General features: G+C 43.6%; 3 protein-coding genes and 1 long non-coding RNA gene across 9 annotated transcripts; 2 read left to right on the top strand and 2 right to left on the bottom strand.

Annotated features, from left to right (window-relative positions):
* Positions 1-436: 436 nt before the first annotated feature.
* Positions 437-61645, bottom strand: LOC106592870 (uncharacterized). The gene is made up of 10 exons (XM_082963310.1): positions 61241-61645; positions 52996-53244; positions 49157-50167; positions 40051-40296; positions 23844-24605; positions 20926-20980; positions 15520-15629; positions 13831-14079; positions 8518-8766; positions 437-3089 (listed from the first exon to the last, which is right to left on the bottom strand). The coding sequence occupies exons 1-10, from the start codon at positions 61335-61337 to the stop codon at positions 1507-1509; spliced, it is 4611 nt and encodes a 1536-aa protein (XP_082819436.1). The 5' UTR covers positions 61338-61645; the 3' UTR covers positions 437-1506.
* Positions 44693-46929, top strand: LOC145861471 (uncharacterized). The gene is made up of 2 exons (XR_014381286.1): positions 44693-45529; positions 46406-46929. It is a non-coding gene; the product is annotated as an uncharacterized LOC145861471 (long non-coding RNA).
* A 4862-nt stretch (positions 61646-66507) lies between the features above and the next one.
* On the bottom strand, positions 66508-78316 carry lims1 (LIM and senescent cell antigen-like domains 1). 5 transcript variants are annotated; one of them, XR_006759919.2, is made up of 11 exons: positions 78069-78316; positions 76693-76852; positions 76384-76450; positions 75749-75869; positions 74894-75043; positions 74298-74448; positions 73892-73984; positions 70104-70152; positions 69948-70023; positions 69431-69633; positions 66508-67649 (listed from the first exon to the last, which is right to left on the bottom strand). XR_006759919.2 is itself a non-coding variant. In XM_045698455.2 (10 exons), exons 1-10 carry the CDS (start codon positions 78095-78097, stop codon positions 67535-67537), a joined length of 1011 nt encoding a protein of 336 aa, XP_045554411.1. In that variant the 5' UTR covers positions 78098-78316; the 3' UTR covers positions 66508-67534. The 5 variants fall into 5 exon arrangements, 2 of the variants coding, with proteins under 2 accessions (XP_045554411.1, NP_001133299.1); XR_006759918.2 differs by lacking the exon at positions 73892-73984 and adding an exon at positions 70487-70579; XR_006759920.2 differs by lacking the exon at positions 73892-73984 and adding an exon at positions 70487-70579 and having other exon boundaries at positions 78058-78286.
* A 12669-nt stretch (positions 78317-90985) lies between these two features.
* LOC106574798 (growth arrest-specific protein 6) lies at positions 90986-117565 on the top strand. 2 transcript variants are annotated; one of them, XM_045699587.2, is made up of 15 exons: positions 90986-91527; positions 91787-91947; positions 95860-95884; positions 96313-96375; positions 106036-106158; positions 107340-107459; positions 107545-107667; positions 110974-111092; positions 113096-113214; positions 113406-113595; positions 113889-114053; positions 114149-114317; positions 114434-114573; positions 114732-114939; positions 115881-117565. In XM_045699587.2, exons 1-15 carry the CDS (start codon positions 91458-91460, stop codon positions 116030-116032), a joined length of 1947 nt encoding a protein of 648 aa, XP_045555543.1. In that variant the 5' UTR covers positions 90986-91457; the 3' UTR covers positions 116033-117565. The 2 variants fall into 2 exon arrangements, with proteins under 2 accessions (XP_045555543.1, XP_045555541.1); XM_045699585.2 differs by having other exon boundaries at positions 114431-114573.
* Positions 117566-121896: the final 4331 nt, after the last annotated feature.

Genomic DNA, 121896 nt, shown 5'->3' with positions numbered 1-121896 from the left:
GGAAAGGTTGTGGTAGATGTGGGCCATCACAGGTGAGTTCACAGCTCTTCCACTCTGAACAATGGGGCATGGAAAGGTTAACACAAGCTCCTCTCTGATTCCATTCGCCAATAGTAAGTGGGTCATACTTGAATTGTGGTAGTAATATTGTCCCTGGACGTTGGCACCGTAGAAAACACATTACAATTATACATTGACAAAATAAATGTTATTTTATTTAACTTTTATTTAAATATGAAAACATGTCCTTTATACTGCAAAACTATTTGTAAGTATTGTAGAACATACTGGGGGCTAGCTAATTGGCATGTAGAGGTGTAGTGACATGTATTGAGTAGATAGATACATAGACATTTATATTAGTTTGAATAACATCAAGTAAACAAAAAACAATGCATTGTCTATATAAATAACCCAAAGTTTGACCAGCACAAACTCAAGTAGAATATGTATTTTTAATTCGCACATCAATTAAGTTCAAAGCAGACATCCAAATACATTCATAAATGACGAAAATAATAAATCTATTTAAGACAATTTAATAAACATGTTTATCGTTTCAAAGTATGTATATCACCAAACAAAAGTTGCTTAGTAGTAAAAAACAAAAAAACAACCAAACTAAATGGTGAAAACTGATCATCACACCATCTCTATCTGATACATGTTGTCTACTAACTAACTCATTCCCACAGAGAACTGATCATCACACCATCTCTATCTGATACATGTTGTCTACTAACTAACTCATTCCCACAGAAAACTGATCATCACACCATCTCTATCTGATACATGTTGTGTCTACCAGCTCATTCCCACAGAAAACTGATCATCACACCATCTCTATCTGATACATGTTGTGTCTACCAGCTCATTCCCACAGAAAACGGATCATCACACCATCTCTATCTGATACATGTTGTGTCTACTAACTCATTCCCACAGAGAACTGATCATCACACCATCTCTATCTGATACATGTTGTGTCTACTAACTCATTCCCACAGAGTAGCACACAGTCAAGTCAGACTACATTGTTTCAACGCAAGAAGCCTCGTAGGATATTCAACCCTAAGGGCAAATCCAAGGTACTCTCAATATCTTTAGAGTAAAAGCTAACAAAACACAACAAAAAACTGTCAAGATGCTCACTGATCAGTAAATTAACGAGAAGCTAACATTCTATAACACGCTCTTTCCTCTGCACAGTTCTCTTACAGTGAGAAACAATAGGATCCCAATAGTGTGCTACGCTTTCTTAAATGTTATCAAATTCACTGTTACAACTTCCTTTATGAGATGAGAAGGAAGTGATGGAGACTTTAATCTTAGCTTGTTTGAGAGAACTGATGAGGCTTCTCTCCTGTATGTATACATTGGTGTGTTGTTAAGCTGCTCTGATCAGAAAAACTATTTCCACAATCAGAGCAGGAGAAAGGCTTCTCTCCTGCATGTATACGCTGGTGACATTTTAAGGTATCCAATCGGGTGAAACTATTTCCACAATCAGAGCAGAAGTGAGACTTTGTCAATATGTATTCGCTGGTGACATTTTAACTTTTCCAATTGGGAGAAACTCTTTCCATAGTCAGAGCAGAAGTAAGGCTTCTCTCCTGTGTGTGTTCTCTGATGAACTGTTAGCTCAGTTGATGTTTTGAAGCACTTACCGCAGTCAGAGCAGGAGAATGGCTTCTCTCTGTGTATTAGTTGGTGACTTTTTAACTTATCCAATCGGGAGAAACTCTTCCCACAGTCAGAGCAGGAGTAAGGCTTCTCTCCAGTGTGCACTCTCTGATGAATTGTCAGAGCTTGTGATGTTGTGAATCTCTTCCCACAGTCAGAGCAGAAGTAAGGTTTCACTCCTGTGTGTGTTCTCTGATGAACTTTTACCTCAGTTGATGTTTTGAAGCATTTACCACAGTCAGAGCAGGAGAATGGCTTCTCTCTGTGTATTAGTTGGTGACTTTTTAACTTATCCAATCGGGAGAAACTCTTCCCACAGTCAGAGCAGGAGTAAGGCTTCTCTCCAGTGTGCGCTCTCTGATGAATTGTCAGACATTGTGATGTTGTGAATCTCTTCCCACAGTCAGAGCAGAAGTAAGGCTTCACTCCTGTGTGTGTTCTCTGATGAACTTTTAACTCAGTTGATGTTTTGAAGCATTTACCACAGTCAGAGCAGAAGTAAGGCTTCTCTCCTGTGTGTGTTCTCTGATGAACTGTTACATCAGATGTTGTGGTGAAGCATTTTCCGCAGTTTGAGCAAGAGTATGGCTTCTCTCCTGTATGTACACGTTCATGTACTTTTAAGGTATCCAATCGGGAGAAACTCTTTCCACAGGCATAGCAGAAGTAAGGCTTCTCTCCTGTGTGTGTTCTCTGATGAACTTTTACCTCAGTTGATGTTTTGAAGCATTTACCACAGTCAGAGCAGAAGTAAGGCTTCTCTCCTGTGTGTGTTCTCTGATGAACTGTTAGATCAGATGTTGTGGTGAAGCATTTTCCGCAGACAGAGCAAGAGTATGGCTTCTCTCCTGTATGTACACGTTCATGTACTTTTAAGGTATCCAATCGGGAGAAACTCTTTCCACAGGCAGAGCAGAAGTAAGGCTTCTCTCCTGTGTGTGTTCTCTGATGAACTTTTACCTCGGTTGATGTTTTGAAGCATTTACCACAGTCAGAGCAGGAGAATGGCTTATCTCTGTGTATTAGTTGGTGACTTTTTAACTTATCCAATCGGGAGAAACTCTTCCCACAGTCAGAGCAGGAGTAAGGCTTCTCTCCAGTGTGCGCTCTCTGATGAATTGTCAGAGCTTGTGATGTTGTGAATCTCTTCCCACAGTCAGAGCAGAAGTAAGGCTTCACTCCTGTGTGCACTCTCTGATGAACTGTCAAAGCCCTTGATGTTGTGAAGCTCTTCCCACAGTCAGTGCAGGAATACGGATTCTCTCCTTTGTGTATTTTTAGGTGTATTTTTAGCTTTGATAGAAATGGGAAAATCTCCTCACAATGTGGGAGGTGGTGAGAACTCTTAGCTCTGTGATCTTCCTGCTGTTGCTCTCTGGATGTAGAGAATGTCTCAACATGGTCTCCTGTGTGAACAACATCAGAAGAACCAGTCAGTGAGATATACATATGACTTCATATAAAGTGCATTTAGAAAGTATTCACACCCCTTGATTTTTTCTACATTTTGTTGTGTTTCAGCCTGAATTTAAAATGGGTTGAGTCATTAAATTGAGTCATTGGCCTACATACAATATCACACACATACAAGGGCATGGATTAGAGGTTGACCGATTAATCGGAATGGCCAATTAATTAGGGCCGATTTCAAGTTTTCATAACAATCGGACATCGGTATTTTTGGACACCGATTTGGCTAATTATTCTTATTATTTTTTTACACCTTTATTTAACTAGGCAAGTCAGTTAAGAACACATTCTTATTTTCAATGACGGCCTAGGAACGGTGGGTTAACTGCCTTGTTCAGGGGCAGAACGACAGATTTTTACCTTGTCAGCTCGGGGATTTAATCTTGCAACCTTACGGTTAACTAGTCCAACGCTCTAAACACCTGCCTTACATTGCACTCCACGAGGAGCCTGCCTGTTACGCGAATGCAGTAAGAAGCCAAGGTAAGTTGCTAGCTAGCATTAAACTTACCTTATAAAAAACAATCAATCAATCAATCATAATCACTAGTTAACTACACATGGTTGACGATATTACTAGTTTATCTAGCGTGTCCTGCGTTGCATATAATCGATGCGGTGCACAATTGTGAAAAAGGACTGTCGTTACTCCAACGTGTACCTAACCATAAACATCAATGCATTTCTTAAAATCAATACACAAGTATATATTTTTAAACCTGCATATTTAGTTAATATTGCCTGCTAACATGAATTTCTTCTAACTAGGAAAATTGTGTCACTTCTCTTGCAACAGAGTCAGGGTATATGCAGCAGTTTGGGCCGACCTGGCTCGTTGCAAACTGTGAAGACTATTTCTTTCTAACAAAGACAGCCAACTTCGCCAAACGGGGGATGATTTAACAAAAGCTCATTTGCGAAAAAAGCACAATCGTTGCACGACTGTACCTAACCATAAACATCAATGCCTTTCTTAAAATCAATACACAGAAGTATATATTTTTAAACCTGCATATTTAGCTAAAAGAAATCCAGGTTAGCAGGCAATATTAACCAGGGGAAATTGTGTCACTTCTCTTGCGTTCATTGCATGCAGAGTCAGGGGATATGCAACAGTTTGGGCCGCCTGGCTCGTTGCGAACTAATTTGCCAGAATTTTACATAATTATGACATAACATTGAAGCTTGTGCAATGTAACAGGAATATTTAGACTTATGGATGCCACCCGTTAGATAAAATATGGAACGGTTCTGTATTTCACTGAAAGAATAAACGTTTTGTTTTCGAGATGATAGTTTCCGGATTCGACCATATTAATGACCTAAGGCTCGTATTTCTGTGTGTTATTATGTTATAATTAAGTCTATGATTTGATAGAGCAGTCTGACTGAGCGGTGGTAGGCACCAGCAGGCTCGTAAGCATTCATTCAAACAGCACTTTCGTGCGTTTTGCCAGCAGCTTTTCGCAATGCTTGAAGCATTGCGCTGTTTATGACTTCAAGCCTATCAACTCCCGAGATTAGGCTGGTGTAACCGATGTGAAATGGCTAACTAGTTAGCGGGGTGCGTGCTAATAGCGTTTCAAATGTCACTCGCTCTGAGACTTGGAGTAGTTGTTCCCCTTGCTCTGCATGGGTAACACTGCTTCGAGGGTGGCTGTTGTCGATGTGTTCCTGGTTTGAGCCCAGGTAGGAGCAAGGAGAGGGACGGAAGCTATACAGTTACACTGGCAATACTAAAGTGCCTACAAGAACATCCAATAGTCAAAGGTATATGAAATACAAATCGTATAGAGAGAAATAGTCCTATAATTCCTATAATAACTACAACCTAAAACTTCTTACCTGGGAATATTGAAGACTCATGTTAAAAGGAACCACCAGCTTTCATATGTTCTCATGTTCTGAGCAAGGAACTTAAATATTAGCTTTTTTACATGGCACATATTGTACTTTTACTTTCTTCTCCAACACTTTGTTTTTGCATTATTTAAACCAAATTGAACATGTTTCATTATTTATTTGAGGCTAAATTGATTTTATTGATGTATTATATTAAGTTAAAATAAGTGTTCATTCAGTATTGTTGTAATTGTCATTATTACAAATACATTATTTTGATTTATTATTATTATAAAATAATCGGTATCGGCGTTGAAAAATCATAATCGGTCGATGTTACGGATACAGGTAGTGTGTATCCTGTATTTGTATTTCTTTTCTCTCCTTCTCCTCCTCACAGGTGACAATCATCTCTCCCCAATCAGTCATCAATCAGTCCCCAAACAGAAGTCACCTGCTCCTCTTCCCTCACCCAATCACAGTCCCTTTCCCTTGGTTTAAAACCCCAGTCAAGTGCAATATCTCGCTAGCTCATTCTCACTCTGAGATCAATCTTTGTGTTCATTCTCTCAATTGCTCTTGTGTCCAATCTCTATCGCCGTGTGTGTCTCTCTCTCTCTGTATTGATCTCTTTTGTTTTTGCAACTACATGTCACATTTGTCCGGTAATCCTGTGAGTATTGTTTTGTTGTTTGGTTGTTTGTTTGGTGGGAAAAGGGGGTACCAAGACAAGTCGCCCATGGGCATACATTACCCGTAGGAATACTGTGTCTAAGTACCCTAGTTAGAACTGGGCGGACCACCCTCTGTATTTTTGGTTAGTTAGCTAGCTGTTGTGGAAATAGGCTAGTCTAGGTTAGGGGTGTTTTGGATTATTGTTTCTTTGCTTGGGTCCAGCTCAGCCCCTTTTCTCACACCCCTTTACCGTGTGTTTAAAATAAACCTTTTGAGTTTGACGGTAGATTTCAGTTGTCTGTGGTTTTTGGTTCTCACTGTTACATGTCACGATTATAATTTGCATGATTTATGTTACGGGTCTCGTATCCATCCCCCCTAGACTGCTGGGCCAAAGGGATTCGTAACAGTCGACCTCTACCCATAACGCTAGTGGAGCATCCCATAACGCCAGCGGAGCAGCCCATAACGCCAGCGGAGTAGTCCATAACGCCAGCGGAGTAGCCCATAACGCCAGCGGAGTAGCCCATAACGCCAGCGGAGTAGCCCATAACGCCAGCGGAGTAGCCCATAACGCCAGCGGAGTAGCCCATAACGCCAGCGGAGTAGCCCATAACGCCAGCGGAGCAGCCCATAACGCCAGCGGAGCAGCCCATAACGCCAGCGGAGCAGCCCATAACGCCAGCGGAGCAGCCCATAACGCCAGCGGAGCAGCCCATAACGCCAGCGGAGCAGCCCATAACGCCAGCGGAGCAGCCCATAACGCCAGCGGAGCAGCCCATAACGCCAGCGGAGCACCCCATAACGCCAGCGGAGCACCCCATAACGCCAGCGGAGCACCCCATAACGCCAGCGGAGTACCCCATAACGCCAGCGGAGTACCCCATAACGCCAGCGGAGTACCCCATAACGCCAGCGGAGTACCCCATAACGCCAGCGGAGTACCCCATAACGCCAGCGGAGTACCCCATAACGCCAGCGGAGTACCCCATAACGCCAGCGGAGTACCCCATAACGCCAGCGGAGTACCCCATAACGCCAGCGGAGTACCCCATAACGCCAGCGGAGTACCCCATAACGCCAGCGGAGTACCACATAATGTAAAATAAATAAATAAAACATGGTGAAGATAGTAATTACACTTTGGATGGTGTATCAATACACCCAGTCACTACAAAGATACAGGCGTCCTTCCTAACTCAGTTGCCGGAGAGGAGGGAAACTGCTCAGGGATTTCACCATGAGGCCAATGGTGACTTTAAAACAGTTAGACCGAGGATGGATCAACAACATTGTAGTTACTCCACAATACTAACATCAATAACAGAGTGAAAAGAAGGAAAACTGTACAGAATAAAAAATATTCCAAAACATGCATCCTGTTTGCATTAAGGCACTAAAGTAAAACTGCAAAAAATGTGGCAAAAATAATTAATTTAAAATCCTGAATACAAAGCATTATGATTGGGGCCAATCCAACACAACTATACATGGAGGTGGCTGCATCCTGTTATGGGTATGCTTGTCATCGGCAAGGACTTGGAAGTTTTTTGTTTCTTGATAAAAAGAAACGGAATAGAACTAAGCACCGGCAAAATCCTAGAGGAAAACCTGGTTCAGTCTGCTTTCCAACAAATACTGGTATACAAATTCACCTTTCAGAAGGACAATAACCTAAAACACAAGGCCAAATATACACTGGAGTTGCTTACCAAGACATTTAATGTTCCAGAGTGGCCTAGTTACAGTTTTGACTTAAATCATCTTGAAAATCTATGGCAAGACTTGAAAATGTCTGTCTTGCAATGATCAACTTGATAGAGCTTGAAGACTTTTTTCCCAGAATAAATGTGCAAATATTGTACAATCCAGGTGTGCAAAGCTCTGAGAGATTTACCCAGAAAAATTCACAGCTGTAATCACTGCCAAAGGTGCTTCTTCAAAGTATTTACTCAGGGGTGTGAATACTGTGGTGGTTAATTTCTTTACTATCAAATGAGGAGTACAAAACTTATCACACAAGTCAGAGTTACACTTAAACTAAATCTTTAAATCACTTATTAATAAGGGAGCAGGTTAATACAACACACACATAAAAAGTGAATGGATTGAGTGCTCTACGATAATGATGGCTGGTCATGGCTGGTTGACAAATTCACACTCAGATGATTCATTGAGAGCCCCGAGACAAAAAAACATGTTTTGCCTGTCATTATGGGGTATTGTGTGTAGATGGCTCAAAAATCTATTTTTAATTTAGGCTGTAACAAAATGTGGAATAAGTCAAGGGGTATGAATACTTTCTGAAGGCTCTATACTGTACAATACAAAAGGGGAATACAACTATTCTAAAAGTGGACAACAGCTGATTGCAAAAAAGAGTGAAAATTCAGACCCATATAATCCTCCACTCACTATCACAAGGGTTAGTAACTACACAGACTCACTTCATATCATCCTCCACTCACTATCACAAGGGTTAGTAACTACACAGACCCATTTCATAGAACTTTAAAACACTGGCAGTTTGTCTACTTCACTTCTTTAGTCTACTCTCTGAGCACTCCAGATAGCCCAGTGAATAAAACAAATGCTGGCAATACTGGTGTCAAACCATTCAAGTCTCAGTAGCATGAAATAACATCTACCTTCTCATGAAACAGTTCTACTGCAACTTTTCATACACAGTGGAAAGTTGGAATGAATAACACAAGTTTTGTGCAGTCTGGTGTTCTTCAGGGATGTGATGTCAGAATGACAGAATTCACAATAGCAACAGACTGGGTCATAACTTATGGAGGTCTAACTTATGAAGGGAACTTATAGTTAGATAGAACCTGCTCTTACCATGATTAACAGATTTCCCAATCTTTTCCTCCTCTTCTTCATCTTTAATGTTGACATTCAGCTCCAGTGTTTGACTGCAGTCTTCCAGCTTCACTGATGCCATCTCTGGGTCCTGCAGTGCAAACTGGACTCCACTGTCACAATCAGGACCCAGTGACTTTAGGTTTGGACTCAGTGTGGAAGGAGAGAGGGAGGCTGGGTTTGTCCTCACTGTTGATGTTACTGGCCTCAGACTTGACCTGAGTCGGCCTGAAGTAATAAAGAGAAACGTACAAAAGTTGTCTTTTAGTTCTGGCATATTAATTTGAGATGTTATAAAGCAGTTATGAATGTAACGTTCTGCGGTCGGAAAGGAATCCTTCAGTAGCGTTTGGACACCACGTACATTACCACTCATCAGTGCTGACCAATCGTAGGTTTGTGCAACCAGCTTCTCCTTTACATTCAGTGGAGCTAGGACTTGTTTGATGGTGTTGGAGAGGCCAACACCAGTTTTGTCCTCCTCTACAAACACCTCTCACACACACTGTTGTCTGGTGTTGGAATCAGCTAAACTTTGAACATTGAGATATTAAATAAATGATAGAGACAAAGCCTTGAATAGAAAGAGTTTGTAAAAAGCCAGAAGGCTTTGGAATGTGTTTGATGGAGGAGAGGAGAGCGTTGTGTTGATATAGGGAAGACAGATGGATATCTGCGGGTCAGGAGGTGAGGGTTCAGGTCAGTTCCCCTTAAGGGAGTAATCAGGGTTGCTATCTGGTTACCTTCTTTCCTGTGGAGCCATAAACTGTAAGGAAGAGGAGTGTCTTAATTAGGATGTATATAAACTATGATGTCTGAAATGTTTTGCGGTCTGATTTCAGCTGCACAGAACCTTTGGGAAAATTAAACTTGGTTAAAGCTTCTCTAGTGTCCGTGAGTTATGTACTCTGAAAAATAAGAACCTAACAGTTGGCGTTGTCAACAGGAGAATTGAACCCTGTGGCACCCCCCACAGAGACTGCCAGAGGTCCGGACAACAGGCCCTCCGATTTGACATACTGAACTCTATCGGAGAAGTAGTTGGTGAACCAAGCGAGGCAATCATTTGAGAAACCAAGGCTGTTGAGTCTACCAATAAGAATGTTGTGATTGACAGAGTCGAAAGCCTTAGCCAGGTCGATGAATACGGCTGCACAGTAATGTCTCTTATCGATGCCGGTTATGATATCGTTTAGGACCTTGAGCGTGCCTGAGGTGCACCCATGAGCAGCTCTGAAACCAGATTGCATAGCGGAGAAGGTACGGTGAGATTAGAAATGGTCGGTAATCTGTTTGTTAACTTGGCTTTCAAAGACTTTAGAAAGGCAGGGTAGAATAGATATAGGTCTGTAGCAGTTTGGGTCAAGAGTGTCTCCCCCTTTGAAGACGGGGATGACCGCGGCAGCATTCCAATCTATGGGAATCTCAGACGATATGAAAGAGAGGTTGAACAGGCTAGTAATAGGGGTTGCAACAATTTCGGCAGATAATTTTAGAAAGAGAGGGTCCAGATTGTCTAGCCCGGCTGATTTGTATGGGTCCAGATTTTGCAGCTCTTTCAGAACATCAGCTATCTGGATTTGGGTGGGGGAGGTTTGGGCGAGTTGCAGTGGGGAGCGCAGGGCTGTTGACCAGGGTAGGGGTAGCCAGGTGGAAAGCATGGCTAGCTGTCGAAAAAATGCTTATTGAAATTCTCAATTATTGTGGATTTATCGGTAGTGACAGTGTTTCCTAGCCTCAGTACAGTGGGCAGCTGGGAGGAGGCGTTCTTATTCTCCATGGACTTTACAGTGTCCCAGAACTTTTTTGAGTTTGTAATACAGGATGCAAATTTCTGTTTGAAAAAGCTTGCCTTAGCTTTCCTAACTGCCTGTGTATATTGGTTCCTAACTTCCCTGAAAAGTTGCATATCACCGGTGCTATTCGATGCTAATGCAGAACGCCACAGGATGTTTTTGTGCTGGTCAAGGGCAGACAGGTCTGGAGTGAACCAAGGGCTATATCTATTCCTGGTTCTACATTTTTTTGAATGGAGCATGCTTATTTAAGATGGTGAGGAAGGCACTTTTAAAGAATAACCAGGCATCCTCTACTGACGGAATGAGGTCAATGTCCTTCCAGGATACCCGGGCCAGGTCGATTAGAAAGGCCTGCTCGCTGAAGTGTTTTAGGGAGCGTTTGACAGTGATGAGGGGTGGTCGTTTGACTGCAGACCCATTACGGATGCAGGCAATGAGGCAGTGATCGCTGAGATCTTGGTTGAAAACAGCAGAGGTGTATTTGGAGGGCGAGTAAGTTAGGATGATATCTATGAAGGTGCCCGTGTTTACGGATTTGGGGTTGTACCTGGTAGGTTCATTGGTAGTTTATGTGAGATTGAGGGCATCAAGCTTAGATTGTAGGATGGCCGGTATGTTAAGCATGTCCCAGTTTAGGTCACCTAGCAGCACGAGCTCAGAAGATAGATGGGGGGGCAATCAATTCACATATGGTGTCCAGGGCACAGCTGGGGGCAGAGGGTGGTCTATAGCACGCGGCAACAGTGAGAGACTTGTTTCTGGAAAGGTACATTTTTAGAAGTAGAAGCTCGAATTGATTTGGTACAGACCTGGATAGTAAGACAGAACTCTGCAGGCTATCTCTGCAGTAGATTGCAACACCGCCCCCTTTGGCAGTTCTATCTTGGCGGAAAATATTATAGTTAGGGATGGAAATTTCAGGGTTTTTGGTGGTTTTCCTAAGCCAGGATTCAGACACGGCTAAGACATCCGGGTTGGCAGAATGTGCTAAAGCAGTGAATAAAGCAAACTTAGGGAGTAGGCTTCTAATGTTAACATGCATGCAAGGCTTTTACGGTTACAGAAGTCAACAAATGAAAGCACCTGGGAGTAGGAGTGGAGCTAGGCACTGCAGGTCCTGGATGAACCTCTACATCACCAGAGGAACAGAGGAGAAGTAGGATAAGGGTACGGCTAAAGGCTATAAGAACTGGCCGTCTAGCACGTTCGGAACAGAGTCAAGGGAGCAGGTTTCTGGGCACGATAGCATAGATTCAAGGCATAATGTACAGACAAAGGCATGGTAGGAAGAGAGTACATTGGAGGTAAACCTAGTCATTGAGTAATGATGAGAGAGATATAGTCTCTACAGATGTTTAAACCAGGTGATGTCATCGCATAAGTGGGAGGTGGAACAACATGGTTGGTTAAGGTATATTGAGCAGGGCTAGAGGCTCTACAGTGAAATAAGACAGTAATCACTTAGCAGGACAGTAATGGACAAAGCATATTAATATTAGGGAGAGGCATGCGTTGCCAAGTGATCGTATGGGTCCAGTGAGTGGTTGGCTGGCTGGGGACACGGCGATTCAGACAGTTAGCAGGCTGAGGCTAGCAAGCTAGCATAAAGGCCTTAGAGGGACATCGCGATGGGGGAAAGTCTGTTTTTGCCTCCCCGTGTGGTGACGTCGATAGACCAGTCGTGGAATTAGTAGTGTTCCAAGTAGCAGAGGGGTCCAAGTCCAATTGGCAAAATGGGTATAGTGGTCCAAGAAATTGGCCGATGGATCAGCTAACAGTCCAATACACTCTAGATAGCTAGCAGGCCACGGTTAGCAGAATGGGCCTTCAGGGGACGTCGTGCCTGAGGGGCCTGTTGGGATCCTCGGGCAGATTATGCCGGTATTCCAGTCGTGAAGGATCGGCGGGGTTCCGTGCCCCATACCGGCAGTAGAAGGGGTCCGGATATTGTAGCCGAGGAGTGGGCTTCAGGAGTAGCCCAGGAGCCTTAGCCGGGAGATGGGTCTAGCATGGGCTAGCTCCAGGCTAGTTGGTGCTAGCTCCGGGACGGAAACGTTAGCCAGGAGTAGACAACCCGGGTTGCAGTTAGCTAGCTGCGATGATCCAGATGAAAAGGTTCAGAGTTTGCGGTAGGAATCCGGGGATATGGAGAGAAAAATAGGTCTGGTATGCTTCTGGTTTGAAACGTGTTGTACGAACTGGCGAGAGCTTTGCGAGCTAAAGGTTAGCTGATGACCTCTAGCAGTGGTTAGCTGACTGATAACTGGTAGCTAGTTAGCTAGCTTCAGTTGAGGTATTCCAGTTCGGAGGTAAAAAGAAATACTTTAGAAAAAAAACGGATCCACACCAAATTGGGTGAGGCGGGTTGCAGGAGAGTATTTTGAAGTTGAGGTTTAGGAAAAATATTAAATAGAATGCGAAGAAAAATATATAAAAAGATATATACATGGGACGAGAGAAAAACGTCTGACTACTACGCCATCTTGGATACAGTTAATGGGTTAATGCATCATATGATAGAGGATAGAGTCACTTGTCACGTTCATATGCATGGCACAGTGGAGATGCATGTTGCACAGGTCAGATAGGCTAGTAGCATGGGGAAATATTGTCTAGAGACGCTTTTTTCCAGGGCAGATTAGGTTTATAAATTGACTGGCCGGGCAGTGGGACAGCGGATGTGATAAATCTAATGGAACTGTTAACAGCCATAATGCGTGGATTGTGGTGATAACTCCTTGCTATCAACCAATCAGCACCCAGGATCCAAACAACTCGTTTAATAATCTGACAAAGAGATTGGTAAATGATAAAACACCCCGTTATAACATCTGGTATAAAGACACTTATGTAGCATGTAATAGGATAGGACATAAGTTGTCATGTAGACTGTGTAATAGCAGTTGTTATTAACAGTAGACATTAGCGCATGACAACAGGATAAACAGTCATCTATAAACACCCATTATAAACTACTTTCATAAGATTTTATGCCGTTACTCATTACTGTTGTTATATAGGGGTTATAAAAGGCTTTATAAATACATGACTAAGGACACCTACAGTAAAGTGTTACCCCAACTTCTCCTGATCGAAAAGCATTGTAGAGAATTGAAATTTGAATGAGTGTATTTCCTGAATTGACTGGAATTCAAATGGAATTGACAGCAACCCTGGCAACTACACGGAGTCATTTCATAGAACTTCAGAACACTGGCAGTTTGTCTACTTCACATCTTCAGTCTACACTCTGATAATTCCAGATAGCCCAGTGAATAAAACACATGTTGACAATACTGGTGTCAAACCATGCAGATCTCATTAGCATGAAATAACATCTACCTTCTCATTGAAACACTTCTATAGCAACTTTCAACGCACAGTATGAAGTTGAAACGAACAAGTCTGGAGATCTTCAGGGATGTGTGAGTCAGATAAATTTAACCTAGCAATAGACTAGGTCATAACTTATGAAGGTAGAACCTGCTCTTACCATGAGAAAGAGATTTCCCAATCTTCTCCTCCTCTTCTTCATCTTTAATGTTGACATTCAGCTCCAGTGTTTGACTGCAGTCTTCCAGCTTCACTGATGCCATCTCTGGATCCTGCAGTGCAAACTGGGCTCCACTGTCACAATCAGGACCCAGTGACTGAAGGTTTGGACTCAGTGTGGAAGGAGAGAGGCAGGCTGGGTTTGTCCTCACTGTTGATGTTACCGGCCTCACACTTAATCTGAGTCGGCCTGAAGTAATAAAGCGATACGGACACAAAAGTTATTTTCTTGACAGTTCTGGCACTTTCTTTATTCTCTAAAAATAAATTACATTTGTTCAATTATCTCATTTCAATAGATCAGGTAGTTAAGCATTGACAACTCAACATTCATTCCCATTAGACACAAAGTGCACACTTTAAATTACACAACGTAAGTGCACTTAACCTATAGTAGATTTCCTACATTTACATAAATTACAAAAAAAAAAACATTTCGTACAAGGTTGCAGTTTGTTTTGATTTTATTGGGATATATTTTACTTCTCATTTGGACTAATCTTCCAAGAGTCCTTAAAACATTAAAAACACAATTTATAATGCGATCACATTTTCACATATCACTGTTACAAAGAGACATAATACACTGACATATTGACCAGATAAATACTCTTAACAGTCTGAAAAGTTGGATTGATTCTACCGAATTTATATATTGAAAGGTTTCTGGTTCGCTCAGACAATCATTCCATTTCGTTATTGCTCTGAATCTAAATGTTATTTTGCCTATTTCTCATTTCTTTCTGGATAACACAGATTGTGGACAATCTATTCCTGGTATTGACTGAATGTCTGTCTCTAACCAACTGAATACTGTTGTGAATGGAGTTTGTCCGTTTTAAATGGTGTGCATTGTGAAATAAGCATGTTTTTTTCAGTTATCTTGTTGATTGATGACCAACCAAGAGCATGGTGCATGCCTACAACAGAAGAACCATATATCCACCATAAAACAATCCTTGCTTCTTTGTTCTGTTCAATCTGCAGCCTCCTAACTTGACTTGCTGATGCACGTGCCCAGACCACAGAACACTAGTTCACCTGACTCCCAATTAATGCTTGGGTTGTTTGCTTAATAATCTAACCTGGTAGATATTTAACTATCCTTCTGATCATGCATGCAATTTAGGCAGCACTATGTACTATGCTCCTGAATAACCATGTCTTCACTGTATTAGTTCACCTCACAAAAATCTATTGTATTTCCCATTTGTCACAACATAGTAACAATCATAGATAAAGATGGAAACACCTGAATGTCTGAATATTGTTACACAAGTAAATATAAAATAATAATAAGTGAACGCGCGCTGCCTGCACTGAATGCAGTTGACGTAGACAGAAGGGGAGCCGCCATTTTACCATCCCGTGAATTTTACACAAAACCATTAACGAACTCAAATCACAAATAAATTGATTTTTTAAATTAAATTAACTTTACTAAATGATGTTCATTCACTCGGCCAAACCCAAAGTCTCTAACTATGTGGCATAAATAGTTATAGTTATGTGACACAAAAATTACACGTAAAACTTTTACCAAACGTGATAATAACTAAAAGGATGTGTTACCCAGCACGTTATGACATGTTCTTTCGATATTACAAAGTTTAAACGTGCTATTACATACCTGTATTAATACATGTGAAACTGACAAAATATATCGTCTTTACCACACAGTTCACTCGCCTTCCCGGAACTTCCTGTTCCACCACTGCAACAGAAGCAGTGTTGCCAACTCTTCAGTAAGGAACGTAGCTATTGGCTGTCTTTTAAAAACATTTTAAATCAATACAGGAAGTACATGAGGGAACACAAGTATATATGAATAATATACAATGGATAATTGGGCTAGGGGGTACAATTTCACATTACACAAGGACCTTAAGGGACATACATACAGTTCAATTTATTTTTTTAAGTTAAGAAAATGTGTTTTTTTTGTTTGTAAATTTTCATTTGTGAATATGACATTTGGCCAAAAGAATAATGAAATTAATTACATAAATATGTTTCAGCTTATTTCTATCATAGGTAAAGACTCCAAGCAGTACATCTCTCCACAATAGTGTAAGATCTTCATAAATGTGTTCAATTATAAATCTACTGAGGTCTTGCCACAATTTTCTTACATGAATACAATGCCAAAAAAGATGCAACACTGTCTCTGGGTGGTCACTAAAAAAGGAGCAATTTGAGTTGATTTTTTCCTTAAACTCCTTCATATAGTGGTTGGAAGGATAATATTTATGAATAATTTTAAAGGAAACTTCCTTAATTTTGTTAACAAGTAGGTATGTGTGTGGCAACATCCTAACTTTTTTCCAACAGATATTATCAATAAATCCATTCCAATAAGGCATGACATATCGCTCTGTTGTTGAATGGACCTAAAGAGAAACAAATCTTTCCTACTGATGAGTCAACAGGGTCAACAGAAGGTAGGCTCTGAGGGTCAGGTCTTGACACGTTCCTGAATAATAAAGCAACACCTGAGGGAATGGCATCTAAAACAATTGCAAAATCTTTAGGTGTTACAGGGACCTTGTAAAGTGATAAGAATTCCTTATAACTGAGTAAAAGACCTTCTGCATTTACCAGTTGGCTCACCAATAGGATATAATTTACCAATTGGCGCACCAATAGGATATCATTTACCAGTTGGCTCACCAATAGGATAACATTTACCAGTTGGCTCACCAATAGGATATAATTTACCAGTTGGCTCACCAATAGGATATCATTTACCAGTTGGCTCACCAATAGGATAACATTTACCAGTTGGCTCACCAATAGGATATTATTTACCAGTTGGCTCACCAATAGGATATTATTTACCAGTTGGCTCACCAATAGGATATTATTTACCAGTTGGCTCACCAATAGGATATTATTTACCAGTTGGCTCACCAATAGGATATTATTTACCAGTTGGCTCACCAATAGGATATTAATTTACCAGTTGGCTCACCAATAGGATATTATTTACCAGTTGGCTCACCAATAGGATATTATTTCGGGAACCAATATTCTAAAAACAAAGAAGTATTTTTATACAATGTATCCCGATTATTCCATATATATTATCTGTGTGGAGAAAAATAGTGCTTATAAATTAAGGACCATGACAAGAAAACCTGCCGATGAAAAGCAGACTGTTTCACTGGAACTCTGTCAATATTATAATTGCAAACCAACATTAAAGTAGAGAAGACATGATGAGGAATAAAATTCCACATAGAACTGGGTCTTCTTAGGAACTGTTTTATCCAATTGATCTTAAAAGTATTATTTAAGGTAGTAAGGTCCAGAAAATTCAGCCCACCATTCTCATAAGTGTTCATTACAACAGTTTTCCTAATGTAATGGGTATGGTTTCTCCACAGAAAGTTGAAAAGCATCTGGTCTATCTCCTTGCTTATTTTACTGTCAAGATATAAAGCTGGAGCGCCATATGTTAGTCTAGAGATATTTCAGCCTTGGTTATTAGGACTCTTCCTTTCAAAGATAAGTCCCTCTGTAGCCATTGATTTAGCATCTTCTGGGGTTTTTTAATAAGAGGGTTAAAATTTAGTAAGCCTCTAGACTTCTGATCCTTTTAATGGTTATGCCTAAATATGTAAGTTCTTATTTTACTGGAATACCATAATATGAAGGTGTCACACAATCTTTGACTGCCATGAGTTCACATTTATTAATGTTAAGATATAGATCAGACGTGTTGGAAAAGGATTGTATCACATTGATCGATATGGGAATTTGGTTAGCATCTTTTAGAAAAAGTGGCTATTGGCTGTCTTAAAAGTCGCTAGAGGTCACTAAATGACGTCATCGCCTAATTTGCATAATTGTGATGGACGCTGGAGAGAGGAATAACGTAGTGGGAGAGACAAAAAGTGAGTAAAAAAACACCCTAAATATGTTTAGAACTACAAATGAACTTTCTTCTGTCGATTCTTGTTTGTTTTTTATGACACAATTCCAACCCTCCTCCTTTATCCGGGGTTGGGACCGGCAAAAGTGACCCAAAAGCGACACTCTGGCGGAGTTAATTAGTTTTTTTATTTATTTATTTTTTATATATTTTTTGTTTTTTTGCAACCCTGGCGTTGCAAACACCATGCTCTACCAACTGAGCCACAGGGAAGGCTCCCACAGGTAGTCTCTAGCCGACACTGTCAGCTACCGTTCACCACCGCGATCAGCGAGGCCTCCTGGGTTCAATCCATGGCTTTCGACTCAATCACCACATCCTCATCGGCAGACTCAATAGCCTTGGTTTCTCAAACGATTGCCTCGCCTGGTTCACCAACTACTTCTCTGATAGAGTTCAATGTGTCAAATCGGATGGCCTGTTGTCCGGACCTCTGGTAGTCTCTATGGGGGTGCCACAGGGTTCAATTCTTGGGCCAACTCTTTTCTCTGTATACATCAATGATGCTTGCTGGTGAGTCTCTGATCCACCTCTACGCAGACGACACCATTCTGTATACTTCTGGCCCTTCTTTGGACACTTAACAACCCTCCAGACGAGCTTCAATGCCATACAACTCTCCATCCGTTGCCTCCAACTGCTCTTAAATACAAGTAAAACTAAATGCATGCTCTGCACCTGCCCGCCCGTCCAGCATCACTACTCTGGACGGTTCTGACTTAGAATATGTGGACAATTTCAAATACCTAGGTGTCTGGTTAGACTGTAAGCTCTCCTTCCAGACTCACATCAAACATCTTCAATCAAAAGTTAAATCTAGAATTTTCTTCCTATTTCGCAACAAAGCATCCTTCACTCATGCTGCCAAACATACCCTCGTAAAACTGACCATCCTACCGATCCTCGACTTCGGCGATGTCATTTACAAAATAGCCTCCAATACCCTACTCAATAAACTGGATGCAGTCTATCACAGTGCCATCCGTTTTATCACCAAAGCCCCATATACTACCCACCACTGCGACCTGTACACTCTCATTGGCTGGCCCTCGCTTCATACTCGTTGCCAAACCCACTGGCTCCAGGTCATATACAAGACCCTGCTAGGTAAAGTCCCCCCTTATCTCCGCTCACTGGTCACCGTAGCAGCACCCACCTGTATAAGGTGCTCCAGCAGCTATATCTCACTGGTCACCCCCAAAGCCAATTCCTCCTTTGGCCGTCTCTCCTTCCAGTTCTCTGCTGCCAATGACTGGAACGAACTACAAAAATCTCTGAAACTGGAAACACTTATCTCCCTCACTAGCTTCAAGCACCAGCTGTCAGAGCAGCTCACAGATCACTGCACCTGTACATAGCCCATCTATAATTTAGCCCAAACAACTACCCCTTCCCCTACTGTATTTATTTTATTTTGCTCCTTTGCACCCCATAATATCTATTTCTACTTTGCACTTTCTTCCACTACAAATCTACCATTCCAGTGTTTTACTTGCTATATTGTATTTACTTTGCCACCATGGCCTTTGCCTTTACCTCCCTTATCTCACCTCATTTGCTCACATTGTATATAGACTTATTTTTCTACTGTATTATTGACTGTATGTTTGTTTTACTCCATGTGTAACTCTGTGTTGTTGTATGTGTCGAACTGCTTTGCTTTATCTTGGCCAGGTCGCAGTTGTAAATGAGAACTTGTTCTCAACTAGTCTACCTGGTTAAATAAAGGACTTGTTCTCAACTAGTCTACCTGGTTAAATAAAGGACTTGTTCTCAACTAGTCTACCTGGTTAAATAAAGAACTTGTTCTCAACTAGTCTACCTGGTTAAATAAAGAACTTGTTCTCAACTAGTCTACCTGGTTAAATAAAAGGACTTGTTCTCAACTTGCCTACCTGGTTAAATAAAGGTGAAATATTTTTATATATTTTAAATGAATGTACATCCCCTTTCTTTGTCAAAGCAACTCACTGGCTACACGTTAGCTAGCTAGTTAGCAGAGCAGTAGATCAAACATCGTTGTTTTACTTAGCCTAGGTAATTGTTAGTATAGTATGTCAACGTTGGTGTCTATTTCAGACCTTATGGCATTTTTCAAGGATTAGCATAAGAGCATTGGAAGAGGAAAAGACAACTAGAAGTCTGGCCATGTAAATTACAATTTACCGGTTTGGTCAGGCCCAGCATGAGGGGTAAAGATTATCCTGTGTCGGTGAGTGTAGCTATTAAGTGAAGTTTGAGCATCTTTGCAACACAATATGTTCTATACAACTGTCAACATTCTACAAGGACAGAGCCACATAACTATATAATCATTAACCAGATTACTCCGGATACCGGACTTCGATGAGTGATAACTCAGTTCTAGAATGTTGCCATTGATGAGAATGAATCTAAATCTATTGACATTCAGAATTGATTTTGTTTTGACATCCAGCCTGTTTTGTAGTTTAATGACCAGACACAAATCTTCAAAAGGCACTGTATTTATTTATTCAGAGTGGTACATGCATTCACAGTCTTGATCTATAGGATCCTTCCCACTGTATGATTGATGTCAAGTGATAAAATCCCAAGTTATCAATTAAAAGGTCATGGAAAAACCACTTGTCCTGAAAATGACAGTTTAATAAATATTCTACAGCGGTAATGTCATCAATCAAATCAAACTTTATTTATATGGCACATTTCTTACAACGAATGCATTTCAAGGTGTTCCAAGTCATTCATTGAAAGGCATGTGTCACTTAACATCCTTCCTCTTGGCAGGTCTCTATAGGTGACCAGGGGATTCTCTCTACCACATGTGAATGCCTGCGTGGAGCTCATCAGTGGAGCCATGCAGCCTATTTTGGTGGTTCACAATATCGTCCGTACGGATGTCAGCCGTGCCCAACCAGGTGCAGTCAGTGGAGGACCTGTACCCGGCCGAAGACTACAACCCTCTGTCCCGAGAGCCCACAGAGGAGGATCATCAGTGGGTAAGGAACAGTCTCTGGGGCAGGTTCAGTGGAAGGAAATGTCTTCTTGAACCTGAGCCAGAACAATCGCTACCCTCCACGTCATCCCTGTCTGTACCGGACATTGTTAAAACAAGGGCACCTGGGGCATGCAGGCATCCTGGCTGGCATGGCGCTGTCGGTGGAGCAGCAGGAGGCTAAACAGCAGGCAACAGTTGGACAGCGCACCAACAGGCACACCATGAGGAGGGAGGTTGACGGACAGCAATTATGGAGCAGTGCTTAGGACCAAGGGCGTTACTCCGTCACTGCTAAAACAGTCCTCTGATCAGTCGTTGGATGGGGTGTTGTCTGATAACGAAGAGGAGGGCATCAAGGCATTGAAATGGCTACAGGGATGGATGTGCAGGAGTCAGGGTTTTAGGTCACAGGGTCTGGGTGCCTCACCAGATGGCCTGGTGGGCACCACAGCAATGTCTTTATGGTGCAAAGGACCTTACCCATTGAATAGGAAGGATTTCAACTTCACTGAAAAATGTGAATGTTCTATCATCAAGTGAGAACATTTCGTTTCCCTGGCTGATATGGTTGCTACTTAGAAATACTAGAACAATACATTAATAGATTACATTCACTGCTATAAAATCAGTCTCCAATTTAAATCACATAGTTTACATAGACCCACCGTGGACCTTTGACAAATAAATCTCAGTGTGAAAAGGCTTTCCACGGTCTGTTTGGTCAACGAACTCAATGTATTCCAAACACTGGTGGTATTAGATGATCCTAATAAGTGATGTAGCCTAGTAAACGATGCCCTCCTCTGGTATGTTCTATTGAACTGTCTGGGACTCGTTGTTTCCCTGCTTACTACTCAAAGATATTTCACTGATTAAGTCAAAGATGAAATTAACTTCAATGCACTGGTCTCAAATGTATTAGCATAACTAGGCTACACAGAACCAAGGCTGATCCATTGTAAAATGAGAGGCTTTATTATATTAAAACGTGTCCCGGTCCAACGTGCCTAGCTCTGCCCACTGGGGCGTGGCTTACGGAACGCTCTCTGAAATAAACGCTCTTATCACCTTATTCCAACAGATCGACTTCTCACCACACCCGTGGTTCAAAAACGTGGAGTCATGTTTCTGTCAAGCCGCTTTGTTGACAACTCCAACCATCTCGCGAAGTGCCTTTGAACGGGGTAATGTAGTAGGTACCAGGGACATCCAGCCAACTTGACACAACTAAGAAGCATAGGAGTCAACATGGGTCAGCATCCCTGTGGAACGCTTTCGACACCTTGTAGAGTCTATGCCCAGACGAATTGAGGCATAAACACACAAACACTACCATGGATACCTGCTATGCTGACAACATAACATAAACACTACCATGTATACCTGCTATGCTGACAACATAACATAAACACTACCATGGATACCTGCTATGCTGACAACATAACATAAACACTACCATGGATACCTGCTATGCTGACAACATAACATAAACACTACCATGGATACCTGCTATGCTGACAACATAACAAAAACACTACCATGGATACCTGCTATGCTGACGACATAACATAAACACTACCATGGATACCTGCTATGCTGACAACATAACATAAACACTACCATGGATACCTGCTATGCTGACGACATAACATAAACACTACCATGGATACCTGCTATGCTGACGACATAACATAAACACTACCATGGATACCTGCTATGCTGACAACATAACAAACACTACCATGGATACCTGCTATGCTGACGACATAACATAAACACTACCATGGATACCTGCTATGCTGATGACATAACATAAACACTACCATGGATACCTGCTATGCTGACGACATAACATAAACACTACCATGGATACCTGCTATGCTGACAACATAACAAACACTACCATGGATACCTGCTATGCTGACGACATAACATAAACACTACCATGGATACCTGCTATGCTGACGACATAACATAAACACTACCATGGATACCTGCTATGCTGACAACATAACATAAACACTACCATGGATACCTGCTATGCTGACGACATAACATAAACACTACCATGGATACCTGCTATGCTGACGACATAACATAAACACTACCATGTATACCTGCTATGCTGACGACATAACATAAACACTACCATGGATACCTGCTATGCTGACAACATAACATAAACACTACCATGGATACCTGCTATGCTGACGACATAACATAAACACTACCATGGATACCTGCTATGCTGACGACATAACATAAACACTACCATGGATACCTGCTATGCTGACGACATAACATAAACACTACCATGGATACCTGCTATGCTGACAACATAACATAAACACTACCATGGATACCTGCTATGCTGACGACATAACATAAACACTACCATGGATACCTGCTATGCTGACAACATAACATAAACACTACCATGGATACCTGCTATGCTGACAACATAACAAACACTACCATGGATACCTGCTATGCTCATGAGGAAAAGTTATAATCATTACCATAGCCACAGGAAGTAGAGATGCTGGGCTCCAGTCACAATCAGGAACCAGTGACTGTAGTAGTGATGGGTTGTTCGTGAACGAGTCGGCTCTAAGAACCGGCTCTTGTAGGTGAACTCTGGGAGCCGGCTCGCATATCAGAAGAGCCAAATCTATTTATAAAAATATTTAAAAAATTAAGATATGAATAATCAAAAGATTTAAATGAATAGAATTATCTAATTCAAAGAACAAAAAAATAAATTAAATAATAAAGGCCTAAATGCTCAAGCACACACTCATTCGTTCTGAAAGATCTGCAGATCCTCTGAGCTACTGGAAGATCAAGGCCTCTGTCTTCCCACAGCTTACTAAAGTCATGACAGGGAGAGACTGCATAGTGGCCACATCCGTTACCTCTGAGAGGGTCTTCTTGAAAACGGGACAAATAATTACTGAGAGAAGAAACCGCATCCGCCCTCTCGAATGTGAGGCAGCTTGCATTTCTGAATGCAAATCTCTCATAAAAGCAAAATATGGTCAGCATTGCTGTGTGCTGCAGGAGAATGGCTTCTCTCTGCGTGTTAGTTGGTGACTTTTTAACTTATCCAATCGGGAGAAACTCGTCCCACAGTCAGAGCAGGAGTAAGGCTTCTCTCCAGTGTGCGCTCTCTGATGAATTGTCAGAGCTGTTGATGTTGTGAATCTCTTCCCACACTCAAAGCAGAAGTAAGGCTTCACTCCTGTATGTACACGTTCATGTACTTTTAAAGTATCCAATCGGGAGAAACTCTTTCCACAGGCAGAGCAGAAGTACGGCTTCTCTCCTGTGTGTGTTCTCTGATGAACTTTTACCTCAATTGATGTTTTGAAGCATTTACCACAGTCAGAGCAGAAGTACGGCTTCTCTCCTGTGTGTGTCCTCTGATGAACTGTTAGATCAGATGATGTTTTGAAGCATTTTCCGCAGTCAGAGCAAGAGTATGGCTTCTCTCCTGTATGTACACGTTCATGTACTTTTAAGTTATCCAATCGGGAGAAACTCTTCCCACAGTCAGAGCAGGAGTAAGGCTTCTCTCCAGTGTGCACTCTCTGATGAACTGTCAAAGCCCTTGATGTTGTGAAGCTCTTCCCACAGTCAGTACAGGAATAAGGCTTCTCTCCAGTGTGCATTTTTAGATGAATTTTTAGCTTTGATAGAAATGGGAAAATCTCCTCACAATGTGGGCAGTGGTGAGACCTCTTCGCTCTGTGATCTTCCTGCTGTTGCTCTCTGGATGTAGAGAATGTCTCAACATGGTCTCCTGTGTGAACAACATCAGAAGAACCAGTCAGTGAGATATACATATGACTTCATATACAGTGCCTTCAGAAAGTATTCACACCCCTTAATTTTTTCTACATTTTGTTGTGTTTCAGCCTGAATTTAAAATGGATTCAATTGAGATTGTATCATTGGCCTACACACAATACCACACACATGGATACATGACTAGATATTGGACATTGTTGTATCAACATGAATTCTACTACTACTATGTAGCATCTGAATATGAATACCACATCTTTAGATTCTAAACCAACAGTTGGAGGACAGATCACCTGGAGGACAGATGGAACTAAACCACCAGTTGGAGGACAGATCACCTGGAGGACAGATGGAACTAAACCACCAGTTGGAGGACAGATCACCTGGAGGACAGATGGAACTAAACCACCAGTTGGAGGACAGATCACCTGGAGGACAGATGGTACTAAACCACCAGTTGGAGGACAGATCACCTGGAGGACAGATGGTACTAAACCACCAGTTGGAGGACAGATGGAACTAAACCACCAGTTAGAGGACAGATCACCTGGAGGACAGATGGAACTAAACCACCAGTTGGAGGACAGATCACCTGGAGGACAGATGGTACTAAACCACCAGTTGGAGGACAGATCACCTGGAGGACAGATGGAACTAAACCACCAGTTGGAGGACAGATCACCTGGAGGACAGATGGAACTAAACCACCAGTTGGAGGACAGATCACCTGGAGGACAGATGGAACTAAACCACCAGTTGGAGGACAGATCACCTGGAGGACAGATGGAACTAAACCACCAGTTGGAGGACAGATCACCTGGAGGACAGATGGAACTAAACCACCAGTTGGACGACAGATCACCTGGAGGACAGATGGAACTAAACCACCAGTTGGAGGACAGATCACCTGGAGGACAGATGGAACTAAACCACCAGTTGGAGGACAGATCACCTGGAGGACAGATGGTACTAAACCACCAGTTGGAGGACAGATCACCTGGAGGACAGATGGTACTAAACCACCAGTTGGAGGACAGATCACCTGGAGGACAGATGGAACTAAACCACCAGTTGGAGGACAGATCACCTGGAGGACAGATGGAACTAAACCACCAGTTGGAGGACAGATCACCTGGAGGACAGATGGAACTAAACCACCAGTTGAAGGACAGATCACCTGGAGGACAGATGGAACTAAACCACCAGTTGGAGGACAGATCACCTGGAGGACAGATGGAACTAAACCACCAGTTAGAGGACAGATCACCTGGAGGACAGATGGAACTAAACCACCAGTTGGAGGACAGATGGAACTAAACCACCAGTTGGCCAGAAAGTGTTAAATATGGTAGGCCCGTAAAAAGTGTTTAGTCCTTATCCCATATGTGTCAGCGGAGTACCCCACAACGCCAGCGGAGTTCCCCACAACGCCAGCGGAGTTCCCCACAAGGCCAGCGGACTTCCCCATAAGGCCAGTGGACTTCCCCATAAGGCCAGTGGAGTTCCCCATAAGGCCAGTGGAGTTCCCCATAAGGCCAGTGGAGTTCCCCATAAGGCCAGTGGACTTCCCCATAAGGCCAGTGGACTTCCCCATAAGGCCAGTGGAGTTCCCCATAAGGCCAGTGGACTTCCCCATAAGGCCAGTGGAGTTCCCCATAAGGCCAGTGGACTTCCCCATAAGGCCAGTGGAGTTCCCCATAAGGCCAGTGGACTTCCCCATAAGGCCAGTGGAGTTCCCCATAAGGCCAGTGGACTTCCCCATATCACCAGTGGAATACCCCATAAGGCCAGTGGACTTCCCCATAAGGCCAGTGGAGTATCACAATGTAAAAACAACAAAACAGACATTGAATATCCCTTTGAGCACTTCACATATTTTGTGAAGTGCACCAGTCCCTCCTGCAGCAAAGCAACCCCACAACATGATGCTGCCACCCCCGTGCTTCACGGTCGGGATGGTGTTCTTCGGCTTGCAAGTCTCCCCCTTTTTCCTCCAAACATAATGATGGTCGTTATGGCAAAACAATTCTATTTTTGCTACATCAGACCAGAGGACATTTTTCCAAAAAAGTACGATCTTTGTCTTCATGTGCAGTTGCAAACGGTAGTCTGGCTTTATGGCGGTTTTGGAGCAGTGGCTTCTTCCTTGCTGAGCGGCCTTTCAGGTTATTTCGATATAGGACTCGTTTTACTGTGGATAGATACCTTTGTACCCGTTTCCTCCAGCATCTTCACAAGGTCCTTTGCTGTTGTTCTGGGATTGATTTGCACTTTTCGCACCAAAGTACGTTCATCTAAAGGAGACAGAACGCGTCTCCTTCCTGAGCGGTATGAATGGCTGCGTGGCCCCATGGTGTTTATACTTGCGTACTATTGTTTGGTACCTTCAGGCGTTTGGAAATTGCTCCTAAGGATGAACCAGACTTGTGGAGGTCTAAAAAAAAGTCTGAGGTCTTGGCTGATTTCTTTAGATTTTTCCATGATGTCAAGCAAAGAGGCACTGAGTTTGAAGGTAGGACTTGAAATAAATCAACAGGTACACCTCCAATTAACTGAAATGTCAATTAGCCTATCAGAAGCTTCTAAAACCATGACATCATTTTCTGGAATTTTCCAAGCTGTTTAAAGGCACAGTCAACTTAGTGTATGTAAACCTCTGACCCACTGGAATTGTGATACAGTGAATTATAAGTGAAATAATCTATCTGTAAACAATTGTTGGAAAAATTACTTGTGTCATGCACAAAGTAGATGTCCTAACCGAGTAGGGGGCAGTATTTTCACGTCCGGATGAAAAGCGTGCCCAAAGTAAACGGCCAGTTACTAAGGCCCAGAAGCTAGGATATGCATATAATTGGTAGATTTGGATAGACAACAATCTAACATTTCTAAAACTGTGTCATGACGTTGGCCTCTTTGAGTACAGGGAGGACAGTTGACCCCCTCCCCCCTTGCACCATCCCCCAACCTACCTCCCCCCACCCAGGCCCTGTGTGAAAGGGTTGTAAAATTCCAGAGGAGAATCTTACAACCACATGGCCCAGTTGAGACACAGAGGGGTCCCATAGAGAGACACAGGAAATTCTTCCAACTCACAGAATTGGGGAACCGAATGATATTTGTGTTCTGGAGAAGGTATGGAAGATTGGTGAAGAATCCAGCTACGAACTGGTCCGCTTGGTACAATTTTGTGATACTCAGAAGAGACAATATAGCCATATTACCATAAAACGGTTTATATAATGGCCTCAGCCTTGAGACTTGCATCCACATGGTTGTATAGAATGTATTAATAAGGATAAAGCTATTTGTAATACATTGAGATGCTATGTACTGATGTTAATGTGATAGAATTATATTTCTGTACCAAGCTTAACTCAGTCATCGGCACGCCCCCAGGGACACAGACAGGACCAGGTGTCATGTGACATGTTCACTATAAAACCATAGCCTGATCTACTTTCTTCAGACCCGGCCTCCACTCCATTGCGAGTTGGCCAATAGGTTTGACCATCCAAGTACTCTACTGAAAGTGAACTATACCACGTGGTTAACTTTTAGACTATTGATACCGACAGAATAAGAACAAGTCTTTGATATTAATTATTAGTCTGCAGCTAAGTAAATTATATCATTGAACGCGAAGACCAACGAAACATCCATTCTATAACGACATTAATGAATGTCGCTTTGAAATATCCATTCTAACCGAGAGAGAGAGAGAGAGAGAGAGAGAGAGAGAACGCGGACAAAACTCTCCATCAGAACGACGCTCCAACAAGGATCCCGACGACACACTGAGCGTAAATATATATTGATTGCAATTGTTCCCGAATGAGTGAGCGTTCAATTGTCAATTGTTAATATTAATAAACTCTGTGTACCTCCTCAGCTGAACATTTTATGACCCATTGTTCTACAAGACACCAGCCATGCCTGTTAGCCACTAGGGCACATTACTCTACCAATTCTTTGTGATGATAATTACTGTTTGTATACTTTATGTGAATTACTTAGTTTAGTAAATAAATGATTTTAAGACAATTGATGTATGGATGACTCTTAGTAAAGACTGGGTTCGTGCAGAAACAACAATTTACGACGTTTGGAATGAGACTGGACGCGAGGTAAAATACACCATTTAAACCAGAAGATAATCGGCCTATACTATAATAGAATATAATATATAATGTTATAATATAGGAAAGTTATATTAGGAAAATTATAACTTTGTAATCTGAATATTTTCCTTGGTGCCCCGATCTCCTAGTTAATTACAATTAAACGATGAATCAGTTTGATCGCGTGATAATAATTACAGGGACTTAATTGATAAACATGTCTTCAGTTTAATGGTACCCCAAAGACACGACAACTGTTAAAATAATGTCTGTGAGTATAACAGAACTGATTTGGCAGGCGAAACCCTGAGGACAAACCATCAAGGGGGAAATTTATTTTAGGTCATAGGATTTTCTAATGGTTTTCTATGGGATACCCTTATTATTAGGAACCTGGTTGCAGGTCCTATGGCTTCCACTAGATGTCAACAGTCTTTAGAAATGTTACGGCAAACAACGTTTCCACTCCAAGAATGAGGTACGGTCAATTACTGTAATTAACACGGTAAATTACTGTAATTAACACATGCATTAACAGGCGCTCATTGTTACTGTAGCCTGCACATCTTCCTTTCTTTATTATATTTGCTTCCATTTAGTTTCAAAATTGTTTTTTGGCATGTTATTCTAATAATATAATGTAGTTTTTTTATATCTGGAAGTGGTTCTGCTTGTACAACTCAGTAGTTTGTCATCCTAAATATATATCTCTGTCTATGCTACAATTTGCCCATATTTCTTGGAGGTCCTGAATGTTTCTGTGACACTACCAACTCTGCAGTATTAAGCACATTCATAACTGCTTTATAACATCTCAAATTAATATCAGTCTACTTAAGGAGTCTTTGCACACTATAATGGCTTATGACATGGTTATGACACCCATCATTCCATTCAATGTTATAGTTAAGTAATAAGGGATGAGAATCCAGGGATTATCGTGTGATAGCTCCCTTAGGGTTTATGGTAGAAAATAACAAGATTATATTGTAATACTGTTTGTTTATGCATTGAATAAGGTTTCTCAGTACTCTCTCATCTGTGTCTGTGTGGACTGAGTTGGGGCTCTGGCGATGGCAATTGATTTATGATGGCTTGGTGATAAAACATACAGCCTGCATTCCATAAACTGAGTTGGTGTTTGTGTACTATGAGGTACCAGGGGCCGTTGACAAGCTCCATTATTTCAATAATTAATAATACAGTTTGATTGTTTTGAAGAAATCTAAAACTCTTACAATGGGGGCAGGTAAGCAAGCTGTTACAATATTAAATTACATTTTTCTAAAACAGGCTATAGGCTACATGTGCACCACCGAGTCAGAACAGTAGGCTAAGTTCTTAGGGGGGAAAGGGTACCAAATTCTTAGGGTGAGGCACATGGGCTACTAACATACACAAGGGTGCATTTTGGCATTTGCTGTATGATTGATGAGAAACTCCATATTGCAAATGTACAGTCCCTTACTAGACGTCCGCGAATGTTTGTAGAATTTGCCGACGGCGGCGGGCCATGCACCGGGGCCAGATCTTCCGGGAAGTCATCGAACGAAGTCTCCCGGACATTCGGTTTCCATTTTATAAAATGTTCAAATTTTGGTCATTTTTCCGCTGTCCCGGTAAATTCCAGCAGATGGCGAATGGAATCTTTTTGCAAATGTACAAAACGTCACCAATCACGACATGGCCATTTCTCCTAAACGGAAAAGACTTTGAAGACGAAACTTGGTGAGCATAGGTTTGGCATAATGGGCAGTTAACCCCGAACAAGATGGCGTCGAGGCCTCAACACTTTTTGAGTTAAGGCCATTATTCTAGGATTAAATGTCAAAAACAAAAATAGAGCGCTAATTTGACCGCTTCACGTCAAAGTACATGAACCTACGGTGTCAGGAAAAAAAAGAACCAGACATTTATCTATCGTAATTTAAGAGAAATCGTACAACATACAATTGGTGATGCTCAAAGAAATGTGTTTTTTTTTCTCAAAAAAGTTACAGATCCAGTTGCGGCATGTTCAGACGAATCCGTTAAGGTGGGTTTCGGAACTCTACGTGATTTCTGTGATTTTCTGAAATAACACTCAATCATTCAACCCTCTGTAAATAAGTCAGTTCTTAACGTAAAGACTTAAAACTCCAAATTCTGTAAGAGCCTCCCCAAGGAGGATATGTGTTCACTTTCAGCTTCCTGTGTCAACCGGAAGTACCTTAAATTGGGGTCATAGGGGCTGTTTCGAAGGGTTAAAAAGGTCACATCTTTCCAAAACTTCATATGTGTGATTAGGCAACCCTCATGAACTGTAAATCAGTCATTACTCCCAACAAATGTCAAAGAAAAAAACTCTCACACACACACAAAGCAAGGATGGAGTGACACGGTGCGGGGCTTAACCTCACTAGGGCAGGGGGGCAGTATTGGAGGGAGTGCATTCCGATGAAGACCATCAAAGGTTAGTGAATATTTATAATGCCATTTCTGACTTTTGTTGACTCCGCAACATGGCGGGTATCTGTATGGCTTGTTTTGGTGACTGAGCGCTGTACTCAGATTATTGCAAAGTGTGCTTTCGCCGTAAAGCTTTTTGAAAATCTGAGACAGCGGTTGCATTAAGGAGAAGTGTATCTTTAATTCTATGCATAACAGTTGTATATTTTATCAACGTTTATGATGAGTATTTCTGTAAATTTATGTGCTCTTTCACTGGAAGTTTTGGAGGCAAAACATTTCTGAACATTACACGCCAATGTAAAATGGGTTTTTGGATATAAATATGAACTTTATTGAGCAAAACATACATGTATTGTGTAACATTGAGTCCTGGGAGTGTCATCTGAAGAAGATCGTCAAAGGTTAGCGATTCATTTTAGCTGTATTTCTGGTTTTTGTGACGCCTCTCCTTGCTTGGAAAATGGCTGTGTGGTTTTTCTTGTCTAGGTGCTGTCTTAACATAATCTAATGGTATGCTTTCGCCGTAAAGCCTTTTTGAAATCGGACACTGTGGTTGGATTCTTAACCTAAAGACTTAAAACTCAGGATTCTGTAAAAGCCTACCCCAATGAGGATATGTGTTTACTTTAAGGTTCCTGTGCCAACCGGAAGTGCCTTTAATTGGGGTCACAGTGTCTGTTTCAAAGGGTTAAAAAAAGTCACATCTTTCCAAAACTTCATGTGTGTGACTAGGTAACCCTCATGAACTGTAAATCAGTCATTTCTCCCATCAGATTTCCAAGAAATGCTCACACACAAACACAGCAAGGACGGAGTGATATAGTTTGGGGCTTACAGACACACAAAGCCTGCAATAGTTACCTTTGTTCGAACTATCAAAGAACCGTCAGACCTAGAACTCTGAAACTTTAGAAACCTGTTCTAGAGGTCAAGTTGATAGAGCCACGTAACTCACCGTGCACTAGATAGTTAGATAGACCATGGTGATTGCCTACGGAGCTGTGAAGGGAACGGCACCTCCATACCTTCAGGCTCTGATCAGGCCCTACACCCAAACAAGGGCACTGCGTTCATCCACCACTGGCCTGCTGGCCCCCCTACCTCTGAGGAAGCACAGTTCCCGCTCAGCCCAGTCAAAACTGTTCGCTGCTCTGGCACCCCAATGGTGGAACAAGCTCCCTCACGACGCCAGGACAGCGGAGTCAATCACCACCTTCCGGAGACACCTGAAACCCCACCTCTTTAAGGAATACCTAGGATAGGATAAAGTAATCCTTCTAACCCCCCCCCCTTAAAATATTTAGATGCACTATTGTAAAGTGGTTGTTCCACTGGATATCATAAGGTGAATGCACCATTTTGTAAGTCGCTCTGGATAAGAGCGTCTGCTAAATGACTTAAATGTAAATGTAAATAGTTCTCAGACCGAGAAACTGCCTCGTACATTTGCAATAACTTCAATTAATTTTGACCATCACAAAAATGACGACATTTAGAAAAAGTCCCAGAGTCGCAAGACTAGGTGCATTGAAACCGCCTCGGCCCATAGAGACGGACCCTAACGTTTCTGTCCGATAGCTCATTCAAGGACCCCGTAGCAACGGCCAGAAAATGTGGATTTTCAGCACCAATTAAGGTCGCTGCTCGGGCTCCAAATGACCTATCGAGCCGAAACTTGGGATTCGGGGTCGCCTCAGCTAGGCCTACACATAATGTCAGAACTGGACCCGCAACTAGAACGTAACTACGTGTTTTATGTTTTTATTATGGATTAACCTGTCTGGGATAGGGGGCAGTATTTTCACAGCCGGATGAAAAACGTACCCAATTTAAACAGGTTACTACTCTGGCCCAGAAACTAGAATATGCACATTATTAGTAGATTTGGATAGAAAACACTCTGAAGTTTCTAAAACTGTTTGAATGGTGTCTGTGAGTATAACAGAACTCATATGGCAGGCAAAACCTGAGAAAAATCCAAGCAGGAAGTGGAAAGTCTGAGAATTGTAGTTCTTTTTTTGATTCTCTATTGAAACTACAGTGTCTGTGGGGTGACGTTGCACTTCCTAAGGCTTCCATTGGCTGTCAACAGCCTTCAGAAAGTGGTTTGAGCATTCTCCGGTCACTGGGCAGATAATAGGAGCTCAGTTTCTGAGTGGACTGCCTGGCAACAAAGGGATTGGATATGCGCGGTCACACGGACATTTTGTTGTTTTAGAATTTGCCGCCCTGATATTTCACTGGCTGTGTCCCGCAGGTGGGACGCTAGCGTCCCACGTAGCCCATAGAAGTTAACCTTTCTGGCCCATGGAGTTGCGTATGAAGGTTTTATCCTTTTAACCTCTGCGCTGGTCAACATCCGATGAAATTGCAGAGCGCGAAATTCAAATGACACAAATTGTAATATTAAACATTCATGAAAATACGTGTCATACATCAATAAGTGTCATACATCATTTAAAAGCTTAACTTCTTGTTAATCCAGCCGTTTTGTCAGATTTCAAAAAGGCTTTACGGCGAAAGCACACAATGCGATTATCTGAGGACAGCGCCCCGCACACAAAAGCATTACATTAATTTTCCAACCATCACGAAAGTCAGAAATAGCGACAAAATAAATCACTTACCTTTGAATATCTTCATCTGGTTGCAATCACAAGGGTCCCAGCAACATAACAAATGGTCATTTTGTTCGATAAAGTCCTTCTTTATATCCAAAAAAAGTATGTTTAGCTGGCGCGCTTGACTCAGTAATCCACCGGTTTCCCTCGTTCAAAATGCATACAAAATGAATCCCAAACGTTACCAATAAACTTCTCCAAACAAGTCAAACAACGTTTCTAATCAATCCTCAGGTACCCTAATATGTAAATTATAGATAAAATTGAAAATGGAGAATAGTATGTCCATTACCGGAGATAAACAATGAAGTGCGCGCTTTCATCCATGCGCGTCATAACACTACAGCCAAAATGGGAGCCACCTGGTAAAACTACAAATTCTATCTTATTTTTCTAAAAACAAGTTTGAAACTCTTTCTAAAGACTGTTGACAACTTGTGGAATCCCTAGGAACTGCAATCTAGGAGGAATTCCTTTGATTTTCCCATTGACAGCCATTCTAATCAGGGGTGAGCTGGAAAAAAAAAATTCTGGATGGATTGTCCTCGGGTTTTCACCTGCCATATCATTTCTGTTATACTCACAGACATTATTTTAACAGTTTTGGAAACTGTAGATTGTTTTCTATCTAATGCTACCATATATGCATATCCTAGCTTCTGGGCCTGAGAAAAAGGCCGTTTACTTTGGGCACCTCATTCATCCAAACTTCCGAATACTGCCCCCTAGGTCGAAGAAGTTAAGGTGGAAAAGTTTCTCTCTGACTCGGCAGTTGTCATCGGAGTGGTGATGATGATTTTGAGAAGAGAGACCGTTTCAGACAAGGCCTCCTGCAGGTTGTTCTCGTTGAGTGATTTCAATAAAGAAATTGCTGTGTTTCCAATGTGCAGCTCAGGATGCCGGTAGACAGTGAACAACTTCTCCTGGTTGCCCACAAGCCATAGCTGGGTAGAACACCAGAGTTCTGCGGTGGGAAAGGAATCCTTCAGTAGCGTTTGGACACCACATACATTACCACTCATCAGCGCTGACCAATCGCAGGTTTGTGCAACCAGTTTCTCCTTGACATTCAGTGGAGCTAGGACTTGTTTGATGGTGTTGGAGAAGCCAACACCAGTTTTGTCCTTCACCTCTACAAACACTTCTCACACACACTGTTGTCTGGTAACATGTAGTGCAGCACTATTAACATCTGTGATTTACAGGAGACGTCAGTGGTCTTGTCTGCCTGTACAGACGCAAAAGGAGTCTCAGACACCTCCTTAGCTATAGCTTCTCTGTACAGTTCATACATACAAAAGTTCCTTTTGGATCGTGCTTGATGTACCCTTAAAAAGTGGTTGGTCATTAGAATGCCTTTGTAGTCTGTAATCTCCTTCATGCATGGTCTCAAAAATACACCTGAAAACACCTGGGTTCAAGGAGTCGGCCGACTCATCATGGCCACGCAGTCCTGTCTCACAATTGCCACAAATTAATGCATGTTATAATCCTGGCAGGCACGTACCTATTCTCCTCCGTTTGTTGGTTGTGAAGGTGGAAGGCTCAACTTGGACAGCACACCCTCCACTGAATAGCAGGCAGGGAAAGCAAAATAGTGATTGCTTTGCCATGCTACCACTGCTTGCTTCCAAACCACTCATTGTTGAATTTTAAATTTCCAACTTGTTGTGTAATGTTTATTTCCAATGGCCGATGAGCACCGATACATTTTATCAATAATCTCTCTTCATATGACAAGGATTGAAAAGGATTTGCCAGTAGATTGTCGACTTGATTCATGATGATGACTGCTAGCTAAGATTTTGAAAGTATGATGTTGACATGATCAGTCCAATCAACGCTACTTTACATATAACGTGACTTGACGTCATTTTATCTCTGGCCAATGACCATGAGCCTTCTTGAATGGGCACTTCTAATGTAAGTATGACAGCACCCAAGGTGCTTAAATTCTCCAGCTCTCCCTGTAGATTCTGCGGCGACGTAGTGTCCCATGAGTGACAGAACACTGAGCCAGTCACGTCGCAACGAGAGAACATTACCAACCCCTACGCTCACAAACGGCTCGCTCTATGCCCCTAACTCACTGGTCTACGGCACTGCATCTCAGTGCAAGAGACGTCACTGTAGCCCCTGGTTCGAATCCAGGCTGCATCACATCCGGCCGTGATTGGGAGTCCAATAGGGCGGCGCACAATTGGCCCGGCGTCGTCCGGGTTTGGCCGGGGTAGGCCGTCATTGTAAATAAGAGTTTGTTCTTAACTTTTATTTTATTTCACCAGGTAGGCTAGTTGAGAACAAGTTCTCATTTACAACTTCGACCTGGCCAAGATAAAGCAAAGCAGTGCGACACAAACAAAAACAGAGTTACACATGAAATAAACAAGCGTAGAAGTGTTTTAGGGAGCGTTTGACAGTGATGAGGGGTGGTCGTTTGACCGTGGACCCATAGCGGATGCAGGCAATAAGGCAGTGATCGCTGAGATCCTGATTGAAAACAGCAGAGGTGTATTTGGAGGGCAGGTTGGTCAGGATAATATCTATGAGGGTGCCCATGTTTACAGATTTAGGGTTGTACCTGGTGGGTTCCTTGATAATTTGTGTGAGATTGAGGGCATCTAGCTTAGATTGTAGGACTGCCGGGGTGTTAAGCATATCCCAGTTTAGGTCACCTAACAGAATGAACTCTGAAGATAGATGGGGGGCAATCAATTCACATATGGTGTCCAGGGCACAGCTGGGAGCTGAGGGGGGCAACAGTGAGAGACTTATTTCTGGAGAGATACATTTTTAAAATTAGAAGCTCGAATTGTTTGGGCATAGACCTGGACAGTATGACAGAACTTTGCAGGCTCTCTCTGGAGTAGATTGCAACTCCTCCCCCTTTGGCAGTTCTATCTTGACGGAAAATGTTGTAGTTGGGTATGGAAATATCAGAATTTTTGGTGGCCTTCCTAAGCCAGGATTCAGACACGGCAAGGACATCAGGGTTGGCGGAGTGTGCTAAAGCAGTGAGTAAAACAAACTTAGGGAGCAGGCTTCTGATGTTAAACTGGTCGTCTAGTGCGTTGGGGACAGAGAATAAAAGGAGCAGATTTCTGGGCATGGTAGAATAGATTCAGGGCATAATGTACAGAGAGGGGTATGGTGGAATGCGGGTACAGTGTACCCAGGCACTGAGTGATGATAAGAGAGGTTGCATCTCTGGCGCTAGTTATGCTGGGTGAGGTCACCGCATGTGTGGGAGGTGGGACAAAGGAGGTATCTGAGGCATGTTGAGTGGGACTACGGGTTTCACAGTAAACTAAAACAATGATACATATCCTAAACAACAGTATACAAGGCATATAGACATTTGAGAGAGACATAAAGCGAGGCATAAAGCAATCACAGGTGTTGATTGGGAGAGCTAGCTAAGACAACAGGTAAGACAACAACAGCTAATCAGCTAAGACAACAACAACAGGTAAAATGGCGATGAATGATCAGAGAGGGTCGGTTAACTACACTTAACTAAACTGACTTGCCTAGTTAAATAAAAAAATAAAAAAATTGTAGCTAGCTAGCAGTGGTTCAATGATAAGACAATAACGTAATAAACTCAAATTATGATTTAATAAATAGGCAACAACCATCTGATTGTCAAATCAATAAGATGTATGTAAAAAAGTATCTGGACACCCCTGCAAATGAGTGGATTTGGCTATTTCAGACACACCCGTGCTGACAGGTGTATAAATTCAAGCACACAGCCATGCAATCTCCATAGACAAAGATTGGCAGTAGAATGGCCTTACTGAAGAGCTCAGTAACATTCAACGTGGCACCGTCATAAGATGCGACCTTTCCAACAAGTCAGTTCGTCAAATTTCTGCACTGGTCAACTGTCAGTGCTGTTATTGTGAAGTGGAAACGTCTAGGCGAAACAACGGCACAGCTGCGAAGTGGTAGGCCACACAAGCTCACAGAACAGGACCGCCGAGGGCTGAACCACGTAATGTGTAAAAGTCGTCTGTCTTCGGTTGCAACACTCACTCCCGAGTTCCAACCTGCCTCTGGAAGCAACGTCAGCACAATAACTCTTACTCTGGAGATCATGAAATGGGTTTCCATGGCCAAACAGCCGCACACAAGCCTAAGATCACCATACACAATGCCAAGCGTCGGCTGAGTGGTGTAAAGCTCGCCGCCATTAGACTCTGGAGCAGTGGAAACGCATTCTCTGGAGTGATGAATCACGCTTCACCATCTGGCAGTCCGACGGACAAATCTGGGTTTGGTGGATGCAAGGAGAACGATACCTGCCCCAATGCATAGTGCCAACAGTAAAGTTTGGTGGAGGAGGAATAATGGTATGGGGCTGTTCTTCATGGTTCAGCCTAGGCCCCGTAGTTCCAGTGAAGGGAAATCTTAACGCTACAGCACACAATGACATTATAGATGATGCTGTGCTGCCAACTTTGTGGCAACAGTTTTGGGGAAGGCCATTTCCTGTTTCAGCATGACAATACCCCCGTGCAGGGGTCCATAAAGAAATGGTTTGTTGAGATCGATGTGGAAGAACTTGACTGGCCTGCACAGAGCCCTGGCCTCAACCCCATCGAACACCTTAGGGATGAATTGGAACGCCGATCGCGAGCCAGGTCTAATCGCCCAACATCAGTACCCGACCTCACTAATGCCCTTGTGACTGAATGGAAGCAAGTTCCCGAAGCAATCTTCCAACATCTAGAGGAAAGCCTTCCCAAAAGAGTGGAGGCTGTTATAGCAGCAAAGGGGGGGACCAACTCCATAATAATGCCTATGATTTTGGTATGAGAGGTTTGAAGAGCAGGTGTCCACATACTTTTCGACTGCTGCTCCCGAGTGGCGCAGAGGTCTAAGGCACTGCATCTCAGTGCTAGAGGCGTCACCACAGACCCTGCTTCGATCCCGGGCTGTATCACAACCAGCCGTGATTGGGAGTCCCATAGCGCGGCGCACAATTGGCCCAGCATCGTCCGGGTTTGGCCAGGGTAGGCCGTCATTGTAAAATAAGAATTTGTTCAAATAAAAAATGTAGTGTAGTTATGGGATAGCTAGGATAACATTCTCCTTTGCTTGCTAGCTAGTAAACTAAAGCTAACACACAATCACATCAAGCAGCTGAAATGACAGCAAACTATGTGAATTTCCATTTGTTTTAGCTACTACCTTTGTTTCTATTGCCAGTTCTTTGGATGTATCATTAGAATGATCCTGATAAATGAATTTGCTTGGATCAGAGAAGCTGTCAGTCTTGTCACGTTCATATGCATGGCACAGTGGAGATACAACATGTTGCACAGGTCAGATAGGCTAGTAGCATGGGGAAATATTGTCTAGAGACGCTTTTTTCCAGGGCAGATTAGGTTTATAAATTAACTGGCCGGGCAGTGGGACAGCAGATGTGATAAATCTAATGGAACTGTTAACAGGCATAATGCGTGGATTGTGGTGATAACTCATTGCTATCAACCAATCAGCATCCAGGATCCAAACAACTCGTTTAATAATCTGACAAAGAGATTGGTAAATGATAAAACACCCCGTTATAACATCTGGTATAAAGACACTTATGTAGCATGTAATAGAATAGGACATAAGTTGTCATGTAGACTGTGTAATAGCAGTTGTTATTAACAGTAGACATTAGCGCATAACAACAGGATAAACAGTCATCTATAAACACCCATTATAAACTACTTTCATAAGATTTTATGCCGTTACTCATTACTGTTGTTATATAGGGGTTATAAAAGGCTTTATAAATACATGACTAAGGACACCTACAGTAAAGTGTTACCCCAACTTCTCCTGATCGAAAAGCATTGTAGAGAATTGAAATTTGAATGAGTGTATTTCCTGAATTGACTGGAATTCAAATGTAATTGACAGCAACCCTGGCAACTACACGGAGTAATTTCATAGAACTTCAGAACACTGGCAGTTTGTCTACTTCACATCTTCAGTCTACACTCTGATAATTCCAGATAGCCCAGTGAATAAAACACATGTTGACAATACTGGTGTCAAACCATGCAGATCTCATTAGCATGAAATAACATCTACATTCTCATTGAAACACTTCTATAGCAACTTTCAACGCACAGTATGAAGTTGAAACGAACAACAGTCTGGAGATCTTCAGGGATGTGTAAGTCAGATAAAATTTAACCTAGCAATAGACTGGGTCATAACTTATGAAGGTAGAACCTGCTCTTACCATGAGAAAGATATTTTCCAATCTTCTCCTCCTCTTCATCTTTAATGTTGACGTTCAGCTCCAGTGTTTGACTGCAGTCTTCCAGCTTCACTGATGACATCTCTGGATCCTGCAGTGCAAACTGGGCTCCACTGTCACAATCAGGACCCAGTGACTGTAGGTTTGGACTCAGTGTGGAAGGAGAGAGGCAGGCTGGGTTTGTCCTCACTGTTGATGTTACCAGCCTCAGACTTGACCTGAGTCGGCCTGAAGTAATAAAGAGAAACAGACAGAAAAGTTATTTTCTTGACAGTTCTGGTACTTTCTTTATTCTCTAAAAATAAATTTTATTTGTTCAATTATCTAATTTCAATAGATCAGGTAGCTAAGCATTGACAACTCAACATTCATTAACATCAGACAAAAAGTACACACTTTAAATTACACAATGTAAGTGCACTTAACCTATAGTAGATTTCCTACATTTACATAAATGACTCAAAAAAACATTTATTACAAGATTGCAGTTTGTTTTGATATTATATATGTTATTTCTCATTTGGACTAATCTTCCAAGAGTCCTTAAAAACACAATTTACAATGCGATCACATTTTCACATATAACACACTGTTACAAAGAGACATAATACACTGACATATTGACCAGATTAATACTCTAACAGTCTGAAAAGGTAGATTGATTCCTCCATCTACCCTTGTCCTGCACAACCTTCCAATGTATTATATTTAAATGGTTCTAAAGTACTGTTTGAATTTATATATTGAAAGGTTTCTGGTTCGCTCAGACAATCATTCCATTTCGTTATTGCTCTCAATCTAAATGTTATTTTGCCCATTTCTCGTTTCTGTCTGGATAACACAGATTGTGGACAATCTATTCCTGTTATTGACTGAATGTCTGTCTCTAACCAACTGAATACTGTTGTGAATGGAGTTTGGCCGTTTTAAATGGTGTGCATTGTGAAATAAAATAAGTATGTTTTTTTCAATTATCTTGTTGATTGATGACCAACCAAGAGCATTTAGCATATATACAACAGAAGAACCATATCTCTACCTTAAAACAATCCTTGTTGCTTTGTTCTGTTCAATCTGCAGCCTCCTAACTTGGCTTGCTGATGCACGTGCCCAGACCACAGAACACTAGTTCACCTGACTCCCAATTAATGCTTGGGTTGTTTGCTTAATAATCTAACCTGGTAGATATTTAACTATCCTTCTGATCATGCATGCAATTTAGGCAGCACTATGTACTATGCTCCTGAATGTCTTCACTGTATTACTTCACCTCACAAAAATCTATCGTATTTCCCATTTGTCACAACCTAGTAACAATCATAGATAAACATAGAAACACCTGAAAGTCTGAATATTGTTACACATGTAAAAAAAAAAAATATATATATATATATATATATAAATAAGTGAACCCTCGCTGCCTGCACTGAATGCAGTTGACGTAGACAGAAGGGGAGCCGCCATTTTACCATCCCGTGAATTTTACACAAAACCAATAACGAACTCAGAAATTGCAAATAAATTGATTTTTAAAATTAAATTAACTTTACTAAATTATGTTCATTCACTCAGCCAAACCCAAAGTCTCTAACTATGTGACATAAAATTGTTACGCTCACTCGGCTTGACACAAAAATAACACGTAAAACCTTTACCAAACGTGATAATACCTTAAAGGATGTGTTACCCAGCACGTTATGACATGTTATTTCGATATTACAAAGTTTAAACGTGCTATTACATGCCTGTATTAATAAAAGTGAAACTGACACAAAATATATCGTCTTCACCACACAATTCTGGCGCCTTCCCGGAACTTCCTGTTCCACCACTGCAACAGAGCAAACGCGACATCACAGACAGAACAATGAAACATATATTTCATTGAACGTATAAATGTGAAGCATCCGGTTGGCTTTCCACTCACTACCATATAGGAAGCCCACTGGCAAACAGTGGGAGAAAATGGAACGAGATGGATTTTGGCCTACTTTCTGCAAATGTTCTCATCGAATAAACATTTTATCTCAATACAGTTTTCTGTTCCCCAAACTAAAATCTGTTATGAAAAGAGTGGACCAAGTTTTGTAGACTTTACCCTTTTCAAAAGTTTTTTGAAATGTTGTTTGGGAATCCAAAGGCAAATTTAGTTATTGCACACAAGCACTTCACCGATTAGGCGTTCCCTAACGGAAATATGCAGAGGTTTGCTAGAACACGCCAATAGGATATCACTAGCGGGTGCTTGGCTCTACCTACTATGACTCATTTGTTCCCATTGGAAACAACAAGATGTGGTCTATCTTGGTTTACATAAACATCTTTGGTGAAATCTTCTTCTTTGTGTAAATTTCCGGCAGACTAGACATGTTGCATGTTGCTGCCTATCGCAGGTTGGAGTACGGATTGCACATTTAGGTCACAAAATAAAAATCAGGGAAAAGGAGAATGGGAAAATCTTAAATTGCACCATCTAATCCTGCACCTATACACAATCCCCCAAAACTCTCCACCCCATCCCACTACTTTGGCCCTAAACAATCCTACACCAGGCCATCTGCTTTGGAGGATGGAACCACTTCCCTCAACTTCTTCTGCACTAAAATCTCTCACACCCAAATATGTATCTGCTGCTGCAACTACCACATCTATTTCATGTGATTTCCACTCCATCAGTGCAGTTTTACATCCCCTTTCTCTGTTTTAGCTACTCGCTGGCTACACGTTAGCTAGCTAGTTAGCAGAGCAGTAGATCAAACATCGTTGTTTTACTTAGCCTAGGTAATTGTTTGTATAGTATGTCAATGTTGGTGTCTATTTCAGACCTTATGGCATTTTTCAAGGATTAGCATAAGAGCATTGGAAGAGGAAAAGACCACTAGAGGTCTGGCCATGTAAGTGACAATTTCCCGGTTTGGTCAGGCCCAGCATCAGGGATAAAGATTATCCTGTGTCGGTGAGTGTAGCTATTAAGTGAAGTTTGAGCATCTTTGCAATACAATATGTTCTATACAGCGGTCAACATTCTACAAAGAAAGAGCCACATAACTATATAATCATTAACCAGATTACTCCGGATACCGGACTTCGATGAGTGATAACTCAGTTCTAGAATGTTGCCATTGATGAGAATGAATCTAAATCTATTGACATTCAGAATTGATTTATTTTAGACATCCAGCCTGTTTTGTAGTATAATGACCAGAGACAAATCTTCAAAAGGCACTGTATTTATTTATTCAGAGTGGTACATGCATTCACAGTCTTGATCTATAGGATCCTTCCCACTGTATGATTGATGTCAAGTGATAAAATCCCAAGTTATCAATTAAAAGGTCATGGAAAAACCACTTGTCCTGAAAATTACAGTTTATTAAATATTCTACAGCGGTAATGTCATCAATCAAATCAAACTTTATTTATATGGCACATTTCTTACAACGAATGCATTTCAAGGTGTTCCAAGTCATTCATTGAAAGGCATGTGTCACTTAACATCCTTCCTCTTGGCAGGTCTCTATAGGTGACCAGGGGGTTCTCTCTACCACATGTGAATGCCTCCGTGGAGCTCATCAGTGGAGCCATGCAGCCTATTTTGGTGGTTCACAATATCGTCCGTACGGATGCCAGCCGTGCCCAACCAGGTGCAGTCAGTGGAGTACCTGTACCCGGCCGAAGACTACAACCCTCTGTCCCGAGAGCCCACAGAGGAGGATCATCAGTGGGTAAGGAACAGTCTCTGGGGCAGGTTCAGTGGAAGGAAATGTCTTCTTAAACCTGAGCCAGAACAATCGCTACCCTCCACGTCATCCCTGTCTGTACCGGACATTGTTAAAACAAGGGCACCTGGGGCATGCAGTCATCCTGGCTGGCATGGCGCTGTCGGTGGAGCAGCAGGAGGCTAAACGGCAGGCAACAGTTGGACAGCGCACCAACAGGCACACCATGAGGAGGGAGGTTGACGGACAGCAATTATGGAGCAGTGGTTAGGACCAAAGGTGTTACTCCGTCACTGCTAAAACAGTCCTCTGATCAGTCAGGGTTTTAGGTCACAGGGTCTGGGTGCCTCACCAGATTGTCTGGTGGGCACCACAGCAATGTCTTTATGGTGCAAAGGACCTTACCTTTGAAGAGGAAGGATTCCAACTTCACTGAAAAATGTGAATGTTCTATCATCAAGTGAGAACATTTCGTTTCCCTGGCTGATATGGTTGCTACTTAGAAATACTAGAACAATACATTAATAGATTACATTCACTGCTATAAAATCAGTCTCCAATTTAAATCACATAGTTTACATAGACCCACCGTGGACCTTTGACAAATAAATCTCAGTGTGAAAAGGCTTTCCACTGTCTGTTTGGTCAACGACACTGGTGGTATTAGATGATCCTAATAAGTGATGTAGCCTAGTAAACGATGCCCTCCTCTGGTATGTTCTATTGAACTGTCTGGGACTCGTTGTTTCCCTGCTTACTACTCAAAGATATTTCACTGATTAAGTCAAAGACGAAATGATCTTCAATGCACTGGTCTCAAATGTATTAGCATAACTAGGCTACACAGAACCAAGGCTGGTCCATTGTAAAATGAGAGGCTTTATTATATTAAAACGTGTCCCAGTCCAATGTGCCTAGCTCTGACCACTGGGGCATGGCTTACGGAGCGCTCTCTGAAATACATGCTCTTATCGTCTTGATTTGAACGCTTGTTATGGGCATTTTTACATGTGTTCCTTACACCTGTTCCGTGTGTATTTACAGGTTATTTGAACGCATGAACTGGTGCCACTACACACGTTTTGAACGCCTGTGTAGTCACGGTTACTTTTCATGCGTCTGAAAGTACCACATTGTACCCCCACCCATCTCCATTTCCGCGACTTTAGCTTCCGGCCTGTTGCGATGAATCGCTTACTCAGGGAGGGAGGAGATGTTTGTAAATATGGATTAAATTGTTAAAATTAGTCAATTAACGTTAGATTTACAGAATGTAAACGCTACAGCAAGGCGTTGCGTTGATGAGAAAAAAAATGGAAGAAGAAATTAAAACGACTTTTCCCACATAGCATTACAACTCCAAAGCTGACGCTGGCTAGCTAGCTTATTTTCATTGAAATAGCATGGCTAGCTAGCTAGCTAGCAATAATCTTTTGTCTAACCTGTAACTAGTGGTTGTTACGTTGTGGAACAGAACAATAGTTATTTGTACTTGTCATTTGGTTGAGACTAATATTAGTTTAGAAAATAATTGTTTACTTTGTATTTGTTGTGTAATTGGTTGGCTTTGCTAGTTAGCAAGCGGAGATTTATTTGCTCAAGTTGGCTAACTTAGCTATTAGCTAATGTTTTAGGAGAACAGGCTAGCTCCCTGCAGAATCTAAACAATTGAGAATGGGGAATAAGATATGTCTGTTGCAGTGCCCAGACGAGGTGAGAGCAAACTGCTACAGAGATAAAAAGTAAGATCTCTATCTTTAGTTATATTTCAAGGTTGAACCAATGCAATAGGTATTTTATTAGCTTGCTAAATTAGCTGTTTTTCCTGATAATTTCTATCTGATAAAGCTACACTCTTAGAAAAGGTGCTATCTAGAACATTAAGTTATTCAGCTGTCACCATAGGATAACTTTTTGAAGAACCCTCTGTGGACAGGGGGTTCTACATGGATCCCAAAAGGGTTCTACCTGGAACCAAATAGTTATGGGGACAGCTGAAGAACCCGTTTGGAACCCATTTTTCTAAGAGTGTATCTAGTTGTTGTTCTAATGCAATGGCCATGTTACAGCCACAACATGATCATTTAGTCAAGCATCTGAAGACTAGCGAGGAGGAGAAAAGCCTGCTTTGGATGAGCAAGGAAGAACAACAACTAGCTATATCAGATAAACATGTTCAGGAAAAGCAGGGAGAGAGCAAGCTAGTAGTAGTAACATTATTTGAACCCTCACATGCGCATGTATCCGTGTTATATTTAAGCAATAAGGCACCTCAGGGGTTTGTGGTATATCGACAATATACCACGGCTTGGGGCTGTTCTTCTGCATGATGCAACAGAGTGCCTGGATACAGCCCATACCTGTGGTATATTGGCCATATACCACGAAACCCAGAGGAGCCTTATTGCTATTAAAAACTGGTTACCAACGTAATAAACAAGTAATATTGACTCATACCCGTGGTATACGGTCTGATATACCATGGCTTGCTATCTGTCTCATGTTGTACGTATCATCAACATGAACAAGACTGAATTCTGTTAAATTGTCAACTGGTCTAAATTCCTGTTAGGAAGATGTTGCTGTTTAGAATGACATGTTTATGATGATGTTCACAGGAATCTCCAAATGCTATGTTGAACGAGCACCATGAATGAAGGAGGGGGAGGAAAACAGACAGCTTCTTTCTACCACCTTCACCAAGTCATACAATGTTTGCTTCATGAACAATTGTTACATCTATTCTGTTCATGTGCTGGATGTAATTTAGCAGGTCTATAGTATAATGTATTGTTTTGAAATATTTATTAAATATCTATTCAGTCAAGTTATTTTATGTTTGCTAAAATAATGTTTTGTACTGTTACTTTGTACATAGTGAAAGTGTCATTAGTTTTGAGCTAGACTATGATCTGGGACATGTCTACTGCTCTTTAAAATGTTGATGAATGAAATTAGCACCGTTTCTAATAGTTTGTTGCTACTGTCTGGTGAGGAAGTGGGCAATATGGAATTAATGAGAAATCACAACTTGGACAACGTCAGGGAATAAGTATACACTGAACAAAAATATAAATGCAACGTAAAATGTTGGTCTCGAGCTGAAATAAAAGATCCCAGATATTTTCCATATGCACAACAAGCTTATCTCAAATGTTGTGCACCCTGGTCCTTCCTCAGCTGCATCGGTAACCGTTTATATAACATTTAAATTCAGCCTTTGTGGTTTGGAAAGTATAGTGACTAGTATTGCTTTAATTTATTCATCAAACAAATGGGGTTTTGGAAAAGTAGGTGCTTAGCTTAATACTTCAGACAAGGACAAATTATGGCTAGCTAATTTAAAATAAAATACCTTGGTGCAATGCATAAATGCTTAAAATAAACTTTTTTTTTTAAATCATAAAATGTGACGTTACCTACCAAATAAGTTTTCGGCAATTATCCAAAAACAACTCTCCTTACCCAATAGGCTGTAATGGTGTAATGAACGCATGTAAAAATGCCCAGAAGTGTTCAAATCGCCAGTAAACGGACACTGGACAGGGTTTAAAAAAAATCACGTGTACAAAAAAAAAAATGACATTTGACACTTGAAACAAGCAAGTGAAAAATGATCATTTCAAGTGTTAAGACGTGTTCATATCTGACAGCTCGAGTTCTCACGCCTGTGGTTCGAAAACGTGGCGTCATGGTTCTGTCAAGCCTCTTTGTTGACAACTAACCATCTCGCGACTCGGGTATTCAGCCAATCAGCAGCTGCCGCTGCAGTTGAGAGTAACTTCGGGCAAAACAAAAGATTGAAGTGCCTTTGCATGGGGTATGGGAGTAGGTGCCAGGCACATCCAGCCAACTTGTCACAACTAGGAAGCATAGGAGTCAACATGGGTCAGCATCCTTGTGGAACGCTTTTGACACCTTGTAAAGTCCATGTCCCTACGAAATGAGGCTGCACTGAGGGAAAAAAAAATGTGCAACTGAATATTAGGAAGGTGTTGTTAATATTAAATACCTGTTATGCTGACAACATAAACACTACCATGGATACCTGCTATGCTGACAACATAAACACTACCATGGATACCTGCTATGGTCATGAGGAAACGTTATAATCATTACCATAGCCACAGGAAGTAGAGGTGCTGGGCTCCAGTCACAATCAGGAACCAGTGACTGTAGGTTTGGATGAGAGAGAGGCAGGCTGGGTTTGTCAACCTGGAAACTCTGGATAGGATCCCAGTCCTAAATAGAAGTCTGAGATCAACTTCCTGGTCCTCCCCTGTGCATGCTACATCCCCTCCCATTGTGACTGTGTGTATGAACACATTTTGAACAATGGCTTCCTAAAATGCTGTGGTGTTTAACACAATAGGAAAGGTTGTGGTAGATGTGGGCCATCACAGGTGAGTTCACAGCTCTTCCACTCTGAACAATGGGGCATGGAAAGGTTAACACAAGCTCCTCTCTGATTCCATTCGCCTATATTAAGAATGTCATACTTGAATTGTGGTAGTAATATTGTCCCTGGACTTTGGCACCATAGAAAACACATCACAATTATACATTGACAAAATAAAATGTTATTCTATTTAAATATAAAAACATGTCCTTTATACTGCAAAACATTATTTGTATGCATTGTAGAACATACTGGGGGCTAGCTAATTGGCATGTAGAGGTGTAGTGACATGTATTGAGTAGATACATAAACATTTAAATTAGTTTGAATGACATCAATTAAACAAAAACATTGCATTGTCTGTATAGATAACCCAAAGTTTGACCAGCACAAATTCATGTAGAATATTTATTTTTAATTAGCACATCAAGTTCAATGCAGTTAACCAAATACTAGATTTATTAGTGTCATTGAATGTAAGACAATTTAATAAACCGGTAGTCATTTCAAAGTATGTGTATCAAACAAAAGTTACTTAGTAGTAAAAAAAATAACCCACCCAAACTAATGGTGAAAACTGATCATCTCTATCTGATACATGTGTCTACCAACTCATTCCCACAGAAAACTGCAGAGGGAAGCAGTACCACCCAGTCAGCCATCAGACTCCATTGTTACAATGTGAGAAGACTCAGAGGGCATTCAACCCTAAGGGCAAATTCAAGGTACTCTCAATATCTTTAGAGTAAAAGCAAAAAAATAAAAAATAAAAGGACTGACAAGGTGCACCTTGATCAGTAAATTAACAAAAAGCTAACATTCTATAACATGCCCTTTCCTCTGCACAGTTCTCTTACAGTGAGAAACAATAGGATCCCAATAGTGTTTCTCTTTCTTAAATGTTATCAAATTCACTGTTACCACTTCCTTTATGAGATGAGAAGGAAGTGATGGAGACTTTAATCTTAGCTTGTCTGAGAGAACTGATGAGGCTTCTCTCCTGTATGTATACATTGGTGTGTTGTTAAGCTGCTCTGATCAGAAAAACTATTTCCACAATCAGAGCAGGAGAAAGGCTTCTCTCCTGCATGTATACGCTGGTGACATTTTAAGGTATCCAATCGGGTGAAACTATTTCCACAATCAGAGCAGAAGTAAGGCTTCTCTCCTGTATGTATACGCTGGTGACATTTTAAGGTATCCAATCGGGTGAAACTCTTCCCACAGTCAGAGCAGAAGTAAGACTTTTGGTCTGTATGTATTCGCTGGTGACATTTTAACTTCTCCAATTGCGAGAAACTTTTTCCACAGTCAGAGCAGAAGTAAGGCTTCTCTCCTGTGTGTGTTCTCTGATGAACTGTTAGCTCAGATGATGTTGTGAAGCATTTTCCACAGTCAGAGCAGGAGTATGGCTTCTCTCCTGTATGTACACGTTCATGTACTTTTAAGGTATCCAATCGGGAGAAACTCTTTCCACAGTCAGAGCAGAAGTAAGGCTTCTCTCCTGTGTGGGTTCTCTGATGAACTGTTAGCTCAGTTGATGTTGTGAAGCCTTTTCCACAGTCAGAGCAGGAGTAAGGCTTCTCTCCTGTGTGTATACGTTGGTGTTTCTTGAAGTTGCTCTGTTGAGAGAAACTCCTCCCACAGGCCGAGCAAGAGTAAGGCTTCTCTCCTGTATGTATACGTTGGTGTTTTTTTAAGTTGCTCTGTTGAGAGAAACTCTCCCCACAGTCAGAGCAGTAGTAAGGCTTCTCTCCTGTGTGTACTCTCTGATGAACTGTCAGAGCCCTTGATGTTGTGAAACTCCTCCCACAGTCAGTGCAGGAATACAGATTTTCTTCTGTGTGCATTTTTAAGTGTATTTTTAGCTTTGATAGAAATGGGAAAATCTCCTCACAATGTGGGCAGTGGTGAGACCTCTTAGCTCTGTGATCTTCCTGCTGTTGCTCTCTGGATGTAGAGAATGTCTCTACATGGTCTCCTGTGTGAACAACATCAGAAGAACCAATCAGTTGGTGTGATATACACTGAGTGTACAAAACATTAGGAACACCTGCTCTTTCCATGACAGACTGACCATGTTAAAGCTATGATCACTTATTGATGTCACTTGTTAAAATCCACTTCAATCAGTGTAGATGAATAAACAAATTAAAGGATTTTTAAGGCTTGATACAATTGTGACACGGATTGTCTGTGTGCCATTCAGAGGGTGAATGGGCAAGACAAAAGATTGAAGTGCCTTTGAACAGGGTGTTGAAAGCTTTCCACAGGGATGATGGCGCATGTTGACTCTTATGCTTCCCAGTTATTTCAAGTTGGCTAAATGTCCTAGGTGCCAGGCGCACCAGCTTGTGTTAAGAAATGCAATGCTTCTGGGTTTTTCCATGCTCAACAGTTTCCTGTGTCTGTAAGAATGGTCACCACCCAAAGGACATTTAGTCAACTTGAAACAACTGGGAAGCATAAGAGTCAACATGCGCTATCATCCCTGTGGAAAGCTTTCGACACCTTGTAGATTCTATGCCCAGACGAATTGACGCTGAGGGCATAAGGGAGTGCAACTCAACATTTGGAATGTGTTCTTAATGTTTTGTACACTCATTGTACATGTCAAATACATTTGATGCACTTTTTAAAATCAGCAGCTGACAAAGTGCTTATACAGAAATCCAGCCTAAAACACCAATAAGCAAGCAATGCATATGTAGAAGCACAGTGGCTAAGAAACTCCCCAGAATGCAGGAACCTAGGAAGAAACCTAGAGAGGAACCAGTCTGAGGGGTGGCCAGTCCTCTTCTGGCTGTACCGGGTGACATACGGTGCATTCGAAAAGTATTCAGACCTCTTCTCTTTTCCCACATTATTACGTTACAGCCTTATTCTAAAATGGATAACTTTTTATTTATTTATTTTTTTACAAATCCTCATCCACACACACAATACCCCATAATGACAAAGCTAAAAACAGGCTTTTCGAAATGTTTGCAAATGTATTAAAAATAAAAAACAAAAATTCCTTATTTACATAAGTATTCAGACCCTTTGCTATGAGACTCAAAATGTATCTCTGGTGCATCCTGTTCCAATTTATCATCCTTGAGATGTTTCTTCAACTTGATTGGAGTTCATCTGTGGTAAATTCAATTGATTGGACATGATTTGGAAAGGCACACACCTGTCTATATAAAGTCCCACAGTTGACAGTGCATGTCAGAGCAAAAACCAAGCCATGAGGTTGAAGGAATTGTCCGTAGAGCTCCAAGACAGGATTGTTTTGAGGCACAAATCTGGGGAAGGGTACCAAAACATTTCTGCAGCATTGAAGGTCCCCAAGAACACAGTGGCCTCCATCATTCTTAAATGAAAGAAGTTTGGAACCACCAAGACTATTCCAAGAGCTGGCTGCCCGGCCAAACTGAGCAATCGCGGGAGAAGGGCCTTGGTCAGGGTGGTGACCAAGAACCCGATGGTCACTCTGACAGAGCTCCAGAGTTCCTCTGTGGAGATGGGAGAACCTTCCAGAAGGACAACCATCTCTGCAGCACTCCACCAATCAGGCCTTTATGGTAGTGGCCAGACGGAAGCCACTCCTCAGTAAAAAGGCACATGACAAACCGCTTGGAGTTTGCCAAAAGGCACCTAAAGACTTTCAGACCATGAGAAACAAGATTCTCTGGTCTGATGAAACCAAAATGTAACTCTTTGGCCTGAATGCCAAGCGTCACGTTTGGAGGAAACCTGGCACCATCCCTATGGTGAAGCATGGTGGTGGCAGCATCATGCTGTGGGGAAGTTTTTCAGCAGCAGGGACTGGGAGACTAGTCAGGATCAAGGGAAAGATGAGCGCAACAAAGAACAGAGAGATCCTTGATGAAAACCTGTTCCAGAGTGCTCAGGACCTCTGACTGGGGAGAAAGTTCACCTTCCAACAGGACAATAGCCAAGACAACTCGGGAGTGGCTTCGGGACAAGTCTCTGAATGTCCTTGAGTGGCCCAGCCAGAACCCGGACTTAAACCTGATCTACATTTTCTAGAGAAACCTGAAAATAGCTGTGCAGCAATGCTCACCATCCAACTTGACAGAGCTTGAGAGGATCTGCAGAGAATAATTGGAGACACTCCCAAAATACAGGTGTGCCAAGCTTGTAGCGTCATCCCCAAGAAGACTCGAGGCTCTAATCGCTGCCAAAGGTGATTCAACCAAGTACTGAGTAAAGGGAGATATATATATATATAAAAGCTGAAATCACATTTATACACATTTTCAAAAATGTATCAAAACCTGTGTTTTTGTTTTGTCATTATAGGATATTGCGTGTAGATTAATGGAGGGGGGAACTAAATCCATTTCAGAATAAGGCTGTAACACAATAAGGCTGTAACGTGGTAAAAGTCAAAGGATCTGAATACCTTCCGAATTCACTGTATGAATTAAAATCAGTAGGCTGGTACTGTATGAATTCATATCTGTACAATACAAAAGAGGAATAAAACTATTCTAAAAGTGGGTAAGAGTCAAAAGCTAAAAAGGTACAAAAGGGTTAGTAACTACACTCAGAACTTTAAAACACTGGCAGTTTGTCTACTTCACTTCTTTAGTCTACTCTCTGATCACTCCAGATAGCCCAGTGAATAAAACAAATGCTGGCAATACTGGTGTCAAACCATTCAAGTCTCAGTAGCATGAAATAACATCTACCTTCTCATTGAAACAGTTCATCATGAAACATTTCTTCTGCAACTTTTCATGCACAGTGGGAAGTTGTAATGAACAACAAATTTAGTTAGATATAACCTGCTCTTACCATGAGAAACAGATTTTCCAATCCTCTCCTCCTCTTCTTCATCTTTAATGTTGACATTCAGCTCCAGTGTTTGACTGCAGTCTTCCAGCTTCACTGATGCCATCTCTGGATCCTGCAGTGCAAACTGGGCTCCACTGTCACAATCAGGACCCAGTGACTGTAGGTTTGGACTCAGTGTGGAAGGAGAGAGGCAGGCTGGGTTTGTCCTCACTGTTGATGTTACCGGCCTCAGACTTAATCTGAGTCGTCCTGTAGTAACAAAGAGAAACAAACACAAAAGTTAGTCTTGACAGTTCTGGCACTTACTTTATTCTCTTAAAAATATTGTTTTTTTCCTTGTTCAATTATCGAATTTCAATAAAATCAGGTTGCTATGCATTGACAACAAAACATTAATTCACATTAGACAAAGTGCCCACTTTAAATTACACAAAGTAAGTGCACTTAACCTATAGTAGATTTCATACATTTACATAAATGCATAAATTACTCAAGCCATTAAGGTTGCAGTGTTTGAGGAAGCACTATGAACAATTTTCTTGAAAAACGTCATCTTCACTGTATTATTTCACTCCAAAAAAACTATTGTATTTCCCATTCACATTATAGATAGAAACAACAATGTGTCTGAATATTATTACACGTAATTTGTTTTACAAAAATATAAGAAACATTGCATTCAGCCTCACAACTGTAGTGCAACAGTGAAATTGTCGCCCTCTGGTGCATCTGCACTGCCTGCACTGAAGTCCGTTGACGCAGACAGAGCTGGCGCCGCCATTTTACACAAAAACAATAACATGTAAAGGGAGCTCAGAAATCGCAAATAAATAATTTATTCATAGGTAATTATCTATGTTCATTGTAAAGCACCGTAATAAGTCTAGCTATCGACTTATAAAACTGTTTTTAGTCACGTTTTCCACTCACTCGGTTTGAAGCAAAAGAACACAAAACATTTACCAAACGTGATAATTTGTTACCTAGCACGTTATGACATGTTCTTTTGATATTAGACAGTTTAAACGTGCTATTACATACCTGTAGTAATACATTTAAAAACGGACACAAAAGGTATCTTGACAACACAGTTCTGGTGCCGGCCTTCCCGGAACTTCTTTTTCCCCCACTACAACCAAAGATGTTAAGTTAAAACTTAACTTCACAAGCACAGTGAAATGCCTTTCTTGCATACTCAAAACCAAAAAAATGTAATTATCAATAACCATATATTACTAGAAAAAACACGAGAAATAAGAATAGGAAATACACAAATAAGTAAGCATACTATATATACACAGCAAATAGTTAAGTCAGTTCCAATACCATACTTAGATGTGCAGGGTCTACTGGAGTGATGGCGGTAGATATGTATAGGGGTAAGGGGACTAGGCAACAGGATAAGATAAACAGAGCAGCAGCAGCTTGTATGTGAGTGCGGGTGTGTAGTCAGTATAAATGTATGTGCATACTATGTGTGAAAGGAGAATGTGAAAATCTTAAAATTGCACCATCTATTCCTGCACCTATACACTATCCCCCAGTACCCACCACTTTAGCCCTAAATGATCCTACAACAGGCCTTCCCTCAAACGCCCTTCCCTCAAAACTGACTGTAGATCTTCTGTACTAAGATCTCACACCCAAATATTCCTCTGCTGCTGCAACTACCACATGTACCTTCTGTGATTTCCACTCCACCAGTGCAGTGCAGTTCATCACCATGGCTATAAATGCAACATATCCAACCTTACTAAAAAACTCATCCTCTCTGGATCTTTCTCTCTTCAGACCTACTCACTGGGAGGCTCCCTTGCCCTTGGGCAACCCTCTACTCTCTTTGTCTCAGCATAGGAAACGTTCTGCCCCACTCAAACTGACAATTTCAACCTGCCTCTGTCACAAGGCATTTCCGATCCTCAGCTGCATTGGCAACCCCACTGTTGACACAGTGCTTTCTCTATCCCAACTGTACACTCCCTCTGACTATGCCCTCCTGCACTTTCCTCACATCGTGGGATCCCTCTTCTACACACTGCTGCAACATGTCCGAATTCTTGGCACCTAAAGCACCGTAATGAACTCAGAACATAGGTTATATTTGGTGTTCTGCGAGGGCCTAACCTTTTCAGGTAGCAACTCTGTCAAAGCTCAAGACAAACAGGGTATTCTCAGTCACGCCATTGCCACCAGGTCTACGTCTCACCAAACGGCTGGCAACACAAACACTAGGAATATTCATTTTCATTTGATCCTCCTCTACCCCACTGATCACCCCTTTGAGCGGGGCCCTACTCTGGAGATCAAAGCACGCCACAGGTTGAGACCCGAGCCGCGTGACTTGAAGCACCCGCTTCCTCTGGGCGGTGGATAAGCAAAAAAAATCTAAACAATTCCACTTCTCGAAACTTTGTAACACAGATATAACCATTCCCAGTTTGTTCTTTACCCAACTTGACAAAACGTATGGGTGGGCCAAAAAGCAAGAATCGACGCTTTCCAAAAGTCTCATTCCTACCTGTCCAAAATCATCTCTGGTAGGATTCTCAGGGCAAACGTTGGAAGTCTCAACTACACCCTGTGGTGTAAACTACTAAAATTTTACAACTTTTACTTCAATACATTAAAGAAAATTATGTACTTTTTACTCCATACATTTTCCCTGACACCCAAAAGTACTCGTTACATTTTGAATGTTTAGCAGGACAGGAAAATGGTCTAATTCCCACACTTATCAAGAGAACATCCCTGGTCATCCCTACTGCCTCTGATCTGACAGACTCACTAAACACATGCTTTGTTTGTAAATGGATGTCCAAGTGTTTAAGCGTGCCTGTAAAAAAATAAATAAAATAAGAACATAAGGCCTGGTTGGCTTAATAAGGAATTTAAATTAATTTACACTTGTACTTTTACTTCTGATAGTTAAGTATATTTAAAACCAAATACTTTTACTCAAGTTGTATTTTACTGGGCGACTTTCACTTGAGTCATTTTCAATGAAGGCATCTTTACTTTTACTCAACTATCTCAATTGGGTACTTTTTCCACCACTGACTACACCTGTCTACCACAGGTTGGCACACTTAATTCTGGACTGCGCAACTTCCATTTCGAGATCGTCAAGGTTCTCAAGAGAGCATGTAGACCTATAAATATGATTACTCAGTTTGTATTCAGGAGACAAAAGGTACAGTTGAAGTCGGAAGTTTACATACACTTAGGTTGGAGTCATTAAAACTCGTTTTTCAACCACTCCACAAATTTCTTGCTAACAAACTATAGTTTTGGCAAGTCGGTTAGGACATCTACTTTGTGCATGACAAATCATTTTTCCAACAACTGTTTACAGACAGATTATTTCACTTAATCACAATTCCAGTGGGTCCGAAGTTTACATCCACTAAGTTGACTGTGCCTTTAAACAGCTTGGAAAATTCCAGAAAATTATGTCATGGCTTTAGAAGGTTCTGAGAGGCTAATTGACATTTCAGTCAATTGGAGGTGTACCTGTGGATGTATTTCAAGGCCTACCTTCAAACTCAGTGCCTCTTTGCTTGACATCATGGGAAAATCAAAAGAAATCAGCCAAGACCTCAGAAAAAAAGTTGTAGACCTCCACAAGTCTGGTTCATCCTTGGGAGAAATTTCCAAATGCCTGAAGGTACCACATTCATCTTTACAAACAATAGTATGCAAGTATTAACACCATTGGACCACGCAGCCATTCATACCGCTCAGGAAGCAGACGCGTTCTGTCTCCTAGAGATGAACATACTTTGGTGGGAAACATGCAAATCAATCCCACAACAACAGCAAAGGACCTTGTGAAGATGCTAGAGGAAACAGGTACAGAAGTATCTATATCCACAGTAAAACGAGTCCTATATCGAAATAACCTTAAAGGCCGCTCAGCAAGGAAGAAGCCACTGCCCCAAAACTGCCAGAAAAAAGCAAGACTACGGTTTGCAACTGCACATGGCGACAAAGATCGTACTTTTTGGAGAAATGTCCTCTGGTCTGATGAAACAAAAATAGAACTGCTTGGCCATAATGACAATCGTTATGTTTGGAGGAAAAAGGGTGATGCTTGCAAGCCGAAGAACACCATCCCAACCGGGAAGCATGGGGGTGGCAGCATCATGTTGTGGGGGTGCTTTGCTGCAGGAGGGACTGGTGCTCTTCAAAAAATAGATGGCATCATGAGGAAGGGAAATTATGTGGATATATTGAAGCAACATCTCAAGACATCAGTCAGGAAGATAAATCTTGGTTGCAAATGGGTCTTCCAAATGGACAATGACCCCAAGCATACTTCCAAAGTTGTGGCAAAATGGCTTAATAGGGCTAGGGGGCAGCATTGACACGGCTGGATAAAAAACATACCCGATTTAATCTGGTTACCACTCCTACCCAGTAACTAGAATATGCATATACTTATTACATATGGATAGAAAACACCCTAAATTTTCTAAAACTGTTTGAATGGTGTCTGTGAGTATAACAGAACTCAAATGGCAGGTCAAAACCTGAGAGATTCCTTTACAGGAAGTGGCCTGTCTGACCATTTGTTGAACTTCTTTTCCATCTCTATCATTTACTAAGGATCTCTGCTCTAACGTGACACTTCCCACGTCGTCCATAGGCGCTCAGAGCCCGGGAAAAAACATAAAGTCGTCATTCCAGCCCCAGGCTGAAACACATTATCGCCTTTCTCAAGTGGCCGATCAAGGGACACTAGCTTATGCGCGTGACCCCGACCGCCCCGCCTTTGGGATTTTTTCCTCTGTTTGCCGAAAAGGAGATTCCCTGTCGGAATATTATCGCTTTTCTACGAGAAAAATGTCGTAAAAATTGATTTTAAACAGCGGTTGACATGCTTCGAAGTACGGTAATGGAATACTTAGAATTTTATTGTCACGAATTGCGCCATGCGCGTGACACTTCTTTACTATTTCGGATAGTGTCTGGAACGCACGAACAAAACGCCGCTATTCGGATATAACGATGGATTATTTTGGACCAAACCAACATTTGTTATTGAAGTAGCAGTCCTGGGTGTGTATTCTGACGAAGACAACAAAAGGTAATGAAACTTTTATAATAGTAAATATGATTATGGTGAGTGCTAAACTTGCCGGGTGTCTAAATAGCGAGCCCGTGATGCCTGGGCTATGTACTTAGAATATTGCAAAATGTGCTTTCACCAAAAAGCTATTTTAAAATCGGACATATCGAGTGCATAGAGGAGGTCTGTATCTATAATTCTTAAAATAATTGTTATGCTTTTTGTGAAGGTTTATCGTGAGTAATTTAGTAAAATGTTAGCGAATTCCCCGGAAGTTTGCGGGGGGTATGCTAGTTCTGAACGTCACATGCTAATGTAAAAAGCTGTTTTTTGATATAAATATGAACTTGATTGAACAAAACATGCATGTATTGTATAACATAATGTCCTAGGGTTGTCATCTGATGAAGATCATCAAAGGTGAGTGCTGCATTTAGCTGTCTTCTGGGTTTTGGTGACATTATATGCTGGCTTGAAAAATGGGTGTCTGATTATTTCTGGCTTGGTACTCTGCTGACATAATCTAATGTTTTGCTTTCGTTGTAAAGCCTTTTTGAAATCGGACAGTGTGGTTAGATTAACGAGAGTCTTGTCTTTAAATGGCTGTAAAATAGTCATATGTTTGAGAAATTGAAGTAATAGGATTTTTAAGGTTTTGAAAATCGCGCCACAGGATAGCAGTGGCTGTTACGTAGGTGGGACGAATTCGTCCCGCCTAGCCTAGAGAGGCTAAGGACAACAAAGTCAAGGTATTGGAGTGGCCATCACAAAGCCCTGACCTCACTCCCATAGAAAATTTGTAGGCAGAACTTAAAAAGCATGTGTGAGCAAGGAGCAAACCTGACTCCGTTACACCAGCTCTGTCAGAAGGAATGGGCCAAAATTCACCCAATTTATTGTGGGAAGGTTGTGGAAGGCTACCCAAAACGTTTGACCCAAGTTAAACAATTTAAAGGCAATGCTACCAAATACTAATTGAGTGTATGTAAACTTCTGACCCACTGGGAATGTGATGAAAGAAATAAAATCTGAAATAAATCATTCTCTCGACTATTATTCTCACATTTCACATTCTCAAAATAAAGTAATCTAAAAGTAACGGAATGTAATCAGATTACGTTAATGAGTTTGAGTAATCCAAAAAATTAAGTTACTGACTACAATTTTGGACAGGTACCTTGTAACGGATTCCATTTAGAAAGTAACCTACCCAACCCTGCATACATTGAGCTACCATACTGCAAGAGTTGGGACTTCTGTTTTTAGCCAGAGGATGAGTCTGGGTTGTATTTCATTGTTAGTTTTACACAAATAATTGTACAGTTTCAGCTATAAAACTGACAACTCTTTATTTAAAAAAATAAAAAATATATTGTTGGTGGACTTCATGCGCTGTAAGTTGGGCTCCCGAGTGGCTCAGCGGACTAAGACACTGCATCTCATAGATATACATACAAAGAAAATACATACATACATATCTCTCACAGACATATCAGTGTGGATGACGGATCACCAGCTCAAGCTGAACCTCGGCAAGACGGAGCTGCTCTTCCTCCCGGGGAAGGACTGCCCCTTCCATGATCTCGCCATCACGGTTGACAACTCCCTTGTGTCCTCCTCCCAGAGTGCTAAGAACCTTGGCGTGATCCTGGACAACACCCTGTCGTTCTCCACTAACATCAAGGCGGTGACCCGATCCTGTAGGTTCATGCTCTACAACATTCGCAGAGTACGACCCTGCCTCACACAGGAAGCGGCGCAGGTCCTAATCCAGGCACTTGTCATCTCCCGTCTGGATTACTGCAACTCGCTGTTGGCTGGGCTCCCTGCCTGTGCCATTAAACCCCTACAACTCATCCAGAACGCCGCAGCCCGTCTGGTGTTCAACCTTCCCAAGTTCTCTCACATCACCCCCCTCCTCCGCTCTCTCCACTGGCTTCCAGTTGAAGCTCGCATCCGCTACAAGACCATGGTGATTGCCTACGGAGCTGTGAAGGGAACGGCACCTCCATACCTTCAGGCTCTGATCAGGCCCTACACCCAAACAAGGGCACTGCGTTCATCCACCACTGGCCTGCTGGCCCCCCTACCTCTGAGGAAGCACAGTTCCCGCTCAGCCCAGTCAAAACTGTTCGCTGCTCTGGCACCCCAATGGTGGAACAAGCTCCCTCACGACGCCAGGACAGCGGAGTCAATCACCACCTTCCGGAGACACCTGAAACCCCACCTCTTTAAGGAATACCTAGGATAGGATAAAGTAATCCTTCTAACCCCCCCCCCTTAAAAGATTTAGATGCACTATTGTAAAGTGGTTGTTCCACTGGATATCATAAGGTGAATGCACCATTTTGTAAGTCGCTCTGGATAAGAGCGTCTGCTAAATGACTTAAATGTAATGTAAATGTAATCTCAGTACTAGAGGAGTCACTACAGACACCCTGGTTTGAATCCAGGCTGTATCACAACCGGCTGTGATTTGGAGTCCCATTGGGTGGCGCACAATTGGCCCAGCGTCGTCCACGTTTGGCCGGTCATTGTAAATAAGAATGTGTTCTTAACTGACGTGCCTAGTTAAAAAGGTTAAAAAAGTGCAGCTGTCACCCTGAAAATGGCTACTAGGTAGCTACTTCATACTAGGTTGCTATGGCTACTAGGTTGCCAGAGTAGTGCTTGTCAAGCGGGAGCGAAGGGCACTGTGTCCCTTTGTTGTTGACGTTCATGTTTACCCCATTGAGTAGTAGACTATGTATACTGAACAGAAATAAACGCAACATGCAACAATTTCATTGATTTTACTGAGTTACAGTTCATATGAGCAAATCGCTAAATTAATTAGGCCCTAATCTATGGATTTCACGAATGGGAATGCAGATATGCATCTCTTGGTCCAAGATACCTTTAAAGAAAAATGGGCCTCACAGTGGGCTTCAGGATCTCGTCACGGTATTTTTGTGCATTCAAACTGCCATCGATAAAATGCAATCATGTTCGTTGACCGTAGTTTATGCCTGCCCATAACATAACACCACCATGGGGCACTCTGTTCACAACGTTATTAACATCAGCAAACCGCTCGCCCACACGACGCCATTCACGATAGAAGCAGAATTCAACCTAGCATTAGACTGGGTCATAAATTAAGGAGATCTAATTTACGAAGATAGAACCTGCTTTTACCATGACTAACAGATTTCCCAATCTTCTCCTCTTCATCTTTAATGTTGACATTCAGCTCCAGTGTTTGACTGCAGTCTTCCAGCTTCACTGATGCCATCTCTGGATCCTGCAGTGCAAACTGGGCTCCACTGTCACAATCAGGACCCAGTGACTGTAGGTTTCAACTCAGTGTGGAAGGAGAGAGGGAGGCTGGGGTTGTCCTCACTGTTAATCTGTCAACTCCGGATAGGATCCCAGTCCTAAATAGAAGTCTGAGATCCATTTCCTGGTCCTCCCCTGTGCATGTCACACCCCCTCCCATTGTACTATATGCATGAACACACTTTGAACAATGCCTTCCTAAAATGCTGTAGCGATAACTAACACAATAGGAAAGGTTGTGGTAGACGTGGCACATTACAGGTGAGTTCTTCGATTATGTTTAACGGTTGTTTGCATCCAATAAATGTTGCACTACCGCCACCTACTAGACTGGAGTATAACTCTCTTATACATTGCTTGAAAGTTATTTCATAGTTTTGATGTCCACTATTATTCTACAATGTAGAAAATAGTAAAAATAAAGAAAAACCCTGGAATGAGTAGGTGTGTCCAAACTTTTGACTGGTACTGTACATTTATGTTAATCCAGTAGCATGAAATAACATTAACTTTCTCATGGAAACAGTTCTACTGCAACTTTTCATACACAGTGGGAAGTTGGAATGAACAACATACATTTAGTAAGATAAAACCTGTGCTTACCATGAGAAACAGATTTCCCAATCTTCTCCTCCTCTTCTTCATCTTTAATGTTGACATTCAGCTCCAGTGTTTGACTGCAGTCTTCCAGCTTCCAGAGGCAGGCTGGGTTTGTCCTCACTGTTGATGTTACCGGCCTCAGACTTAATCTGAGTCAGCCTGTAGTAATAATGAGCAACGACACAAAACTGTCTTGACAGGTTCTGCCACTTTCTTTATTCTCTAAAATTACATTCTATTTTTTTCTTGTTCAATGATCTAATTTCAATAGATCAGGTAGCTAAGCATTGACAACAAAACATTAATTAATTAACATTAGACACAAATTACACACTAAATCACAACGTAAATACACTTGACCTAGAGTAGATTTCCTGCATTTACATAAACGCATTAAAAACCCAAAACCATTTAGGTTGCAGTTGTTGTTTTAAGCAGCACAATGAACTATTTTCTGCAATAACCTTGTCTTCACTGTATTATTTCAATCACAAAAAAACTATTGTATTTCCCGTTCACACCATAGTAACAATTATAGATAGAAATAACTGAATGTGTCTGAATATTGCTACACGTGAAAAACGGATAAACATTACATTCATCTTCAAACCAGTAGTGTAGCTGTGAATTTGTCTCTCTCTGATGGACGAGCACTGCCTGCACCGAAGTCCGTTGAAGCAGACCGAGTGGGCGCCACCAATTTACCAGCTTGTGAATTTTACACAAAACCAATATGTCAAACGAACTCAGAAATCTCAAATACTTTTATTTTTTATTAAATTACCTTTACGAAATGATGTACAGTCACTCAGACAAACCCAGTCTCTAGTTTATGTGACTTGAAAAATAGATTTGATCACGTTCTTCACTCACTCTGCTTGACACAAAAATAACACATAAAACCTTTACCAAACGTGATAAAACTTTTAAGTTATTTGTTACCTAGCATGTTATGACATGTTCTTTCGATATTAGAACGTTTAAACGTGCTATTACATACCAGTAGTAATATATTTGAAACCGACACAAAAGTTCTCGTCTTGACAACACAGTTAAGGCGCCTGCCCGAAACTTCCTGTTCCTCCACTACCACCAAAGATGTATCTGTACACCTACACACTATCCCCAAAAAACAACCACCCCATCCCGCTTACTTTGTCCCTAAACGATCCTACAACAGGCCATCTGCCTGGGAGGATGGAACCCCTTCCCTCAAAACTTCCTGTAGATCTTCTGCACAAAAATCTCTCACAATGTTTTACCTGTTTTATTTTTTTCGTGGGGCGCAGGTAGCTTAATGGTTAGAGTGCTGGGCCAGTAACCGAAAGGTTGCTGGATCAAATCCCCAAGCTGACATGTTAACAATCTGTCGTTCTGCCCCTGAGCAAGGCAGTTCACCCACTGTTCCCTGGGCGCCGAAGACGTGGATATCGATTAAGGCAGACCCCTGCACATCTCTGAGGTTGAACCCTTTCCCTGTTTCTCTGCTGCTGCAACTGCCACATGTACTTTCCGCTCCATCGGTGCCGTTGATCAGAAATCCAACCATACTAAAACTCATCCTCTCTTCAGGCCTACTCACTGGGAGGCTCCCAGTCGACTCTCTCACCCTTGGGATACCCTCTTCACTGCTTCAGCGTAGAGGAAACGTTCTGCCCCACTCAAACTCTGGCAATCTCAGCCTGTCTCTCTCACAAGGCACTTTGGGTCCCCAGCTGAAAACCCCCAGTTGACACACGGTGCTTTCTGTATCCCAAATGTACACTCCCTCTGACTATACTTTCCTCACATCGTGGGATCCCTCTTCTACACACTGCTGCAACATGTCTGAATCCTTGGCACCTAAAGCACCGTAGCGGAGCGGATTCAGAACATAGGCCCTCACAGAATACCAAATATAATCTAACCTGACCTTATCAGGTAGCAACTCTGTCAAAGCTCAACAAGACAGACATGCTTTTCTCAGTCTCGCCATTGCCACCGGGTGTCTGTCTCACCAAATGTCAGGTGTCACAAACACTAGGAATATTCCTTTTCATTTGATCCACTTCTACACTCAACCTCATTGATTAACCCCCATTGATTACCCTTTTTTGTCCTTTACCCAGCTTGACACAATGTATGGGTCGGCCAAAAAGCAGGAATCCACTCTTTCCAAAATGATCTCTGGTAGGAGTCTCAGGGCAAACGTTGGACGTCTCTACCACATCTGTCGCCTCAGGAAGGTCCACCACATCCTGGACTGGCCCTCACAACTGCCGACTGACTCCATTTCGAGATCATCAAAGTTCTCATCAGCACATGAAGACCTATACGTTAGATTACTTGGTTTGAATTCAGGAGATGCAGGTATGTACTCAATATTAGGTATGTACACAGGAGACGACAGTGGCGATCGGTGCCGTTTAAGATGAGGAAGGATGATCATTTTTATTTTATTTCTATAACAGCATATTGGATGACTGTCATTCATATTCCATTCACCCATCTCAATGTAACATCGATAGGTGTAGGCTACTACATGATACTAACATTTTCCCTGTACCCATCATGAGGCTGCTACAACCTAGCCTATGAATGAAAGTTTACAATGTAGGTACACAGGTTGAGAGAATTTTGAGTAATCAAGGTGACAGATAGTGACACATTCAAAACCGCCTTGCACACTTTTTCCTGCATCTAGCTGATCTAGGGTGTAATCAATAGTTCAACAGTTGCAAACAAGATTTTCTATTGGACAAATACAGGCATGTTTTTCACTGTTTGCTTCCGTACAAGAAACGTTTTTCAACAGAATCTGCATCTGTGAAATGAATACACCCATGAACAGACGCAAAGAGTTCACTTTCATAGCAGCCACATACAAAGAGCATGATCACTTTGCTCGCATCTATCTACGCGCTCTCCTCCTCTCACCTTTTCCCTTCGCCTGTGGACTTCAGTGCACAACACATCAGCTTTCTGTGACCAGCCGCAAAAACTTTCCAAGCCAAACCTCCTTAGCATGACCACTAACCGCTACACACAGCCTACATCGTCACCATATTAGCTAATACTAGTCAACATAGTGAATAGAACTAACTCGTTAGTAAACCCGCTAGTCATGCAGTAGTGTACAGTCAGCAAGCAGTTTAGCAGTTACAACCACAGGCCCCAGTGGCAATAAATTAATAAAACCAAAAGATACCTTGACTTGGAAGAGTTCCAGTGTTGGATAGCCATAGCCAGCTAGCTAACATAGCATCCCTCTGTTTAAGCCAGGTGTTAGAGTAGGCTAAACTAGCTAGCTCCATTCACTAGCTAAGTAAGTGAAAGGGTAAAAAAAATCTGAAATATTGCTAGCTATTTCTCACTGTGAGAGAACTGTGTAGAGGAAAAGGAGTGTTATAGAATGTTAGCCTCTTTACTTTACTGATCAGTGTGGACCTGGTCAGTTTTGGTGTGTTTTGTTAGCTTCTACTGTAAAGATATTGAGATGACCATGGATTTGACCGTGTTGAATGCCCTCTGTGAGGCTTCTCACGTAACAATATACACTGAGTGGACAAAACATTAAGATCGCCTTCCTAATATTGACTTGCTCCTCCCCTTTTGCCCTCAGAACAGCCTCAATTTGTCAGCTATGAACTCTACAAGGTGCCAAAAGCATTCCACAGGGATGCTGACCCATGTTGACTCCTATGCTTCCCACAGTTGTGTAAAGTTGGCCTGATGTCCTTTGGGTGGTGGACTGTTCTTGATACACACAGGAAACTGTTGAGTGTGAAAAACCCAGCAGCGTTGCAGTTCTTGACGCAAACCGGTGCGCCTGGCACCTACTAGCATACCCCGTTCAAAGGCACTTAAAATCTTTTGTCTTGCCCATTCACCCTCTGAATGGCACACATACACAATCCATGCCTCAATTATCTCATGGCTTACAAATCCTTCAACATGTCTCCTCCCCTTCATCTACATTGATTTGTTGACAATTTAACAAGTGACATCAATAAGGGATCATAGCTTTCACCTAGTCAGTCTATGTCATAGAAAGAGCAGGTGTCCTTAACTTTTCGTAAACTCAATGTAGTCTGTTTCACTGGGTGGTACTGCTTCCCTCTGCAGTTTTCTGTGGGAAACTGCAAGTGATGATCAGTTTTCACCATTTCTTTTTGTACTACATAACAACTTTTGTTTATTCATACACAAAGTCTGAAACAACTACATGTTTATTAAATTGTCTTTTTAAACCAGATTTTAGTCAACAAATTCATAAAGCATCTCCCATTATTTCTATTTATGCAAAAATGCCTCCTTTATCAAAGTGTTCATCTAACCCAACTATTAGTATGTTTAAGACCTTTACATACATATATTTATCATACCTATCTAGCTAATTCAACTTAAGTGATTGTGCTCCATGAAACACTCCCCTAACTTGTATATACATGTCAGCAACACAGTGATGGAACAAAATGGAGTAGTGTGCTAAGACGTGTCCATCTCCTTTCAGCTCTCCTCCTCTGAAACGGTTATATTCAAACAAACCCATGACATTTTATTTTATTACAAGCAAATGTTAGGATACATGATATACCAGACTCATGGGCTCCACGTTCTGATACACGGCTAGAATTCTCATTCTTACACAGAAGTGAGGAATATTCTCTGATTAAGGCAGATGTAGTAAGTCTGGATCACATGCCAGTATATTGGGCAACCACATGCATATTATCTGACAAACTTACAGTATATAATGCAGTATAAAATATGCACTGAGCTTACCAGACATGAGGAACACCATCGTAGTATTGAGTTAAAAATCCTTTAAAATCTGTCATCTACTGATTGAAGAGACGTCAATAAGGGATCATACCTTTCACCTGATCAGTCTATGTCATGGAAATATTTTGTATACTCAGTGTATATTCATACCCAAGGCACAAGGCAAAAGCTATTTTAAGAGTCCTACAAGCACCTTCTCATCTCTTTAAGACAGTGTGCAAGTATTTAGTTAGTTGTCATGAGGTCCACTCGTGGCCAAACTAGATCAGACAGTTACATGTATTCTTTTTTAACAGTATGTAAATGTATCGTTTTTTCCCCTCCATGCTTTAATAGGTCATTGTCAGGCAGAATGAGGTTCTATATTGTTTGAATAAGACTCTGGACATCTGGAAAACAGCTCCACATGCAAAAGCCACTTGCACAAAAATAATCAATTAAAAAGTGAGAAAAGATTAACACGTTATACTGAGTACCTGAGGACGTCAAAGACTAAAGTACTGTAACAGACAGTATTTTGAGTCTAATCTGACACATTTAAACGATTCATTTGACTAATTTGGGCACTTGTTAAGGTTAATATTAGGTTTCAGCATTGCTCGTAGGGCTGCAAACCTCAAGTAACTTTCTTAAAATCCCAGGTTTCTAGAAACCCCGAAATGGAAGATCCCCAGAATCAATAGGGAATAAGCAGGACATCCAGAAAGCCAGGGAATTTTCCAGAGTTTCTGGAATTTTGGAAAAGTTACTGGAATTTTGTTGAGTGTCGCCCCGTTGGTACTCGGAGGTCTACTTGCGTCCGACGGTTTCAGACAGTTTCTTCAGTCTCTTCTTCAGCTCCAGAGGAAACTTCTCATAACATTTCTTACACACAGGCTTCATGTCAAACTCCACAAACTTGTTCCTGTCAACAGAGGACAGGAGAGACACAGTCAGTATTTTGTAATGCATTTTGAGCTCCATTGTGTATGAAATGTGCTTTACAAATAATTATTTTAAAATGTTTTGTATTCTCATGAACAGCAGCACATCCAGGTTTCTATCCTTAGCAAGTTACACTATGATCACACAACTAGCATGACAGGACAGAAATACAGTCAGGTGTACTGAAGTGGAACCAACACTAAATATCTTATTTTTAAGGGAAATGACCTCCATAGCATATGAATGTGGAAGATTACACATTACACCTTTGATCACAACGTGTGCGGTCAAATGGCACCCTATTCCCTTTATAGTGCACTACTTTGGACCAGGGCCCACAGGTTGTCATTTGGGACACAACCATTGTCACATAACAGAATAACATGACAGAGCAATGACGGAACAGAACACATCAAGCAAACTGAAGGAGAAAACAACAAAAGGAAAGACAATAAGAGGAAAAGCTAAATGGAGAGTGACTTGGAAGTGGAATTACTAACCCATGGATGGAAATGAGAGGAGGATAGTGAAGAAGACAGGAAGTGGAATTACTAACCCATGGATGGAAATGAGAGGAGGATAGTGAAGAAGACAGGAAGTGGAATTACTAACCCATGGATGGAAATGAGAGGAGGATAGTGAAGAAGACAGGAAGTGGAATTACTAACCCATGGATGGAAATGAGAGGAGGATAGTGAAGAAGACAGGAAGTGTAATTACTAACCCATGGATGGAAATGAGAGGAGGATAGTGACCCCTTGGGTTGTGCCGTAGCGGAGATCTTTGTGGGCTATACTCGGCCTTGTAAGTTGGTGGTTGGAGACATCCCTCTAGTGGTCTAGGGGCTGTGCTTTGGCAAAGTGGTTGGGGTTATATCCTGCCTGTTTGGCCCTGTCCGGGGGTATCATCGGATGGGGCCACAGTGTCTTCTGATCCCTCCTGTCTCAGCCTCCAGTATTTATGCTGCAGTAGTTTATGTGTCGGGGGGCTAGGGTCAGTCTGTTACATCTGGAGTATTTCTCTTGTCTTATCCGGTGTCCTGTGTGAATTTAAATATGCTCTCTCTAATTCTCTTTCTTTCTTTCTCTCGGAGGACCTGAGCCCTAGGACCATGCCTCAGGACTACCTGGCATGATGACTCCTTGCTGTCCCCAGTCCACCTGGCCGTGCTGCTGCTCCAGTTTCAACTGTTCTGCCTGCAGCTATGGAACCCTGACCTGTTCACCGGACGTGCTTGTTGCACCCTCGACAACTACTATGATTATTATTATTTGACCATGCTGGTCATTTATGAAAATTTTAACATCTTGACCATGTTCTGTTATAATATCCACCCGACACAGCCAGAAGAGGACTGGCCACCCCTCATAGCCTGGTTCCTCTCTAGGTTTCTTCCTAGGTTTTTGACCTTTCTAGGTAGTTTTTCCTAGGGAGTTTTTCCTAGCCACCGTGCTTCTTTCACATGCATTGCTTGCTGTTTGGGGTTTTAGGCTGGGTTTCTGTACAGCACTTTGAGATATCAGCTGATGTACGAAGGGCTATATAAATAAATTTGATTTGATTTTGAAGATGACAGGAAGTGGAATTACTAACCCATGGATGGAAATGAGAGGAGGTTAGTGAAGATGACAGGAAGTGGAATTACTAACCCATGGATGGAAATGAGAGGAGGATAGTGAAGATGACAGGAAGTGGAATTACTAACCAATGGATGGAAATGAGAGGAGGATAGTGAAGATGACAGGAAGTGGAATTACTAACCAATGGATGAAAATGAGCGAGAGGAGGATAGTGAAGATGAAAGGAAGAGGACTGGAGAAGTCTACAGACAGATAACAGGTTTCTTTTTGCGGTCTTTCGAGGCGTCCCTCTCGCGTCGGGCCAGTCTGCGTTTCAGCTCCTCAGGCATCCGCTCGTAACAGTGCTTACATACAGGCTTCAGATCTACCTCTACAAACTTGTCTCTGTTACACCACAGGGAGGGGAGGGGGAGAGAGAAGAGAAAACAGAGGAGAGGGAGAGAGAGAAGAGGAAACAGAGGATGGAAAAAGCACAGGGTGGAGAAGTGAGAAGACTGTAGAGAAATAAGAGGAAAAACAGATTGTGTCCAATAGGAGGAAGGTTAGAGAAAACACAGTACTTTATAGGGAATAGGGTGTCATTTGGGACGCAAACAGATTGAGAGGAAGGCAGGAGAACGACAGACAGGAAGAGCCAAAGGGTTAGGAAAGAGCCCAGTATAATGCCATTGATATATAATAATGAAATAATAACATACTTGAGGGTGAGCTTGGTGTTGCAGGTGGCGCAGGAGAAACAGTTCACACACCATGCTTTGTTCAGGGCTGACACCACTACAGGAGGAACAGAAAGTCCATTATGGCTTTAGATCATTCCAAAACAATTCATTCAAATGAAAACAGTTGATGCTTACCATCTCCTTCAATCACTCTGTTGCAGTGGTAGCACACATCACCAAAGAGCTAGAGGGTTGAGACACAGGCAGAGATGAGCATTTCATTCACTACTTGATTTAACCATTATCAAACTTTACATTTCAGTCAGTACCAGCCAAAACAACATGCAATAACTGTGTTACTCAGCAACCCTATCCCATGAACGTTTGTGGACATGAGCCCCATGGGACCTGTCAAACATAGTGCATTACATAGGGAATAGGGTACCATTTACCTGGTTGTAGTGGGTCTCACAGTCAGATCATAGCTTTATTATCTGGTTGTAGTGGGTCTCACAGTCAGATCATAGCTTTATTACCTGGTTGTAGTGGGTCTCACAGTCAGATCATAGCTTTATTACCTGGTTGTAGTGGGTCTCACAGTAGGCCAGACCCTTCCTCTCATAGTGGCGGTGTCCAAGGAACGGCTTCTCACACTTAGCACACACAAAATGCTGCAAACACAGGCAACATCACATATTAGCATGGCTAACTGTAGTACCAGGCAACATCACATGTTAGCATGGCTAACTGTAGTCACAGGGAAGTAGCACCCCAAGTTAGCATGGCTAATAGCTAACTCTTGTCACAGGCAGACACCACTACATAGGCATTAGCATATTACTAACTCTACTCACAGGCACAAGCAGTTAAGTTAGCTAACTTTGCTAACTCTAGTCAGCTGCCATCAGGGCATGTATTCACAAAGCGTATCAGTGTAGGAGTGCTGATCTAGGATCAGGTAATCTACCTGTACATATGTTATTCATTATGATCTTAAAGGTCATGAACAGTCAAAAACATATCAATGTTTTTCATGAAACTGGATGATATTTGAATGAAACCAGGTCAAAGGATGAAAAATGACTGTTGCTCCTACATTGATAAAGCTACTGGTCCCCTCCCCCATGTCAAACACTTGGATTCATCGTTAAAGGGTTAGGGTGACGTCACCAGAACTCATTTTAATACACCAATGGTAACATGATATTCTCTTACCTAATTTAAATAAGTACCGCTTTGTAACCAACATCGGAGAAGGCGTGTTTGTGGAGGGGCGTGGTTTATACAGCCACTCTACTGGTGCCAAAATTTGACTGTAGGGTGTCATGAAATATAATTAAAAGTTTACACTATTCATCTATGGTAAAGACACTCGTGTCCCCTTTTATCTGTGTCTGGTGCTAGCTAGTTACTGCCTAGCTAGGTCTTCATCTGTGTCTGCTAGGTCTTCATCTGTGTCTGGTGCTAGCTAGTTACGGGCTAGCTAGGTCTTGTTAAAGTTGCGTCAATTCGTTTCTGGTATAAGAACAAAATAGTCAGCACATAGTAACTTCTGATTTAGCTGTACTTTAATTAATGCAAACACGTGTATGGTAAATATGTCGTTCGTATACGGTCTCTCTGTGACACCTCGCAGGGCAGACAGAGAAGAGAACGACACATCCTTTGTTTCTCTCTTATATACTCTGACAGAGATAGTTCCCGCTCAATGCTGGCCTGTCAGAGGGAGGAGGAGCGTGGTTTAAACTTGCTCCTCCTATCGTCGGCGTGCAGGCTGGTCCCAGCCTAGTGACGCACTTCCTGTCGCCGGTTGTAGTTCTTCTTGTCTTCAACAGTTGATTTATCCGTAGTTTATATACTTAATATTGAAGCATAGCTTCCCCGGTATATTATATAAGTTATGCAAACAAATAGCCAGTTCAACCCTAACAGTCTTCGTCCGAGTCGGGTGTTAGCCGGGTCTTCGTCCGAGTCGGGTGTTAGCCAGGTCTTCGTCCGAGTCGGGTGTTAGCCAGGTCTTCGTCCGAGTCGGGTGTTAGCTAGTTACGGGCTAGCCAGGTCTTCGTCCGAGTCTGGTGTCAGCTAGTTACGGGCTAGCCAGGTCTTCGTCCGAGTCTGGTGTCAGCTAGTTACGGGCTAGCTAGGTCTTCATCCGAGTCTGGTGTTAGCTAGGTCTTCATCCGTGTCTGGTGTTAGCTAGGTCTTCATCCGTGTCTGGTGTTAGCTAGGTCTTCATCCGTGTCTGGTGTTAGCTAGGTCTTCATCCGTGTCTGGTGTTAGCTAGGTCTTCATCCGTGTCTGGTGTTAGCTAGGTCTTCATCCGTGTCTGGTGTTAGCTAGGTCTTCATCCGTGTCTGGTGTTAGCTAGGTCTTCATCCGTGTCTGGTGTTAGCTAGTTACGGGCTAGCTAGGTCTTCATCTGAGTCTGGTGTTAGCTAGTTACTGGCTAGCTAGGTCTTCATCTGTGTCTGGTGCTAGCTAGTTACGGGCTAGCTAGGTCTTCATCTGCGTCTGGTGCTAGCTAGTTACGGGCTAGCTAGGTCTTCATCTGTGTCTGGTGCTAGCTAGTTACGGGCTAGCTAGGTCTTCATCTGCGTCTGGTGCTAGCTAGTTACGGGCTAGCTAGGTCTTCATCTGTGTCTGGTGTTAGCTAGGTCTTCATCTGAGTCTGGTGCTAGCTAGTTACAGGCTAGCTAGGTCTTCATCTGCGTCTGGTGCTAGCTAGTTACGGGCTAGCTAGGTCTTCATCTGAGTCTGGTGTTAGCTAGTTACGGGCTAGCTAGGTCTTCATCTGTGTCTGGTGTTAGCTAGGTCTTCATCTGTGTCTGGTGCTAGCTAGTTACGGGCTAGCTAGGTCTTCATCTGCGTCTGGTGCTAGCTAGTTACGGGCTAGCTAGGTCTTCATCTGTGTCTGGTGTTCGCTAGGTCTTCATCTGAGTCTGGTGCTAGCTAGTTACGGACTAGCTAGGTCTTCAGCCAGCATGGAACAAGGGTTGTTAGAAACTCAGACGCCGTCGTCATGTCAACACATCCGTCAGTGCTGCTGTGAACCGCATCATAACAGACATGCCAAATAGGAGAGATATTAAAAATAAAAAAAATAAAAAATTGATATTGATGCAATTTCAATATTTGAGTTGCGTTGTGTATCACCACATTTGCTTAAGAGGATTTTATTGCAACACTGCATCCAAGTTACTTGACATGGGGGTTTCAAAGAGCTGTCAGTCAAGGCGAGCTCACAAGTATAAGCTCCCCACTCAGCCCGTCTTTTCAAACTTCCTGGTAGTTAGACAGAGATAAAGTACTTTTCCCTCACATTGAGCATTTCTATCCAAAACAAATATTATGGGTGATATTTTAGTCACTCAAATTGCTATTTTACATGGGAATCAGAATGACTGTTTGGGACCTTTAAAGACTAAACTAACCCTACATCAGCCCTACTACTCTGAGAGCTTTATGAATACAACTGGCCATAGTAACTCAACGGGGCTTGGTCAGAAAGATGCATCACACACACACACACCAAGTCATTCAGGACAGGCAGCGTAACAATGGCTTCTAGTGGAGAGAATGTCAACTGCAGGCAGGCCAGGCACTGTAGACTACTTGTAGTGTATTCATCAGCACTGTAAAATTGTGAGAGATTAAAGTGCAACAATGTGCATGTGTTTAGGCACCCACACCCATGTATTTCTGGGTAAGAAGAACTTATCTGTGAATGTGGTAATGGTATGCCTCTTGTTTCTATTGACGTATGTGGCTGAAGAGTGTAGTTGTGTAGCTAGCTATGCAATGTTTCCTGCAGTGCAGTTTCTATGTGTGGGAGGAGAAAGCCCTCCTTTCTCCTTGTATGTGTCCCAAATGGCATCCTATTCCCTACATAGGGCCCCAACTCTGACCAGAACACTATGGGCTCTGGTTAAAAGTAGTGCACTACATAGGGACTACTGCCATTTGGGACATAACCCCCTTCTCACCATGTTAAAGTGCCACTCGCAGTAGGCATAGCCCTTACATTCATAGTAGGGATGGCCCTGGAACGATCGCTCACATACATTACACACAAAGTGCTGGGAAAGGAGGAGGGGGGAGGAAGAGGAGAAGCGAGGGATAAAAAAAGCCACAAAGATGAGGATGTAGAGAAAAATAAAGTATGAAGGAATGTGTTGGAAGGAAAAGAAAGGTGTCACAGGATGGAGAGTAGATAGAGTTACTCACAGTCCAATCAAACATACGCTCTCTGAACATGAAGGAAATTATAAAAATGTAACATCATTTCTTTGTAAAAGCTTACTCAACAAACATCTGACTAAACCATTACATTGGAGTCCAAATATGTCTAAAATACCACTAAAGCCCATCATGTCATTTCCGACCACACACCTCGACATGCCACTGCTTGCCCATGGCGTTGACCACGCGTCCCTCGATGGGCCTCCTGCAGGCGCCACAGATTGGCACCCCCATCTTATCATGGCAGGGCAGACAGTACAGCTCTCCCTTCAGCTCCCTGGCATCGGCTGTCAGCTCCTTACTACAGGGAGAGGGGAGGGACAAATATTACTACAGCTCCTTACTACAGGGAGAGGGGAGGGACAAATATTACTACAGCTCCTTACTACAGGGAGAGGGGAGGGACAAATATTACTACAGCTCCTTACTACAGGGAGAAAGGAGGAACAAATATTACTACAGCTCCTTACTACAGGGAGAGGGGAGGGACAAATATTACTACAGCTCCTTACTACAGGGAGAGGGGAGGGACAAATATTACGACAGCTCCTTACTACAGGGAGAGGGGAGGGACAAACATACACCATTATATTACACAAAACACACAAACAGTGCTTTTGAAGCAGGGTAAATGGTAACATCTTAAACACTCTTGCTTTCATTATTCCAGATACTGACTGAAACACATAATGGAATCAGGAACACATTATGTCAGATATCAGGAGGGCGCTGTGAAGCGTACTGACCCACAGTTGTTGCAGTTGAAGTGGTCGGGATGGTAGGGGTCGTTCTTAAAGATGAGGGGGCTATCCTCGATGATGGCATGGCATTTCTGACAGATGTACTTCCCCAGACCTCTAGCCTTCTCACGGTTATGGCAAGGCCGACATAGGTGCCTAGGCAGGGACAAAGCAGGATGGGTATGTACATCCAACATGTCTCACTGGGCCAAACAAACACAGTAGAAGTTTCTCCTACGCTTTATTTACAGTGCTGGAAAAGTATTTGCCTCCTTTCTGATGTTCTCTTGCACATTGTTGATAGTGAATATTAGATCTTCAACCAAAACCTGATATTAGATAAAGGGAACCTGATACTAGATAAAGAACCTGATATTAGATAAAGGGAACCTGATATTAGATAAAGGGAACCTGATATTAGATAAAGGGAACCTGATATTAGATAAAGGGAACCTGATATTAGATAAAGGGAACCTGATATTAGATAAAGGGAACCTGATATTAGATAAAGGGAACCTGATATTAGATAAAGGGAACCTGAGTTTACAAATATCAACAAACTGAGAAAATCAGAAAAAGGGCAAATAGTTTATCACAGCACTGTATTATACAAACATACTTATGTGAGTGTTTATTTGTGATTGGTTAAATATTCATCTACCATGGTATAATGTGCAGTGTGATTGGCTGGGGACTCCCCTGCATAATGTGCAGTGTGACTGGTTGGGGACTCCTCTGCCCCTGTATAATGTGCAGTGAGATTGGTTGGGGACTCCCCTGCCCCTGTATAATGTGCAGTGTGATTGGTTGGGGACTCCCCTGCCCCTGTATAATGTGCAGTGTGATTGGTTGGGGACTCACCTGCCAGCGTTCTTGACGAAGCCGACGTCAGCGAGCACAGCCTGGCAGATATCACAGCAGAAACAATCAGGATGCCAGCTGTTGTTCATGGCCTTGATCACACGGCCAATGATGAACTCCCCTGAGAACACCAATACAACATGAGAACACCCACCCACCCATACAACATGAGAACACCCACCCACCCACACAACATGAGAACACCCACCCACCCACCCACCCAACATGAGAACACCCACCCACCCACCCACCCAACATGAGAACACCCACCCACCCACCCACCCACCCAACATGAGAACACCCACCCACCCATACAACATGAGAACACCCACCCACGCACACAACATGAGAACACCCACCCACCCACACAACATGAGAACACCCACCCACCCATACAACATGAGAACACCCACCCACCCATACAACATGAGAACACCCACCCACCCATACAACATGAGAACACCCACCCACCCATACAACATGAGAACACCCACCCACCCATACAACATGAGAACACCCACCCACCCATACAACATGAGAACACCCACCCACACAACATGAGAACACATACACACACAGGGGATTTACACAGAGATTTGGTGTGTGTCTGTATGTGTGTGTGTGTACGTACTCACCACACTGGTGGCAGCAGGGAGCGAAGAGCATCTGGAAGTCATGTTCACAGTATTTCCTGCCTTCAAACTGTCAGGAGAAAACTATGACATTTAACAAGGGTGCTTCACTCACACAATAAACCCAAACATTAAACAGTTTGACATTTGAATAGTGGCAACTTTCCTCAAATTCCACAGTTTTCCAGAAATCCTGGAGGGAATAAACCAGAAATCCAGAATCCTCCAACCATCATTTTTGGAAAACCTGGGAACTTGGGGGGAAATGACAGGAATTTTGCAACCCTACATTTATGCCCTGTGTTAGTCTACCTCATAGAAGAGCCCCTCAGGGAACTGCTGGAAGCACTGTGCACAGACGAAGCAGCCCTCGTGGTACAGCTCCCCGTTGCTGTTGACGATCTTCTCTGCCGGGGCGAAGCCGCTCTTACAGCGCTCGCAGGACGCGTTTGCCAGGGCGTTCGCCATGTTGCTATGGTGACAAAAAAAGAAAGTATGAAGATCAGAACAGATGACAACTCCAGAATTATTTGCTGCTGTTCTGTTGATCACTTTTTTGACACTGCAATCCATGAAGTTAGCCCAAATCTGTTTGTGGCCTTGCCAACTCAACTGACTGCAGTCATTGGCAAGGTGTTGGCACAATAACGACAAGAGAGTGGCACTCTGGCTACCACACAGCAGCAGATTCTCCTGGAGGGGGCTTGAATAGGCCAACAATGTGAAAGAAATTCAAAGTGAAAGTTATTCCAACAGAGAACTGCTGGGCTGTTGGAAATCTGCCTTGAGTGTCTACAGAAACAACACTGGCAAAGGTCAATATATTTTTCTCTCTACTACAGATCAGTGTTTTACAGAGTGGGGTGTACATCCCAAATGGCACTCTATTCCCTATATAGTGGACTAATTTTAACCACAGCCCTATGGCTGGTTAAAGGTAGTGCACTACATTGGTAATATGGAGCCATTTGGGACACAAAGACAAGCTTGGTTTTAGGGGTGGGGCCTTGTCCATCAGACAGTCCCTTACTCAAATCATATTACTCACAGAGCACTGCTGTCACCATGGAGACACACGTTACTCAGGGTCTGTCTCCTAATTTGGTCATCTGAGAGCAGTCAGACAGACATGATAGATCATAGCTGTCTGATGGTATTCAGTGTTGGTTTATCACTTCATTGATCACACGTACTGTGTCGCCTCAACACTCATTGGCTAATTCCTACACCCCAAATCAAGTGCCAAAAAATGACAACATGGTCTACAAATAGACCGTGTGTAATGATCCAAATAATCAAACTTGTTTCAATTTGAAAATAGAATGTTTCGACCTAAAAGTGTTATTTATAGAAACTAACCAACTAAGAGGCTAACGTTACCAAGCTAGAGAGAAAAACAGAGTTTGAAGTAGCTAACGTTAGCAAGTTCAAAACACACACGTCCACTCACTTGACGTCACTAGCCTACTGTAGCGGTCAGGTTAGCGAGTTAACTAGTTAACTTGATTTAAAAGTTATTTAATGTTTCAAGCCGATTCCCACGCCCGTCATTTAAAAAAAACTATCACTAGCGGTGTTACACTTTAACACATACAGCACTGCACCGAACAAATTAGCTAACATTAGCTGCCCGGCTAGCTATTAGCATTGTAACCTGTGAAATTCGAGTGTTCTTACTTGGATCTTACCTGCCCGTCATTTCTACTACTCCCAGCATCACCTATCAACACCACCGTTTCAGAAACGTATCGACTTTTTCCCAGGGTCTTCAAATAGGACGAGTAATGGATTGATCCGAGCGGCGACACCTAGCCAACTAGCAATTTTTTTCCTCCAGAATCTTGGTGGAGCCACCCTTTCCTTGGTAGCTGGCGTTTTCAAAAGAAAAGGGACGAAATAGCGCCCTCTAACGGCTATTATATTGATAGCACTCCTGTTGCGCTGACTGCAGCGTCCCTAAAGTTCTTCTGAACCAGGGGTGGACGACATACACCCCCCTGGCCGGCGAGAGGTTTGAATAAAAATATTAACGCTTTGGTGGGAATTATTTTTGGGGGTAAAAAAAAACAACAAAAAAACACTCCAGGCCACTCGTGAACGTCTAAAACTAGATAGAGAGTAAGTCGAAATTATAATGGACCTTTACATTTTCAAATAACTGCAGCTTTTCTGAATTTTGAAATTCTGATGTGGCCCTTGAGACAAATTCCCACCCCTGTTCTAGACCCCTAACAAGCTGTTCTAATACTTTGAATATGCATCACACCTCTGCAATGACTGGATAGACATGTCTGAATGAGTCAAATCAACGTTTTTTGGTTGTGTACACAGATTTGCAGATGTCATTGCAGATGCTGCAAAACGCTTGTCACAGAAGTTTGACCATGAAAAAGGTAGTATTTGGAATTTTGGTATTTCGTTAGGATCCCCATTAGCTGTTTACTTAAGTACTGCTCTTTCCATGATATAGACCAGCGTTTCCCAAACTCAGTCCTCGAGACCCCAAGGGGGCACTTTGGGGGGTTTGCCCTAACACTACACAGCTGATTCAAATAATCAACTAGTCATCAAGTTTTGATCATTTGAATCAGCTGTGTAGTGTTAGGGCAAAAACCAAAACGTGTAATCCCTGGGGTCCGAGGACCGAGTTTGGGAAACGCTGACAGACTGAAGAGGTGAAACTAGGTGAAAGCCATGATCCTTTATTGATGTCACGTGTTAAATCCACGTCAATCTGTGTAGATTAAGGGGAAGAAATTGGTTAATGCAGGATTTTTAAATCTTGAGACATGGATTGTGTATGTGTGCCATTCAGAGGGTGAATGGCAAGACAAAATATTTAAGTGCCTTTGAACGGGGTATGGTAGTAGGTGCCAGGCGCACTGGTTTGTGTCAAGAACTGCAACGCTGTTGAGTTTTTCACACTCGGACCGTTTCCTGTGTGTATCAAGAACGGTCCACCACCCAAAGGACATCCAGCCAACTTGACACAACTGTGGGAAACATTGGAGTCGACATGAGCCAGCACCCCTGTGGAACGCTTTTATGGGGTCAATTTCACGCCATATGTATTGAATTCAAAATAAAATTAATTGTGAAGATGAAAAAAAATGAGTTGAATGTAAACATATTTTCGAGGACGGGTGAAATAATGGATGTTGAAATAAAAAATCTAACAATTGAAAGCAACATGTATAGAATTGTAGTTCCGCTAGTTTTGGAGTGACGGTTCGTCTTAACCCAATCAATGAACATGATAAACAGGATTTATTTATATTGCCTATTTAAATAGACGGTCTGACGTCACCTCATTTTAGCTGACGTACTTCAAAATTGTCAGTCACCGGTCAATAATGTACGGATATTAGAAGCATGTCTATCTAATACATTTAATGACAAAACATCTAACTACTTAGGTAAACATATGAATTACCTGTTGCACAACGTTCGGCTCAGGTGTATGGAGAACCGGATATCAACACCTGCGCCGAACGTTGTGCAACAGGTACATTTTTAGTATTTTTTTTTTAATTTAGCAGCCGCTCTTATCCAGGGCGACTTACAAGATCAGTTAGGATTAAGTTCCTTGCTCAGGGGCACATTGACAGAGTTTTCACGTAGTCGGAGCTGGGATTCTAACCAGCAACCTCTCCGTGATTGGCCCATCGCTTTAACTGCAAGGTGTCATGGTAAATCAACATGGAGGCCTGAACTTGCAGTGAATATCCGGCAGAGGGAGGAGTTGTATCATGAATACACCAGTGAATACTAAACTGGCATTTACTGTAGCCAGAGAAGTTTCAATCCCGCCCTTGAAATTGAGACCATGCAAGTGGAGGAGTATTTGTTCTGTAGTTTCTGCAACTGGACAGTTGAGACACAGTGGATTCGGAAAGTATTCAGACCCCTTGACATTTCCACATTTTGTTACGTTATATTCTAAAATGGATTAAATTGTATTTTTTCCCTCATCAATCTACACACAATACCCCATAATGACAAAGCAAAACAGGTTTTAGACATTTTTGCAAATGTATTAAAATAAAAAAAAAATGAAATATCACATTTACTTATTCAGACCATTTACTCAGTTCTTTGTTGACGCACCTTTGGCAGTGATTACAGCCTCAAGTCTTCTTGGGTATGACCCTACAAGCTTAGCACTCATGTATTTGGGGAGTTTCTCACATTCTTCTCTGCAGATCCTCTCAAGCTCTGTCAGGTTGGATTGGGAGCATCGCAGCACAGCTATTTTCAGGTCTCTCAACAGATGTTAGATCGAGTTCAAGTCTGGGCTCTGGCTGGGCCACTCAAGGACATTCAGAGACTTGTCCCGAAGCCACTATTGCGTTTCCTTGGCTGTGTGCTTAAGGTCGTGTTGTCCTGTTGTAAGGTGAACCTTTGCCCTTTCATGTGCCTTTAACTGAGGAGTGGCTTCCATCTGGCCATTCTACCATAAAGGCCTGATTGGTGGAGTGCTGCAGAGATGGTTGTACTTCTGGAAGGTTCTCCCATCTCCACAGAGGAACTCTGGAGCTCTGTCAGAGTGACCATTGGGTTCTTGGTCACCTCCCTGACCAAGGCCCTTCTCCCCCGATTGCTCAGTTTGGCCGGGTGGCCAACTCTAGGAAGAGTCTTGGTGGTTCCAAACTTTTTACATTTTAAGAATGATGGAGGCCACTGTGTTCTTGGGGACCTTCAATGCTGCAGACATTCTTTGGTACCCTTTCCCAGATCTGTGCCTCGACACAATCCTGTCTCGGAGCTCTACGGACAATTCTTTCGACCTCACGGCTTGGTTTTTGCTCTGACATGAACTGTGGGACCTTATAAAGGCAGGTTTGTGCCTTTCCAAATTCTGTCCAATCAAAAAGATTTTACCACAGGTGGACTCCAATGAAGTTGTAGAAACATCACAAGGATGATCAATGGAAACAAGATACACCTGACCTCAATTTTGAGTCTCAAAGCAAAGGGTCTGATTACTTACAGTTGAAGTTGGAAGTTTACATACACCTTAGCCAAATACATTTAAACTCAGTTTTTCACAATTCCTGACATTTAATCCAAGTAAAAATTCCCTGTTTTAGGTTAGTTAGGATCACCACTTTATTTTTAGAATGTGAAATGTCAGAATAATAGTAGAGAGAATGATTTATTTCAGCTTTTATTTCTTTCATCACATTCCCAGTGGGTCAGAAGTTTATATGCACTAAATTAGTATTTGGTAGCATTGCCTTTACATTGTTTAACTTGGGTCAAACATTTTGGGTAGCCTTCCACAACCTTCCCACAATAAGTTGGGTGAATTTTAGCCCATTCCACCTGACAGAGCTGGTGTAACGGAGTCACGTTTGTAGGCCTCCTTGCTCGCACATGCTTTTTCAGTTCTGCCCACACATTTTCTATGGAATTGAGGTCAGGGCTTTGTGATGGCCACTCCAATACCTTGACTTTGTTGTCCTTAAGCCTTTTTGCCACAACTTTGGAAGTATGCTTGGGGTCACTGTCCATTTGGAAGACCCATTTGCAACCAAGCTTTAACTTCCTGACTGATGTCTTGATGTTGCTTCAGTATATCTACATCGTTTTCCATTCTCGTGATGCCATCTATTTTGTGAAGTGCACCAGTCCCTAATGCAGCAAAGCACCCCCACAACATGATGCTGCCACCCCCGTGCTACACGGTTGGGATGGTGTTGTTCGGCTTGCAAGCCTCCCCCTTTTTCCTCCAAACATAACGATGGTCATTATGGCCAAACAGTTCAATTTTTGTTTCATCAGACCAGAGGACATTTCTCCAAAAAGTACGATCTTTGTCCCAATGTGCAGTTGCAAACCGCAGTCTGGCTTTTTTTGGCGGTTTTGGAGCAGTGGCTTCTTCCGTGCTGAGCGGCCTTTCAGGTTATGTCGATATAAGACTCGTTTGACTGTGGATATAGATAATTTTGTACCTGTTTCCTCCAGCATCTTCACAAGGTCCTTTGCTGTTGTTCTGGGATTGATTTGCACTTTTCGCACCAAAGTATGTTAATCTCTCTGAGACAGAACGCGTCTCCTTCCTGAGCGGTATGACGGCTGCGTGGTCCCATGGTGTTAATACTTGCATACTATTGTTTGTACAGATGAACGTCGGCATCAACGATGTTAGGATGAAACAGTCAGAGGTCACCAAGCGCAACATAGCTTCAGCGTGTAAATCAGCTAGAAAGATGTGTCAGCATCGAGTAATTGTCTCTGGCCCTCTCCCAGTTAGGGGGAGTGATGAGCTCTACAGCAGAGTCTCACAACTCAATCACTGGTTGAAAACAGTTTTCTGCCCCTCCTAAAAGGTAGAATTTGTAGATAATTGGCCCTCTTTCTGGGACTCACCCACAAATAGGACCAAGCCTGGCCTGTTGAGGAGTGACGGACTCCATCCTAGCTGGAGGGGTGCTCTCATCTTATCTACGAACATAGACAGGGCTCTAACTCCCCTAGCTCCACAATGAAATAGGGTGCAGGCCAGGCAGCAGGCTGTTAGCCAGCCTGCCAGCTTAGTGGAGTCTGCCACTAGCACAGTCAGTGTAGTCAGCTCAGCTATCCCCATTGAGACCGTGTCTGTGCCTCGACCTAGGTTGGGCAAAACTAAACATGGCGGTGTTCGCCTTAGCAATCTCATTAGATTAAAGACCTCCTCCATTCCTGCCATTATTGAAAGAGATTGTGATACCTCACATCTCAAAATAGGGCTACTTAATGTTAGATCCCTCACTTCAAAGGCAGTTACAGTCAGTGAACTAATCACTGATCATAATCTTGATGTGATTGGCCTGACTGAAACATGGCTTAAGCCTGATGAATTTACTGTGTTAAATGAGGCCTCACCTCCTGGTTACACTAGTGACGATATCCCCCATGCATCCCGCAAAGGCGGATGTGTTGCTAATATTTACGATAGCAAATTTCAATTTACAAAAAAAAAAACGTTTTCGTCTTTTGAGCTTCTCGTCATGAAATCTATGCAGCCTACTCAATCACTTTTTATAGCTACTGTTTACAGGCCTCCTGGGCCATATACAGTGTTCCTCACTGAGTTCCCTGAATTCCTATTGGACATTGTAGTCATAGCAGATAATATTCAAATTTTTGGTGACTTTAATATTCACATGGAAAAGTCCACAGACCCACTCCCAAAAGGCTTTCGGAACCATCATCGACTCAGTGGGTTTTGTCCAACATGTCTCTGGACCTACTCACTGCCACAGTCATACTCTGGACCTAGTTGAACGGAAATGACGCCATACCAAACTGGAAGTCTTCCGACTAGCTTGGAAAGACAGTACCGTGCAGTATTGAAGAGCCCTCACCGCTGCTCGATCATCCTATTTTTCCAACTTAATTGAGGAAAATAAGAACAATCCGAAATGTCTTTTTGATACTGTCGCAAAGCTAACTAAAAAGCAGCATTCCCCAAGAGAGGATGGCTTTCACTTCAGTAGTAATAAATTCATGAACTTCTTTGAGGAAAAGATCATGATCATTAGAAAGCAAATTACGAACTCCTCGTTAAATCTGTGTATTCCTCCAAAGCTCAGTTGTCTTGAGTCTGCACAACTCTGTTGTGTGTTTTAGTAATATAGCTCTTGACACAATGATGAAAATAATCATGGCCTCTAAACCTTCAAGCTGCACCCTATTCCAACTAAACTACTGAAAGAGCTGCTTCCTGTGCTTGGCCCTCCTATGTTGAACATAATAAACGGCTCTCTATCCACCGGATGTGTACCAAACTCACTAAAAGTGGCCGTAATAAAGCCTCTCTTGAAAAAGCCAAACCTTGACCCAGAAAATATAAAAAACTATCGGCTTATATCGAATCTTCCATTCCTCTCAAATTTTTTGAAAAAGCTGTTGCGCAGCAACTCACTGCCTTCCTGAAGACAAACAATGTACACGAAATGCTTCAGTCTGGTTTTAGACCCCATCATAGCACTGAGAGTGCACTTGTGAAGGTGGTAAATGACCTTTTAATGACGTCAGACCGAGGTTCTGCGTCTGTCCTCGTGCTCCTAGATCTGCATCTGTCCTCATGCTCCTAGACCTTAGTGCTGCTTTTGATACCATCGATCACCACATTCTTTTGGAGAGATTGGAAACCCAAATTGGTCTACACGGACAAGTTCTGGCCTGGTTTAGATCTTATCTGTCGGAAAGATATCAGTTTGTCTTTGTGAATGGTTTGTCCTCTGACAAATCAACTGTAAATTTTGGTGTTCCTCAAGGTTCCGTTTTAGGACCACTATTGTTTTCACTATATATTTTACCTCTTGGGGATGTCATTCGAAAACATAATGTTAACTTTCACTGCTATGCGGATGACACACAGCTGTACATTTCAATGAAACATGGTGAAGCCCCAAAATTGCCCTCGCTAGAAGCCTGTGTTTCAGACATAAGGAAGTGGATGGCTGCAAACGTTCTACTTTTAAACTCGGACAAAACAGAAATGCTTGTTCTAGGTCCCAAGAAACAAAGAGATCTTCTGTTGAATCTGACAATTAATCTTGATCTTGATGGTTGTACAGTCGTCTCAAATAAAACTGTGAAGGACCTCGGCGTTACTCTGTACCTTGATCTCTCTTTTGACGAACATATCAAGACTTTTTCAAGGACAGATTTTTTCCATCTACGTAACATTACAAAAAAAAGTAAAGACTGATTTCAAGGTTTTACTGCTAACCTACAAAGCATTACATGGGCTTGCTCCTACCTATCTTTCCGATTTGGTCCTGCCGTACATACCTACACGTACGCTACGGTTACAAGACGCAGGCCTCCTAATTGTCCCTAGAATTTCTAAGCAAACAGCTGGAGGCAGGGCTTTCTCCTATAGAGCTACATTTTTATGGAATGGTCTGCCTACCCATGTGAGAGACGCAGACTCGGTCTCAACCTTTAAGTCTTTAGTGAAGACTCATCTCTTCAGTAGGTCAAATGATTGAGTGTAGTCTGGGCCAGGAGTGTGAAGGTGAACAGAAAGGCTCTAGAGCAACGAACCACCCTTGCTGTCTCTGCCTGGCTGGTTCCCCTCTCTCCACTGGGATTCTCTACCTCTAACCCTATTACAGGGGCTGAGTCACTGGCTTACTGGTGCTCTTCCATGCCGTCCCTAGGAGGGGTGCATCACTTGAGTGGGTTGAGTCACTGACGTGGTCTTCCTGTCTGGGTTGGCGCCCCCCCTTGGGTTGTGCCCCCTTGGGTCCTGCCTGTTTGGCCCTGTCCGCGGGTATCATCGTTGGGGAAACAGTGTCTCCTGACCCCTCCTGTCTCAGCCTCCAGTGTTTATGCTGCAGTAGTTTATGTGTCGGGGGGCTAGGGTCAGTCTGTTATATCTGGAGTATTTCTCCTGTCTTATCCGGTGTCCTGTGTGAATTTAAGTATGCTCTCTCTAATCCTCTCTTTCTCTCTTTCTCTCTCTCTTTCTTCTTTCTTCTTTCTTTCTTTCTTTCTTTCTTTCTTTCTTTCTTTCTTTCTTTCTCTCGGAGGACCTGAGCCCTAGGACCATGCATTAGGTCTACCTGGCATGATGACTCCTTGCTGTCCCTAGTCCACCTGGCCGTGCTGCTGCTCCAGTTTCAACTGTTCTGCTTGCGGCTATGGAACCCTGACCTGTTCACCAGATGTGCTACCTGTCCCAGACCTGCGGTTTTCAACTCTCTAGAGACAGCAGGAGCGGTAGAGATACTCTCAATGATCGGCTATGAAAAGCCAACTGACATTTACTCTTGAGGTGCTTACTTGTTGCACCCTCGACAACTACTGTGATTATTATTATTTGACCATGCTCGTCATTTATGAACATTTGAACATCTTGGCCATGTTCTGTTATAATCTCCACCCGGCACAGCCAGAAGAGGACTGGCCACCCCTCATAGCCTGGTTCCTCTCTAGGTTTCTTCCTAGGTTTTGGCCTTTCTAGGGAGTTTTTCCTAGCCACCGTGCTTCTACACCTGCATTGCTTGCTGTTTGGGGTTTTAGGCTGGGTTTCTGTACAGCACTTTGAGATATCAGCTGATGTAAGAAGGGCTATATAAATACATTTGATTTGATGAATATGGTACCTTCAGGAGTTTGGAAATTGCTCCCAAGGATGAACCAGAGTTGTGGAGGTCTACAATTCTTTTCTGAGGTTTTGGCTGATTTCTTTTGACGATGTCAAGCAAAGAGGCACTGAGTTTGAAGGTAGGCCTTGAAATACATCCACAGGTACACCTCCAATTGACTCAAATGATGTCAATTAGCCTATCAGAAGCTTCTAAAGCCATGACATCATTTTCTGGAATTTTCCAAGCTGTTTAAAGGTTCAGTCAATTTAGTGTATGTAAACTTCTGACCCACTGGAATTGTGATACAGTGAATTATAAGTGAAATAATCTGTCTGTAAACAATTGTTGGAAAAATTACTTGTGTCATGCACAAAGTAGATGTCCTAATCGACTTGCCAAAACTATAGTTTGTTAACAATACATTTGGGGAGTGGTTGAAAAACAAGTTTTAATGACTCCAACCTAAGTGTGTGTAAACTTCTGACTTCAACTGTATCTCAACAAGGTATTTCTGTTTTCTAGTTGTAATACATTTGCAAACACTTCGAAAATCCAGTTTTTGCTTTGTCATTATGAGGTATTGTGTGTAGATTGAGGGAAAAAATGAATGTAATCCATTTTGGAATAAGGCTGTAACGTAACAACATGTGGAAATAGTCAAGGGGTCTAAATACTTTCTGAATGCACTGTAAACCTTGGTCGACCCCCCCCACAGCTTGGAATGTAATCAATACATTTTTTGCAGCGAGTGTCCTTTAAAACATACCCACCTGCTATGTGGTTAAAATGTGTTACAAGTGACATCTGATCAACCTTGTGAGTCTCAGGTGTAACGTTAACTATACAGATGGCACAGACAGAGAACGGCAACATCTTATGAGTTCCAAACCGATTTTGCTAGTTTGTGACTTTTTTTTCATGTTCATCTTTACTTTTCTTGTACAGGGAGGTCATACCATTATCACATATGACCGCCAAGCACTGCTGGACATCAGATCGACAGTTACTAACCTTCGACCTCGATTTTCAAATCGCAAGGCCGCCGGGCCAGATGGAACTCTAGGGCGTGATCTTAAAGCATGGGCAGACCAGCTGGCAAGTGTCTTCACTGACATTTTCAATCTGTCCTTGTCCCAGTCTATAATCCCCACATTTTTTTCAAGCTGACCACCATTTGTCCCTGTTCCCATGAACTCCATGGTAACCTGCCTAAATGACTGTAATTATTAAGTGCTTTGAAAGGCTGGTCATGACACACATCTACACCATCATCACAGACACCCTGGACCCACTCCAATTTGCATACCGCCCCCTACAGATCCACAGATGACGCAATCTCCATTGCACTTCACACTGCCCTCTCCCACCTGGACAAGAGGGGAAATAACTATGTGAGAATGCTGTTCATAGACTGCAGCTCAGCTTTCAACATCATAATTCCCTCCAAGCTCATCACCAAGCTGGGGACCCTGGGACTGAACACCTCCCTCTTCAACTGGATCCTGGACTTCCTGACGGGCCGGCCCTAGGTGGTGAGGGTAGGCAACAACACCACTGCCACACTGATCCTCAACACGGGGGCCTCTTAGGGGTGTGTGCTTAGTCCCCTCCTGTACTCTCTGTTCACCTACAACCGCATGGCCAGGCACGACTCCAACACCATCAGCAAGTTCTCTGACGACACGACAGTGGTAGGCCTGATCACCGATGGCAATGTGACAGCCTACTGGGAGGAGGTTATGGATTTAGCAGTGTGGTGCCAGGACAACAACCTCTCCCTCAACGTCAGTAAGATCAAGGAGCAGATCGTGGACTACAGGAGAAAGAGGGGAGAGCACACCCCCATTCACATTGACAGGGCTGTAGTGGAGCAGGTCGAGAGTTACAAGTTCCTTGACATCCACATAACTCAGGACTTAACATGGTCCACATACACCCACACAGTCATGAAGAGGGCATGACTGTGCCTCTTCCCCCTCAAAAGATGAAAAGATTTGGCATGGGCCATCGGCTCCTCAAAATGTTCTACAGCTGCACCACCGAGAGCATCTTGACTGGCTGCATCAAAACTTGGTATGGCAAATGTACTGCTCTCGAACACAAAGCACTAGGAGGGTAGTGCCAACAGCCCAGTACATCGCCGGGGACAAACTCCCTGCCATCCAAGACGTCTATATCAGGCGTGTCAGAGAAAGGCCCCAAAAATTGCCCCAAACTTCAAGCCATAGATAGTTCACTCTGCTACCGTCCAGCAAATGGTACCGGAGTATCAGCTCTTGGACCAACAGGCTACCAGATAGTTTCTACCCTCGAGCCATTAGACTGTTCATTAATTGCACACACACACACACACACACACACACACACACACACACACACACATACCGACAACTCAAACATACATACAAACACACTTTTACACTCATGATATGCTGCTGCTACTCTGTTCATAGTTTTTTTTCTTATTAGTGTCTATCCTGATGCCTAGTCACTTTACCTTGTAAACCTTTACCACTGTACACATCTACCTCAAATAGCTCGTACCCCTGCACATTGATCTGGTACTGGTACTTCATGTATATAGCTCCACATTGATCTGGTACTGGTACTCCATGTATATAGCTCCACATTGATCTGGTACTGGTACTCCATGTATATAGCTCCACATTGATCTGGTACTGGTACTCCATGTATATAGCTCCACATTGATCTGGTACTGGTACTCCATGTATATAGCTCTACATTGATCTGGTACTGGTACTCCCTGTATATAGCTCTACATTGATCTGGTATTCCCTGTATATAGCTCCACATTGATCTGGTACTGGTACTCCCTGTATATAGCTCTACATTGATCTGGTATTCCCTGTATATAGCTCCACATTGATCTGGTACTGGTACTCCCTGTATATAGCTCCACATTGATCTGGTACTGGTACTCCCTGTATATAGCTCTACATTGATCTGGTACTCCATGTATATAGCTCCACATTGATCTGGTACATGTACTCCATGTATATAGCTATACATTGATCTGGTACTGGTACTCCATGTATATAGCTCCACATTGATCTGGTACTGGTACTCCATGTATATAGCTCCACATTGATCTGGTACTGGTACTCCATGTATATAACTCCACATTGATCTGGTTCTGGTACTCCATGTATATAGCTCCACATTGATCTGGTACTGGTACTCCATGTATATAGCTCCACATTGATCTGGTACTGGTACTCCATGTATATAACTCCACATTGATCTGGTACTGGTACTCCATGTATATAGCTCCACATTGATCTGGTACTGGTACTCCATGTATATAGCTCTACATTGATCTGGTACTGGTACTCCCTGTATATAGCTCCACAGTGATCTGGTACTCCATGTATATAGCTCCACATTGATCTGGTACTGGTACTCCATGTATATAGCTCTACATTGATCTGGTACTCCTTGTATATAGCTCCACATTGATCTGGTACTGGTACTCCCTGTATATAGCTCCACATTGATCTGGTACTGGTACTCCCTGTATATAGCTCCACATTGATCTGGTACTCCCTGTATATAGCTCCACATTGATCTGGTACTGGTACTCCCTGTATATAGCTCCACATTGTTGTGTATTTCATTGCTCTTGAGTTACTGTTTTAATGTGTTTTACTCTGCATGGTCAGGTTGGGTTCATAAGCAAGCATTTCACAGCAAAATCTACACTCACTGTATTCAAGCTCATGTGACAAATACAATGTGATTTTGATTTGATTCTGCTGTGACATTGTTCCACGACCTGACTCAGATCTGGACTAACATGTGGAGGACAAGGAAGAGAGAGAGAGAAAGAGAGAGAGAGACAGAGAGCTGCAACCTATACTTATGTTTATTTATTTTCCCTTCCCATTTGTACTATTTGCAATTGCGAGAAAGAGAAACATGATTTCTGAGTAATCGTAACAGAATGTTAGTCAAAAAAATAAGTGATTAGAAAAACAGAGCAACAGAGTTCTTGGCAGAGAGTATATGTTGCGCAAATGTGAGCCTTAACACAGATAGGGAGAGAGAGAGATGATTTCTGAGAAATCATAACAGAAAGTGAGTCCAAGAAAGAGAAATTCTGGGGATAGTTGAGAAAATGACAGGAACGTTAAGGCTTAAAATAAACTGCTGGGAAGAAAGGGGGGGGGGGGGGATCTGGGTCGAGATTTAGCTTTCAACTAATGTCACAAACAGAGGAAGATTAGGTTCTGCGCTGCTGATGGCTATTTTGGTCCGCTCATAAAGGAGTAATAAAGGCCCATTGCACTATTGTGAAATACTTAAAAATGTTGTGTTGATTTATCATGAGGTGCTGCAACACCCTCAGCACTCCTCCTTCCCTCTACGATGTCTGGCATGCTATAGGCTCGGTTGGAATAGTCTGCTGTACAATGCCAAGGCTACGCAAAGTCACTGCAGGTAAATAGAAAGACTGCAGTCACACATAGAGAGAGCGCTCCCATATCACTGCCGAATGGCAGAGCAAAAGCGACTCTTCATTGCTAACTCCCGCCTGCGTGCATTCGACGTAACTTTTCAAAAGCAACTCCCCTTCGGATGTGTAGGTTGTGTCCTTTGTCCACAGTTCGGGCTAGTAGCTGGGTTTATTTTACGCCTGCTACGTTAGTAGCTGGGAACCAAACGAGATGAGGGCGAAGTAGGTGGCTCGCTAGCTAGATAAGAGTGAAGGTTGGACTGTCTGTACTGCAGTGGCTGTGGGTAGCCTTGGTTGTGGTATGCGGACTAAGTAGCTAGCTAGCAAGGATACGATTGAAGAAGGAAAACACAGAGTTAAGTGTAACGGCATTCTCGCCTGCTGTGAAGTGAATGTTTGAATTTGCAGTGTGTTTTATACACGACTGCTACCAGGTTGCTAGCTAGAAGCGACATTGAACAGAGAGAGAGAGAGGGGGAAGGAGAAACTTTCCAGCCTGACGCAGAACCGCAAACATGCAGTTGACAGAGCTCCTTGCTTCAGGAACCTTCCTGGTCCTGCTCCTTGTTCCGTGGTCCGACAGCCGTAAGTAAACAACTCAGCCCGTTAAGCTATGTTTGACTTGTTGGCACTGGGGGGGATAACGTTGTTGTTTAGCTTGCCAGCTAGTTCATTGTTGTTGAATAATGTTACATTTGTCTGCTTAGATGATGCTTTGAAACCTCACGCCCAGGACTTTTTGTCAGTAAATTAGGGGCTGGATTATTTTAGCAACAAATGTAGTAAGGTAACTAATGGGAAATTTTGTTCAATTTGACTCTTCTGTGCTTGTGGTTATTTCCAGTTTCCTTGTCCCCGGAAGAAGCTAACCAGTTCTTGAGGAGACACAGGAGAGCGAATCACGTTTTTGAGGAGACGAAACAAGGGCACCTGGAGCGAGAGTGTGTGGAAGAGAAGTGTAGCAAAGAGGAGGCGAGAGAAGTATTCGAGAACGACCCTGAAACAGTGAGTACACTACACACTTGATCGTGTCAAATGAAATAGCACTCATTGCACTTCTTTCCATTGCATATAGACACGGACTAGCTGCGCACATTGGATTTGTTTTGCCGTAATGACTGATCCTATAGCCTAGTTGTTTATAACATAACGATTCTGTGTATAGTGTTCAAGCTCCAAAATATGGATATGACTAATTACAGGCGAACACTCACCAGTCCGATCAATTCATTGCACAGTATTCAACTAGCACATTGGGCTATGGGGAACATGCCAGATTAGGAACATTTGCATACTACTGTAAGGTTTGTGATTATGTAAATGATACTGCTTCTGCGTGATGGGATCATACATGGGAGTGATTATACTAATGAGTGCTGTACTGCTGTGTTTTTGATTGGTCCTCGGGGAGGCTGCTTACAGTAAGCGGATGGAAGGTGACTAGGGGGAATGTGTTTTAATCACATGAATTCCAGACAGAGCAACAATGCGCTCACACACAGGTTTTAATCTGACTTGTGCCTGTCACAAAGGGCTCCTATCCCCTCAGGGATATATACATTAGGTCTAGGTTCTGCCAGCTAGCTTCATGAATGTGTTGAGCAGCCTCCAGCATCCATGCTATTAATAATTCTACATCCCAAATGCCTCCCTATTCCCTATACAGTGCACTACTTTTGACCAGGGCCCATAGGGACATCCAGTATAATTCTGCCTTGGTCAGTGTCCTTTGGGAATTAGACAATATGTAGATTAGGATATTAAACAGGCTTAATGCTGATCTGTAAATGTTGTCCATATATATATATATTGTTATAAGAAAAACATGTTTTTGTGAGGTAAGAGCTGGGGTGAAAGTGGAGAGAGGTGCATCAGGGTGAGAGGGTTTGTAATGGGCTCAGACAGAGGTGTGTGTGTGTGTGCATAGGATGAGAGGGGTGGTGTGAACCCAGGATCAGAGAGGAGGATGTGTGTGGTACTAGTGGTGGTGAGATCGGGGGGTTTGTAATGGGATCAGAGAGGAGGATGTACGTGGTACTGGTGGTGGTGAGATCGGGGGGTTTGTAATGGGATCAGAGAGGAGGATGTACTAGTGGTGGTGAGATCGGGGGGTTTATAATGGGATCAGAGAGGAGGATGACGTGGTACTAGTGGTGGTGAGATCGGGGGGTTTGTAATGGGATCAGAGAGGAGGATGTGTGTGGTACTAGTGGTGGTGAGATCGGGGGTTTGTAATGGGATCGGAGAGGAGGATGTACTAATGGTGGTGAGATCGGGGGGGTTTATAATGGGATCAGAGAGGAGGATGTACGTGGTGGTGAGATCGGGGGGTTTATAATGGGATCAGAGAGGAGGATGTACTAGTGGTGGTGAGATCGGGGGTTTGTAATGGGATCAGAGAGGAGGATGATGTGGTACTAGTGGTGGTGAGATCGGGGGATTTATAATGGGATCAGAGAGGAGGATGTACGTGGTACTAGTGGTGGTGAGATCGGGGGGTTTGTAATGGGATCAGAGAGGAGGATGTACTAGTGGTGGTGAGATTGTGGGGTTTGTAATGGGATCAGAGGAGGATGTACTAGTGGTGGTGAGATCGGGGGGTTTGTAATGGGATCAGAGAGTAGGATGTACTAGTGCTGGTGAGATCGTGGGGTTTGTAATGGGATCAGAGAGGAGGATGTACTAGTGGTGGTGAGATCGGGGGGTTTATAATGGGATCAGAGAGGAGGATGTACGTGGTACTAGTGGTGGTGAGATCGGGGGGTTTGTAATGGGATCAGAGAGGAGGATGACGAGGTACTGGTGGTGGTGAGATCGGGGGGGTTTATAATGGGATCCGAGAGGAGGATGTACGTGGTACTAGAGGAGGATGACGTGGTACCACTAGTGGTGAGATCGGGGGGTTTATAATGGGATCAGAGAGGAGGATGTGTGTGGTACTAGTGGTGGTGAGATCGAGGGTTTGTAATGGGATCAGAGAGGAGGATGAAGTGGTGAGATCGGGGGGTTTATAATGGGATCAGAGAGGAGGATGTGTGTGGTACTAGTGGTGGTGAGATCGGGGGTTTGTAATGGGATCAGAGAGGAGGATGACGTGGTACTAGTGGTGGTGAGATCGGGGGGTTTATAATGGGATCAGAGAGGTGGTGGTGAGATCGGGGGGTTTGTAATGGGATCAGAGTCCGGGGGGTTTAATGGATCAGAGAGGAGGATGACGTGGTGGTGAGATCGGGGGGTTTGTAATGGGATCAGAGAGGAGGATGATGTGGTACTAGTGGTGGTGAGATCGGGGGGTTTGTAATGGGATCAGAGATCGGGGGGTTTAATGGGATCAGAGAGGAGGATGACGTGGTGGTGAGATCGGGGGGTTTGTAATGGGATCAGAGGAGGATGACATGGTACTAGTGGTGGTGAGATCGGGGGGTTTGTAATGGGATCAGAGAGGAGGATGACGTGGTGGTGAGATCGGGGGGTTTGTAATGGGATCAGAGAGGAGGATGACGTGGTACTAGTGGTGGTGAGATCGGGGGGGTTATAATGGGATCAGAGAGGAGGATGACGTGGTGGTGAGATCGGGGGGGTTATAATGGGATCATAGAGGAGGATGACGTGGTACTAGTGGTGGTGAGATCGGGGGTTTAATAATGGGATCAGAGAGGAGGATGACGTGGTACTAGTGGTGGTGAGATCGGGGGTTTAATAATGGGATCATAGAGGAGGATGACGTGGTACTAGTGGTGGTGAGATCGGGGGTTTAATAATGGGATCAGAGAGGAGGATGACGTGGTACTAGTGGTGGTGAGATCGGGGGGTTTATAATGGGATCAGAGAGGAGGATGACGTGGTACTAGTGGTGGTGAGATCGGGGGGGTTTATAATGGGATCAGAGAGGAGGATGACGTGGTGAGATCGGGGGGGTTTATAATGGGATCAGAGAGGAGGATGACGTGGTGCTAGTGGTGGTGAGATCGGGGGGGTTATAATGGGATCAGAGAGGAGGATGACGTGGTGCTAGTGGTGGTGAGATCGGGGGGGTTGTATCGTGACAGGACTGCAACCTCATTCACAGATCCATTATTCATTCTAAACGTGCCTATCTCTGACTCTGCAGTTCTCTCACATCGCTGCAGTTCCCTGGCTCTGCAGAGGGAGTGTTCCTGGTTACCATACCCCTAACCTAGTCTCCCTAGCAACGAAGAGTCTTCAATTGCAGCCTTAGTCTCTCTCTCTGCAGTAGTTGGAAAGTTTCTGCCTGTTCCCCTTCCCTCTATCACACTGTCTCTGTAGAATGAGATTAGATGTAGAAGGATAATGTAGTTTTACAAGTGTCTCAGTAGAACTACACACAGTCAGGAGTCTCTTATCTAAATCACCCTCCATTTCATGTACTGTTCTTCATCTTTCAGTGCAGCACAACTCTCTGGAGAACCATGTCATTGTCCCATCAAGTCTAGTTCTAATTTTAACTTTCCCCAGTTACCTCCATGTACTGTAGGCAGGAAGGTAGGCAGGAAGGTAGGCAGGAAGGTAGGCAGGAAGGTAGGCAGGAAGGTAGGCAGGCAGCTCGGTCCCAGAACTGTTTGTGCTCTAGCTAACTCCATTGCTGTCATAGTGAAACCAAACACATGCTAACGAGTGACAAGGAGTTATCATAATAGCACAAACAGACTGGCACTCGGGCTATTCTGCAGGAGAGAGAGTTGTAGAATGTTGACACATGTAGAACGTTCCCAGGAAACCCTGGAGGGGCTACTAGACTGTGTGGTGCCACACCCCGTTAACATGAGATGACATGGTGCATATCATCATCAGACATACATTTAGTCTCAATCTGTCATGTTAGACCTCATAGTATTAAGAATAGACTGTTATCAAACATCACTAACAGCCTCTCTCCTTCTGTTCTCTCTCCTTCAGGACTACTTCTTTCCAAAGTACTTAGGTAAGTTTGGTTCCTGTTCCCAACCTCTTCAGCATTGTGAGATTGTTATTACTTGATTAGGATATTAGCATCTGTTGTATGGTGTTGAACTATCTTCTGTCTGCCCTGTCTCTCTCTGTCTGCCCTGTCTCTCTCTCTGTCTGCCCTGTCTCTCTCTCTGTCTGCCCTGTCTCTCTCTCTGTCTGCCCTGTCTCTCTCTCTGTCTGCCCTGTCTCTCTCTCTGTCTGCCCTGTCTCTCTCTCTGTCTGCCCTGTCTCTCTCTCTGTCTGCCCTGTCTCTCTCTCTGTCTGCCCTGTCTCTCTCTCTGTCTGCCCTGTCTCTCTCTCTGTCTGCCCTGTCTCTCTCTCTGTCTGCCCTGTCTCCTCTCTCTGTCTTGTCTCTCTCTCTCTGTCTGTCTGTCTGCCCTGTCTCTCTGTCTCTCTGATTAGCGTGCATGGAGAAGTTCGGAGACACGGACAAGAAGAAACAAGACCTGATCACCTGTGTTCACAGTGAGTTCCTCGTCTGTCTGTCCTCCTGACTAGAGCTGTGGACAGACAAACTGACTCACGTACAGTAGATATGAGCATGTAGCTCCTCTCTCTCTGTCTCTCTACACTCTCTCTCTCTCTCTCATCTCTCTCTCTCTCTCATCTCTCTCTCTCATTCTCTCTCTACTCTCTCTCTCTCATCTCACTCTCTCTCTCTCTCTCTCTCATTCTCTCTCTCTCTCTCTCTCTCATTCTCTCTCTCTCTCTCCTCTCTCATTCACTCTCTCTCTACTCTCTCTCCCTCTCTCATTCACTCTCTCTCTCTCTCTCTCTCATTCACTCTCTCTCTCTCACTCTCTCTCTCCTCTCTCTCTCATTCACTCTCTCTCTCTCTCTCTCACTCTCTCATTCTCTCTCTCTCTCTCATTCACTCTCTCTCTCTCATTCACTCTCTCTCTCTCTCTCTCTCTCTCTCTCATCTCTCTCTCTCTCTCTCTCTCATTCTCTCTCTCTCTCTCTCTCTCATTCTCTCTCTCTCTCTCTCTCTCATTCTCTCTCTCTCTCTCTCTCTCTCATTCACTCTCTCTCTCTCTCTCTCATTCACTCTCTCTCTCTCATTCACTCTCTATCCCCTCTCTCATTCACTCTCTCTCATTCACTCTCTCCTCTCTCATTCTCTCTCTACTCTCTCTCCTCTCTCATCTCTCTCTCTACTCTCTCTCTCCTCTCTCATTCACTCTCTCTCTCTCTCTCCTCTCTCATTCACTCTCTCTCTCTCTCTCCTCTCTCATTCACTCTCTCTCTCTCTCTCCTCTCTCATTCACTCTCTCTCTCTCTCCTCTCTCATTCACTCTCTCTCCTCTCTCATTCACTCTCTCTCCTCTCTCATTCACTCTCTCTCCTCTCTCATTCACTCTCTCCTCTCTCATTCACTCTCTCCTCTCTCATTCACTCTCTCCTCTCTCATTCCACTCTCTCCTCTCTCATTCACTCTCTCCTCTCTCATTCACTCTCTCCTCTCTCATTCACTCTCTCCTCTCTCATTCACTCTCTCTCCTCTCTCATTCACTCTCTCTCTCCTCTCTCATTCACTCTCTCTCTCCTCTCTCATTCACTCTCTCTCTCCTCTCTCATTCACTCTCTCTCTCCTCTCTCTCTCTGTGGTTTTATAAATGGTGCCTATGAGGAGCAGTGAGCACATAGTTCCATCTGTTGGGCAGGGCAGGCTGCACTGCACCACCTCACTACTGCAGAGCACTGAGAGAAAGTTCTCTGATTTAAGGTGGACAAGATAAGAGGAATGTTCTCTTCATGTCTATGGGTCAGTGTCTACTGTGCGTCAGCGAGCATGATGTGGCTAAACTGCTGCTGTGACTATGAGAGGGAGGGAGAGATGCGTGTGGAACTCTGCAGTAGTAACCAAGTGTGCGTGACACACCTCCTTCCAGCGTCACGCACTCCGTGACTGCAGATCTGAGATCAGTGACGTGAGCAAGCTGTGACGCCAGTGAGGGGGGGGTTAAAGAGGAGGAGAGAGAATGGATAGAGTATTCTGCTGCATCAGGGCTGCTGAGTCCAGGAGTGAGGGGCCTGCCCATCCTGACTGCTGATTGGTTGAAGGAACTAGTCAGCCAGGGAGTTGCTATGACTCAGCCGTGCGTCCAGGACAGAGAGATTGTCGTCCCCCGTCCCCCCCGTCAGCACCACCGTCAGCAGTAATGGAAGGAGAAAGAACTGCAGGAACTAATACTTTATATATAACACTCCAGGATGGATGGAGAGAGAGACAGGGGAGGAGAGAGAGACGGGGGGAGGAGAGAGAGACGGGGGAGGAGAGAGAGACGGGGGAGGAGAGAGAGACGGGGGAGGAGAGAGAGACGGGGAGGAGAGAGAGACGGGGGAGGAGAGAGAGAGACGGACGGGGGGGGGGGGAGACGGGGGAGGAGAGAGAGACGGGGAGGAGAGAGAGACGGGGGGGAGAGCGAGAGAGACGGACGGACGGACGGGGGGGGGGGAGCTATTTATGCTGTCCTCAGAGATCCTGGGAGGGGAAAATAACTCTCTTTTTTTTCAATGGCATCACAGCAGGCATTTTAGTCTGTCACAAATGGCACCCTATTCCCTATATAGTGCACTACTTTAGATCAGGGCCTTTATCAATGGCATTACAGGAGGCATTATATAGTAATATAGTGCTATGTACAGTGAGGGGGGAAAAGTATTTGATCCCCTGCTGATTTTGTACGTTTGCCCACAAAGAAATGATCAGTCTATAATTGTAATGGTAGGTTTATTTGAACAGTGAGAGACAGAATAACAACAAAAAAATCCTGAAAAACGCATGTCAAAAATGTTATAAAATGATTTGCATTTTAATGAGGGAAATAAGTATTTGACCCCTCTGCAAAACATGACTTAGTACTTGGTGGCAAAACCCTTGTTGGCAATCAGAGGTCAGACGTTTCTTGTAGTTGGCCACCAGGTTTGCACACATCTCAGGAGGGATTTTGTCCCACTCCTCTTTGCAGATCTTCTCCAAGTCATTAAGGTTTCGAAGCTGACGTTTGGCAACTCGAACCTTCAGCTCCCTCTACAGATTTTCTATGGGATTAAGGTCTGGAGACTGGCTAGGCCACTCCAGGACCTTAATGTGTTTCTTCTTGAGCCACTGCTTTGTTGCCTTGGCCGTGTGTTTTGGGTCATTGTCATGCTGGAATACCCATCCACGACCCATTTTCAATGCCCTGGCTGAGGGAAGGAGGTTCTCACCCAAGATTTGATGGTACATGGCCTCGTCCATCGTCCCTTTGATGCGGTGAAGTTGTCCTGTCCCCTTAGCAGAAAAACACCCCAAAGCATAATGTTTCCACCTCCATGTTTGACGGTGGGGATGGTGTTCTTGGGGTCATAGGCAGCATTCCTCGTCCTCCAAACACGGCGAGTTGAGTTGATGCCAAAGAGCTCCATTTTGGTCTCATTTGACCACAACACTTTTACCCAGTTGTCCTCTAAATCATTCAGATGTTCATTGGCAAACTTCAGCCTTGCATGTATATGTGCTTTCTTGAGCAGGGGGACCTTGCGGACGCTGCAGGATTTCAGTACTTCATGGCGTAGTGTGTTACCAATTGTTTTCTTGGTGACTATGGTCCCAGCTGCCTTGAGATCATTGACAAGATCCTCCCGTGTAGTTCTGGGCTGATTCCTCACCGTTCTCATGATCACTGCAACTCCACGAGGTGAGATCTTGCATGGAGCCCCAGGCCGAGGGAGATTGACAGTTCTTTTGTGTTTCTTCCATTTGCGAATAATCGCACCAACTGTTGTCACCTTCTCACCAAGCTGCTTGGCAATGGTCTTGTAGCCCATTCCAGCCTTGTGTAGGTCTACGATCTTGTCCCTGACATCCTTGGAGAGCTCTTTGATCTTGGCCATGGTGGAGAGTTTGGAATCTGATTGATTGCTTCTGTGGACAGGTGTCTTTTATACAGGTAACAAGCTGAGATTAGGAGCACTCCCTTTTAAGAGTGTGCTCCTAATCTCAGCTTGTTACCTGTATAAAAGACACCTGGGAGCCAGAAATCTTTCTGATTGAGAGGGGGTCAAATAGTTATTTCCCTCATTAAAATGCAAATCAATTTATAACATTTTTGACATGCGTTTTTCTTGATTTTTTTTGTTATTCTGTCTCTCACTGTTCAAATAAACCTACCATTAGAATTATAGACTGATCATTTCTTTGTCAGTGGGCAAACGTACATAATCAGCAGGGGATAAAATACTTTTTTCCTCACTGTACCTGCCTGGAACAGCCTGGCTAAGCGCTTCACATTTGTATACAGTTGAAGTTGGAAGTTTACATAAACACCTTAGCCAAATACATTTAAACTCAGTTTTTCACAATTCCTGACATTTAATCATAGTAAAAATTCCCTGTCTTAGGTCAATTAGGATCACCACTTTATTTTAAGAATGTGAAATGTCAGAATAATAGTAGAGAATGACTTATTTCAGCTTTTATTTCTTTCATCACATTCCTAGTGGGTCAGAAGTTTACATACACTAAATTAGTATTTGGTAGCATTGCCTTTAACCTTTCTGGGCCAGTGGGACGCTTGCGTCCCATCTACTCAACAGCCAGTGTAATCCGGTGGCGCGATATTCAAATACCTTAGAAATGCTATTACTTCAATTTCTCAAACATATGACTATTTTACAGCCATTTAAAGACAAGACTCTCGTTAATCTAACCACACTGTCCGATTTCAAAAAGGCTTTACAACGAAAGCAAAACATTAGATTATGTCAGCAGAGTACCCAGCCAGAAATAATCAGACACCCATTTTTCAAGCTAGCATATAATGTCACATAAACCCAAACCACAGCTAAATGCAGCACTAACCTTTGATGATCTTCATCAGATGACAATCCTAGGACATTATGTTATACAATACATGCATGTTTTGTTCAATCAAGTTCAACCAGCTTTGTACATTAGCATGTGACTAGCATTCCCACCGAACACTTCCGTAGATAGCCCGGCCATCACAGGCTAGCTATTTTGACACCCACCAAGTGTGGTACTCACCAAACTCCGATTTACTATTAGAAAAGTTAGATTACCTTTGCTGTCTTCGTCAGAATGCACTCCCAGGACTTCTACTTCAATAACAAATGTTGGTTTGGTTCAAAATAATCCATAGTTATATCCAAATAGCGGCGTTTTGTTCGTGCGTTCAAGACACTATCCGATGGGTAAAGAAGGGTGACGCGCCCGACGCGTTTCGTGACGAAAAATGTCAAAATATTCCATTACCGTACTTCAAAGCATGTCAACCGCTGTTTAAAATCATTTTTTATGCTATTGTTCTCGTAAAAAAGCGATAATATTCCGACCGGGAGTGGTTGTTTTTGTTCAAAGAGAGAGAAAGTAAACATGGTGTTGGCTCGGGCACGCGCCTCCAGTCTCATTGTCCTCAGATCGACCACTTACAAAATGCGCTAATGTTTTTCAGCCAGGGCCTGCAAAGCCACCATTTGGCTTTCTGGCGCCTTCTGAGAGCCTATGGGAGCGTTAGAAAATGTCACGTCATACCAGAGATCCCCTGTTTTGGTTAGAGATGATCAAGAAGGCCATGAAATGGTCAGAGATTCCTGTTTGGAATCTTCTCAGGTTTTGGCCTGCCAAATGAGTTCTGTTTTACTCACAGACACCATTCAAACAGTTTTAGAAACTTTAGGGTGTTTTCTATCCAAATCAAACAATGATATGCATATTCTAGTTACTGGGCAGGAGTAGTAACCAGATTACATCGGGTACGTTTTTTTATCCGGCCGTGCAAATACTGCCCCCTATCCCCAACAGGTTAAGCCATTTTGCCACAACTTTGGAAGTATGCTTGGAGTCATTGTCCATTTGGAAGACCCATTTGCAACCAAGCTTTAACTTCCTGACTGATGTCTTGATGTTGCTTCAATATATCCACATAATTTTCCATCGTCATGATGCCATCTATTTTGTGAAGTGCACCAGTCCCTCCTGCAGCAAAGCACCCCCACAACATGATGCTGCCACCCCTGTGCTTCACGGTTGGGATGGTGTTGTTCGGCTTGCAAGCCTCCCCCTTTTTCCTCCAAACATAACGATGGTCATTATGGCCAAACACTTCTATTTTTGTTTCATCAGACCAGAGGACATTTCTCCAAAAAGTACGATCTTTGTGCCCAACAGCCTGGCTAAAGCACTTCACATTATATATGTACCTGCCTGGACCAACCTGGCTAAAACACTTCGCATTATATATGTACCTGCCTGGAACAGCCTGGCTAAAGCACTTCACATTATATAGTAACATAGAGCTATGTACCTGCCTGGACCAGCCTGGCTAAAGCACTTCACATTATATATGTACCTGCCTGGACCAGCCTGGCTAAAACACTTCACATTATATATGTACCTGCCTGGACCAGCCTGGCTAAAGCATTTCACATTATATAGTAACATAGTGCTATGTACCTGCTTGGACCAGCCTGGCTAAAACACTTCACATTATATAGTAACATAGAGCTATGTACCTGCCTGGACCAGCCTGGCTAAAACACTTCATATTATATATGTACCTGCCTGGACCAGCCTGGCTAAAGCACTTCACATTATATAGTAACATAGAGCTATGTACCTGCCTGGACCAGTCTGGCTAAAACACTTCACATTATATATACTGCTCAAAACAATGAAGGGAACACTTAAACAACACATCCTAGATCTGAATGAAAGAAATAATCTTATTAAATACTTTTTTCTTTACATAGTTGAATGTGCTGACAACAAAATCACACAAATAATCAATGGAAATCCAATTTATCAACCCATGGAGGTCTGGATTTGGAGTCACACTCAAAATTAAAGTGGAAAACCACACTAAAGGCTGATCCAACTTTGATGTAATGTCCTTAAAAGAAGTCAAAATGAGGCTCAGTAGTGTGTGTGGCCTCCACGTGCCTGTATGACCTCCCTACAACGCCTGGGCATGCTCCTGATGAGGTGGCGGATGGTCTCCTGAGGGATCTCCTCCCAGACCTGGACTAAAGCATCCGCCAACTCCTGGACAGTCTGTGGTGCAACGTGGCGTTGGTGGATGGAGCGAGACATGATGTCCCAGATGTGCTCAATTGGATTCAGGTCTGGGGAACGGGAGGGCCAGTCCATAGCATCAATGCCTTCCTCTTGCAGGAACTGCTGACACACTCCAGCTACATGAGGTCTAGCATTGTCTTGCATTAGGAGGAACCCAGGGCCAACCGCACCAGCATATGGTCTCACAAGGGGTCTGAGGATCTCATCTCGGTACCTAATGGCAGTCAGGCTACCTCTGGCGAGCACATGGAGGGCTGTGCGGCCCCCCCCCAAAGAAATGCCACCCCACACCATGACTGACCCACCGCCAAACTGGTCATGCTGGAGGATGTTGCAGGCAGCAGAACGTTCTCCACGGCGTCTCCAGACTCTGTCACGTCTGTCACGTGCTCAGTGTGAACCTGCTTTCATCTGTGAAGAGCACAGGGCGCCAGTGGCGAATTTGCCAATCTTGGTGTTCTCTGGCAAATGCCAAACGTCCTGCACGGTGTTGGGCTGTAAGCACAACCCCCACCTGTGGACGTCGGGCCCTCATACCACCCTCATGGAGTCTGTTTCTGACCGTTTGAGCAGACACATGCACATTTGTGGCCTGCTGGAGGTCATTTTGCAGGGCTCTGGCAGTGCTTCTCCTGCTCCTCCTTGCACAAAGGCGGAGGTAGCGGTCCTGCTTCTGGGTTGTTGCCCTCCTACGGCCTCCTCCACGTCTCCTGATGTACTGGCCTGTCTCCTGGTAGCGCCTCCATGCTCTGGACACTACGCTGACAGACACAGCAAACCTTCTTGCCACAGCTCGCATTGATGTGCCATCCTGGATGAGCTGCACTACCTGAGCCACTTGTGTGGGTTGTAGACTCCGTCTCATGCTACCACTAGAGTGAAAGCGCCGCCAGCATTCAAAAGTGACCAAAACATCAGCCAGGAAGCATAGGAACTGAGAAGTGGTCTGTTGTCCCCACCTGCAGAACCACTCCTTTATTGGGGGTGTTTTGCTAATTGCCTATAATTTCCACCTGTTGTCTATTCCATTTGCACAACAGCATGTGAAATGTATTGTCAATCAGTGTTTCTTCCTAAGTGGACAGTTTGATTTCACAGAAGTGTGATTGACTTGGAGTTACATTGTGTTGTTTAAGTGTTCACTTTATTTTTTTGAGCAGTGTAGTAACATAGAGCTATGTACCTGCCTGGACCGGTCTGGCTAAAACACTTTACATCTGGTGGCTTGTCCTTTTGGAAAAAGTGTCATCCTACAAATACCTAGGTATTTGGTTGGATGACAAGTTGTCCTTTAATGTTCATGTGGATAATCTTGTGACAAAGCTTAAATGTAAATTGGTTTTATTTTTGTAATAAGGCTTGCTTACCTCTTATGGCTAGAAAGAAGCTTGTTCAGGCCACTTTTCTCTCTGTAGTTGATTATGGTGACTTGTTGTATATGCATGCAACCTCCTCTGTCTTAGAGACAGGACTGTTTATCATGAATCCTTGCGCTTTATTACAAATGCCAAGTCACTCACCCATCATTGCACCTTGTACCAAATGGTAGATTGGACCTCACTTTATATGCACAGAAAGATACATTTGTATGTGTTCATCTACAAAGCCCTTTTGGATAAACTCTCTCTTTACCTCTGTAGTCTGGTCTCCTTCACCACCAGCAGTTACCATACCCGGTCTGCTAGGTGGTTGCTACTTAAAGTCCCCAGGACATTCACAGTATTAGGCAAGACTGCCTTCTCTTCTTGTGCACCAGAGGCATGGAATAGTCTACAATCCATGCTTCACCTAGATATGTTAGTGCCACTGAATGAATTTAAAATATTGATGGGAGACTGTTATGGAGGAGTGTAAATGCTTTTTTTTGGCTGGATCATGTTGTGTTGTTGTATGTTTTAATTCTGTAATGTATTGATTGTTGTTGCCTTCTTGGCCAGGTCTCCCTTGAAAAAGAAACTGGGTCTCAATGGGCTTTTCCTGGTTAAATAAATATATAGTAACATAGTGCTATGTACCTGCCTGGACCAGCCTGGCTAAAACACTTCACATTGTATATGTACCTGCCTGGAACAGCCTGGCTAAAACACTTCACATTGTATATGTACCTGCCTGGACCAGCCTGGCTAAAACACTTCACATTATATATGTACCTGCCTGGAACAGCCTGGCTAAAACACTTCACATTGTATATGTACCTGCCTGGACCAGCCTGGCTAAAACACTTCACATTATATATGTACCTGCCTGGAACAGCCTGGCTAAAGCACTTCACATTATATAGTAACATAGAGCTATGTACCTGCCTGGACCAGCCTGGCTAAAACACTTCACATTATATATGTACCTGCCTGGACCAGCCTGGCTAAAACACTTCACATTATATATGTACCTGCCTGGACCAGCCTGGCTAAAACACTTCACATTATATATGTACCTGCCTGGACCAGCCTGGCTAAAGCACTTCACATTATATAGTAACATAGAGCTATGTACCTGCCTGGACCAGCCTGGCTAAAACACTTCACATTATATATGTACCTGCCTGGACCAGCCTGGCTAAAACACTTCACATTATATATGTACCTGCCTGGACCAGCCTGGCTAAAACACTTCACATTATATATGTACCTGCCTGGACCAGCCTGGCTAAAACACTTCACATTATATATGTACCTGCCTGGACCAGCCTGGCTAAAGCACTTCACGTTATATAGTAACATAGAACTATGTACCTGCCTGGACCAGCCTGGCTAAAACACTTCAGATTATATATGTACCTGCCTGGACCAGCCTGGCTAAAACACTTCACATTATATATGTACCTGCCTGGCTAAAACACTTCACATATATGTACCTGCCTGGAACAGCCTGGCTAAAGCACTTCACATTATATAGTAACATAGTGCTATGTACCTTCACATCTATGACTTGCTGTATTGTAGGATGTTATTTCTCTGACAGGATGACCTCTAATGCTCTCTTTCTTTCTCTCCTATCCTCTCTCTCTCTCTTTTCCCTCTCTCCATTTCCCTTCCCCCTCTCAGATATTCCAGACCAGTGCTCTCCGTCTCCCTGTAATCCTCGAGGTACGGTGCGCTGTGAGGACAAAAAGGGTGACTTCCTCTGCCACTGCTTCACTGGCTGGACAGGAGTCCGTTGTGAGAAAGGTACTGTGACATGATGTTCAGAAACACAGTGGACTTGTTCCACGTTGCAGCCCACTGGCTGATCTACAAATCACCTGGCATCATAAATAACTAGTCATTACTAGTTGGAGATCAGTCAGTCACAGTTTACCCACAATACATCCCAGATGTGATGCTGTGGAATAGGGCCAGTGTATTGGGTACATGGCTACTGTGTTATTGTTTGTCAGGCCAACTTGCCAGACATACAAAGTGACAGAGGTGGGGACAGAGAGGATTTTCTGCAGTGTCACACTGTCTCCAGCATGTGACAATGATCGGTACAGGGTGAGTCCTGTCTGACTTTGACTTAGCTTAGTCACTGTCTATCCATCTCCATCCACACAGACACACACACATCGTCCTTGGAGTGCCGCTGGGTTGTGGTTGGGCTCTGTGTGAGTTGTGTTGTCAGTATGTCTCTGCCCTCTCTCGCTCTCTGTCTCTCTCTCCCTTTCTCTATATATCGGTCAGGTCAATATGAACTGAATGTGCAGGAAGTGAACCGGTCACATGTAGAGCAGGCTGAGAAGTCACATGACCCTGCGAAGAGAAGGTCAGCGCTGGGCTGGTGACCCGTCTCTACAGAGGGGGCTTGGTGACCTGTCTCTACAGAGGGGGCTTGGTGACCTGTCTCTACAGAGGGGGCTTGGTGACCTGTCTCTACAGAGGGGGCTTGGTGACTGTTTCCGAAATGACCCCTATTCCTGATTATAGTGCACTACTTTTGACCAGAACACCATGGGAATAGGGAGCCATTTGGAATGCAGACTCCATCTCTCACTTTTCTGTGGTGACTCATCCTGCCACCTAGCTGTTGGTCGGCGGGGGAAGCCAAAACACAACGTGTCTGACTGACTCTGAGGCGGAGGCTTTTCCACTGGCCAACCACAAGTACACAGAAACCATTCAGCTCATCAGAGCAGTCACTCTGGACTAACGGGTCCCAAATAAGTGGCATTTTTCAAAATATAAACCGCCGGAAAAGAGACGTGTGATTTATTTAGTTAAAAAGACATCGTCTTTCATCGTGTGTAGAAACGTTTTGATCAGAACTCACATTAAAGTGTCATGCGACACTTAGCGATGTTCAATGTAGTTGATGGATAAAGTGATTGGTTCATATTGTCACATGTCCTCTGTGTGTCTCCTGTGATTGGCAGATGTCAACGAGTGCAACAAGAGGAATGGAGGATGTGACCACGAGTGTAACAACACTATGGGTAGCTACCATTGCTCCTGTCGCCGCGGTTACATGCTGGTCGAACGCAAGTTGTGTAACGGTAAGAGACACACACACACACACACCTTACCTGAAGGAAGTATTGAACTGTCCTCACTGTGTGTGTGTGTGTGTGTGTGTTTCAGATGTGGATGAGTGCCAGCATCCAGGGATGTGTGGGACAGCGAGGTGTGTGAACCAGGATGGAGACTATGACTGTCTGTGTGAGACGGGATACGTTTACGACAACAACACCAAGACCTGCCTAGGTGAGCAGTACACCAAAAACACATTACTCAGTACTGACACATTATATACATGTAATACATATACATACTATAATGTATAGAATACATTATATACAGTGCATTCAAAGTATTCAGACCGTTTGACCTTTTCCACATTTTGTTACGCTACAGCCTTATTCTAAAATTGATTAAAAATAAACCATATGTCATCAATCTACACACAATACCCCATAATGACAAAGCGAAAACAGGTTTTTAGAAATGTTTGCAAATGTATTGAAAATAAAAAACAAATACCTTATTTACATAAGTATTCAGATCCTTTGCTATGAGAAATTGAGCTCAGGTGCATCCTGTTTACATTGATCATCTTTGAGATGTTTCTACAACTTGATTGGAGTTCACCTGTGGTAAATTCAATTGATTGGACATGATTTGGAAAGGCACACACCTGTCTATATAATGTCCCACAGTTGACAGTGCATGTCAGAGCAAAAACCAAGCCATAATGTCGAAGGAATTGTACGTGGCGCTCCGAGACAGCATTGTGTCGAGGCACAGATCTGGGGAAGTTAACCAAAACATTTCTGCAGCATTGAAGGTCCCCAAGAACACAGTGGCCTCCAACATTCTTAAATGGAAGAAGTATGGAATCACCAAGACTCTTCCTAGAGCTGGCTGCCCAGCCAAACTGAGCAATCGGGGGAGAAGGGCCTTGGTCATGGAGGTGACCAAGAACCCAATGGTCACTCTGACAGAGCTCAAGAGTTCCTCTGTGGAGATGGGAGAACCTTCCGGAAGGACAACCATCTTTGCAGCACTCCACCAATCAGGCCTTTATGGTAGAGTGGCCAGACGGAAGCCACTCCTCAGTAAAAAGCACATGACAGCCCACTTGGATTCTCTGGTATGATGATACCAAGATTGAACTCTTTGGCCTGAATGCCAAGGGTCATGTCTGGAGGAAACCTGGCACCATCCCTACGGTGAAGCATGGTGGTGGCAGCATCATGCTGTGGGGATGTTTTTCAGCAGCAGGGACTGGGAGACTAGTAAGGATCGAGGGAAAGATGAACGGAACAAAGCACAGAGAGATCCTTGATGAAAACCTGCTCCAGAGCGATCAGGACCTCAGACCGGGGAAAAGGTTCACCTTCCAACAGGACAACGAGTCTTTGAATGTCCTTGAGTGGCACAGCCAGAGCCCGGACTTGAACCCGATCAAACATCTCTGGAGAGACCTGAAAATAGCTGTGCTGCGACGCTCCCCATCCAACCTGACAGAGCTTGAGAGGATCTGCAGAGAAGAATGGGAGAAACTCCCAAAATACAGGTGTGCCAAGCTTGTAGGGTCATACCCAAGAAGACTTGGGGCTGTAATCGCTGCCAAAGTTGCTTTAACACAGTGCTGAGTAAAAAGTTGGAAAACTTAAAAAATAAAATTAAAAAAATGTTTAAAAGTCAAGGCATCTGAAGACGTTCTGAATGCAGTGTGTGTGTATATGTCACACACAATGAACTGGGGTTGCAAAATTCTGGTTATTTTCCACCCAGATTTCCTGCTTATTCCTTCCTGATTCAGGGAATCTTTCAACCGGGATTTCTGGAAATCCTTGTCATTTAAATAAAATAAAAAGTTACAGGAATTTTCGAAACCCTACAGTGAATACCCACAAATAAGGCTACACACAAGCTAATCCTAAATCTCCCTCTGCTTGACAATGTGTTGGTCTCAGCTGGACTGCAGACGGCTGTCGTAGAGCCAGCTAGCTAGTCTAGTGGTGCAGACGGCTGTGTCGTAGAGCCAGCTAGCTAGTCTAGTGTTGCAGACGGCTGTGTCGTAGAGCCAGCTAGCTAGTCTAGTGTTGCAGACGGCTGTGTCGTAGAGCCAGCTAGCTAGTCTAGTGGTGCAGACGGCTGTGTCGTAGAGCCAGCTAGCTAGTCTAGTGGTGCAGACGGCTGTGTCGTAGAGCCAGCTAGCTAGTCTAGTGGTGCAGACGGCTGTGTCGTAGAGCCAGCTAGCTAGTCTAGTGTTGCAGACGGCTGTGTCGTAGAGCCAGCTAGCTAGTCTAGTGGTGCAGACGGCTGTGTCGTAGAGCCAGCTAGCTAGTCTAGTGTTGCAGACGGCTGTGTCGTAGAGCCAGCTAGCTAGTCTAGTGGTGCAGACGGCTGTGTCGTAGAGCCAGCTAGCTAGTCTAGTGGTGCAGACGGCTGTGTCGTAGAGCCAGCTAGCTAGTCTAGTGGTGCAGACGGCTGTGTCGTAGAGCCAGCTAGCTAGTCTAGTGGTGCAGACGGCTGTGTCGTAGAGCCAGCTAGCTAGTCTAGTGGTGCAGACGGCTGTGTCGTAGAGCCAGCTAGCTAGTCTAGTGGTGCAGACGGCTGTCATTCATACATACCTACACACATACATATGCCAGTGGAGGCTGGTGGGAGGCGCTATAGGAGGACCGGCTCATTGTAATAAATGGAACGGAGTCCAACGTGGTTTCCATACGTTTCATGTTTTTGGACCTTTCCAGTCATTTACAATGAGCCTGTCCTCCAGTAGCTCCTCCTACCAGCCTCACACTCTGAGACACACACACAGACGAACTGCCAAGTAAGCTGTTAGCACGTCTTTTCATTTATAGTCAAAACATTCTGTTTATCATTTTTTTTACAAGACCGATCTCTATCTGCACGACATCCTCTCCTGCCAAACGCTCAATGGTCCTTTAAAATGTCATTGGGAAATGTAATCCTAGTCTTTTATTTGTCAAACAAGTTTGTTCTTGTCTTGCATTGTACTTACTGAGAGAGAGGAGAGGGAGGGAGAAAGCGGGGGAGGGAAGGAAGGAGGGAGGCGGTCACAGAGTCACTCTTTAGAAGAACTAACATTTATCCATTCGTATCATAATAAACCTCATGGCCTTCTAAGGTCATTCAGACAGACAGGGACAGACGTTCTGGCTTTATCCCAAATGGTTCCCCATTCCCTATGTAGTGCACTACTTTAGACCCCAGCTCTAGGGGAATACGGTGCCAGTTGGGACATGGTTCAGTTGACATCAGGAGAGATCTAAGTCAGGAGTTGTTCCTCCATCTGTTGATGCTGATAACATTTTAGAGACGTTGTTTTTCACTTCAGCCTTGTCTGGAGGTTGTAGTTCCAGAGATGGACCAATGGACACCCTTCTCTTTCTGTTTTTTCCCCTCTCTCTTTCACTCCCCGTCTTTTATCTCCCTCCCTCCGCTTCTCTCTCTCTCCCTCCCCCTCTCTCTCCTCCCCCTCTCTCTCTCTCCTCCCCCTCTCTCTCTCTCCTCCTCCTCCCCCTCTCTCTCTGTCAGATGTGGATGAGTGTGAGCAGGGAGTGTGTGAGGAGTGTGTTAACACGCCCGGTAGTTTCCGGTGTTTCTGTGACGGTCGGCAGGGCAAGAAGTTGAGCCAGGACCTCAGGAGCTGTCAGGTAAAAAGTCCCCACTCACATTATCAAGACCTTACCTGTAGAAAACACCCCCCATTTATTAGTCCGGGATTCAATCAAAGGTTCATTATCGACAAGCAGCACTGCACTCTAGACCAGGGCTGCTCAACCATCTTCCTGGAGATCTACTGTCCTGTAGGTTTTCACTCCGACCCTCTTCCTGGAGATTTACTGTCCTGTAGGTTTTCAGTCCAACCCTCTTCCTGGAGATTTACTGTCCTGTAGGTTTTCAGTCCGACCCTCTTCCTGGAGATCTACTGTCCTGTAGGTTTTCAGTCCAACCCTCTTCCTGGAGATTTACTGTCCTGTAGGTTTTCAGTCCAACCCTCTTCCTGGAGATTTACTGTCCTGTAGGTTTTCAGTCCGACCCTCTTCCTGGAGATCTACTGTCCTGTAGGTTTTCAGTCCGACCCTCTTCCTGGAGATCTACTGTCCTGTAGGTTTTCAGTCCGACCCTCTTCCTGGAGATCTACTGTCCTGTAGGTTTTCACTCCGACCCTCTTCCTGGAGATTTACTGTCCTGTAGATTTTCAGTCCGACCCTCTTCCTGGAGATCTACTGTCCTGTAGGTTTTCAGTCCAACCTTAATTTAACACACCTGATTCTACTAATTAGCTATTCAACAAGACCTTAGAAGGATTACTTTATCCTATCCCAGGTATTCCTTAAAGAGGTGGGGTTTCAGGTGTCTCCGGAAGGTGGTGATTGACTCCGCTGTCCTGGCGTCGTGAGGGAGCTTGTTCCACCATTGGGGTGCCAGAGCAGCGAACAGTTTTGACTGGGCTGAGCGGGAACTGTGCTTCCTCAGAGGTAGGGGGGCCAGCAGGCCAGAGGTGGATGAGCGCAGTGCCCTTCTTTGGGTGTAGGGACTGATCAGAGCCTGAAGGTACGGAGGTGCCGTTCCCCTCACAGCTCCGTAGGCAAGCACCATGGTCTTGTAGCGGATGCGAGCTTCAACTGGAAGCCAGTGGAGTGTGCGGAGGAGCGGGGTGACGTGAGAGAACTTGGGAAGGTTGAACACCAGACGGGCTGCGGCGTTCTGGATGAGTTGTAGGGGTTTAATGGCACAGGCAGGGAGCCCAGCCAACAGCGAGTTGCAGTAATCCAGACGGGAGATGACAAGGACAGTAGATCTCCAGGAAGAGGGTTGGACTGAAAACCTACAGGACGGTAGATCTCCAGGAAGAGGGTCGGACTGAAAACCTACAGGACGGTAGATCTCCAGGAAGAGGGTCGGACTGAAAACCTACAGGACGGTAGATCTCCAGGAAGAGGGTCGGACTGAAAACCTACAGGACGGTAGATCTCCAGGAAGAGGGTCGGGCAGCCCTGGTCTAGACAATGGACCTATTAAAAGGTACTTTCCCTTACAATGTGCACCTGATTTGAATCTGTCCTTTAGAAGACATGTCAGATTCCAGTTATCCCTTGTGTGCTGACCCTTAACATATGTAGAGGAATGGCACACAGCTCAGCCCCCCCCCCCCCAAAGTGATTCTTACTGTGGGTGCGTTCCTAAAATCACTCTGGAGTGCCAGAGTGCGCTCTGGGCATTCGTATTTTCAGATTATCCGTTCGTAAATTCGGAGTGTTTCGCTCAGAGCGCATACTGGACGCTCTGGCCGAGGAGTAGGGTTGATCTGAGGGTTCTGACCTCAATGGCAGTCAAACACCCAAGCTAACTGGCTAAAGTTGGCTAGCTTGCTAGCTACTTCCAGACACAAATGGGAAAACACCTCACTCTGACCATTTTACTCATCGTAGCAGAGCTGGTCAGGCTGTTTACATGTTATCCAGAGCGTTGGTGACTAACTGTGCTGCTGGCAACAATTTAATGATGTTTTTTTGCTAACATATACTGACACTGGTTATATTCAACGGTGTTGCGCGTTTGTAAATTCCTCAGTTATTCAGCGCTCTGAAATGGGAGTAGATAGCCAGAGTGAATTTACGGCTGCATCACTAGACTCTCTCTCCCCCAACAGGAGATCACTACATGTGTCTCTCTCACCATGAAGAGGAACTCCCGTTCTCTCTACCTGGGGCGGATGTTCAGCGGTGTCCCAGTGGTCAGGCTACGCTTCCGCAGGAGAGTCCAGACTGGGTAGGCCTTACCTTTGACCTCTAACCTTTTAACCTTACCAGTCTCCTGAGGTTTCAACCTCTTTTCCAAGAGAGACCTGGAAAGATGCCAGCAAGGCAAAATCATTTTAAGGGTTCATAGTTATAACCATAGTCTTGTACCATTGTAGAATTATATTACATCCTGTCTTTATCTCTCTCTCCCTCCTCTAGGTTCTCAGCTGAGTTTGACCTCCGTACCTTTGACCCGGAGGGGGTCATCTTCTTCGCTGGTGGTCACCTGAACAGTTCCTGGATTGTTCTGGCAATGCATCATGGGAAACTGGAGCTGCAGCTGAGGTACGGGGCGGTCAGCCGGGTCACCAGCAGCGGGCCCGTCGTCAACGATGGACAGTGGAGAAAGGTCAGAGGTTATTCTGGGGTTTAGGGGGGTGTTTAACTTATGGGTTGGGTCTCAATAGTCTAAAGTGGCATCTCCTCTCCTGAGGGGTCGTTGACTCGTGTGCATCCCAAATGGCCCCCTGTTCCCTATGTAGTGCACTACTTTTTGGAGGAGGTGTTACTGGTGACCTGGTCAGAATGTGTGCACTGTATAGGAAATAGGATATAATTTGGGACTGAGAAACTGTAGGATAAGAACATGTAAAACATTTTTTTTTACAATTTGAGCTCCTGTCTTTTCTGATTGGTCTGTAGATCTCAGTGGAGGAGCAGGGGCGGAGTCTGGTGATAAAGATTGACAGGGAGGCGGTGATGAAGATAGCTGTGAACGGAGATCTGTTCACCCTGAAGAAAGGCATGCATGAACTCAACCTGACTGTAGGGGGCGTCCCTTTCAAAGAGGACAGTCTCATCAACCAGGTTAGGGGGGTGGGGTCTGTTCTCTCTAGAATCTCTGTTCTGGGGAGATGTGTGTGTTGTTTTCTCTGCCTAATGTGTGTGTGTGTGTTCTCCAGGTGAACCCGAGGTTTGATGGCTGTATGCGTGAGTGGCGCTGGTTAACAGGAGAGGATACGTCCATTCAGGAGACCATCAGGTCTAATGACAACATGCAGTGTTTCAGTACAGAAAACCCCGGAACCTATTACCCTGGGACAGGCTTCGCTCTGTTCAACATCACATACGGTGGGTCTGCTGTGTGTGGGATTATGTGTGTGCACGTCTCTATGCATCTTCTGATTTGTATGTATCATTTGCACATTTACCTGTGTGTGTATAACCACATCTCTCTCCCCCAGCAGAGTCCCAGTCTCTGAGTATCCAGCTGACTCTGAGACCAGCCTCCACTGTTGGGGTTCTATTGGCACTCGTTTATCAGGACAGCGTCCCTCTCTCCATCTCTCTGTCCGACTACCACAGAGACAACCAGGAATGGCGGGAGGTGAGATGTTACTTTGGACCGACGCTGTCGGTCTGTCTGGCTGGCTCGCTGTCTGGCTCGCTGTCTGGCTCGCTGTCTGGCTCGCTGTCTGGCTCGGTCCGTATGAATTCATGTTTTGTTTGTCTTGAGTGTGATGTCTCTTTCTCTCTACCCCCCAGTATGTCCTGGTCTCTGTGGGTGATGTGATCGTGGCCAGCGCCCCGGCCTTCCTGTGTGATGCAGAGGTTCATGAGGTTAACGTGACGGTCAGTGGGAACCTGACCATACTAGAGGTGGACGGTCTGCCTGGACAGAGTCACACCACACCTGGACAGGAGACGGTTGACCTCAGCCTGCCTTCAACCACCTTTATAGGAGGGCTCCCCGGTGAGTTGGACGGGTATAGGAGGGCTCCCCGGTGAGTTGGACGGGTATAGGAGGGCTCCCCGGTGAGGTGGACGGGAATAGGAGGGCTCCCCGGTGAGGTGGACGGGTATAGGAGGGCTCCCCGGTGAGGTGGACGGGTATAGGAGGGCTCCCCGGTGAGGTGGACGGGTATAGGAGGGCTCCCCGGTGAGTTGGACGGGTATAGGAGGGCTCCCCGGTGAGGTGGACGGGAATAGGAGGGCTCCCCGGTGAGTTGGACGGGTATAGGAGGGCTCCCCGGTGAGGTGGACGGGTATAGGAGGGCTCCCCGGTGAGGTGGACGGGTATAGGAGGGCTCCCCGGTGAGGTGGACGGGTATAGGAGGGCTCCCCGGTGAGGTGGACGGGTATAGGAGGGCTCCCCGGTGAGGTGGACGGGTATAGGAGGGCTCCCCGGTGAGGTGGACGGGAATAGGAGGGCTCCCCGGTGAGGTGGACGGGAATAGGAGGGCTCCCCGGTGAGGTAGACGGGAATAGGAGGGCTCCCCGGTGAGGTGGACGGGAATAGGAGGGCTCCCCGGTGAGGTAGACGGGAATAGGAGGGCTCCCCGGTGAGGTGGACGGGAATAGGAGGGCTCCCCGGTGAGGTAGACGGGTATAGGAGGGCTCCCCGGTGAGGTAGACGGGTATAGGAGGGCTCCCCGGTGAGGTAGACGGGTATAGGAGGGCTCCCCGGTGAGGTAGACGGGTATAGGAGGGCTCCCCGGTGAGGTAGACGGGTATAGGAGGGCTCCCCGGTGAGGTAGACGGGAATAGGCAGAGAGAGACATGCAACAACACACTCATCACTACTGTACTCTAGACAAACACCCAGTTACAAACAAAGAGCCTCACTGACACACACAGTTTCGCCATTACCATTAACCACTTCAACTGATGTCATTAATTTCACCCCTGTACCAGACGTGCCCCTGGTGTCGACCCTGGTGTCGTCTTTCTACCGCGGCTGCATGGAGGTGACGATCAACGGCCTGGCTCTGGACCTGGACGAGGCCATCCACAAACACAACGACATCCGCTCCCACTCCTGCCCTCTGCTGGGGGGGACCTTGTGACCGCTGCAGTCCCCTTCAGCCCCGTCCTCACTGGAGTCGGGGGAAGTTGCCCCTAGACACTGATCTTGGGTCAGTTTGATATTTTCCCCAACAAATGGTTAGGTTTAGGGGGAGTGGAAGCTGATCCTAGATCTGTAGCAAGGGGAAACTTCACCCCGTCCACTACAGTCCACCATAACCCACAAGGCCTTAACCTAAGCAAGGAATGCGTCCCAAATAGCACTCTATTCCCTATATGACCCCTATGGGTTCTGGTCAAAACTAGTGCACTATTTAGGGAATAGGGTGCCATTTGGGATGTACCCAGAAGCTGGCCGAGTGGCCAACCCTTCTCCTGGCCAACCCTTCTCCTGGCCAACCCTTCTCCTGACCACCCTTCTCCTGGCCTACTCTTCTCCTGGACTACCCTCAGTCATTCTGCTCTCAGCGTGATCGAATGTAGGAGCAGCACTCTCACATCTGAGGTTGCTGGTTGCAGGTGCGTAGGAAAATTCAGTGATATCTTGAAAACAAAAATCTAATATCTCACGCTGCTCTTGCCAGTATCTTTTAGTGTAATAAGCTTATATATCGGGCTCATGGCCATCGTCAGAGCTAACGGTGATCAAACTGGATCCAGAAGTGGAATAGCTGGCAGTACTCCAGAAGAGGTTTGGTAAACTGACCCAGTCCCTTGTGGAATAAAACCTATAAGGTGTGTGGGGGTGTATTCAGTAGCACAAGGCTTTGTTATTGTAAAACTTGCACACCATCGCAGGTAAAAATGGACTGAGTTTAATAAAAACATCTGTTTGGTGCTTTCCAACTTAATGCAAACTTAGTCTACCTGCAATTTAGCTCTGCACACTGCCTACAGATTACAGCATAGGGCTAGGCCTTCTTAATATGACCCCCTTAAAAAACCTTTCTTACCCTCCAAACCATGCTTCTAGTCCTCTACAGTTACATCCACTCACCCTCAGCCAATGAAACACTCCATACTGTCCCCCTTTCACATGCCCCTCCCTCCTTCCCTCAGTATCAGCACACGCCAGGAAAACACTAAGCCAATCAGATGAGGCTAATTAACATGCAGTAACCAATCAGACACACAGGGGAGGGCATCGAGCACTGCTTCACCACACTGAGCTACTGAGAGAATAAGAGTGTAAGCGCTGTAATATACTGTATGTGTAAATAATGTGACTAAATGCTTTTTAGAAAAAATACAAAAGGAACAAAAAAAACGACCTCAACGCATTGAGATAATCATCCAAAACAGTTTCACTTCTCTAAAGAATGTCAGAAAAACAAAGAACATCTTTCATTAGGCCAAAAAGGGCTGCAGTATTTCCTCCTCTGGGATCTAGAGTTTCTGCTGAATTTCACAATGGAGCGGTCGTTGGAGGTTTTCTCTTCTGTGTTGTGTGTTATTATACTATAGGTTTGTTTGGCTGGTGATTTGTTCACCTGTCTTTTAGTCTTTACATCCCTGATCACATCAATTCAGTCTGTTTGAAAACTTAATAAAGATGATGGCATGGAGTTTTAAAACTGGTTGTGGAGAGATTGTTTTTAGTATTTTTTTTTCATTGTACTGCTCATTATGTCTTTGTTGCAAATGGGACCCTATTCCCTATGTAGTGCACTAGTTTTGAACAGGGCCCTGGTCATCAGAGCTGAACACTGCAACTACATCACATGACCACTAGGTGGAACCAGAAGCGTAATAACAAATCGCATGGTTCAGTTGAGTATTTTAATCATGTAAAACATTTTAATACCGGGATCCCACCACAGTGAGAGAAGTTGGTTCACATTTCAAACATTTGGTTCTACTCTCAATTTATGTTCCAGTTAATCATTGACCCAAGCCCTTCCTACTCTCTGACCCAAGCCCTTCCTACTCTCTGACCCAAGCCCTTCCTACTCTCTGACCCAAGCCCTTCCTACTCTCTGACCCAAGCCCTTCCTTCTCTCTGACCCAAGCCCTTCCTTCTCTCTACAGTAGTGTTTATATAACTCTCTAATATCTATTTTAGTATCAGTCAAAAGTTGACACACCTACTCATTCTATTTTTTTTTTCTTCCTATTTTCTACATTGTAGAATAATAGTGAACACATCAAAACTATGAAATAACATATGGAATCATGAAGTATCCAAAAAAGTTAAAGAAATCCAAATATATGAGGTTCTTCAAAGTAGCCTCACTTTTGGCATTCTCTCAACCAGCTTCATGAGGTAGTCACCTGGAATGCATTTCAATTAACAGCTGTGCCATAAGTTAATTTGTGTAATTTCTTTCCCTCTTAATGTGTTTGTGACAAGGTAGGGGTGGTATACAGAAGATAAAAGACTGAGTCCATGTTATGGCAAGAACAGCTCAAATAAGCAGAGAAACGACAGTCCATTACTTTAAGACATGAAGGTCAGTCAGTACGGAACATATCAAGAACTTTGACAGTTTCTTCAAGTGCAGTCGTAAAAACTGTCAAGCACTATGATGAAACTGGCTCTCATCAGGACCGCCATAGGAAAGGAAGACCCAGACTTACCTCTGCTGCAGAGGATAAGTTCATTAGAGTTACCAGCCTCAGAAATTGCAGCCCAAATAAATGCTTCACAGAGTTCAAGTAACAGACACATCTCAACATCAACTATTCCGAGGAGGCAGGCCTTCATCAAATTTTATTGGTCACATTCAGATGTTAATGCGAGTGTAGCAAAATGCTTGCGCTTCTAGTTCCGACAGTGCAGTAATATCTAACAAATTCACAACGACTGCCTTACACACAAATGTAAAGGGATTAATAAATATATGGATGAGCGATGGCCGTGCGCCATAGGCAAGATGCAGTAGATGGTATAGAATACAGTATATACATATGAGTAATCGAGGATATGTAGACATTATTACAGTGGTGTTATTTAAAGTGACTAGTGATACCTTTATTACATCCATTTATGAAATGTATTAAAGTGGCCAGAGATTTGAGTCTGTTTGTTGGCAGCAGCCACTCTGTTAGTGATGCTGTTTAACAGTCTGATGGCCTTGAGATAGATGTTTTTCAGTCTCTCGGTCCCAGCTTTGATGCACCTGTACTGACCTCGCCTTCTGGATGATAGCGGGGTGAACAGGCAGTGGCTCGGGTGGTTGTTGTCCTTGATGATCTTTCTGGCCTTCCTGTGACATCGGGTGGTGTGGTGTCCTGGAGGGCAGGTAGTTTGCCCCCGGTGATGCGTTGTGCAGACCGCACTACCCTCTGGAGAGCATTACGGTTGTGGGCGGAGCAGTTGCCGTACCAGGCGGTGATACAGCTCGACAGGATGCTTTCGAGTGTGCATCTGTAAAAGTTTGTGAGGGTTTTAAGTGACAAGCCAAATTTCTTCAGCCTCCTGAGGTTGAAGAGGCGCTGTTGTGCCTTCTTCACCACACTGTCTGTGGGTGGACCATTTCAGTTTGTCTGTGATGTGTACGCCGAGGAACTTAAAATGTTCCACCTTCTCCACTACTGTCCCGTCAATGTAGACAGGGGGCTGCCCTCTGCTGTTTCCTGAAGTCCACGATCATCTCCTTTTGTTTTGTTGACGTTGAGTGAGAGGTTGTTTTCCTGATACCACACTCCGAGGGCCCTCACCTCCTCCCTGTAGGCTGTCTCGTCGTTGTTGGTAATCAAGCCTACCACTGTAGTGTCGCCTGCAAACTTGATGATTGAGTTGGAGGCGTGCACCCTTGTGGGGCCCCAGTGTTGAGGATCAGCGGGGTGGAGGTGTTGTTTCCTACCCTCACCACCTGGGGGCGGCCCGTCAGAAAGTCCAGGACCCAGTTACACAGGGGGTCGAGACCCAGGGTCTCAAGCTTAATGACGAGTTTGGAGGGTACTATGCAGAGCTGTAGTCAATGAACAGCATTCTTACATAGCTATTCCTCTTGTCCAGATGGGATAGACAGTCTGTGGACCTATTGGGGCGGTAAGAAAATTGGAGTGGGTCTAGGGTATCAGGTAGGGTGGAGGTGATATGATCCTTGACTAGTCTCTCAAAGCACTTCATGATGACAGAAGTGAGTGCTTCGGGACGGTAGTCATTTAGTTGAGTTACCTTAGCTTTCTTGGGAACAGGAACAATGGTGGCCATCTTGAAGCATGTGGGCACTGCAGACTGGGATAGGGATTGAATATGTCCGCAAACACATCAGCCAGCTGGTCTGCGCATGCTCTAGGGACGCGGCTAGGGATGCCGTCTGGGCCGGCAGCCTTAACACGTTTAATGTTTTACTCATGTTGGCCACGGTGAAGGAGAGCCCACAGACTTTGATAGCGGGCGTGTCAGTGGCACTGTATTGTCCTCAAAGCGAGCAAAGAAGTTTAGTTTATCTGGAAGCAAGACATCGGTGTCTGCGACGGGGCTGGTTTTCTTTTTGTAATCCGTGATTAACTGTAGACCCTGCCACATACGTCTCGTGTTTGAGCCGTTGAATTGCGACTCTACTTTGTCTCTATACTGACGCTTTGCTTGTTTGATTGCCTTGCGGAGGAAATAGCTAAACTGTTTGTATTCGATTATGTTTCCAGTTGCCTTGCCATGATTAAAAGCGGTTGTTCGCGCTTTGTTTTGCACGAATGCTGCCATCAATCCACGGTTTCTGGTTAGGGAAGGTTTTAATAGTCACAGTAGGTACAACATCACCGATGCACTTGCTAATAAACTCACTCACCGAGTCAGCGTATACATCAATATTATTGTCTGAGGCTACCCGGAACTTGATCGAAGCAATCTTGAAGCATGGAATCTGATTGGTCAGACCAGCATTGGATAGACCTGAGCACGGGCGTTTCCTGTTTTAGTTTCTGTCTATAGGCTGAGAGCAACAAAATTGAGTCATGGTCAGATTTGCTGAAGGGAGGGCGGGGGAGGGCTTTGTATGCATCGTGGAAGTTAGGGTAGCAATTGTCCAGAATGCTACCAGCCGGTGTCACGCATTCGATATGCTGATAGAATTTAGGGAGCCTTGTGGCATCATGGTCAAATTGCTACAAAGAAACCAATACTAAAGGACACCAATAAGAAGAAGAGACTTGCTTGGGCCAAGACACACGAGCAATGTATATTAGACCGGTGGAAATCTGTCCTTTGGTCTGATGAGTGAAAATGTTCGATTTTTGGTTCCAACTGCTGTGTCTTTGTGAGACACAGAGTAGGTGAACGGATGATCTCCGCATTTGTGGTTCCCACCGTGAAGCATGGAGGAGGAGGTGTGATGGTGTGGGGGTGCTTTGCCGGTGAACTGTCTGTGATTTATTTAGAATTCAAGGCACACTTAACCAGCATGGCTACCACAGCATTCTGCAGCGATACGCCATCCCATCTGGTTTGCGCTTAATGGGACCATCATTTGTTTTTCAACAGGACAATGACCCAACACACCTCCAGGCTGTGTAAGGGCTATTTGACCAAGAAGGAAAGTGATGGAGTGCTGCATCAGATGATCTGGCCTCCACAATCACCCGACCTCAACCCAATTGAGATGGTTTGGGATGAGTTGGACCACAGTGTGAGGGAAAAGCAGCCAACAAGTGCTCAGCATATGTGGGAACTCTTTCAAGACTGTTGGAGTATTCCAGGTGAAGCTGGTTGAGAGAATACCAAGCGTGTGCAAAGCTGTCTTGGCAAAGGGTGGCTACTTTGAAGAATCTAAACTATATTTAGATTTGTTTAACACTTTTTTGGTTACTACATGATTACATATGCGTTATTTCATAGTTTTGATTACTTCACTATTATTCTACAATGTAGAAAATAATAGAAAATTAAGAAAAACCCAGGAATGAGTAGGTGTGTCCAAACTTTTGACTGGTACTGTATATGCACTTTATAAACTAT

This window comes from Salmo salar, chromosome 17 (genome assembly GCF_965601325.2).
Source record: "Salmo salar chromosome 17, fSalSal1, whole genome shotgun sequence".
Taxonomy (NCBI): Eukaryota; Metazoa; Chordata; class Actinopteri; order Salmoniformes; family Salmonidae; genus Salmo; species Salmo salar.
The sequence above is the reverse complement of the archived record's forward strand: the minus strand, read 5'-3'. Positions and strand labels throughout refer to the sequence as shown.

What these genes read in the sequence shown, in the direction of transcription:
- LOC106574798 (XM_045699585.2), top strand. Translation starts at nt 91,458, where the DNA reads ATGCAGTTGACAGAGCTCCTTGCTTCAGGAACCTTCCTGGTCCTGCTC. An exon ending in CGAACGCAAGTTGTGTAACG is followed by an intron (nt 107,460 to 107,544) that starts GTAAGAGACACA and finishes TGTGTGTTTCAG; the next exon opens with ATGTGGATGAGTGCCAGCAT. An exon ending in CAACACCAAGACCTGCCTAG is followed by an intron (nt 107,668 to 110,973) that starts GTGAGCAGTACA and finishes TCTCTCTGTCAG; the next exon opens with ATGTGGATGAGTGTGAGCAG.
- LOC106592870 (XM_082963310.1), bottom strand. Translation starts at nt 61,337, where the DNA reads ATGGCATCAGTGAAGCTGGAAGACTGCAGTCAAACACTGGAGCTGAAT. An exon ending in AGGATGCCTGCATGCCCCAG is followed by an intron (nt 15,630 to 20,925) that starts GTGCCCTTGTTT and finishes TCCTTACTGAAG; the next exon opens with AGTTGGCAACACTGCTTCTG. An exon ending in TTTCACATGTATTAATACAG is followed by an intron (nt 14,080 to 15,519) that starts GTATGTAATAGC and finishes TTATTACTTCAG; the next exon opens with GCCGACTCAGATTAAGTGTG.
- lims1 (XM_045698455.2), bottom strand. Translation starts at nt 78,097, where the DNA reads ATGCTGGGAGTAGTAGAAATGACGGGCAG. An exon ending in CTGAGGGGCTCTTCTATGAG is followed by an intron (nt 76,451 to 76,692) that starts GTAGACTAACAC and finishes TTCTCCTGACAG; the next exon opens with TTTGAAGGCAGGAAATACTG. An exon ending in GCAAGCAGTGGCATGTCGAG is followed by an intron (nt 73,985 to 74,297) that starts GTGTGTGGTCGG and finishes CTCCTTTCCCAG; the next exon opens with CACTTTGTGTGTAATGTATG.